The 144,179-nt window shown below is 42.1% G+C and overlaps 2 protein-coding genes and 1 pseudogene across 3 annotated transcripts; 2 read left to right on the top strand and 1 right to left on the bottom strand.

The window, feature by feature from the left end:
- Positions 1-4,639: 4,639 nt before the first annotated feature.
- NANOG (Nanog homeobox) lies at positions 4,640-9,866 on the top strand. The gene is made up of 4 exons (XM_036116599.2): positions 4,640-4,966; positions 7,094-7,359; positions 8,705-8,791; positions 8,929-9,866. The coding sequence occupies exons 1-4, from the start codon at positions 4,816-4,818 to the stop codon at positions 9,355-9,357; spliced, it is 933 nt and encodes a 310-aa protein (XP_035972492.2). The 5' UTR covers positions 4,640-4,815; the 3' UTR covers positions 9,358-9,866.
- Positions 9,867-38,982: 29,116 nt separating this feature from the next.
- Positions 38,983-40,322, top strand: LOC118550810 (large ribosomal subunit protein uL11 pseudogene; annotated as a pseudogene).
- Positions 40,323-41,015: 693 nt separating this feature from the next.
- On the bottom strand, positions 41,016-133,946 carry SLC2A3 (solute carrier family 2 member 3). Of its 2 annotated transcripts, XM_036116583.2 has the most exons (11): positions 133,811-133,946; positions 131,746-131,823; positions 53,065-53,157; positions 52,362-52,522; positions 50,090-50,330; positions 49,224-49,386; positions 48,719-48,906; positions 46,116-46,220; positions 45,642-45,743; positions 44,974-45,177; positions 41,016-43,502 (listed from the first exon to the last, which is right to left on the bottom strand). In XM_036116583.2, the coding sequence occupies exons 2-11, from the start codon at positions 131,764-131,766 to the stop codon at positions 43,287-43,289; spliced, it is 1,494 nt and encodes a 497-aa protein (XP_035972476.1). In that variant the 5' UTR covers positions 131,767-131,823; positions 133,811-133,946; the 3' UTR covers positions 41,016-43,286. The 2 variants fall into 2 exon arrangements, with proteins under 2 accessions (XP_035972476.1, XP_035972480.1); XM_036116587.2 differs by lacking the exons at positions 131,746-131,823; positions 133,811-133,946 and adding an exon at positions 54,750-54,965.
- Positions 133,947-144,179: the final 10,233 nt, after the last annotated feature.

Genomic DNA, 144,179 nt, shown 5'->3' with positions numbered 1-144,179 from the left:
AAAGCCCTGATTCAGGAGATTTTCTGGCTTGTTCCAGGATCAGCAAGGAGGCAGTTTCATGAGGGTGGAGGAGAACACAAGGTGACAGGATGGAAGTTAAGTACAAGGCCACAAAAGGGTTCAGGTAATCCAGCTTCGCCTTGTTAATCTAAATGTGAGAACACCGAAAGAGGATTTTGAGCAAAGGAATAGCTTGATAGGACTTGTCTTCACAAAATTCATTCTGGCCAGTACTTTGAGACTAGATTATAGGAAGGCTAGGGTGCAAACAGGGAGACCCGTTGGGAGGCTATTGGAATAATCCAAGGGATAGGTAGATGGTGATGTGGAAAGAGTGGTAATCTTGGAGATGTCAGAAAAGGTCAAATGCAGCCTGGGTTGGCACACTTGCCAGGGGTCACAGGTAATTTCAAGCCCCTAGCTCTCCTGTGACGCAGGCAATAATAAAATATATAAATGTTCTTTCAAAGAAATAACCATTTCTTGCTACTCTGCTGGTTCTCCAAGCCCTAGTTCATGTGATCAAAACTCACTCCAAGAATTGAAAAAAGAAACACTGGAGGACACAAACGATTAAAAGAAAGAAGCAACTGAATTCTAGACATTTTGAAGGCACAATCAACAAAGTTGGAATTAAGGTTTTGACCTGAGCAACTAAAAAGATGGAATTGTCATCCACTGAGATGGAGAACACTATAGGAAGCACCCATCTAATATTTCAATATTCATTTGAAATATTAATTTTGTGATGCCTTTTAGAAATCCAAATGGGGATGTTAGGTAGGCAGTTGAATATATGAGATTGAGTTTGGGGAATAGGTCTGGGGTAAAGACGTACATTTAAAGGTCAAAAGCATATAGTTGCGGGGCCGCCTGGGTGGCTCAGTTGGTTAAGCATCTGACTTATCTCAGGGTCCTGGGATCCGACCCCGCATCGGGGCTCCCTGCTCAGCGGGGAGTCTGCTTCTCCCTCTGCCCCTCCCTCCACTTGTGCGCACTCGCTCTCTCTCAAATAAATAAAATCTTTTAAAAAAGGAAGAAAGAGAGAGAGAGAAAGAAAAGAGGTTTGAGAACGAAGCTTTGGGACACTCTAACTTTTAGATGCCGGGCCGGGGGGGGGGGGGGGGCGGTTGAGAAGAACCATAAAGGAGACAGAGAGACAGATTAGCAGGTGGAACATCAATAGAGTATAAATTAAGGAAAGGAGATTTAATTCTAAATGTGCAGTTTCTTTTGTTTTTGTTTTTGTTATACTATTTGTGGTCACTTCATTACCTTTCAGGTCTCTCAACCCTATTTTCCAATGACCCATTATTTTCTCTAAGACACTGACAGCGCCTTTGACGAAAGTGTTCATTCGCTGGAATTCCCTTCCCTACGCTCTCAACATTTTGTCCATCTTGGCTCAGTCGAAAATCCTCCAAGAAGTCTTTTCTGATTCCCCTCCCTGGCCATACCTTCCCTTGTTTGTTCTCCCTTAGCATCTAGTACATACCTTGTTTTTTGTTTTTTTTTTGTGTTCGGTACTCATCACATGACACTGTAACTGTCTTTTTGCTTTATTTTGATCTACTTTACTAAACTGCTAGCTCCTCAAAAGTGGAGATGTTGTTTAATTAATTTCTTTTCTCTCCAGCACATGATAGGCACTCATGAACTATTAGTTGAATAAGCAATAAATAAATAAATAGTTCCTAGCCGATAAATGTTAAAAATCACTAAATATATCTATAAACACACACATGTTTGTACGCATAGGGACAAGAAACAGTGACTTAAAGATTGGGGTTATCAGGTAGAGTGAAACAATATAAAGAAGAGACAAGCAGGAGCAGAAACTTACCGGAGAATTAAGTGAAAACAGGTGAATGCCTCTCAGTTTGGATACACTCGAGTAAACGCAAATGGACAATGGGTGAAGGGTAAAAACAACGATAAATCAATAACCAATCTGATGATCCCACCAGTGATAAATTAATAATAAATTTGATAATTCCACATTTGATATGTACACTATGCCTGAAAATCGAGGGGCAGTGAAGTCTATATTAATATTCATGATGATTGTCGCTTCCTCCTTATCCTGACAGGTCAGCAAAATCTGATGCAAAGTTAGGACACCTGTGCTCTTAAAAGATGATGTTGCCTAATGTGCATTTCTTACCTTTAAGTGAGGAATAAATCTTTTCTGAAAAATATTTTTCATTTTTCATATTTAGCTCTTTTCTTCTTCTCCCTTCTGGCTGATGCTCCTAGGAAAACAAAATCTAAAATCACTTTTGCATTTGAGCCCTGGACTCTAAGCACCTTGTAACACACCCCTCCTCCACCCACACAGCCCACACCCCAACAAATCCAAGGTCTCCGACACCTTCCTAAGCATTCTCTCAACCTTATTCAAATTGCTTTCCAGGGCAAAGAATGTAGTAAGTTTGCCTTCTAGTTACCAGCCCCCTTCCCTTTGGTCTTTCACTCCAGAGGCTCTGACCCTAGATACAATGAGACACAGGTGGGGGGATGGGGGAGCATTTGGCCCAGGTTTTCGGGCAAAGACCCCCGTCAGCAAAGAACAAAGCTTCTGGTACCTGCGGTTTAGAGAGCTGCGGGCAAACTAAGGTGTTTGGTGGCCTTGACTGCACTCATTTACCAGCCGTGCTAATTGAAAGCCAGGAAGTCAAGTTTTCTGTTTTTTAATTTACTTTTCCCCCAGTTTTATGGAGAAGTAATTGACATATGGCATTGTATTAGTTTAAGGTGAGCCAACACAATGGACTGATAGACGTAGATGTTGCAAAAGGATTACCACAATAAGTTTAGTTCACTCCATCCATCACTCACGTTCCCCCTTTAAAGGAATCATACTCTGAAATGAGACAGACTGTCTGCCTGAGCGCAATGTATTTCCACCCACCTCTTCCTTGACACTCGTATTCCTACTCTTTTCCCTTCCAGAATGATGGTCTGAGAAGACAAAGAAAAGATTACAAAGAATTGATCTCTGTGCTTTGGTCCTGGCAATCCTCCTATGCTCACGAATTGGCATCCTTAAGAACGAAGATCTCTTTTCGTGGAAGCAAAGCAAGCAGTTCTAGGTGGAGACCCAAGGAGGAGAGTGCATGCGAGGATTAGTCAGGCTTGCATCTCCGGAAAATATACAATTGGAATTTGCTAAGGGTTTACTTGGAGGAGTGGGAGACTGGAAAAGAGGAAGAAATCTTAGGTTTCTCGGATATTGAATTTAAGAGTGGGGAGGAAAATTGAAAGCTGCAGACTGTTATCTTTGTCTATAAATATGTTCATGCTGAAACCCAACCATAAAAACTGGTTCTTTGGAAAACATACAGAAAAAACAAAAACAAAAAACAAAAAAACAAATTTGAGAGCAGAGATGGAGTGGGGTTGCAGGACAAGACAGAAATGCCAGGCCAGAGAAAGAAAAGTTGATTTAAAAAAGAGCGGGGGCGGGGGGGGGGGGGAGGGGGGCGGGGAGAAAGGCCAGAAGAAGAGGTTTGCTTAGGAAGAAGAGATAGGAGGGCCCAACACCGATTCTAAAAGGAACTTGTCACAAACGCTTTGGCAAGACCATTTACAGGAATATCATTTGCTTAGGGGATGTTCTTCTTGACCTCCCTCTTTTCAACTGGGTTGGTTTACAAGTCAAGAAATTTCATTATTTTACATCTAGGAATGTCCGAGATAAAATTAGAAGGGGGTGCTCTCAATCTATCATGTTGTTCACTGGATTAAAATAATAATCACAACGAAAGGCAATTTCAAACTTGGAGATCGTGAACGTAGGATAAAGATAGAATTTCTCTTAACAGCCCCCATTTGTAGATCACTGATGATGTCAACTATTATGAGGATTTAGCTCTTTATTTTCTTTACCTTTTACAGCCACACAGGAAGAGGTACAGACGAGGAAACTGAGCCAAGAGTCTATCCAGCAATGTGTATATAGAAACTACTTACAAATTTCCCATACTGATGGCAGAAGCATAGTTACCTGCAGGGCACAAAGTCAGCAGGTCAGCAGGCTGCCGCTCCTTTCCTCTGGCTTTTGTTAAAAAGGAGACAACAGTCCTGCGGGAAAGACTTGTCTGTCTCTCTGAAAGCTAAAAAACAGTAAGAGGGCCTTGAAAACAAGTACTAGTTTTAATATCAACTGACACCTTAGCGACATACAATATGTGTTTTATTGTGACCTTAGGGGGACTTGAAGAGGAAAACAGAGCTACCAGGTTGAAGTTTCTGCCAGCACCAGCTCGATTTTGAGACCCTAAGAGGTCTTAAATCAAGAAATTAATTGTTCTAAGTGGAAGGTTCAATCACCTGAGGTAGCCTCAGGTGCATCTTTGATTTGAAAAGATGGAAACACGGTGAACCCAGAAATATGGTAATTGTTGGGTTTACTTTTTCTTGAGGTTCTGTGGCCCCCGTTTTCCCATTCCCCACCCAGTCTGGACTACCCGGCAGCTACCTTTTACATTACAATGGCCTTGGTGAGACTGGCAGACAGGATTAACTGAGAATTCGCAAGGGTGTGTGTGGGCGTGGGGCTGCCAGGAGGGGCGGGTCTGAGGATGGTCGAGCCTTCCTTATAAATCTAGAGCCTCCAAAATTTTCACCTTCGGCTCCATTGGGCTGGTTGGCTCTTACTGTTGCAGTGGTGACGCACTTCATCCTGTCTTTCTCAGACTCTTAACATCTGGAGGTCTTTCTACTCTTCTCAGCTCTTCCACCTAGATCCATAAGCCTGGGCCTTTCTTACAATCTCGCTCTTTTTTTTTTTCCGTCTACCCTTAACTCACCAACATGAGTGCAGATCCAGCTCTGCCCCTATGCCCGCCTGGCCCCGAAGCACCCAGTTCTAGGGACTCTTCTCCAATGCCTGAGATTTACGGGCCTGAAGAAAATTATGCATCCCTGCAAATGTCATCTGCTGAGACGCCCCACGCGGAGACCGGTAAGGGGAAAATGAATCCTCGAAAAGCTGCTTTCCTTGAGGGAAAGTGAAAGGAGAAGGAGGGTCAGGGTCCTTTGTTTCCCTCGTGAACAATTATAGTCCATTAATACAAGCAGGTGTCCTCAATAAACCCTCTCAGCACCTGTCTCGGTTGTAACTTGGCGGGTGCCCGTTCACCTGTCCCAGGTGTCAGTCAAGAGACAAGGGCCCCAGGATGCAGGCATTTCGACTGTTCACTGGGTATTTGAGGGCTTATATGCACAGGCACTGTGGAAACACAAATGTGTTGTGATAAGTGAGCTGACGTCTAAATCTTCACGCAGTGCTGAGGACACAGTAGCGGTAACTGCTAAGCCAGAAGTCCTAGCATCACAACTGGGGAGGGGGGGATGCGGTGAGCATCCCCTTTTTGATTAGTCTTTTTTCACGGAGTGCCAGAAACGGCGCGGCTAATGATGAATCTCACCTTATTGAAACGTTTTGCTTTTGTACGACAGTAGTGACCGGCTCTTCTCCCACTCCTTGGCTCTGTGGGTGTTACTAACAGGGGCAGTTCTGAGTTTCTGGGAGCCTCCTATGCCCACGTCTCTCCTGGGGAAATGTTCGTCCCATTTTATGGTAGATAATTCTAGAAGGTTTAATCTGCTGACAGTCAAAGCGGCTAGAGCCCAAATTTGTGAAACCCGGTTTGGCTTCTAAATGGTAACCACAGGTGGGTGGGGGGTGGGGTGGGTGCTCAGGACACCGTAAAGGCAGTGCATTTTTGTAAGTCAGTCGGGCAGCAGTTAAAAATGAAAATGTAAACTTTTACCATTTCTTTTTTTTTTTTAACTTTTACCATTTCTTAAGATTTGTGGTAACTGTCATTTTTTTAAGATTTACGGTAAAGACTTAAAAATTGTTTACATGATGATTACCCCTAAAACTAAGCTGTGGGGAAGGAATAAGTAAGCAACTACTTTATTGGAATGTTAGATTTTTAATGTTACCCTGTTTTCCTAAACTTCATGTTGATGCCTTTTCTTAATTTCAAACGTTGAAAATACAGCGCTGGATCATGAGAAGTAGCTTGAGCATGAGCAAGTAGGCATAAGCAAGTGGGCACGCCCTCCTTAGCAAGCCAAGTGCAAGTTTCGTAGAGATCGTTTTTAGGAGATGCCCCACTGTAGTCCTTGGTCTAGCCCCATTTTCTTTCCTTCTAGGTCTACTCACAAGAAGCATTAGATTGTGAATTTTTGCCATGGAATAGAGACTAGGGGAGAACTGAGGTTGAGCACGGGAAATAAATACCTCAGTGCAATTAAGAGTTTAAGTGGCTACCAAATCTAGGCAATATACAGAAAATGATTTTTTTTTATTTTTTGTTTTTTATTTTTATTTTTTTGTAGGAAATTAATTTTTAGTTAGAAAGTCAATACATGCCAGGTCCTGTGCTAGACAACTTTCTCTGTCACTTTGCTTTAATCAGTGAAGGAACTCCCTCTGTGAGGGAGAGAAATACTTTTGGAAACGGGGTCCCAGAGCTCATAAAGGCAGTCTGAAACAAAAGCCTATCAGAATTCCCAGTTCGTGCTAGTCCTGGTATTTGGAACTGGGCAGTAGTAAGCTGTGGATTTTAAAGGGTCTCTAGAATCTGATGTAGGTGATGATTAATTTTACAAAAAGGAGTCCAGTGATCATTCCCACCTTTCTGAGCAGTCACAGTGTAGGCTCTTGAGCATCAATTTGCAGTAAAAATCTTTTGCCAAAGAGGTTCGAGGGGCACCTGGCTGGCTCAGTCGGTGGAGCATGTGACCCTTGATCTCGACAATGTAAATTAGAGCCCCATGTTGGGTGGAGAGATTACTTAAAAATAAAATCATTAAAAAAAAGAGGTTTGGGTCCCCTCTGCTTCCCAGCGGGTAAGCTGTTGGCCATGTCCATTGGATGTGAAATGGTGACAACTAGTTCACTTAGTGGGTTGGCATCACACGAAGATGAGCAAAGTGTTCAGGGTCACGTAAGAGTTTTTAACTACCTAATTCTGAGGTTGTGAGGACTTTAAAAATGCTATGAAAACAATAAATTTGCAAATATGATTTAGTATCTGCAAAGTTTTAGAGAAAAGTGTTGTTTTATTCCCCACAGTCTCTCCTCTTCCTTCGTCCATGGATCTGCTTGTTCAGGACAGCCCCGACTCCTCCACCAGTCCCAGGGTAAAACCACCACCCACTTCTGGAGAGGAGAGAACAGTGAGGAAGGAAGATACGGCCCAGGGCAAGAAACAGAAGATCAGGACCGTGTTCTCTCAGACCCAACTCTATGTCCTCAATGATCGATTTCAGAGACAGAAATATCTCAGTCTCCAGCAGATGCAAGAACTTTCCAACATTCTGAACCTTAGCTATAAGCAGGTAGGGTGTGTTTTGTACTCCTTGTAGTGACAAATAAAAAGGCTCCTTTGCAGATGAGCATTACTAATATCTGTGTGCTCTGTTTGTTTACCCCCTACAAATAATTTTAATATGAAAGTGGGTTCTTTGTAACATTTCATGACCATCTTTTTTTTTTTTTCCTAAGATTTTTATTTATTTGACAGGGCACAAGCAAGGGGGAGCGGCAGGCAGAGGGGGAGAGGATGAGGCAGGCTCCATCCAGGACCCCAGGATCATGACCTGAGCCCGAGGCAGACACTTAACGACTGAGCCACACAGGCGCCCCTCATGACCATCTTTAAATGTTCTCTTTAATTATGCCATAATTTATTTAACCACTTCTCCCTGTTGCATAAGCTAAAATGGTAAAAATGTTTCCGATTTCTCCTTGATCAGAGGAATTCTATATATTTCCACCTTCCAGGTTAGGAGAGTCCTTAACCAACACTGCTTCTCATTAAAATAAAAAGTGGAATCTTTTGTTTGTGTGCAGTTGATTACTAATGAGGTTAATCATTTTTCATATTCTTGCCTAATAGATATTTTATGGTTTTCTATCACTGGTACCATACTTAGAGAAAGACCTCCATTCCATAATTTTATAGTGTGTGGGTGTGTACACCTGTACGTACATACTTCTGGTCCTTCTAAATCTCATTTTTTAATTTACAGTTTATAAATCATCTGGAAATTGAAGTTTTGTGTGCTGTTATATAACTTGATAATTTCTAAATAGTTCTAGTGGTATATTTTATAATTCGTGGGTTAAAATTACCACCATTATCCTATTAAATATAGAAGTGTGCTATGGGGCGCCCGGGTGGCTCAGTTGGTTAAGCTTCTGCCTTCGGCTCAGGTCATGGTCCCAGGATCCTAGGATCGAGTCCCACATCGGGCTTCCTGCTCAGCGGGGAGTCTGCTTCTCCCTCTGACCCTACCCCCTCTTGTGCTCTCTCTCACTCAAATAAATAAAATTTTTTAAAAAAGGAGTGCGCTTATGGGGGGAGGTTTTTTTTTACTGCAAAGTACCTTTTAACTGTTCACTAGGGGGATGGGTAGACATCTAAATGTGAACTTTCTAGTGAGTAGATAAGTAGTGTATCTTCTCTAACTGGTTAGCTTTATTAAAGCAGCCAGCTGACTTGAGGGGTTTTGAGATTCATTCACAGAATGTTTCCAGATTGCAGAAAGGACTCTAGAAGTTTCCATCATGTTCCTGAGCTTTAGATACTGTCAGGGGAAAAAAATGTTAACAATATTCTTTGATCCCTGGTACATCCACACTACTGGTATTTCATGTTTTCCTGTCACTTTTTTTTTGTAGGTGAAGACCTGGTTCCAGAACCAGAGAATGAAATGTAAGAGGTGGCAGAAAAACCACTGGCCAAAGGAGAGCAAGAGTGTGAGTCAGGTGACAGGAAGCTTTTAACTTACTGCTTTCTTTTCAGTGACTTCTTAGTTTTGTTCATTGCTAAACCATATAACCCCAACTGCACACGATTCTGATTTTCCTCCGAGCTTTTCAGTTAATCTGCCATTCCCTTTCAGAACAGCACACCAACCGCAGAATACCCAGGCTTCTATTCCTACCACCAGGGATACCTGAGGAACACTTCCGGAAACCTTCCAATATGGAGCAACCAGACCTGGAATAACCCGAATTGGAGCAACCAGACCTGGAACAGCCAGTCTTGGAGCAACCACTCCTGGAATGGCCAGTCTTGGAGCAACCATTCCTGGGCCAGTCAGACCTGGTGCCCCCAAGCCTGGAACAATCAGCTCCAAAACTGTGGAGAGGAATCTCTGCAGCCCCAGATCCAGTTCCAGCAAAATTCCATCAGTGATTTGGAGTCCATCTTAGAAACTTCTGGGGAAAGCCATAGCGTAATACAACAATCTGCTAAGTATTTTAGTACCCAGCAAATAATGGATTTGTTCCCAAATTACTCTGTGAACATACAGCCTGAAGATGTGTGACGATGAGTATATTATTCGATCTCAGTTTGGGTGGTGGCTGTTATTCTCCTAGGCTTTGTCTTTTAGGTCCTATATATCTATGCCTTGATACTCTGTTTTCCATTATTCTTACTGTGTCCATTGAGGGGGTACGATTGGAGTCAAAGTGGTTTCAGTAGCATTGGCTCTATGGACAACATGATAAAAGGTGTTTCTCGCTATAGATAACTAGATACAATACTAATGTGGATATCTTTAGGCTCTAGAATCTAACCTCAAGAATGGGAAGTGAAGATACAAAGACGTGTGATGAAGGATAATTTGTATTTTCTGAGATTGTGAGGCTTTTCTTGTTAATAACCTCTAACGGTGAAGGGTTAAGCTATAATGTGCTTCATTGATTTCCTCTGTCCCTCGTGATGTTTTACTAGAACTGTTAATTTGTTCATTATTCTAGTATTTGTAGAAAGATGTTTTGTATTTTAATGTGTCATGATAATAGTACCAGTTTGGCTGATTGGTTTATAGGTTTAAGTACAAATAAATAAAATACACACTTTACCCTTTGTTGTCTCTACCCTGATTTCACCAGGAGTTCAGTGAGTAAAAACTGGATTAAACGTGGGTTATTTTGTTTTTAAAGATTTTATTTACTTGAAGAGACAGAGAGTACAAGCCAGAGAGAGGGTCAGGCAGAGGTAGAAGGAGAAACAGTTTCCCTGCTGAGCAAGGAGCCCTCAAGTCTACCCATATCAGGCAGTAACAGTAACAAGGCAGGGTCCCCTCTCCCTTGCCAGAGTGGTGTCAGAAAAAGGCAGCTAAAGGGCGCCTGGGTGGCTCAGTTGGTTGGGCGGCTACCTTCGGCTCAGGTCATGATCCTGGAGTCCCAGGGTCGAGTCCCGCATCGGGCTCCCTGCTCAGCGAGGAGTCTGCTTCTCCGAACTCTGACCCTCCTCCCTCTCGTGCTCTCTCTCTAATAAATAAATAAAATCTTAAAAGAAAAAGCCACCTAAAACAGGGCTTAAAGAAGATCTAGACTCTTAGCTATTACACAAAAATACCTAGGTTTCAATGGATAATCACCCATCATACTATGAATTACAAGTTCTCAAAATTTTTAAAAGAAAAATACATGCCAATATCAAGATAAAAGAAATGTTAAAATTATCTGACAGATTTTTTAAAAAAGTCTTTCAAAGATTTTATTTACTTGAGAGGGACAGAGCTAGTAAAAGTGCAGGAGCGGGGAGAGGGAGAAGCAGACTCCCTGCTGAGCAGGGAGCCCGAAGCGGGGCTCGATCCCAGGACCCTGGGATCATGAAGACGCTTAACTGACTGAGCCACCCAGGCACGCAACATGGGTCTTTATACCCTTTTAATGTGTGGGAGGGACAATTAACTGAAATTTCTCTAGCCGTTGGGGAGGCTGCTATCTTAGAAATGAGGAATGGAAAGGTAAGTAAGTATACTTAGTTGCTAGGTGACTGATCAACTAAATCTGAACTAATTTATTTCCCTTATGTGTGTAATAGTATTGAAACAACAAAATTTGTGGTTATTTGCAGTTAAAAGTTGGGGCAAGGAAGTGATAAACAAACCACTTAGGTTTGTAAGTCTTAAATGTAGGGCAGCCAGGGATGAGGCAAATAACGGAAGGTAGAGGGTGCTAAAGAAGGAGGGGGGGGAATAGGTCTGCTAATGTAACTCACAGGGAAGGTTATGTGTCCACCCATCCGTACAATTATACTCTGCCTGAAAGAACTGTTGAAATAAAATTATTTTAAGACATTTATTATTTTTAAAGACTATTTGACAGACAGCGAGAGGGAACACAAGCAGGGGGAGTGGGAGAGGGAGAAGCAGGCTTCCCGCTGAGCAGGGAGCCCGATGCGGGGCTCGATCCCAAGATCCTGGGATCATGACCTGAGCCGAAGGCAGATGCTTAACGACTGAGCCACCCAGGCACCCGACATTTTTTATTTAAGACCTTTAAGTTCTGACGCAAGTTTGAAATAGGCTTTTTTGTCCAGGTACGTTATGTTCTCACCTTAGAAGAAGCTGGCGGGGCAGGCATTTGTGAAAGATACGAATACTTTTTTTTTACTATCTTTCCATCCTGGCTCGCCCCCAAATTGATCTGGTTGAGCGCACTTTCAGTCACTCTGCCTTCCTGCTCCACAGGAACGTCCACTTTCCGAAGCAGCAGAGGGTAACCAACCAGGCAGTTTTTCTGGCCCTTTCCCTTATGGTTCCCCCAATTTTCCAATGTTGTGAAACCTCACCCAATCAAATTATCTAGACATTTGACAGAAGAAATTGGGGATAATTTCTGCCAAGACCTAAGGACAACACAAAATCCTTTTCAACTGTCAGGTATTTGAGTTTTGTGCCAAGCACTATATTATGAACAGATAGATAATAAAAACAGAAAGCATTGATCCAACAATTAAAATAGTACATGAAATCACTTCTAAATCCCCACATTTTAGTTTTATAATTCAACCAGATTTGAGTGTGACATTTTAAAAACGTAGCATCTCACTGTTCTGCCACCTGGCTTTTTCATTATGTTTTAAATGTATCGAGTGAAGGAAAAATTCCTTTAAGAGATTAGAGGGTTTTATTTATTTATTTATTTATTTATAAAGATTTTATTTATTTATTTGACAGAGAGACACAGCGGGAGAGGGAACACAAGCAGGGGCGAGTGGGAGAGGAAGAAGCAGGCTTCCTGCCAAGCAGGGAGCTTAATGCGGGGCTCGATCCCAGGACCCTGGGATCATGACCTGAGCCGAAGGCAGATGCTTAATGGCTGAGCCACCCAGGCACCCCTGCTTTGTTTTGTTTTTTTAATTGTATGTCACTGGGGCGCCTGGCTTAGCTCAGTCGGTGGAGCCCTGACCCTTGATCTCAAGAGTCATGAGTTAAGACCCCACATTGGGCATAATGCTTACTTTAAAAAAATTTAAAAAGAAAAAGTAATATGTCACATTTTTACAAAATTCTTTGCACATAATGAATCGCCAACACATCTGAGGAAATACTAAATGGTGACCCAGAGCCTAGAAATGGGGAAATAGCTATTATAAAGTGATAGTCTTAGGGAAACTTCAAAGTTAGCTCTCCAGCACTGAACCTTCCTGTGTAACGGATGTTTTTACACACTTGATTACTGCTTGTTTCTGCTTTGGATTAAGTTCAACTATAAGACGTTGGGAATAGGCAAGGAAATGGCTAAGAATTAAAGATTTAGAGTGGCAAAAAGAACATCTATTGTATTTTTTTTAAGAATTTATTTATTTGAGGGGCGCCTGGGTGGCCCAGATGATTAAGCATCTGCCTTCAGCTCAGGTCATGATCCCAGGGTCCTGGGATTGAGCCCTGCATCGGGCTCCTGGCTCAGCGGGGAGCCTGCTTCTCCCTCTCCCTCTGCCTCTCCCCCTCCTCATGCTCTCTCTCTCTCTCTCTGTGTCTCAAATGAATAAAAAAAAAAAAATCTTAAAAAAAAAGTATTTATTTGAGAGAGAGAGTGAGCGAGAGAGAGAGCGCACAAGCTGTGGGAGGGGTGGAGGTAGAGGGAGAAGCAGACTCCCCGTTCAGCAGGGAGCCCAAGATCATGACCTGAGCCAAAGGTAGATGCTTAACCAACTAAGCCACCCAGGCGCCCCAACACCTATTTAAAACATGCTCGATATTGGAAAGGAAAAGAAGGGAAAAATAAAGATTGAAAGGGAAGAAGAAAGATTTCTGGTGTTCCACCTTGTCTTTTGGAGATAAGCCATTCTGGAAATGCCATTCACCTACTCTTCTTCCCGACAGGTGAATGTTAGGGTAAAGACAAAACCCCAAAGGCAGAGGACAGTGAAACCCACAATCATCAGGGAACCAGAGAGAGTCTGGATTTATCTTTTCAAAAGATGGGACCTCTTGGGGTAACCGGGTGGCTCTGGGTTAAACGTCTGTCTTCCGCTCTGGTCATGATCTCAGGGTCCTGAAATCAAGCCCCCTATCAGGTTCCCTGCCCAGCGGAGAGCCTGCTTCTCTCTCGGCCAGCAGCTCCACAACCACCGTCCCTCCCCCGCTCCTGTGCGCACTCTCTCTCATAAATGAATAAAATATTAAAAATAAATAGATAGGGGCGCCTGGGTGGTTCACTTGGTTAAGCATCTGCCTTCGGGCTCAGGTCAGGATCTCAGGGTCCTGGGATTGAGCTCAGGGAGCCTGCTTCTCCCTCTCCCTTTGCCCCTCCCCTCCCCCTTACTTGTGCTGTCTCTCAAATAAATAAATAAAATCTTTATTTATTTTTTTTTAAAGATTTTATTTATTTATTTGACAGTGAGAGACAGCCAGAGAGAGAACACAAGCAGGGTAAATGGGAGAGAGAGAAGCAGGCTTCCCGCCGAGCAGGGAGCCCGATGCAGGCAGGACCCTGGGATCATGACCTGAGCCAAAGGCAGACGCCTAACAACTGAGCCACCCAGGCGCCCCTAAAATCTTTAAAAGATATAATAAATTAATACAAGGTTGGACCTCTATTCCCCGCCCCCCCCGTTAAAAAAGGTGTTTTTATGAAAGCACAGGGACAGAACCCACAGGCAGAAAGAAGATGCCTGGACTTTTTTTATTGCAAAATTAAAACTTGCTATTGAGAACAAATTTAAGCAATAGAGAAATGAATCATAAAGTGAATCTAGTAAGCACAGTTTAATTTCTACAGATATTTCAGTATATATAATATGGGTGGTTTTATGTGAATTTTTATACATCCTCTTCTAAAAGTTTGTGTATTTTTTCCACTTAGCATTATATCTTCAACCTCTTTGCAAGTCAGAATTTAGAGGTGTATATCTATTTGGAAGAATCTTAAAAATTGATAATTACTTTTTTTTGCTTGTTTATTTATTTATTTATTTAAGGAATCTCTGTACCCAACATGAAGCCAAAACTCACAACCCCGAGATCAAGAGTTACATGCTCTTCCGATGAAGCCAGGCAGGCACCCTGATAATTATGTTTTTAAAAAGGACTTCTTATTTTCCTAAATGTATCAGCCAAGGTTGAGATGGGTTTCTTTCTTGAATATTCTCTATCAAAACATTTCTTTTTTTTTTTTTTTTTTTAAAGATTTTATTTATTTATTTGACAGAGAGAGACACAGCGAGAGAGGGAACACAAGCAGGGGGAGTGGGAGAGGGAGAAGCAGGCTTCCCACAGAGCAGGGAGCCCGATGCGGGGCTCGATCCCAGGACTCTGGGATCATGACCTGAGCCGAAGGCAGACGCTTAACGACTGAGCCACCCAGGCGCCCCTCTATCAAAACATTTCTGATATGAAGAACATAAAGGTGAAGTTGAGATAGTTGAACTAAGGGAAAGATTAGGTCTTGGGACTCTTCCTAAGATCTCAGTGTGACTTTGTCATTCCCTTTAAAAAAAAAAGAAAACTACTTGTACAATATTAAAACAAGACTATTACATAAAGTTAACTTTTTTTCTTTAAAGATTTTATTTATTTAGTTATTTGAGAGAGAGAAAGACACAGAGATATCTAGAGAGAACACAAGTGGGGAGGAGAGGGAGAAGCAGGCTCCCTGCTGAGCAAGGGAGCCAACACGGAGCTCAGATCCCAGGATGACCTGAGCCAAAGGCAGATATTTAACCCACTGAGCCACCCAGGCGCCCCTAAAGTTAACTTTTTTAACATCACTGTTAACTTTGAAATTATGTTTCCAGACATTTCTATGTGTACACATGACACACAACAGAATTGTAACACATTTTTCCTATCCAAATATGGAATTTCATCATGCATTTTGTTCTGCAACCTGCTTTTTCTACTTAAGAATATATCAGAAAGAAACTATCTATATGTCATAGAGGGAGTGCCCAGCTGGCTCAGTCAGGAGAGCAAGTGACTCTTGATCTCCAGGGTTGTGAGTTCGAGCCCCACGTTGGGCAAAGAGCTTACTTAAAAATAAATAAATAAATGAGATCAAATGGATGGTGCACATGAACACAGAAACATGAGTGGGTTTTGTTTTTTGTTTTATGGGTTTTTTTTGTTGTTGTGTTGTTATTTTTAGTAATCTTTACACCCAACATGGGGCTCAAACCCACTGACCCGGAGATAAAGAATAGCACACTCTTCCAACTGAGCCAGCCAGGTGTTTTTTGTTTGTTTTTTGCTTTTAAAAAATATATCATAGGGCGCCTGGGTGGCTCAGATGGTTGAGCTTCTGCCTTCGGCTCGGGTCATGATCCCAGGGTCCTGGGATCGAGTCCCGCATCGGGCTCCCTGCTCAGTGGGGAGCCTGCTTCTCCCTCTGCCTCTCTCTCTATCTCTTATGGATAAATAAATAAAATCTTTAAAAAATATATATATATCATAGAGATCTTTCCACATGAGTAAATTAAGATCTGACTCAACTGTTATATAATATTACATATTACAGATGCACTACAACTTTTTTAAAATTGCTTCTGTTTTGGTTATTTGCCACTATAAATTATGTTGCTATTAACATACATACATACATATGTATATATATTTTATATATAACATATATATATATATTATATATATATATAACATATATATATTATATATATAACACATATATAAACATAATATATATAAACATTTATATATAACAATATATAACACACATTTAAATATATAAACAGAAATATATATGTAAAACATATATATGTATGTATATATAAATAAGTACCTAGGAAGGTATAAGATTGCTGTTTGAGAATAAAGTCAATAAAAGCAAAATTCGGGGCGCCTGGGTGGCTCAGATGGTTGAGCGTCTGCCTTCGGCTCGGGTAGTGATCTCGAGGTCCTGGGATCGAGCCCCATGTTGGGCTCCCTGCTCATCGGGAGGCCTGCTTCTTCTTCTCCCTCTACCGCTCCCCCTGCTTGCGCTCTTGCACTCTCTCGCTCTCTGTCAAATAAATAAATAAAATCTTAAAAAAAAAATAAAAGCAGGGCGCCTGGGTGGCTCAGTCATTAAGCGTCTGTCTTCAGCTCAGGTCATGATCCCAGGATCCTGGGATCGAGTCCCGCATCGGGCTCCCTACTCAGCGGGAAGCCTGCTTCTCCCTCTCCCACTCCCCCTGCTTGTGTTCCTGCTCTCGCTATCTCTCTCTCTGTCAAATAAATAAATAAAATCTTAAAATAAATAAATAAATAAATAAAAGCAAAATTCACTATCTTCATAAGTAAGCCACATAACATCTTGAAAAAGTTGCCAAGACGAATTAGGAGAGGTGCAAACTCAATTTAAAGCCGTTCACTTATCCTTTCGGTCACAGACTCACCAAGACGGTATCCTAGTAAAATAGAGATAAGGCAGAAAGGGAATTAATGATAAATTCACCTGCCAGCCAGCCCCTCCATCTTTTCACATCCCTTTCTTTTGAAAATCTTTCTCTGTTCATCTTCCAAAAGGAGGCGGTTGTTACTTCCGGTGTCCTATTTTAGTTAGTTTATCATGTTTTAGTTTTTAAAGCTCACGTTTTCTTCATGTTCGCCTTGCATTTCCCTCTCAGTTTGTACCTGAAAGGAAGAAGCACACTGGGTTGATTTGCCAAGCTCTTCTGAATTTCACAGTCTGGATTCAAAGCTCTAAAGTGGGAGGATTAGAAGCCTTGCTTACTGAATTTCAAGCACCCGGTTCTCAGGGTAAAGGACACGTTTCATTCGTTTCTGAATAATCCTACTATTCAGAAAAGCCGGTGTCTACAGGGAAAAAACAGGCCATGACTGCAAACCTAAAGGTAAAGGCAGACAACCGCCAGACGGGGGCAGGAAAGTGGGGGAGGAACTTTAGTAAATATTGCATGCCTCCTGGGGCCAAGTGAGCTTTGCCTCAAGCGGCAGATAAAGGGAATTTGTTAAATAAAGAAGCCAGTTGGGGCAGACAAAAGCTTAAGGCACAGGAAATTAGTTCGACTAAGGATGCTGAAAGGTAGGCATTTGAATAGGTTCCTCTGTGTGAGGTTGAAGTGAAACCCGATTGAAAAGAGGAAGCGGCTGGTGGCCAGTCTCTCCTTAAAAGATTCTTGGTTACTGGGTGGTTGATGGACAACTCTGTGGTCCTAGAAGAAAGTGTTCTTGAGGATCTTAGAAGGTTAAGCTGAGAAGTGACTTGAATGCACGGTAGTGCTACCTCCACGTACACTAGCAAGCAACCTATCAGAAAAGATCATGGATCAAATAGACACTAGACTCGTATGAAATCCATCTCACCAAACTCTCATGGCGCAAAGTATGGGGAATGAGATGGGCACGCTCTTGTACTTAGGACAGGGTGCAAGTGATGTTCCTATGATAGGTCTCTGGTGCGTGATGCGGGTGCAAGGACGGGGGACAAGAACTTGAGATTGAAGGGCGGGGGTTCTGCAGAAGGAAGGTACCTGGACACAATCCCACAGGCTTCTTCTTTCCCAGACACCGGGGCAAGTACTTCTGGCCGCAGAAGCAGCTCTCCTCGGCTTGATGAGCAGCTATGGAATTTCTTTTCTTAATTTTTAAAAAATATTTTATTTATTTATTTGACAGAGAGACACAGCGAGAGAGGGAACACAAGCAGGGGGAGTGGGAGAGGGAGAAGCAGGCTTCCCGTGGAGCAGGGAGCCCGATGCGGGGGTTCGATCCCAGGACCCTGGGATCATGACCTGAGCCGAGGGCAGATGTTTAACGACTGAGCCACTCAGGCGCCCCTGGAATTTATTTTCACTACCTGAGCAGAATACTTGTGGGGCTGGAATGGGTGTCAACGATGGGCGGCCGTGTTAAGTTCAGAGTTGACTGAGTGCCTCAGCTAAGTAAGGATATTTAGCGTTAGGCTAAAGAAGAGTATCTGGTGCCCCTTTCCACTCCTTTCTGCATGTGTACTCTATGTAAATCTAATATGTCTTACTGGTTACTAAATTATCTATAATTTTTTTAAAGATTTTTTTTAAGTCATCTTCACACCCAATGCAGGGATCACTCACAACCACGGGATCAAGAGTCACGTGCTTCACCGACTGAGCCAGGGAGGAGCCCCTGACTTACCTATAATTAATGTGCCTCCTGTGTTACATAAATTCCAATTGTTTTCCACAGTTGAAGTGAACATTCTCAGACAAAATAGTAAGTGCACATTAAACCGGATTAGCCACACAGTTCCTGTTCGTTTTGCAACCCTAGATCTTCCCTGATTCTCAGCCTCCCCTAGATGCCAGATCTCATTCCCTAAATCTCAAATTCTTCCTCAGCCACTTAATCCTACCATCATACTTAACATTCCCCGAACTGTGTAGGCTTTGCCTGCCCTTGGGTGCTGCCCGATGAACCGTTCAGCACAAATACGCTAATTTCCGCAGGTTCCCTGATTAATTCTTATTCATTAGGTCAAGAAAAAGGGTTCTTTTTATCTATTGAGACTCTGCACTCTGCAGTCTTCATCAGGATAAAAGAAATATGATTATTATTCTTTTTTTTTTTTTAAGATGTTATTTATTTATTTATTTGACAGAGAGATTGACAGCGAGAGAGGGAACAGAAGCAGGAGGAGTGGGAGAGGGAGAAGCAGGCTTCCTGCGGAGCACGGAGCCCGATGCAGGGCTCAATCCCAGGACCCTGGGATCATGACCTGAGTCGAAGGCAGATGCTTAATGACTGAGCCACCCAGGCGCCCCTGATTATTATTCTTAACTCCATCTATGGCTCTTTACTGTGTCTTTCCTTATGCCACTTGCATTTTCCAAAAGAATAGTGAAAAATAAGGCAGCTTGGGGGCACCTGGGTGGCTCAGTCAGTTAAGCATCTGCCTTCAGCTCAGGTCATGATCCCAGGGTCCTGGGATCCAGCCCAGGCATTGGGCTCCCTGCTCAGCGGGAAGCCTGCTTCTCCCCTTCCCTCTGCCATTCCTCCTGCTGTGCTCTCTCTCTAGCTGTCAAATAAATAAATAAAATCTTAGAAAAAGAAGCCAGTTTCAACTTGGAGGAAAAGAACTATGAGTACATTTATATAGCACTCCTTTTACATGGGAAAATATTTATAAATTTTATTTCACATGATCCTTAAGCTGCAGTCTGAGGTTAATTATCATTTATATGTAAAGAAACTAAAATTCTGGAAGTTTAAATTACCCATCCAAAGGTGTATTGCCTTCTCTTCACAGTTGGAGTTGATTATAACCCGTCTCCACTGAGAAACTGTTCCCCATCCCTCTTCAATCCACTGTAATTAGGGGCACCTGGGTGGCTCAGTCAGCTAAGCACCTGCCTTCAGCTCAGGTCATGATCCCGGGGTCCTGGGATCCAGTCCCTCTTTGGGCTCCCTGCTCGTTGGGGAGCCAGCTCTTCCCTCTTCCTCTACCCCTCCCCCAGCTTGTGCTGTCTCTTGCTCACTCTCTCAAATAAATAAATACATAAATAAAATCTTTAAAACAAAACAAAACTACCAATCCACTGTAATTAATTTTCTGTCCTTCATGAGCCATTGTAATAAATCAAGCTAAAATGTAAAAATCACCTCAAAATTCATTCTTCATTAGCTCATTCAAGGAATATTTGTGGGGTTTTGTGTGAGTGTGTGTTTTAAGATTTTATTTATTTGAGAGAGAGAGCACGGGGCGGGGGGTGGAGAGGGAGAAGCAGGCTCCCACTGAGCATGGAGCTTGACTCCATCCCAAGACTCTGGGATCAGGACCTGGGCCAAAGATAGACACTCAACCGACTGAGCCACCCAGGTGTCCCTCAAGGAATATTTGTTAATACTTCCTAGGTATCAGGTATGTGCAAGATGTTGGAGGTGAGCAAAAGAGACATGGTGCCTGTCTTCTTGGAAGTCACATAGATGGTTAAGTGCTTTGACCTTAAATATTACCTTACCTGACTCTTTCTAAACTAACGTTTACAGCAACTATGTGCCCAGTACTGTGATAAATGCTTTTATTTTGTGTGTGTGATAACTACTCTAAATGTATCTCTCATTTTCATAAACCAAGATGAGGCATTATTATCTTATTACAGATGATGAGGGTAATAACTTCCCAATGGACACACATGGAAGAAGAGCTGAGTCTAGAACCCATAACCTTAGCTATACTTCTACACACATTTATTTCCATTTCAGAATGCTGATATCTGGGAGCAAGAATTCTGTCCCCTTCAAGGGTCCTTCTAGCTGGACTAAGAATCAAATTGACATAAGACAGATTAACAGGAGAAAACCAAATTTAATAGCATTTGTATGGGGAATCCACCCCTCCATGGAAATTCCAAAGACAGTCAAGCAAAATGAGGTTTATATGCCAAAGTGAACTAAGGAGCTGGTGATAGGGGACTTTGAAAGGAAGGAATGCAATTCATAGGGCAATAAGAAGGACGGATGTTTGCTAATTAGATGTTTGCCCTGCCGTATAGATAGGGCAATAAAAATTAAATTTATCTCTGCTAATAACCCTTATTCTGGGAAAGACCCCCAATTTAGATTCCTCTATGTGGTTAAGGGATGGGCAAAATTTTCTCCTGAGCCCGTAGGGTCTCCACTGCCTTCTGCCTAGAATAATCTTCATGCCAAAATGACCATGTTGGGGCAGCCTGCCCTCAGCCCCTACATTGACAACACCTCCACTTTTAGTATAGATTTATTTCTAATGGCACTACACCTTTTTTTAAAAAACAATTCTCTATTCTTTAGGCATTTGAATGACTCTCCCACCCACCATTACCTTGCAGACTTTTTACGGGCTGATCCTCCTCTGCTAACTGAGGTACTGCACAGGATTCTGCCATCAGACCTGTTATACTATCAGTCTTCATGCTTTACCCCTTTTTTTTCCCTAGTACCTTTACACCTCTAGGCTAACTGTGCTCAAATCTGGACCTTTGGTTTAAGAGTCTGCAGCGTCCAGGTCTCAGACATATCTGCCTACTTGGTATCTCCATTTAGACTAACCTGATTCAGACACTCAGTTTCCTCCTCTGTAAAATAAATAAATTGAAGTCATCATTTTCTTACTTTGCGGTGAGGACTGGTGCTAATGTATGCAAAACCTCCCAGATAGGCACTCAGGAATCACACTTCTCAGGGAAATTCTACAAATTTAATATGTCCAAAATCAAACCCATTATCTTCTTCCCACATTCCTCTTTCAGGATTTTCTGTGCTGGTTCCCAGCAATATAATCCACCCTGTCAGAGCCAGAAGCCTGGCAGTTATCCTAGGATATTTACTTTCCTATAGCTACCATATCCAAATAGTTACTAGTCAAGTCTACCTTTGTAATATATTCCAAACCAACCAACAGGTTCCCATATTAGCTACTAGTATTGAGTACTAGTAGTACTAGTATTAGTACTACACACTTGTTAGTGTGTAATAAGCTTTTAAAATACCCTCTTGAATATTCATTTAAAGGAGATAATGTTATTATAACCATTTTATTTTATTTTAATAATAATTTTTAATTAATGATTTCTCAAAGGTTTTATTTTTAACTAATCTCTACACCCAACGTGGGGCTTGAACGCACACCCCTGAGATCAAAAGTTGCGTGCTCTACCGACTGAGCCAGCCAGGCACTCCATTACTATTTTTATATAAGGAAAAAGAAGTCACAGGCTTAATGTCAAGGGTGATACCGACTGTATGCAGAAAAATCTATATTCAACCCCTGAATTGCCTGACTCCAAAGCCCCAGATGTTCTGCTCTGCTCTTTTCCAGTGGATCCTAATCTAGGCCCATATTGGTAGATCTAATCATTAAAATCTATTTCTGGTCTTGCCCACTTCCAATTCTTTCCCCATAATACAGGGAGAATAATCTAAAATGTGAACCTGTTACTCCTCAAAACCTTTTAATGGCTCACATTTGCCTATTCTATTGTGTTTTGTTAGTATACCATCCTAATTGAAAGGATCTTTGGAGTTTTTTAAAAATGCAGATTCTGGGAAATCATCACAAATGTACAGAATCAGAATCTCTGGGTTCAGGACCCCAAAATACGCATTTTTATTTTTAAAAAAGATTTATTTATTTGTCGGACAGAAAGCGCACAAGCAGGGGGAACGGCAGGCTCCCTGCTGAGCAGGGAGCCCGATGAGGGACTGGATCCCAAGACCCTGGGATCATGACCCAAGTGGAAGGCAGACACTTAACCAACTGAGCCACGCAGTTGTCCCCCCCGTATAGTATTTTTTAAAAGACCATTTCTTTGGGGCACCTGGCTGGTTCAGTGGGTGGAGCATGCAAGGCTTGATCTTGGAGTTGGAGTTCAGGCTCCACATTGGGTGTTGAGATTACTTAAAAAATAAATAAAAGGCCATTTCTTCATCACTGCTATCCACCACCCCTCTCTAACCTTCAGCCACAAGTCACTTTAGAATTTATGTGTACTGTATTCACAGATCCCTCTTCACAAATACGTGTTTGTGTGTGTGTGTGTGTGCGCCCTCGCATGTTTATTAGTAATTCTGTCTCAATTGTTGAAGCTTTGATTATATTATTCAAATTATGAAACCATTTTGCAAAGAAAAAGAAAACTTGTAACGTCAGCTTTTATTGTACTATGTGAAAAAGTTTAACTTTATCAACTTGCATATCCTGGGTGAGCAAGCCTGATTCCCAAAGAGGGACAGAGCAACTTGCAGGGACAGCAAATATTTGATATCAAGACTCCTACAAGTCTTCACATTATATACTCCATATACTGCCTTTCTTTATCATAAACTGATTCCTTTGTAAATAATGCTGAGATTTTTGGAATTAGAGCACTCTAAACCCCTGATAAACTACATGTGAAACCAAAATAAATTTAAAATGTATTAATAGGGGCGCCTGGGTGGCTCAGTCGTTAAGCGTCTGCCTTTGGCTCAGGTCATGATCCCAGGGTCCTGGGATCAAGCCCCGCATTGGGCTCCCTGCTCAGCGGGAAGCCTGCTTCTCCCTCTCCCACTCCCCCTGCTTGTGTTCCCTCTCTGACAAATAAATAAATAAAATGTTTAAATAAATAAGTAAGTAAATAAATAAAATGCAAATAAAAATGCAAAATAAAAAATTAATCATTAAGAAACTAGAAGAATATAATGAACAATTAGTTCAAATTTGGATGTTCTGTGCAGCAAGGAAACCTGTAATACAGAAGGCACATATTCTGAGTCTCAAAATAATAGCATATGTGCTGCCGAAGCGAGCACCTCAGTCTCAAAATAATAGCGAAGATTGAAAACTGTTTAGTACTGGGGGTGCGTGGGTGGCTCTGTGGGTTGAGCACCGGATTCGGGATTCTGGTTCAGGTCATGATCTCTAGGACATGAGATCAAGTCCCATTTCAGGCTCCCTGCTCAGTTGGGAGTCCGCATGAAATTCTCTCCCTCTCCCTCTGCCCTTCCCCCTGTTCATGCGTGCATGTGTACGCAGCGTTCTCTTTCAAATAAATAAATAAATACATACATACATAAATCTTTTCAAAAAATTGATGTGATTAAAAAAAGAAGGGGGGCAGGACGCCTGGGTGGTTCAGTCGGTTAAGTGTCTGCCTTCAGCTCAGGTCATGATCCCAGGGTCCTGGGATCAAGTCCCGCATCGGGCTCCCTGCTCAGCAGGGGGGTCTGCTTCTCTCTCTGCCTGCCCCTCCCCCTGCTTGTGCTCTGTATCTCTTTCTCTCTCTCTCTCCGAGAAATAAATAAATAAGATCTTAAAAAAAAAAAAGACTGAAGGGAGAGTAATTTGGTATGGCCTTCTGAAATGCAGTCAGATGAAAGGGCCCAAACCAGGTTCTCTGAGTTAGAAAACACCCAAATTAAAATCCTAGCCCTACCATTTGTGACCTTGGACAAGTTACCTTGCAATCTTTTGGGTTTCAGTTTTCTTTTATGTAATATTTGAACCTATTTCAAAAGGTTCCTGTGAGGATTTAATGAGAATATCATCTAATGTGATTTTTTTTAGCTCATAAAATGTATGCAATAAATAATGTCAGTTATAGGCATGGAAATATAAAATATGAAAACCCTTTGATCCACTCCTAGGACTTTATGCTAAGTCATTATTCAGACAACCACACAAAGATACTCATTGCAGCACTCTTGAGAATAGCCAAAAAAAAAAAAGTCTAAATGTCCATCAGTAGGACTTTGCTTAAATATGCCCTGATACATCCATATGTTGGAGTATTTATGCAGCCATCAAAAGCAAAAAGGGGCACCTGGCTGGCTCAGTCGGAAGAGCATGCAACTCTTGATCTCAGGGTCTTGCCCCATGTTGGGTGTAGAGATTACTTAAATAAATAAAGCATTAAAAAAATTTTCTGATGTTGGTAAATTGTATTTTCCCCCTTTGTTTCTTAGTGTCCCTTTGTTATTGATTTATCAATTATATTAATCTTCAAAGAACTAAGTTTTGACTTTGTTAATTTCTTTCTCTAGCCTATCTGCTTTCTATTATATGGATTTCCACTGTTTTCATTATTATTTTCTTTCTTCTACTAACTTTGGGTTTAACATGCTTGTCTCTTTTTTAGCTTCATAAGGAGAAAATGATATTTTGATTTTATATATTTTTTAATATAACCATTTACAGCTGTAAATTTCCCTCAAAGCACGGATTTAGCTGCATCCCACAATTTTTTTTAAAATATTTTATTTATTGGGAGACCTGGGTGGCTCAGTCACTAAGCTTCTGCCTTCGGCTCTGGTTGTGGTCCCAGGGTTCTGGGATCAAGCCCAGCATGGGGCTCCCTGCTCAGCGGGAAGCCTGTTTCTCCCTCTCCCACTCCTCCTGTTTGTGTTCCTGCTCTGGCTATCTCTCTCTGTCAAACAAATAAATAAAATCTTTAAAAAAAAAGGGGATTTTTATTTATTTATTTATTTGAGAGACAGACTCTCAGAGAGAGGTAGAGAGAGCACAAGCAGGGCAGAGGGAGAGGGACAAGCAGACTCCCAGCTGAGCCAGGAGCCCGACACAGAACTCAATTCCAGGACCCTGGGATCATGACCTGAGCTGAAGGCAGACATTCAACACACTGAGCCACCCAGGCGCCCGAAGAGTAAGTTTTATGATCAGGATCCTTCCCATCCCCCTCTCAAACAAAAACTGGAAAGAAGAGACAAAAATATCTCCTAGGTAGAGACTTTTTTTTTTTAGATTTTATTTATTTATTTGAGAAAAAGCAAGAGAGAGCATAGAGGGAAAGGGAGAAGTAGACTCCCCACAGAGCAGGGAGCCCGATGCGGGGCTCGATCCCAGGACACAACTGAGCCACCAGGTGCCCTACTTCATATATTCTTAAATTTTTGATCCAAGTACATTTGGTCCAAGACTAAGGCATTAAGCCTTCCTAATATGTTGATTTATTTTGTTGTTTCTTAAAAATCACTTTTATCATCCTATTATTCATTTTCTTTTAAAGATTTTATTTGGGGTGTGTCTGCCTTTGGCTTGGGTCATGATCTCGGGGTCCTGGGATCGAGCCCCACGTTGGGCTCCCTGCTCAGTGGGGAGACTGCTTCTCCCTCTCCCTCTGCCTGCTGCTCTGCCTACTTGTGCTCTCTCTCTGTCAAATAAAATATATCTATATATATATTTTTAAAGATTTTATTTATTTATTTGAGAGAGAGAGAGAGAAGGAACAGTGGTGAGGGACAGAGGGAGAGAAAGAGAGAAGCAGACTCTCTGTTGAGCAGGAAGCCTGACACAGGGCTGGATGGCAAGACCCAGATATCATGACCTTAGCCAAAGGCAACCAGCCTCTCAACCGACTGAGACACCCAGGCGCCCTTCTATTATTCTCTTTTAATACTCTGTTTCCTTGAAGTATATTTCGTCTGAAATCCTCCCATTCTATTTTGAACACACGACAATCAAATTTTCAACACCATCACTCCACCAAAATTGTTCCTCTCAAGACACTAGTGATCTCCATATTGCTAAACACAATGTCAATTCTCAGCCCTTGTCTTACTAGACTATAAGGAGACAATCAGCCGTTCCATAATAAAAAAGAACTCTAAGTCACATACTAAGATAAGCATTCAGGGGCGCCTGGGTGGCTCAGTCTGTTAAGTGGCTGCCTTCGGCTCGGGTCGCGATCCCAGCATCCTGGGATCGAGTCCCGCATTGGGCTCCTTGCTCAGCAGGGAGCCTGCTTCTCCCCTGCCTGCTGTTCCCCCTGCTTGTGCTTGCTCTCTCTCTCTCTCTCTCTCACTCTCTGTCGAATAAATAAAATCTTAAAAAAAAAAGATAAGCATTCAATTAACAGAAAAGATGGTTAATGTTTAACTCCCTTGGACAAACATCATAGTACATTTATAGATATTAAATATTATACTCTTTTTGTTATTCTAAATAGTGTTTTCAAATATATGTGATCAGTACCTCTTTCACATGTATATTATCAGGAAACCTTTTCAGTAACCTTTTTGGAGATTGCTAATTCACGGTAAGGTCCACATTTTCCTTACCTACTAAGTATCAAAAGTCTAATCTTCCATACAGGTGTCATGAAGCCCTCCTTCTCTACTTACCCCCAGGCAAATCTTGAAGTGGGTCTTTGGTATATTAATATATATAAAGGAGACCCTATAATTCTAATTTTAAAGGCTGGGGTGCTGGTACCTTGGTCCTGTTTAATAAGTATTTTGCTTACTTTCTACACTATAATTCTCATAAATTACAATGTTTTATTTCTAATTTGTTTCTGTGGTCTTTTTCTACAGAAAACTGGCATATTACTGGAAGGATCTGGACTGTAAGACCAGTATATGAGACCACTATTGGTCCTTCAAAATTGAGGAGTCCTAAACAAACTTGCTTTATTTGTCTTAGTTTGGAGGAATTCAAGAAACTTGACCTCCAATTACCTGGGGTGATGTTCCTACAATCAATCAAAATAAGAAATGATGAGGGGGCCTAGGTTCTTTGGCATGACCCCAGTTGGGGACCAAAAGGCATATGCACATGAGTAGGTAAAATAGTCATTGAGTGGAGAAGTAACATTTCTAGGATCTTTGACATGGCAGCCCCATGCACTGTGGTTCTAAAATCTGCTGGTGAAGTCCTAATGGGGGCTACAGTTCGGTTGGGAGGATATAAGAATTCAAGGGATGAGATTAAGGTGAAAATTTGGAAAGAAATTGGTACGTTTGAAGAAGCTTTATGTGAAATGGTTGTGTCTCTTTTACCTGAATATATTTATAGGAATGGATATTGCATCTGACTGGGAAATGCTTCCCCTACTTAGCATTGTAAAACAGAAGGCATACAAATCCACCCTTCCATCCATATTGATTGGATACACGAGTGGACTAAAATAGTACTTTTTAGAGATTTTATTTTTTATTTATTTGACAGACAGAGGCACAGCAGAAGAGGGAACACAAGCAGGGGGTGTATGAGAGGGAGAAGCAGGCTTCCTGCCAAGCAGGGAGCTTGATGCGGGGCTCGATCCCAGGACACTGAGATCATGACCTGAGCCGAAGGCAGAAGCTTAATGACTGAGCCACCCAGGTGCCCCTAAAATAGTACTTTTTAAATAAAGATTGAATGATTGATTGATTTTTGAGAGAGAGATAGAGAGGAGCACGAGTGGAAGGGGCAGAGTAAGAGGGAAAGAAAATCTCAAGCAGACTCTGTGCTGAGCGTGGAGTCCATCTCAGGACTTGATCTCATGACCCCAATCTCAGGACCTGGGCGTAAAGCAAGATTCTGATGCTCAAGTTACTGTGCCACCCAGGCACTCCTAAAATAGTATTTAAGTTTGTTTTTTTTAAAGGTTTTTAATTTATTTTTTGAGAGAGAGAGAATGAGAACACAGAGGGAGAGGCAGAGGGAGCAGACTCCCCACTAAGCAGAGAGTCCAATGTGAGGCTCAATCCCAGGACCAAGGTCATGACCTGAGCTGAAGGCAGATGCTTAACCAGCTGAGCTACCCAGGCGCCCCTAAAATAGTATTTTATTTATTTATTTATTTTTATTTGTTAACATATAATGTACTATTTGTCTCAGGGGTACAGGTCTGTGATTCATCAGTCTTACACAATTCACAGCGTTCACCATAGCACATACCCTCCCCAATGTCCATCACCCAGCCGCCCCATCCCTCCCACCCTCCACCACTCCAGCAACCCTCAGTTTGTTTCCTGAGATGAAGAGTCTCTCATGGTTTGTCTCCCTCTCTGGTTTCGTCTTGTTTCATTTTTCCCTCCCTTCCCCTATGATCCTCTGTCTTGTTTCTCAAATTCGTCATATCAGTGAGATCATATGATAATTGTCTTTCTCTGATTGACTTATTTTGCCTAGCTAATAACCTCTAGTTCCATCCATGTCGTTGCAAATGGCAAGATTTCACTTTTTGATGGCTACATAATATTCCAGAGTGTGTGTGTGTGTGTGTGTGTGTGTGTGTGTGTGTGTGTGTATCACATCTTCTTTATCCATTCATCTGTTGATGGACATCTAGGCTCTTTCCATAGTTTGGCTATTGTAGACATTGCTGCTATAAACATTGGGGTGCAGGTGCTCCTTCAGATCACTACATTTGTATCTTTGGGGTAAATACCCAGTAGTGCAATTGCTGGGTCGTAGGGTAGCTTAAAATAGTATTTTATTTTATTTATTTTTAAAGATTTTATTTATTTATTTGACAGAGAGAGACACAGTGAGAGAGAGAACACAAGCAGGGGGAGTGGGAGAGGGAGAAGCAGGCTTCCCGTGGAGCAGGGAGCCCGATGCGGGGCTCGATCCCAGGACTCTGGGATCATGATCTGAGCTGAAGGCAGACACTTAATGACTGAGCCACCCAGGGGCCCCTAAAATAGTATTTTAAAGAGTTCCTTACATAAAACATTGCTGAGATACTCTTGCAGTGATGGAATTTATTCCAGTGTTTTAATTTCCAGGTTCTATTAAACCTATTTTTCAATACTAAAGATGCCATTTGCAATAAGCACCAATAAAAAATGATATGAAATATCTGCTAAGTATTTTATTTGAGAAGTTCTATGAATAAAACTATAAAACTCTTCTGAGGGGGCTGCCTGGGTGGCTCAGTTGGTTAAGCATCTGACTCGATTTAGGCTCAGGTCATCATCTCAGGGTCCTGGGATCAAGCCCCAGGTTGGGCTCCCTGCTCCTTGCTCCATGTAGAGTCTGCTTCAGATTCTTTCTCTCCCCCTCTGCCCCTCCCCTTGCTTGCACTCTCTTTCTCAAATAAATAAAATCTTAAAAAACAAAACAAAACCCAAAACTCTTCTGAGGAATATACAGGTAGGAAAACTTAATATTGTAAAAATGTTAGTGCCCCTCAAATGAATTTATAGTCAATGTTATCCCAATTAAAATACTAGAAGGATGGGTTTCTTTTTGGAAGTTGAAAAAATTAATCTGGAAAATTCCAAAAATGGAAAATGAGAAGGGAGTAGCCCAGCAGATAGTTTTGAAATATGTAAGCAATTTGGTGCTGCAGAAAAAATAGATCAATGGGACAAAGATGGCCCAAAATAGCCCCAAGTACATATGAAAATTTAATATACAGTAAATTTGGTATTTCAAATCAAAGAAGAAAAGGTGGGTTGTTGAATAAATGACATTGGCTAGGTATTGAGGAAAAAAACACAAAGATGAATCCTTATTTCACAGCATACCCACAAATAAATCCATAGAAATCAAAGATTTGAACATAAATGAAAGCTATAAAATTACTAGAAGAAACATTGATAAATATTTTTAATATTTAATACTTACAATACTGGGATGAAAAAGTCTTTTTTAAAGAAGGAATTAATACACAAAGTTTATAAAGGAAAAGATTGTTAAATTTGATTAATAATTTTTTAAAATATATATATTTAAAAATATATGACAAACAGGGGCGCCGGGGTGGCTCAGTCGGCTAGGTGTCTGCCTTCAGCTCAGGTCATGATCCCAGGTTCCTGGGATTGAGCCCAGCATCGGGCTCCCTGCTCGGTGGGAAGCCTGCTTCTCCCTCTCCCACTCCCCCTGCTTGTGTTCCCTCTCTCGCTCTGTCTCTCTTTGTCAGATAAATAAATAAAATCTTTAAAATATATATATATATATATATATGACAAACAAAATGTTAATTTCTTTCATATACAGAGAAGGAGAGTCCATGGTAAAGAATTTGAGTATGCAGGTTTTTTATCTGCTTAACCTATGGTTAATTGAAATTGACATGTTGATGGGTGCCTGGGTGGCTCAGTCGTTAAGCGTCTGCCTTCGGCTCAGGTCATGATCCCAGGGTCCTGGGATCGAGCCCCACGTCAGGCTCCTTGCTCAGCGGGAAGCCTGCTTCTCCCTCTCCCTCTCCCCCTGCTTGTGTTCCCTCTCTTGCTGTGTCTCTCTCTGTCAAATAAATAAAATCTTTAAAAAAAAAAAAAAGAAGTTCCAAAACCTTAAAAAAAAAAAAGAAATTGACATGTTGAATTCTCCAACTGTTACGGTTGATTTGCTAATTTTATCAGTTTTGCTTTATATATATATATATATTTTTTTTTTTAAAGAGTTTATTTATTTGTCAGAGAGAGAGAGAGTACAAGCAGGGGGAGCGGCAGGCAGATTGAGAGGCAGGCAGATTGAGAGGGAGAAGCAGGCTCCCTGCTGAGCAAGGAGCCTGATGTGGGGCTCAATCCCAGGACCCTGGGATTATGACCTGAGCCTCCTGAGCAGATGCTTAACTGAGTGAGCCACCCAGGTGTCCCTGCGTTATATATTTTGATATCATTTTATTTGGTTTATACATATTTAAAACTTATATGTTCATGTGAATTGGGTCTTTTGTCTTAATGAAGTGATCTTCCTCTAATCTTCATTATGATTTTGGTCTTAAGGTCTATTTTGATTATCAAGATAGGTTAAATAGCTCCCTCTTTTTTTTTTTTTTTTTAAGATTTTATTTTTAAGTATCTCTGTACCCAACGTGGGGCTTAAACTCACAACCCCAAGATCAAGGGTCCCATGCTCCACGGACTGAGCCAGCCTGGCGCCCCTAAATAACTCACTTTTAATTAAAGTTTGCCTGGCATATATTTTTTGATTCTTTTTCTTGTGGGTTTCCAGAGTTTAGACTTGAGGTACATCTCTCATTAAAGCCGCATAGCTGTTTGCACATTCTTCCAGCCCCACTGGTGCCAAGCCGTAGTCACCTCTTACCTGGATAACTGCAGCAGCTTCTAACTGTCCCTCTACATCTATCCTTGCCTAAATTTAGGGCAAAATTTCTTTTAGGTATATGACTAAGGATGGAATTATCGGGACATTAAGTAGTTGTATCTTACCAGTTACCTTTTGCTCATACAGCCCCCAACGTCAGTAGCTTAAAATAACAATTATTATTATTATTAAAGATTTTATTTATTTATTCGACAGAGAGAGACACAGCGAGAGAGGGAACATAAACAGGGGGAGTGGGAGAGGGAGAAGCAGGCTTCCCGAGGAGCGGGGAGCCTTATGAGGGGCTCGATCCCAGGATCCCAGGATCCTGGGATCATGACCCGAGCCAAAGGCAGACGCTTAACGACTGAGCCACCCAGGCGCCCCTAAAATAACAATTATTTATTATCACTCCTGTATCTGTGAATAGGCTAGGAGGGGTCAGCAGATCCAGGCTGGGTTTGGCTAAGCCTCAAGCTACAGATCGAGCTGAGTGAGGCTTCTCTCTGAGGTTTGGACTAAGATATCTCTGCCTGTTTATTTCGGAGGCCTGTCTAAGGTTGCAGCCATTACCCAGGGAAGTTCTTTCCTGGCTATGGCAGATATGCCAGAGGGCAAATGGTAATGGCATGATCTCTTAAGGCCTGGGCTCAGAACTGACACAGTACTTCTTCTGCCTTATTTTATTGACCAAGTCATATCATATGGCTGAATCTAAAGTTAAAGGGAAGCATAAAAAAATAAAAAATAAATAAATAGGGGCACCTGGGTGGCTCAGTCATTAAGCGTCTGCCTTCGGCTCAGGTCATGATCCCAGGGTCCTGGGATCGAGCCCCACGTCGGGCTCCCTGCTTGGCGGGAAGCCTGCTTCTCCCTCTCCCACTCCCCCTGCTTGTGTTCCCTCTCTCACTGTGCCTCTCTCTGTCAAATAAATAAATAAAAATCTTTTATAAAAGGAAGGAAGGAAGGAAAGAAAGAGAGAAAGAGAGAAAGAGAGAAAGAAAGAGAAAGGAAAGAAAGAAAGAAAGAAAGAAAGAAAGAAAGAAAGAAAGAAAGAAAGAAAGAAAGAAAGAAAGAAAGAAAGAAAAAGAAAAAATGGGTGCCTGGCTGGCTCAGTGGAAGTACCTGCAACTCTTGATCTCGAGCTCAGGCCCCAAGTTGGGTGTAGAGAATATAAACAAACAAACAAATAAATGGAAGCAGACCCCTCTCTTTTAGTAGAAGGAACTTATCTTAGTCTGTTTGGGTTGCTATAACAAAAATACCATACTAGGTGACTTATAAACAATAGGACTTTATTTCTCACCGGTCTGGAGGCTGGGAGGTCCAAGATCAAGCCAGCAGCAGTGTCCGTATCTGATGAGAACCAGCTTCCTGGTGCATGGACTGCCACCTTTTTGCTGTAATCTCACATAAGGGAAGGAGCAAGAAAGCTTTGGGGGTGAGGAGCCTCTGTAAGGGCACTAATCCCATTCAGGAGAGCTCCACCCTCATGACTGAATCATTTCCCAAAGGCCACAGCTCCTGATGCCATCACTGTGGGGGTTAGGAGTTCAACATATGAATTTGGGGTGGGGGGACACAAACATTCAGACCATAACAAAACTACAAAACCACTTGGCAGACAGCATGGAATTGGGGGCGGGGTGGGGTGGATGAAGAACTGGGGCTATGCACATTCAACTTTCCTAGAAAGCCACTGCTATCTAAAGTGGTGGTACAGTTTTATACTCTTCCTAGCAGTTAAGACAGTTCCCATTTTTGCATTCTCACCCACAGTTGGTGTTTACAGATATATAAAGTTTTGCCAGTCTAGTAGGCATGAACAACAAAAAATAGATGACTTAAACTGAGTCAAATTAAAACCATCTTAACTGCTATACTGTGAGTGTTTGTGTCCCCCTAAATTTACATGTTAAAATCCTAACACCGAATGTGACAGTATTAGTTGTCGGGTCTTTGGGAGATGATAAGGTCTTGAGGGCAGAGCCCTCATGAATGAGATTAATGCTCTTATAAAAGGAGTCCAGTGGGGTGCCTGGGTGGCTCAGTCATTAAGCATCTGCCTTCGGCTCAGGTCATGATCCCAGCGTCCTGGGATTGAGCCCTGCATCGGGCTCCCCACTCTGCGGGAAGCCTGCTTCTCCCTCTCCCACTCCCCCTGCTTGTGTTCCCTCTCTCACTGTGTCTCTCTCTGTCAAATAAATAAAATCTTAAAAAAAAAAGAAGTTACCATATGACCCAGCACGTCCTCTCCTAGATACATTACCCAAGAAAAATGAAAACATATGTTCACACAAAAACATTTGTTCACAAATGTTCACAAGCAGCATTATTCACAATAATCCCAAATTGGCAACAACCCATATAGCCATAGACAGCTGAACGGATAAACAAAATGTGGTATGTCCACACCAGGCAATATTTGGCCATAAAAAAGGAGTCGAGTACTAAATAAATGCTATAATATGGATGAACCTTGAAAACATTCTAATTTGTATGAAGCCAGTCTCAAAAGATCACATATTATATGATTCAATTTATATGAAATTTTAAATATAGGCAAATCTATAGAGAAGAAGAAAGTAGATAAGTGGTTGCCTAGAACTAAGAGGAGGAAAATCAAAGAGGGTGGGGACACGAATAGGGACTGACTTCTAAGGGGTACAAGTTTCTTTCTAAGGTGATTTCAGTAGTGGTTGAACAAATCTGTGAAAATCACTGAATTGTATCCTTTCTTTTTTTTTTTTTTTAAAGATTTTATTTATTTATTTGACAGAGAAAGAGACGGTGAGAGAAGGAACACAAGCAGGGGGAGTGGGAGAGGGAGAAGCAGGCCTCCCGCGGAGCAGGCCTCCCGCGGAGCAGGGAGCCTGATGCAGTGCTCCATCCCAGGACCCTGGGATCATGACCTGAGCCGAAGGCAGACGCTCAACGACTGAGCCACCCTGGCGCCCCGAATTGTACCTTTTCAATGGGTGAACTGTATAATATATAAATTATGTTTTAAGAAACTGGCTTAAAAAACTGTTTAATAAAAAGAAAATGAGGGGCACCTGGGTGGCTCAATCAGACTCTTGACTTTGGCTCAGTTCATGATCTCAGGGTCATGAGATCTAACCCCAGGTTGGGCTCTTCACTCAGTAGGGTGTCTGCTTTTCTCCCTCTCCCTCTCCCTCTGCCTCTCCCTACCCCACACCACCCTCAGAGGCACATTCTCTCTCTCTAAAATAAATAAATCTTTTTAAAAAGTTAAATAAATTTGAAACATCCTTAATGGATTATTAGGCAGATATCCAACATAATTCAATAGGTAGATATTTTATTTGTATTTCCCTAAGGATTAATGATGCTGAATTTCTTTTTATGTGCTTATTGGCCATTTGTATATCTTCTTTAGTGAAATGTTTATTGAAGTCTTTGCCTGTGTTTTAATTGGATCACTTGAGTTTTAATTTTTTATCACTTTTATTGCATTATAAGAGTTCTTTAAACAGTCCAGATAGGAATCTCTTACCAGATTTATGATTTGCAAATCCCATTCTGTAGGTTGTTTTTTCACTTTCTTGATAATGTGCTTTGAAGCACAAAAGTTTTTAATTTTGTTTGTGGGCTTGTAAAATAGTATAACCACTATGGAAAATAGTATGGAGGTGCCCCCAAAGTTTTAAAATACAACAGTGTATGATCCAGCAACCCCAGTTATGATATATATCCAAAAGAATTGAAAACAGGTTCTTGAAGAGATTTTTGCATACCCACGTTCATTAGCAGCACTATTCACAAAAGCCAATAAGTGGAAGTAACCCAAATATCCATCAATGGATCAATAGATAAACAGAATGTCCTATATATATCCGAGAGAATATTATTCAGCCTTAAAAAGGAAGGGAATCCTATCATATCCTACATCATGGATGAACTGTGAGGACATTATGCTAAGTGACATAAGCCAGGCACAAAAAGACAAATACTGTATGATTCTACTTGTATGAGGTATCTAAAGTACTAGAATACAGGGCACCTGGGCAGCTCAATGGGTTAAGCATCTGACTCTTTTCTTTCTTTTTTTTTTTTTTTTAAACTTTATTTATTTATTTGACAGAGAGAGACACAGCGAGAGAGGGAACACAAGCAGGGGGAGTGGGAGAGGGAGAAGCAGGCTTCCCGCAGAGCAGGGAGCCAGACCCGGCTCAATCCCAGGGCCCTGGGATCATGACCCAAGCTGAAGGCAGACCCTTAACAACTGAGCTATCCAGGCGCCACATATGGTAACTATTTTACTTATAAACTCTACTTTTATTTATTTTGTCTTGTTTCTTCATCAAAACATGTTCTTTTCAAAATAGTTTTCCTCTGATACATACAAACGGTTCACAGATAAGGAAATGCAAAGAGCTCCTAACATGCAAAAAAAATGCTCAATGTCATAATACAATGTAAACTTAGAAGTATAGGATCCCTTTCTCACTTCAGATTGATAAAGATTAAATACTTGTTGGGGTGCCTGAGTGGCTAAGTGAGTCAGGGGTCTGCCTTCAGCCCAGGTCATGATCTCAGGGTCCTGGGATGGAGCAGCCGTGGCCCCGCCGCCGCCCACCCCCCAGCAAGAGCCTGCTTCTCCCTCTACCTCTGCCCCTCTCCCCGCCCATGCTCTCTCTTCTCAAATAAATAAATAAAATCTTAAAAAAAAAAAATTAAACACCTTTGGGACATCTGGGTGGCTCAGTCGGTTAAGCGTCTGCCTTCAGCTCAGGTCATGATCCCCGGGTCCTGGGATTGAGCCCCACATCGGGCTCCCTGCTCGGTGGGAAGCCTGCTTCTCCTTCTGCCTGCCACTCCCCCTGTTTGTGCTTTCTCTCCCTCTCCTTAATAAATACATAAAATCTTTTTTTAAAAAAAGATTAAACACCTTTTAATAAAATATTTTGGTAAATACATGTAGAAACTGGCACCCTTATACCTTATTGGCTCCTTTATTCCAGTTCTTGAGTATAAAGAGACAGAGGTACCATGCCAGCTCCAGTTTTGCCAATTCATTCATTGGTCTCAATTTCCTCATTTAAAAAAAATGAGATTTGGATTTAATTTCTGAAATATATCTCATGTAACTCACATGATTCAGGTTTATCAATTAAGTCACTAAGCCGAGAGTAATCCAGGAAAGGTAGTTAAATTCACTTCATAGTAAGACAGGTGAGAAATACCAGCATTGGAAGGTTTGCTGGGTTATGACCTGGACTAGAACCAGGTTTACGGTTCTGGGTTATGACCTGGTTAGAACCAGAAATCATTTTGAGGATCTTGAACAAAACGCAATACAGATGACCGGTTTGCGGCCGTCCACGCCTGCGCAGTGAACGCGCGGCCGAAGCCCCGCCTCCCGCCGGGTCTGCGGTTTCCCCGACGCCAGGCGGGCCTCCAGCCGCGCCGCAGGGGAGGGCGGGGGGGAAGGGCGGAGGAAGTGGGCGGTGGCGTCCGTAGGGCCACGCCTGGGGCTGGAGAGGCTCAGGCCGGAAACTTGCGTGCTCGGTGCTCGCTGCGGGCAGCTGTCACGGAGGGAGCGGGGCGGCGACACGAAGGAGGAAGGTGGGCGCTTGGCGCGACCGTGGTCGCAGCTGTGCCGCCACAACCAGGGCCCGGATCCAGGACACAGATTTGATACGAGGTGATTCGTTGGGGTCACTCTGGTAGTTGACACTCAAGGAGTTCTCCATGGTGATAGGATGGCGTAGGGAAGCCCCGGAACGGAGAGCCAGAGCCGGAGGACTGGGGCTCACCTGCGGCCTGGTCCCCACCTGCGGCCTGGTCCTCAGCATCTCGCAGCGCCAGGCTCCAGGCCCGGGGGCACTCCTTCTACCTCTCCCCTCCTCCCTTTCCCAGCCCTGGGCGGCGGCCACTAGCCCAACTTAAGCTGCAGCCATCCAGTTGGAACCTTGGCCAAAGGTTCGGCAACAAACACTTTACGCTCAAAAAAAAAAAAGTGGTACGTTTCAACCTGAATTTTATCGAAAGCACAGGTAGGCTTTGGGAGGTGTGGAAAGAGTAAATTCTCCCAACCCGGGACCACTTCAGCCAGCCAGCCAGCCACCTAACATTTATTCTGCCAGTTACTGATTTTTTGCCTCTCGGCTCCAAATTCATCCTTCAGTACCTTTTGATAATGGATGGAATTCCTTTAAATCATTTCTTCTTCTTTTTTTTAAAGATTTTTTTTATTCATTTGCGACACAGAGAGAGAGAGCATGAGCAGAGGCAGAAGCAGGCTTCCCGCTGAGCCAGGAGCCCGATGTGGGGCTCGATCCCAGGACCCCAGGATCATGACCCGAGCTGAAGGCAGACGCCCAACCATCTGAGCCACCCAGGCGCCCCTAAATCATTTCTTCTTGAGAGTGTTAAGCACAGTGAAGTTTTCTCAGTAGATGGTGCTGTCAGGATACTGTAGGAAGAAGGGGGCGTGTCCTGCTGTTTCCAACGGCCACACCATAGATGACAAAGCATCTGGTGGCACCCTGCCCCAGTCATGCACCCAGAATGCATGCTCCATCAGTCACCTCACAGCCCCAGCCCATGTCTGGCAATCACCTCCCCCAAGGCCCCAAGTACTGCGCCCCTTTCCCCCCCATATTGGTGCCCCGACTGCCTCTGTACACTCACAGAGCTGGCCACCAGCTCGGGCTCACCTGCACTTGTCTCCTGCTCCTCAGGCCACACCAGCTCTGGCTTGTGCAATCCAGCGAATTTCTCTGCTATCCGGTAGACTGCAACTATGCCTTTTCCAATAAGATCTGAACCTCAGGGGCACCTGGGTGGCTCAGTCAGTAAAGCGTCTGCCTTCGGCTGGGGTCATGATCTTGGGGTCCTGGGATTAAGCCCTGCATTGGGCCCCCTGCTCAGGAGGAGCCTGCCTCTCCCTCTCCTTCTGCTGCTTGCGCTCTCTCACTATCTCTCCCTCTCAAATAAATAAAATCTTAAAAGAAAAGAAGAGAGAAGAAAAAGAACTGAGCCTTAGCTTTGGGGAGATGGCCTCTCTTCCAAGTGTGTCTCTCCTTGGATAATCTCCCTCAGCTCTAGGATACCATATTGAGTTCTCCTATCTATTATTTATTTTCCTTTTTTTTAAAATTAAACACAATTTTTTTAAAGTAGGCTCCATGCCCAATGTAGGGCTTGAAATCATAACCCCAAGATCAAGAATCGCTTGTTCCACTGACTGGGTCAGCCAGGTGCCCCTCCTATTATTTTTTACTTACTCTTATTATAGCTTGATCTTTTTTTTTTTTTTTTAAAGTAATCTCTACATCCAATGTGGGGCTCAAACTCACAACCCCAAGATCAAGAGTCACAAGCTCTTCTGACTGAGTCAGCCAGGCTCCCCAGCTTGACATTCTTTATGTTTCACTTTCTCTGTTTAAACCATTGTGTAGTTTCCGTCTTCTGATAGGAACCAGCCAGACTGATAACACTTAATCAATTGTATGTCCAGCAGTGTTCGAGGCAGGAGTGAGACAGACAAGGTACTTGCTTTTGAGCTTATATTCTACAGAGGTTGTTAACTAAGACCTAACTCACAAGATAGACTGAGCCATACAAAATTTTGAGGCAGAATATTCTAAACACAAGGGGACAAGTGCAAAGAACCTATTGATAATGAACTTGATATATTTGAGAAACAGAAGGCCCAGTGGGGCTAGACTTCTGTGAGCAAAGAGTAATGAAAGATGAAGTTGAAGAAGCAAACCTTTTAGGTAGAGTAACCAGAAGATATTTTTAGAGGGGTTTTGATAATGAATGAAAGCAGTGTACTCTAAGTTACACCAGGGTAATAGGAGTCAGCTGGGATGTATGGTCACCGAATTTACAGGCCACAGTAAAGGAATCTGGATGCTATTTTAAGTGTGACAAGATGTAATCGGAAGGCTTTAAGCAGGGGAGTGACATGATCTTTTTGACTACTCTGGTTATTGGAGAATGGATTAAAAGAAAGCAAAGATGGAAAAAGGGATCTAATATCCTCAGAATTGTGGAGAATATGGTGCAGTCACCAAGCTCTTTCAGGACGTTCAGGGTTTCATTGTCATTCCTAACATAAGAGTACCAGTGTGAAGATTGTTTGCCTGTAAGGAAGGCTTTATGGAGCTCATGCCTGGGCTAAATAGAAATAAAAAGTAGCCGCTTTTGGCTTTCAGCTCGGGGAGGAAAAGGTGCAACTTTCTTTGGTCATACCGAATCCGGGTTCATCTGACACCAGCCGCCTCTGCCACGCCGCCTAAGTTCGACCCCAACGAGATCAAAGTCGTGTACCTGAGGTGCACCGGTGGCGAAGTCGGTGCCACGTCTGCCCTGGCCCCGAAGATCGGCCCGCTGGGTCTGTCTCCAAAAGAGTTTGGTGATGACGTCGCCATGGCAACCGGTGATTGGAAAGGTCTAAGGATTACAGTGAAACTGACCATTCAGAACAGACAGGCCCAGATTGAAGTGGTACCTTCTGCCTCTGCCCTGATGATCAAAGCCCTCAAAGAACCACCAAGAGACAGAAAGAAGCAGAAAAACATTAAGCATAGTGGAAATATCACTTTTGATGAGATTGTCAATATTGCCCGACAGATGCGACACCGATCTTTAGCCACTCTCTGGAACCATTAAAGAAATCCTGGGGCCTGCCCAGTCTGTGGGCTGCAATGTTGATGGCCGCCACCCTCATGACGTCATAGATGACATCAGCAGTGGGGCGGTGGAATGCCCAGCTAGTTAACTACAAAGGAAAATGTTTCAATAAAGGATCATTTGACAACCAAAAAAAAAAAAATAATAAAAAAATAAAAAGTAGCCATTCAAATAGCTTTAGTAGGGATAGGGAAACGTAGGGGAGGGAATAAAAGAAGTCCATAAATTTAAAGTCCATAAATGAAGGCATGAAGTGGGTGTGGGTGTTTTCTTGTCTAAATGGGAGCTAAGAAATGATAAACTAAAAACATAACAGGGAACTTGTCCTGGGGTGGGGTGTTTGTGTGATCGGTAGGGGGCTTAAGTTTTATTTTCTGTAGTTGACTGGAAGCTACTGAAGGATCTTAAGTAGGATGGTGATATAAATGTATTATGGGGGCACCTGGCTGGCTCAGTTGGAGGGACGTGCAACTCGATCTTGGGGTTGTAGGTTCCAGCCCTACATTGGGTGTAGAGATTACTCAAAAATAAAATCTTAAATACATGTAATATGGATATCCTGACATCAGCATAGGATGAATTTCAGAGAGCAAAGACCAGAGGGGAAAGGAAGTAAGAGAGAATTCTCACTGGGGAAAGAAAGCAACACACTAAGGCTGTTCATCTCATCTGCATCATGAACAAGTACCACTATTTTCATATGCATTAGACTCTTAGGAAGCTTACTCCAGGTAACAGGTACTGAGTGGCCAAACCAGGATTTAAAAGCTGATTTTGTTGTTACAGGAAGGACAAAAAAAAAAAACAAAAACCCAAAGCAAACCAAAACAGCAAGCCCATGATGTCATATGTACATTCAGAATTTTTATTTCAAAACAAAGAACCACAGTAACATTAATAATAGAAAATCCATTTGGAAATATTCACAATCTGGTCACTGAGAAATGGGAAAACTTCCACACAGCATTACTGCCAACCCACTGGTTTTGAGGAGCCAGAAGTAGAGGTGCAGTTAAAGTCACCTGTTGAACCAAGCCCCATTTCATATAAGCTGTTTTTTTCCCCAAAACGCTCAATGACCAGGGGGAACAGTGAGAACTGGTGACTAAAATACTGTCATAGGCGAGGGTTTGGCTAAAGGGTCTGAAGTATGTAAGCACCAAGGAGAGAAAGGGTGATCAAGCAACATATGGAAGAAGGAAGACAGAGTAGGTGTCATGGGGCCCAATCTCCATTTATAAAAATACTGGGAAACTAGATGATTGTACAGGTGTCCAAGACCTGGGGCAAGTGTACATCCCTCCACCTCATCTGGCTCTCTAAAATGCTCCAGAATTAGAAGTCTTCAGTTTGTTTCTTACCCCTTAAAAGAAAGGCTCCTTCTCCCCTACGACTCCCCTCCAAGAGGCCACATGTTCTGATCTCACATTTTCCTTTCATACTGCCATTGTCTAGGTCTAGAGGGAGGCAGAGTCCTCCACCCTCAATCTCAAGATTTAAGGAGTTCTCCCCCCAACTGTCCAACAAGGAAAGATAGCCAGATGCGTCTGAACTCTGAAGTCTGGAATAAAACCGTAGATGCAAATTCCACCCAGCAGAGGCAGTGTTATTTATATACATAGAGATGAGTTTGAACGCGTTCTATTCAAAAAGGGGCTGTAGGTACATAAAGGACACAAGTTACCAGTCATCTACTTCCACCCAGAGCAAAGTGACAGTGCACATACATTCATACTCTCTCAAGTGTGGGCTACACTGCACATTTACTCATATTATCCCAAATGTATGGTCCCCTAAGGGCACTTGACGTCATACTATGCAAATATGGTAACAGAACAAGCATGCGATGACCCTTAGCAACAACATACTTCAACTAGATAATCGTTCAGGAAAAATCCTCTCCCAGAGCTGAGGTTACAAATTCCAAGTTAGTTTATGAACATTCTTCTCTGAATTCTTTTAAAGCTATGGCTTAAAACAAAATATCAACAACTACAATCTCCTGAAGAACAAACGGAGAAATACAGAACCTCTACCAAGAACCATTGTTTTGGGTTGCTCATTTGGAAGGTTCTCCCACCAGGCAGGTATTAGGAATACTTTAACCCCCACCCCTCACAATGAGTCCACCATAAGGGGAAGAAGTTGTTTTGTCCAGTGAGGGGAAAAAGAATATCTAGAAATAACCTTCCCTTCTCTGGACTCCAGCCAAAATTAGAACCCATCAACCACCATTAGCTATAATGCCCATCTTAATAACCCTAGATTTCAAGTAACACTACATATAATGTTAAACAAAGAAAAAAGTTCTAAAGGTAACCAGTAGCTTCTTAATACAGGCACATCACTTTTCTGAGAAATTAAACTTGAGAGTTTCCACCTGAAGGTTAAGAGGCAACGTGCAAACTTCACACACCCCATCACGTACCCTCTGAGAACACGTTCTACTTCTCCCTGAATCTTCCCCTTATTGCACCTCGACCTCTCCAGTATCCAATCTTCTACCCTAGAACCTCTCTTCAAGCGCCTCCCTCTATCCTCAATTTCCTTCTGTTTTCATTTGGTAAAATTATTTTACACTTAAAAAAATAAATATTTATGCAATAAAACCAGAAGATAAAATAAATAAAACTCAAGTTAATTTGCTCTGCAGAGCTGTATGGAAGCGAGGCAGGTGCTCTTATTTAATCCCTCTCTGCCCTCCACACTCATATAGATCTGCTTCCTGGGAAGTCTGGGGTCGGGGAAACTGCACCTCACCCTTACTCCCCTCCCCTATTGGCCCTGGTGAGGCCCTATTAGAACCCAAAGGAGGAAGAGACGACAATGCTGTCAGATGGCAAGTGGCCAATTCCTCCTGAAATGAAGGTAGGTTCGCTTGGTCTCTCCTAAACAGAAGAGAATGTCCAAGAAATGAAATGTTTCGAAAGCCATTGAAGATACAACTAACTCCTGCACTGGGTTCCTCTGAGTGCTCATGGAGTGTGTGGGAAGAGAAAGGAATCAAGTAGCAGCATTCAGAAACAGTCCTGGGTTATAAGCTGATGAGGTCTCTCCCTCATCTGGGGAGAGGTTGCTTTTCCATGTTGGGAGGGAGGCGGGAAGGAGGCATGGCTTAGACGGCGGCGGTTTCCTTCATGGGCTGGATGCTGTTCATCTCCACGACGGGGCCTTTCTCAGCTCTGTTACCCTCCCGAGCCTGCGCCTCGAAGGCTTGTGTGATTTCCTCAAAAGTCCTGCCACGAGTCTCAGGGACTTTGAAGAAGGTGAAGACCAAGAAGACAATGAGGAAGCCAGTGAAGATGATAAAAACATAGGCTCCTAAATAGAACTAGTGAAAAGATACAGAAAAAGGAGTGTCAGTGTAAATTCTCGTCATTGCCAAACCCCTTCCCTTCCCATCCATTTCTAGTAGGCTTCGGGACACAACCTTTCCACATTTAACAAGAACATGTAGTCTTCCTCGGTATTTTTTTAAAAAAGATTTTATTTATTTATTTGACAGAGACACAGTGAGAGAGGGAACACAAGCAGGGGGAGCGGGAGAGGGAGAAGTAGGCCTCCTGCGGAGCAGGGAGCCCGATGTGGGGCTTGATCCCAGGACTCTGGGATCATGACATGACCTGAGCCGAAGGCAGACACCTAACGACTGAGCCACCCAGGCGCCCCTTCCTCGGATGTTTATGATGCCATTGCTCACTTACTATATTTCCCTGCAATTCTGCGTCATTCCTTTCCTTACTCGTTAAAGATCCCTGCTTCCAAATACCTATTGAGTATTTTAGGACTTTTTTTTTTCCTTTATTTTATTTATTTGTCAGAGATAGAGCACAAGCAGGGGGAGAAGCAGGCTCCCGGCTGAACAAGGAGCCACACGTGGGGCTTGATCCCAGGACCCCGGGATCAAGACTTGAGCTGAAGGCAGACGCTTAACCGACTGAGCCACCCGGGCGCCCCTAGGACTTTTGAATATTATTTTTAAAATCCAGGTTTCTGAAAGACTCACAGAAATAGGAAATGCATTCTAGAAGTTCACTGCAAGTGCCTTTATTTAAGGAACCAGCTCCAGGTCATTTTATAATAGGACCTACACCTCACTCATTCATTAACATCCTATGATTATTCGTGAGCCTTTAAGGTCATGAAGTCACTAATTCAAATTGTGGATTTTAAGTGTTGGTCTGGAATCCTTTGGGATTCATCTCAATCATTGTATCTAGGCAGAACTATGCCTGTAATCACCTCAGACCAGTGGTCTTTTAAAAGTTCCCAGTTGCGGGGTACCCGGCTGCCTCAGTTAGTAGAACATCCGACTCCTGATCTCCTCCAGGTCTTGAGTTTGAGCCCCATGTTGGGGGTAGAGTTTACTTTAAAAAAATAAAAGTTGCCAGTTTTGCCCTCCTGCTTCAATCTTTTTTTTGCTACCATTCCTTCTTTTTCTATATGCCATTGAAAATGAGAAAAAAAATCTGGTTTAAAACACTTGATATCTGGGGCGCTTGAGTGGCTTAGTTGGTTGAGCGTCCAACTCTTGGTTTCGGCTCAGGAGACCAAGCCCTGGGTCAGGTTCCATGCTTAGCGCAGTGTCTGCTTGAGATCCCCTCTCTCCCTCTTCCTCTGCTCCTCCCCCTCCCACATTCAATCTCTCTAAAATAAGTAAAATCTTAAAAAAAAAAACCCACAAGAACAAACCCCACTTGATATCTAATCCTCTGTGGTGTCAGTTACCAAATTTTAAACCTGTCGGCTTAAGTGAGCTGGTTTCGAGATGGGCTCAGTGAGTTTTGTTTGAATTTACTTACTGCAGCTGAAGGGAAGAGGAGCCCAACCAGGAAGTTGGAGGTCCAGTTGGAACAACCAGCGACTGCCATCGCAGCTGGGCGGGGTCCTTGGCTGAAGAGCTCGGCCACGATAAACCAGGGAATGGGGCCTGGGCCAATTTCAAAGAAGGCCACAAAGACCAAGACAGCCCCGATACAAACAAAGCTCATCCACTTATAGTCATCCTAAATGAGGAAGGAACAAAGGAAAGTTAGTAGTCAAGACAGCTCGACCTGGATAGATCTAGCCTCCCAGCTATGAGGACTGACTGATAATGAAAAGCTCCCCCTGTCTGGGGTACAATGGAGTTCTTCGACTTAGAGTCAAAAACCCTGGGGTTTTGAATCCTAGCCTTGTGCTCACACATGTGTCATTTTGCACTAAGATCATTTCATCACCCGTAAAATGGGAATAATTACCTCAAGATTACTTGAAGAATTAAATTACATAAGGTATTTTACAAGCTGTATGTTATATAGATGTACGAATTATAGCAGTTTAATTACTTATCTCTGAGGATTCACTTTTCTTAAAACTCTGGGCATGTGACTTTATGGATCTCCACCTCACCTTTCCCACCCATGTCAGAGTCACCTGTAACCTCTTCTCTCTCCTTCCCCTCCCTTTCCTTCACTCAAAGAGCACTCACCTTTAGTAACAATGAGATGGTCATAAAGATGGAACAAACAGCCATCCCTCCAAGGCCAGTCATATGTAGAGTCCTCCTCCCTACCCTTTCCACCAGGAACAGCTAAAAGAAGAATAATATAACATAAAATTTCTGCTTTCCCTTTCATGAAAACACTGTATGAACTACCTGAATCTGCCTTACCAATAGCAGGATACTTGGTATAGTCACATGTCCCCTTTTAGTTGAGTTTCAAGCATCCTACAAATCTTTTATACCTCCCTCTTTCTCACCCACTTCGTATTTGCTTGGAGAGAGTGAAGACTACTTATACCCATCATTCAATAGCTCTTCTTCCCCAAAGAAGAATGAAACAACCACAAAGGTTTAAATGATGGTAGGGAGGGAGATGGAAGGACACAAAACCGATCTTTGAACATGTGTAGGAAGAATGCCCCTCCCCCTGCCCCCAAACTATCACACCATCCAACTTACAGAGACAACAGTGAAGATGGTATTAACCACACCCGCGCCGATGGTGGCATAGATTGGCTCCTGAACACCTGCATCTTTGAAGATTCCTGTTGAATAATAGAACACCTAATAGGAAACAAAAGATGTTGCAATTCTGAAACAGCAGCTGTGCACCGCAGTTAAAGAGAACCCTCAGAAAAATACACTCAAAGTCCCAGGAGGTTAAGGAGTCCTTTCGGGGTTTTTTGGTTCAGTCAGTGTCTTTTCTGCAAAGAAATCATCTTCTCTATCTTATCTCTTCTTAGTTCTCAATTCTAGCTACTTGTTTCCATTTCTCCTTCAATGTTTATTCCTCCTGTTCATTGAACGCTCCTCCTTACATTTATTCTATTAACTTAGATATAATGATTAAGCTTTTTTGGTTTGTTTTAAAGTTTGGTGGTGGTTTTTTTTTTTTTTTTTTAAGTAAGCTCTACACCCAACATGGGGCTGGAACTCAAGACCCCAAGATCAAGAGTCGCATGATCTTCCAACAAAGCCAGCCAGCAGCAAGTTCCTCAATTAAGCTTCTTCAATGGACAATTCCTCTAACCCTTAAAACAGTGATAGGCACACACTGATATCCTAAGTTGACAGTGAAGCCAACTGAGGAGTAACCTCAGCTTGCTCTTGTTATTAGAAACAGAACTTGAGCTGGAATCCCTAGCCCTCGGTCCTTTCCAAGTGTTTTAGGAAATGACACCGGCTATCATTTTAATTTAATATGTACTATTAAGTAAGCTACTGTTTATACTATTTTTTATTATTTGCTGGTCAGCATGCTGAAATGTAGGGTTGCTACAGCTACCACAGTTAAAGAGATGTCAAAATATTGAACTCAGACCTCAAGGTAACAAGAGAACAGGATCTAGATCATCATGACCCAACCTAGATCAGGTTTGGGTCAAGAGTTTATTATTTCATCCAGAGTGTTTGCCTCTAGAGTTGTATTCATCAGACTTTTTGATGAATATACGTGTCTACTCTGGGTTACGTTCTCAAGAAACAACTCTCCAAATACCTACAACCTCGGACAGAAACGATGTATATTTGTGTTTTCTAAAATAGGACTAATAAGGCTGTACTTTTTTTTTTAAAGATTATTTTTGGGGTGCCTGCGCTGCTCAGTTGGTTAAGCATCTGCCTTTGGCTCAGGTCATGATCCCGGGGTCCTGGGATAGAGCCCCACATTGGGCTCCCTGTTCAATGAGGAGTCTGCTTCTCCCTCTCCTTCTGCCCCCACCCCCGCTCGTGTTCTGTCTCAAATGAATAAATAAGATTTTTTATTTTTAAGTAATCCCTACACCCAATGTGGGGATTGAACTCACAATCTCAAGATCAAGAGTCGCATGCTCTATTGACTAAGCCAGCTAGGCACCCCACAGTGATTTTTAAAATGACAAAATTTGAAACTGGGATCCATCAAAATCATCTCAGAGGTTTTTTTAAAACTATTTTTCCTCCCAATTTCTGATATCACAGCCTCTAACCCTTTATGAAAAGCGCTGCTCTTTTCAAATACAAATAACCTTCTTGTGTGTTAGGGAGAAATGGCCAAGGACCAACTTACTATTTTGAGCATCAAGTAAGTGTGTTTGGCAAATGCTTTGCTACAGAATGATCTAATCATATTGATCAAGACTGAGGAGAAACCCTCTGGGCATGAATCGGAACAAGAGTGCTTCATATCCAAAAATTTTATCTGCAAATGGACAGAAGGTATAGGAATATCCTCTCTTACTACCACTAGGATCCAAAAGCTGGAAGGTAGTATCTGCCTTAGATAATAGAATTCAAGCTACCTGCCAAATGTCACCTTCCATTTTGCTCCCCACTTTCAACTATCAGAGTCACTATTCTGGTTGTAACTACACAGACAGAATAGTAAGGCCTGGTCTATCTGAAGTTCCCAGTGTATCCCCCAGACCTCTTGAATTCATTTCCTACTTATTCCCCAGGGCTTTACAATGATATTTTTTAGACTGTGAAGTCCTGGAAAAAAGCCATAGCATGTAAATTCTTGGATCTACTTTAGTTGTATGGCCTGCCTTATCACTGATGACATCAGATAACACTGATCAGATTTGTAAAAGACAACTGGAAATAAAAAATGAGTGGTCAGAAAGAGGATTAATGAAAAGTAGATAAATGTGTCATGTCCTACATACTGAAAAAAGTTTGAAAGAGGACAATGTTAACCGTAAGTTCCAAGACAAAAGGTGATGAAGTTTTCGTTTTATTATTTATTTTCTTATTTTCCCACATGGGAAACACGTACTGCAGATAGAATTTTAAAGAAATAAAAACAGGCGTACCCGCCTGGCTCAGTAGGAAGAGCATGCAACTTTTGATCTCGGGGTTGTGAGTCCGAGCCCCAGATTGCAGTGTAGAGATTATGTAAATAAACTTAAAATACAAAACCAAGTCAAAACCTGGATAATCAGTATTTCTGGAGTGGCTGCTGCGTGGGGAGCATCGTGGGGACTCTATAGGTTTAAGGAGGTGAGCAGGCGTCCTGACTCGGCCCCTCGGGGAGGTGCGTGAAGTGTGTGCGGGACCCCCTGGGACACAGAGTAGCTACTCACAGCATTGATTCCAGACAGCTGCTGGGACAGCTGGAGCATGATGGAAATCATAATGGGCTGCTGGTAGCTGCGTGATCTGAAGAGCTCCACCACCGTGGCTTGCTTCTCTTGTGCCATCCTCGTGCTCTCATCTTTCATCTCCTGGATGTCCTGAGTCACGTCCTGGGTGCCCCACAATCGCTGGAGGACTGGTCAAACAGACAGACAAACAAAGGATAAAGATAAGGAGCTGTCTCAACTTCATTTTCCCTATAACACAGCTGGGAAGAAGCCACACTTAGATGAGCCCTGGATATGGCTCATCAATTAGCATCTGTGCCTTAACCTGCTTCTTACTCCACTCTTTAGGGGTGGAAAGTTTCTGACTCCAGAGCAATCAGGAAAGTCTCCAGCTTGGGTCCAGAGGGGCCAGAAAAGGAGCGGACAAAACACAGATCCAAAGCCCTCATCCTGAAACAAACCACAACCCCAAAATTCCTACAGCGAAGGTGTGAAGGATACTCACTCTCCCTAGCACTTTCCTCCTCCTTTCTGTTGATGAGCAAAAATCTAGGACTCTCGGGGCAAAACGGAAGGGCTGCACTTTGCAGGACAGCTGGAATGATGGTGAAGCCCAAAAGCAGGGGCCAAAGCTCTTCAGTCCCCATGATGACTTTCAAACCAAAGATCTAGAAACCAGATAAAGATGATACTTTATAAAGCTCATACTTTATATAAGCCACAAGTCAGTTAAAAAAAAAAAATTCAGGGGGCGCCTGGGTGGCTCAGTCGTTAAGCATCTGCCTTTGGCTCAGGTCATGATCCCAGGGTCCTGGGATCGAGCCCCACATCGGGCTCCCTGCTCCGCGGGAAGCCTGCTTCTTCTCCCTCTCCCACTCCCCCTGCTTGTGTTCCCTCTCTCGCTGTGTATCTCTCTGTCAAATAAATAAATAAAATCCTAAAAAAAAAAAAAAAAAAATTCAGGGTGCCTAGGTGGCTCAGTCGGTTATGCATCTGCCGTTGGCTCAGGTCATGATCCCAGGGTCCTAGGATCCAGTCCACACTGGGCTCTCTGCTCAGCAGGGAGTCTGCTTCTCCCTCCGCCCCAGCCCTCCTCCCCTTATGTGCGCGCTCTCTCTCTTGCAAAAATAAATCAGAAAAAAATTTCAGAAAATCATCCATTCTTTTACCACAGGAAAAGATAAATTCTGTTTCTTCTCCTTTCTCTACCCTGCCTGCTTCTTTAGCCACCTGTGCGCTATAGTAACAATAATACCTGAAACTTACATATAGTTGAACATAGGTCAGATATTCCTGAGAGCTTTATCTATGTTGTTAACTTATTTAATGAGCCAAGAAACTAACACGCGTTAAGTATGAGTTCTAGAGTACCTGAGCCACCAGGATCCCGATGACGATGCCCAGCTGGTTGAGAGTGCCAAAGGCCCCCCGTAGGGCAGTGGGAGAGACCTCTCCAATGTACATGGGCACAAAACCTGTGCAGAGGCCGCAAAAGAGGCCAATAACCAACCGGCCCAGGATCAGCATTTCAACCGACTCGGCTATTTTGCAGAACCCCATAAGGCAGCCACCAGCGACAGCCAAGAGGTTGACAATGAGCATTGAATTGCGCCTGAAAAGGTTAAAAGACAAGAGAAGTTAGCAAAATAGGCCAGGCCGGAACTTCTCTCTTTCCTTATCTCTCTACCCTTCTCCAGGCTCATATTATCTACTCTTCCGGTTTTAAGTTTTCCTCTTTCTGTTATCAGAACATTTCTAGTTGGGATAAGATCAATGGTTCTTACACCTCTGTAGGCATAAAACTCACCTAGAGAACTTGTTTAAGATTCTTTTAATTCCCAGCGGTAGCCAGGATTGTAGCAAGCACAAAGGCCAGTAGTTCTCAAAGTTGTCCACAAACTAACAGCATCAGCTAGAAATCGGCAAGAAATTAAAATTGTCCCACCCCACCCCAATTTACTAAATCATTAGGTTTGACTCTGGGACGGAGCCCAGCAATCTGTTCCCAAAAGCCGTCCGGGTGACCTGATTCTAGCTAAGGTCCGAGAACCACCGCCCTGGGCAATTCTCATACAGCTGGTCCACGAACACACTCAAAGAGAAATTTCTGGACCCGTGCTGAAATTTTTATGCTTCTTACTGCATTTTGTTGTAATATAGTTGCTTAGATGGCACCAACATACTAATGAGAACAGATTTCAGACAAAAGTTTTCTATGCCCAAAAAGGTAGACAGCTTCAGCTCTCCGGCTCTCGGCTAGCCTGTGATGAAGGTCATTTACAGTAAGTATTGATAGCCAGTATAAAATAATAAATTACTGCATCTACGTGTTAAACGTGGGAGGCAAAGCCACGGAAACAACTAGAGGAAGACGGAAGTAAGAGATTAACAGTGAAAAATTACTGCAGATGTTTGGAAGATACTTCTGGGACTCTGCCCTTGGGTGGCCTGCTGGAATTACCCGGGGAGTTCTGAAACGCTGGTACTTTTTTTTTTTTTTAATTATGTTATGTTAATCACCGTACATTATATCATTAGTTTTTGATGTGGTGTTCCATGATTCATTATTTGCATATAACACCCAGTGCTCCATGCAGAACGTGCCCTCTTTAATACCCATCACCAGGCTAACCCATCCTCCCACCCCTCTCCCCTCTAGAACACTCAGTTTGTTTCTCAGAGTCCATCGTCTCTCATGGTTCATCTCCCCCTCCTATTTCCCCCCCTTTATTCTTCCCCTCCTTTTATCCTCTTCTTCTTTTTTAACATATAATGTATTATTTGTGAAACGCTGGTACTTTTAAAAGCTCCCTGGGAGATCCTAAATGTGCAGCCAAAGGAGAGAACCTGCTGTTAAGAGAAAAATTTCATCCTTCATTCTCACTTTTACCTTTCTCTGCATTCCTTTCCTGGTTTCCCTACTTCCTCTATCAGGTTCTTTTGCTAATAAAATAAAGATAGGAAGAAAGTCATTGAATTATGGGAGGGCCACATTAAAATTTCAATGACTTTAGTAGACACAAGGTGGCCTCAAAAATGCAAACACAACAAACACCAAACATTATCAGATAAAATGGGTTGCTTTTAAATTTTTTTAGAAGTTGAATTTCATTTGTGTTTCCAGAACGTCTAAATTAGCAAATGAAATGGTTTCTTCACCAGTCATTACTGAAAGTATTCTGCTAAGACATTTTATTAAGTCAGCAAGAATAAGAAGATTCAATTTTCTTTTGGGGGACAAAAATGTCAGTTATTTGGCCATTATCCACATTTGCCACAGGCCAAGGATTATAAAATGTTTCCTCCCAATCCTGCTTTGTAAACACAAGCATGAAATCCCAAATTTTTCAAGAAAAGCAAACAACTTCTGACCTTGTAAATCAAGTAGGTTTCTGGGAAATTCCATAGTGCACTTTATTACAGAGAGTACTGAATTAGCTTCAGCTGGACTCAAAGGCTAATCTCTTGATGGGCAGCGGAGCTCCAAGCAGCCCTATTCAGTACCAGTTGGCCTAAATTTGCCTCCGTAGGAATTTGGGATGCTCTCATTCAAATGCATCATCACCTCCCCATCCTAATTCTCAATACCTGTTCTCAATGCAACCAGTATAGCCCCCCTCCTTGCCCAGTTTCTGGTCAATACCTGCCAAAGCGGTTGACAAAGAGTCCAACGGAGAAGGAGCCAATCATACCACCAACGGAGAAGATAGCCACAGACAAGGACCAGAGCGAAGTGAGTAACACCTCACTGGGAGGGTCTTCCAACCTCTCCTCCAGGGTGTAATTGAGAAAGTCCTTTATGATCTGCCAATTAAAATGATTGGTGGGCAGACAGATTATTACAGCTGAATGAGAAGGGGCAAATATCGGGGATCTTCCCCTCCCTAAGAAAATAGCATTACAATTACTGGTAGAGAATCAAGTAAATGAATGGGTGGGGATAGAAGAGATAGAGAACCTATTGGAGGTTCATGGTAGCTCTGAAAAGAACAATTTTGATTTGTCCTGAAAATCCCAGTAGGTAGTTAGCACTGATGTTCAGTGACTACCCCAGTCCTCCCCTAAGACCCTCCCACCCTCCTTGTAACTAACCCCTGAGGGATAATAAAGGAAGTGTATCACAATAGCGTGAGGGGAAGAATGGATACAGTCCAGTCAAGGGTATGGGGAGCAACTGAGCTTGTTGCTTTTATGATTCAGTTAGACTTACCCACCAATGTTATTCTGCCTCTTCAGCCTTCACCAAGCTAGATACCAAGTTTGTCTGAAATTCTTCGTTCTTGAAACCCTACTTAAAGGAATAATTTCCCTATTCCAAATTCTAACTCTGATCACCTGGCACTCACCATCTCAGGAGCATTGATGACTCCGGTGTTGTAGCCAAACTGGAAAGAGCCTATTGTAGCAATGGAGATGGCAAAGATCAGAGGCGTTGTGACCTGGGGTTGAGGGGGGAGAAGGGAAGAAACAGTCCTTAAAGCTCTCGACTGATGATTGTCTCTTATTAACGAAGGAGAGATATTAGGAGCACTCAGCCTATGAGTGGTATGAAAAGAACAAAAACTTAACGAAATTTAGGTAACGAATGGGGGAACACAAAAGAACAGGTTATACTGAAGAACTTCTCCGGAGATACACAGACAACCACGTAAACTTGGGAAAAGTGGCAAGAAAATTTGGGAAGAAAGTTAACAGGAACTGGGTTAACTGGCTTCAAACTATTAAAAAAAGCAAGCATAGAACTGCAGGGAAAGAAAGCCTTGGGATTCCTAAAAATGGATTCTTTTGGAAACAGCTAGATCCAGTGCTGTCTCCTCCCGTACCCCAGATCCCACTGAAGCCCAGAGTGGTGGTGGTGGTATCTTCACCACTGGGCTGTTCCTAGCGCTCTGGATAATGTAAACTACAAAATCTACCCAGGGTATCCTGGTCCCATTTGAAATTCTTCCTGTTTACTTCGTTTTGTACCACTACCCCCACCCAGCAGGGGGAGAGCACAAGCTCACTCCCAACCTAACAGACCAGAGATGTGGTTGGGGAGGAGGGAGTCATCTCTCACCTTGCTGAGAGTAATTCAAGCGTGTGTTTATCTTAGATTTCCAGCTCAAGGTAAGCTCAATTTTTATGGCTGAGGACATCCTTCCTTACCTTAAACTCCGTCCCCCTTTTAGGTTAGACGGACTGGCCAGCCAGAAGTTTCAGTTCTCCAGGTTGACCTCCCACCCCAGACAACCTGGCGTTAAGTACCCGAGTGGCCCCCGTCTGCACACAGCTCTTTCTGTTTAATCCATTTCTCATCAGTAATGACCTCTTCCTTTCTGCCTCGCCTCATCATTTACTATTCTTGAGGGCCTTTTTCTCCTCCCTGTTTTTTCATCCCTTCTCTTACCTTCCTTCATTTTCAAGTAAGTTTACCTTGGTGACAATGATTTTCTCCCAGCAAATATACTGCATACATAACATACAGTAACACATTAATGTATCGTGCACTCACAATCACAACCACAATTGGTACAACTGGGATTCTCTCTTAGTATCCACAGACTTGTATACGTTATAGAATAGATGGCTGGACATTGGCCCATTCCCTCAAACAAATCCCAGGTCCTTTCAAGGTTTAATGCTTCCAGAGGAATCTTCCTGCTGGCTCATGAGACCCACATTTGTAATCAACACAGCCAAGCAGCCTGGAACACTCAACCATCTCACCCCCAGATCCTCCGCAGCATGTGATTATGTTAAAAAACAAAACAAAACAAAACCACCAACAACCCTGAGAAACATACAAAACTTCTCCAGGTGACTCTCCCTGTGACAGGAAGGTGAGTGGGACTAGGATAAGTCCTTTACAGGCTGTGACATCCAAAGAAAACTGGAGGAACCATGGCATCACAGGCTGGGGAAGAAACGAAAAGGCCTGAAGGTGGCTAGATGACTTAGAATAAAACAGAGCGCAGCAATCTCCATTAAGGTCGGCCTTTCTGAGTGTACCCCAAACAAGCAAAAATAACTGTAATTGTATTAGTCTTACCTTCTGTGTCCCCATGGCCCTAATTCAATTCTTTTCCAATCTTCAGCAAAGATCTAGGAGTGGGAATCCCAGAGACACCTCTTCCAGTCAACAAAGTCTCCAAAATGTCCTTCTCGGCAACAAGTTTTATTCCCGGTGCCCAGCACCGATGCACATCTCACCCTCACTCACCGTTAGTGCGCTCCAGCCACGCATTTATAATCTCTGCAAAGGGTGGAGCCTGCAAGGGAGACTAGCCACCCACCCCCCCAGCCCCACCCCACACCAGCTCGAAGGATCCCGTGACCTCTCGGAATTTTGTGACCTCAAACTCTGTCCCCGCCCTAGGCAACAACTCCCTCCCCCTTCCCCCCTCCCCCCTTTTAAAACCACATCCTATACCCTGCCCACTGTTTTTTTTTTTTTTTTTTTTAAAGCTCCTTCTCCTTCCCTCTTGTAATAGCTGCAATAGCCTCTTAGTTTCACAGACAAAATGCTACCAGAAAAGCCTGGAGGGAGGGCAAATTCACTTCAGTTTTTGCTCTCACATCTGCTGGGAATTAAGCCAATCTATAAAGAGATGAGACTAAATGCTATTTATATAAGATAAAATCGACTGGGTGCTACTCTCTGAGAGTTAAGGTTGTTTGAAGGAGTGTAAGCAGAAAGATTCACAATGCTATGAATTTATCAGCTGCTTTTTGATTATAGGCTGGGTCTACAATCTTGAAGGGAAAGGAAGGGCAGTCTGGAGAAGAAAAGCTAGCAAGGGAAGAATTGGGCCAGTTTTTGGCTCTCCTTGTCCTCTGATTAGCACAATCTCTCCTGGGAGGAAGAAAACCTCAGTATCTGGGAGCCAGACCAACTCTCCTGGGTTGCAGGAAGGAGAGAATCAACTGCTTATGGGATACAATTCAAACTCCTTAATATGGCATTCACCGTACCACCTATTCTGAATCCTACCCATTCTGCAATGGTTTGCCTCTAGTCTCAGGTTTATAGCATCTAGAGATGGAACCATGACCAAATTCAGTTAAATAGGTGTTTGCTGCATGCACACTACATGTCAGTTACTCTCCAAGAAGTTGGGGATTCATCAGTATGTAGGACAAAAAATGTCCTGGCTTTTAAGGAATTTATAGCATTTCCCTTCTTATTCTGTTAGGAGTTAGTTGGACAGTTAGGTGGTCAGGGTCCCCAACAAGAAAATATGGAGTCAGGGCAGCTAAAATAAAATTGCACTGACATCCTGTTCTGCAGCTTAGACAGGACTACACTATTTTGCTTTGCAGCCTTTGCAGAAATGACTTCTGCAAAACGTCCTAAAATAAGACAATTAACCACAAAGCACTTGTCCCTATCACGGGCAAGGGACAGTTAAGACATAAGCCCCCAGACATCAAAAAAGACTATCAGCATAGAGACATTAACCTAATAGACAGATTTCCTGACCATAGCCCTAATTGGCACAACTCAGCACACCCTGATTGCTTAAGATAATTCCTCAAAAGAGCTCACAAAAACCCCTAAACTTAGAAACTCTGGGGGCAACCCATTCAGGGCCCATCCCCCTCCCACTCCAGGAGGTTTCTCTTACTCAATAAACTTTTCTTTGCTGCCCACCAGTCTTCGTCTTCAAAGCTGCATGACCAAGGACCTCAGGCACTAAGGGGACAAAAATCCTGTAACACTTCTACTACTTACAAAATAAAAAACGGACAAGCCCAACTGATTCTTACACAACTGGAGAGAATGATCAATAGCCTATTAATTACGGACTGTGAATTTCTTGAAAGAAGTGTGAGATAAGTATTTGATTACTCAGCCATACAGGAAGATTGAGCAAGATGAGTAGGAAAAACAGGTAAGAAAAATGTGAACTGAGGAAGATGAAGGATAATGAAAGGAGAGAGAGGGAGAAGGCCCCAGGGTGAGAGTAAATGAAGAAAACAATTTAGTTCAGATTAAAGATTTGGAAGTGAGAGATAGTATCAAGGCTTTGCTGGCGGGGGGGGGGGGGGGGGGGCGGGGGGGAGGGTTGGGGGAGTGGAGGCAGGGCGGGAATATCAATGGTCAATTTCCTAACACCGTTAATTTGTAGCCTAGCAACAACTTCACTATGCGGGAAGAGGATGAGCAGCGACCGAGCACAGTAATGGGACCTAATTTTCCTAGTTGGTAAACTGGTGGAAGTGCATCTTTCTTTTGGGTTTTGGTTGCGCGCCTAGAATTCAAACTGATGCTCCTGTACCTGAAACAAACCAGATTATGTTGTCTCTCTCTCTTTTTTTAAAAAATGAGGATATTTTCTAAATCTGTTAGCTGAGAGAACCAAGTATGAGTGAAACGTGACATCCAAGAAAACCTTCCCTGAGGTCACACCTCCCCTCCCCCACCTCATTCCTGTCCTTCCAGGAAACACTGAGCCTAGAGGCCCCTTAGTTACCACAGCAACTGAATTTAGCTGCCAAAGGACAAAGAATATCCTGTATGGCTGTGAAGTCCAATAGAAATATAATCCAAGCTATTTATGTAATATAAAATTTGCTAGTAGCCACATTAAAAATTTTAAAAGAAACAACAGAGGTTAATTTAAATAATTATTTTATTTGACCCACTATAGCCCAAATAATATCATTTCAGTATGACATCAATATAACAACTATTACTAAGGTAGTTTATTCCCCGCCCCACTAAGTCTTTGAAATTCAGTGTATCTTTCACATTTATTAACACATCTCCATTTTTAGACTCTAAGTTTTCTACAGTTAAATATGGCATCTATCAAAACAACAAAGTTGTGTTTGATGGGAAAATATTTTAAATTGCTCTGATTTTAAATTAATAAAAACCAACAATTCAGTTTCTCAGTTGCACTAGCCACATGTAGGTACTCAGCAGCCACATGAGGCTTGTGGCTGGACCTTGCTTAGAGTAAGACGACCATGATGCTCTGTTTGCCTCCGGTCTTTTCTAGGTCCTTTCTTATCTTTGCTTTTCTTTATTACTTGTCTCACAGTGTCACTCTTGGCTCTAAATCACTTTATCTTTTCTTCCTTCCTCTTCCTAGGTTTAGTATAATTAGTCTTTATGTTTTGCAAGAGCAAATTAAACGAGTAAAAGGACAAAGTTGGTCCGTAGTGCCCCCTTCATTTACCCAGAGCGGGCTCCAGTATAATTTCAGAACACAGTATCTGCCCCGGTAATTATTTGCCCAATGGTTAATGAAAGAATAAATGTAATTGTGAAGGCGCAGAATTTATGTGTCCCAAATTAATTTGTGTAAAACAGCTATGGAGAAAGACAACACTGAAGGTTAAGTTTTAGATGTGTGAATTCTGTAGAATATTTTCTTCTTGGTGAAAAAGGAGGGAGGGTGAAAGGGAGACAGATCTGAAATATATTTTGTCTGGCCAACTCAGCCTGAGAAAATTACCTTTCAAAAAGTTAAGCAAGTTAGGGGCGCCTGGGTGGCTCAGTTGGTTAAGCGACTGCCTTCGGCTCAGGTCATGATCCTGGAGTCCCGGGATCGAGTCCCACATCGGGCTCCCTGCTCAGCGGGGAGTCTGCTTCTCCCTCTGACCCTCCTCCCTCTCGTGCTCTCTGTCTCTCATTCTCTCTCTTGCAAATAAAATCTTAAAAAAAAAAAAAAAAAATTAAAAAAAAAAAAGTTAAGCAAGTTAATAGGGACAGCATTCTACTTCTAGCAATATATGTACTTTTAAAGGTTACAACTGGAATTCAACTGAATCTCAAGCATCTAAAAGCGTGCTGAATGTGTTGCGGTAAATGCTTCTTGAGTAAGAGGGATCTGATAAAGTGCTGACCAGAAACCAGTCAGGGCTGGGCTTATTCCCAGAGTAAGAGACGCCCAAGTTAAGCAATCCTCACCCTGGGCAATAGATAACAGTTGTGCAATACAACTGATGTTTTAGGGAGATCAGTTGGTTGATTGGGGTCTTCGATGCACTTTGAGAGCAGGTCTCACTAGAATCCCAGCTCCAGTCAGCCCGGAGTTACAACTCTGGTGATTAATCTGGTGATTATGCTAAGGGAAGGCCAGCAAGGTAAAGGTCCTACAACATGGGGGTCCTGTATCATTTGAGTCCTGTGAGGTGTTCTTCCATCTTTACTGAAAACAAAAGAAGAAATGTGGTGGATACATTTAAAAATGGAATAGATTGGGAAGAAATGTTATGAAATTCCCACCTAATAGTTTAATGTAGGTCTGCTAAGAAGAAAAGTAATGAATGAATAATGGTCTGAAATCTCTTAGGTCCAAACACAGATATCTGCAGACCATACATCTCAATCCTAGCTTCTTGCTGCTCTGTGGGAGGATGTTTGCTACTGTGATAACTGAGTAGGAAAACAAACAAACCAAAAAATCCCAAAATCAAGGAATACAGGACTTTAAACACGGAGAGTTAAAGACAGAGAAAACTGCCTCTTTCATAGAACATTGTAATGGCATTTCAAGGCACACACAAAAAAGCTCATGCCTACTTTAAAGATTGCCAGAGTTAATTCTACTCTTTGCTTGCATTTGTAATTTTTCTCATAAAGAACAACTTTTGTTGCATGTTATTTACTAATCTTCCTCTACTGGGTTAGGTGTAGTCAAAATTCATCTTGAATGTGAAAACACCAGGGTAAAGAAAGAAAAAATTTGAGAAATGTTGATTTTCCTGTCTAAACTGGGTTTCAACCATTCATCACTCCAGTTGATCCTGAAGCACCTAATCCGAGCTCTCAGACCCGTATCACTTTCTAAGGGGCTCTCCCCTCCTCCAATTTCCTTCAAAAATCAATCTATCACGTACCAGTGCTAGATGAATTACACTACATCAAAATCACTATCATATCATTCTCCTACTCATGTATCTTCAATGGTTATTGAATAAAGTCTAGATCAGTGCTGTCCAACAGAAACATAATGTGAGCCACATAAGAAATTTAAAATTTTCCAGTAGTCACATTTAAAAAGAGTGAAAAGAAATGAGTTCATTTCAATATTATATTTTATTTAAACTAATATATACCAAATATTGTCCTTTCAACCTGTACATAATATAAAAGTTATTAATCAGAGATTTCTCTCTCTCTCTCTTTTTTTTTTTTGGTACTAGACCTTAAAAATCCAATCTGTATTTTATACTTACAGCACAGCATTTAAGGTGAAATGTAGTCTGATTAAAACAATGAAGTTGTGTTTAACAAAAACACTTTATAGTACTTCTAATTTTTTTACACTGTTTCAATTTTTTTAATCACTTCTGTCATTTTCTCTTTCCTCCTTCCTTCCTTTTTCTTTCTTTCCTTCCTTCCTCCTTTCCTTCCTTTTCTTTCTTTCCTTTCCTCCTTCCCCCACTTCCTCCCTCCCTTCCTCTTTCCCTTCCTTCCTCTCTCTCTCTCCCTCTTTCTTCCTTCCTTCCTTTCTTCTTTTTTATGTAATCTCTATGCCCAACATGGGACTCAAATTTAACACCCCAAGATCAAGAGTCGCGTGCTCTACGGACGGAGCCAGCCAGGTGCCCCAACACTGCTTCAATTTTTAAAGTGAATGAATTAAAACAAACTAAATGAATTAAAATGGGATGCAATTAATAATTAAACTCCTCAGTCACACTAGTCACATTTTAGGTATATCTCTCTCCTTTGCCCAAGCCAAACTAAACCAATTGTCAGTGTTCAAACACTGCGCTCAAACAGCCCTATGGACCTCTACATCTGTATCCTTTATTATATCCTTTATAATAAACTCATAAATGTGAGTAGTGTTTCTTTGAGTTCTGTCAGCTGCTCTAGCAGATTAACCAAACCCCAGGAGGGGGTTGTTGGAACCTCTAATCTCCAGCAGTTGATAACCTGGGCTTGCCACTGGCCTCTGAAGTGGAGGGAGAGGGAGGCAGTCTTGTGGGGCTGGGCCCTTAACCTGAGACACCTGACGCTATCTCAGGGTAGATAGAATTGAGTTGAATTGGGAGGGTATTCTGTTATCATCAGCTGAGAATTGAGGAATTGCTTGGTGGTGTGAAAAAACACACACTGAAGGCTGCCATTAACAATACACCACAGACTGGATGGCTTAAACAACAGAAATTTATTTTCTTAACAATGCTGGAGTCTGGGCGTCAAAGATCAAGGTGTTGTCAGGCTTGGTTTCTCCTAAGGATTTTCTCCTTGACTTGTAGATGGTCTTTTTCTCTGTGTGCATGCGTCCCTGTGTCTCTTGAATAAGGACGTCAGTAGGATTGGATTAGGGCCCACCTAAAGGCCTCATTTTAACTTAATCACTTCTTTAAAGGCCCTGTCTCCTAATACAATCACATTTTGAGGAACTGGGGATTAAGCCTCCCATATGAATTTTGGGGGAACACAATTCAGCCCATAATACCATGTTATTAAAGACTCACTCTTTTGTACTCTTTCATCTTGAATATCCTTCCCAACTGACTAACTCCTAGTCATACATACAATAACCAGTATCTCTTCCCCTTTGTGAAACATTCCCAGATAAACCTAAGAAGATACGGTTTCCTTTGGGCCACAATCTATCTCAAACATACCTATATTATAGGTACTTACTAAATCCCATAGCAATTATTTGTTTTGTTTTTAAGATTATTTATTTATTTATTTGACAAAGAGAGAGAGCGGACAAGTGGGCAGAGCAGTGGGCAGAGGGAGAGGGAGAAGCAGGCTTCCCACTGAGCAGGGAGCCCAATGCGGGGCTCGATTCCAGGACCCTGGGATCATGACCTGAGCCGAAGGCAGACGCTTAACAGACTGAGTCACCCAGGCGCCCCAATAGCAATTATTTGTTAACATATTTGCCTACCTTTCTAAATTCTGAGTACTCCGAGGGCAGAGATTTTATCATATCCACAGTGCCCAACAAATAGGTGAACAAAAAATGTTGGTTAAATTAGCTGAATAAGGCGCCTGGGTGGCTCAGATGGTTAAGGGACTGCCTTCAGCTCAGGCCATGATCCCAGGGTCCTGGGATCGAGCCCCGCATCGGGGTCCCTGCTCAATGGGGAGTCTGCTTCTCCCTCTCCCACTACCCCTGCTTGTGTTCCCTCTCACGCTGTCAATTAAATAAATAAATAAAATCTTAAAAAAAAAATTAGCAGAATAAAACATGTCCAAAGCATATCCTTGGGGCTGTTGAATATCTAAACAATCTATAACCTAATTAGTAATTTGTGTAAGTTTTTTTTTTTTTTTTTAAATAATCTCTACACCCAACATGGGGCTCAAACTGACAACCCTGAGATCAAGAATCGAATTTTCCACTGACTGAGTCAGCCAGGCACCTTCCTAATTAGTAAATTGTACAACATGATTATAGAAATGATTTGTTAATAAAGGTAGTGATTTGTAGATGTCTGAAAAAAGGTTCCTTAGAAAATGAACTTCTTTTAGGGATATACATGGATGTGGCTTGATAACTTGATGAAGGTGATACAGTTTCTTTTATTTCCCAATAATCATTCTTTAATGTATTCAAAGATTATAAGTATACTAGCATTCCTGAGGCTTTATTTTTCATTGGTAAAACATAAAGCCAATTTAAAGAAATGTACAATCAGTCTTATGTCTGTTTCATTGGCACCAGCCATCTCTGAAGCTCTGTCTAATCGGTCAGCTAAGCCCTCTGTTTGACATTAAAACAAAACAAAACAAAAAAACCTCTAGTAGGGGCGCCTCGGTGGCTCAGTCGTTGGGCGTCTGCCTTCGGCTCAGGTCATGATCCCAGGGTCCTGGGATCGAGCCCCACATCGGGCTCCCTGCTTGGCAGGAAGCCTGCTTCTCCCTCTCCCACTCCCCCGCTTGTGTTCCTGCTCTTGCTAACTCTCTCTGTCAAATAAATAAATAAAATCTTAAAAAAAAACCCCAAAACCTCTAGTAATAGTCTAGACTATTACCAGTTCATTTGTAAGCACATACTGTTGAGGACTTGTTATCCTTACTCTTTAATGCTACAGGCGATACTCCTAATCTAAATAGGTATCTTGAAATGGTCAATATCTTATCTGTTAGAACATCTAATTTTATGTTTAGGTCTGTTGCCAGTTTCAAAGTGGATACTTTCTAAATGTACTTAGCATAGACAAATCTATTACCGTGCAATATTATTGTGTATATATATTACTTAAAAAATGCTGTGCTATTACTAGTTTACAAATTTAGTCCCCCAAATACACTGTGAGCTTCCTGAAAACAATGCCTATACCTTATTTGCCTCAATATTCTGAATATTTGATGCACTGTAAGTTATAAATAAATGTTTTTGAGAGAACTGAAGAAATGAATGGTGATCAGAGAGTAATTTCTCAGGATTCAAATAGAACTGAACATAGTCTTTTTTTTTTTAAAGATTTTATTTTTAAGTAATCTCTACATCCAATGTGAGACTCAAACTCACAACCTCGAGATCAAGAGTCACATGCTCTACTGACTGAACCAGCCAGGCACACCGAACGTAGTCTTAATTGTATTTATATCCTGGCCGTCTCTAAAAAGATTTTTTTTTTATGGGGTGGTACAGTGGGAGAGGGAGAGAGAGAGAATCTTAAGAAGGCTCTCTGCCCAGCATGTAGCCCAATGCAGGGGTAGACCTCAGAATCCTGAGATCATGACCTGAGCCGAAATCAAGAGTCTGAACCTTAACCTACTGAGCCACCCAGGCATCACTCTAAAAAGAATGTGTTAACAAACAAAAGAATAGTGGCCTGTATTCCTTTTCTTTTCATTTTTTAAGTAGATTCCATGCTTGGCAATGTGGGGCCTGAACTCACAAACCTGAGGTCAAGACCTGAGCTGATATCGAGTCAGACGCTTAAGTGACTGAGCCACCCAGGCACCCCACTGGTCTGTATTTGTTTTTTTATCCCCCTTCTTTTAAAAAAAAATTTATTTATTGGGATGCCTGGGTGGCTCAGTCAGTTAAGCATCTGCCTTTGACTCAGGTCATGATCCCAGAGTCCTGGGATCGAGTTCTGTGTCGGGCTCCTTGCTCAGCAGAGAGTCTGCTTCTCCCTCTCTGTGCCGTTCCCCCCTGCTTGTACATGCTCTCTCTCTCTCTGGCAAATAAATAAATAAAATATTTAAAAACATTTATTTACTAATCCATCCTAGAGGGAGAGAAAGAGTGTGTGCACAAGCAGGGGAGGGGCAGAAGGGGAAGGGGAGGGACGAGCAGACTCTATGATGAGCAAAGAACCCAGTGGGGGGCTCAACCTCATGACCCTGAGATCACTACCCAAGCGGAAACCAAGAGTCAGATGCTCAACTGACCAAGCCATGCAGGCGCCCCAGTGGTCTGTATTTCTTAAACAAAAATACTCATTTGATGGTTAATATTTTATATTACCCACCATTAGGATGACTAACTAATTCCCTCTTAACTCACTCTGTAAGTACAACATTACCCTAATACCAAAACCAGACCAAAGACATTACAAGACAACTATAGACCAATATCTCTCATGAACATGGATACAAAAGTCCTTAAGAACATATTAGCAAATATAATACAATATAAATAAAAAGAATTATTATACATCATCACCAATTGGGATTTATTACAGGTATGCAAGGCCTGTTCAATATTTGAAAATCAATTAATGTAATCCATCATATCAGCAAGTTAAAAAGAAAAGTCACATGGTTGTGTCAATAAATGCAGAAAAATTTGACAAAATCCAACACTTTTTCATGATTAAAAACTCTCAGTAAACTAGGAATATAGAGGAACTTCCTTGATAAAGAAAAAACCTACAACTAACAACATACTGAAATGGTGAAAAATCCAAAGCTTTCCCACTAAGATCAGGAACAAGGTAGAAATGTTCTCTCTCACTACTTCTTTTCAACATTAGCTGGAAGTACTAGCTAATGTAATAAGACAGGGAAAGGAAATAAAAGGCATACAGAGGGGTGCCTGGGTGGCTCAGCCGTTAAGCGTCTGCCTTCGGCCCAGGTCATGATCCCAGGGTCCTGGGATTGAGCCCCGCATTGGGCTCCCTGCTCCGCGGGAAGCCTGCTTCTCCCTCTCCCACTCCCCTTGCTTGTGTTCCCTCTCTCGCTGTGTCTCTCTGTCAAATAAATAAAATCTTTAAAAAAATAAAATAAAATAAAATAAAAGGCATACAGATTAGGAAGAAATAAAACAGTTTGAACATGACAGGATTGTCTATAAGAACAAAATCCAAAGGAATTGACAAAAAATTCCTACAACTAATAAGTTATTATAGTAGCAAGGTTGCAAGATACAAGGTTAATATATAAAAGTCAATCACAGTTCTATATACCAGCAAAAAAGGTAGAACTTGACATTAAAAACACAATACCATTTATATTAACATCCCAAAAGGGAAATGTTTAGATATAAATCTAACAAGGGCACCTGGGTGGCTCAGTTGGTTAAGCGACTGCCTTCGGCTCAGGTCATGATCCCGGAGTCCCGGGATCGAGTCCCGCATCGGGCTCCCTGCTCGGCGAGGAGCCTGCTTCTCCCTCTGACCCTCCCCCCTCTCATGTACTCTCTCTCATTCTCGCTCTCTCAAATGAATGAATAAATCTTTAAAAAAAAAATAAAAAAATAAAAAGATATAAATCTAACAAAATATGTACAAGAGCTACATGAGGAAAATTACAAAATTCTTTTTTTTTTTTTTTTAAAGATTTTAGTTATTTATTTGCTAGAGAGAGAGAGCATGGGCGAGAGAGAGTGAGCGAGAGTATAAGCAGGGGGAGCTGCAGGCAGAGGGAGAAGCAGGCTCCCTGCTGAGCAGGGAGCCCGATGCGGGACTCGATCCCAGGACCCTGGGATCATGACCTGAGCTGAAGACAGCCATTTAACCGACTGAGCCACCCAGGCGTCATAGAAAATTACAAAATTCTGATGAATAAAATCAGTAGAACTAAATAAATGGAGAGGTAGTCTATGCTTATGGATAGAAAGACTCAATATTGTTAAGATGTTAGTCTTTCCAACTTGAAATATAGATTCAATGCAATCTCAATCAATGTCCCAGTAAGTTACTTTGTGGATATCAAAAAACTGATTCTCGGGGCGCCTGGGTGGCTCAGTTGGTTAAGCGTCTGCCTTCAGCTCAGGTCATGATCCCAGGGTCCTGGGATCGAGCCCTGTGTCGGGCTCCCTGCTCAGAGGGGAGCCTGTTTCTCCCTTTCCCGCTCCCCCTGCTTGTGCTCTCTCTATCAAATAAATAAATAAAATCTTTAAAAAAACCCCAAAACTGATTCTAAAGTTTATATGAAGTGGCATAAGACCCAGAATAGCCAACACAATACTGAAGGAGAAGAACAAAGTTGTAGAACTGGTATTACCTACCTGACTTTGAGACTTACTATAAAGTCTCAGTAATCAAGACGTGGTATTGATGAAAACAACAGACAAATAGATCAATGGGACAGAATCGAGAGCCCAGAAAGACCCACATGAATGCAGCTGACTGCGTTTTTACAAAGAAACAAAGGCAACACAGTGGAGTAGAGATAGTCCCCTTCTCGACAAATGGTGCGGAACAACAGGATGTCTGCATGCAGAAAAAAAAAAGAATGAACGAATGAACAAATGAAAGAAAGAAAGAAGGAAGGAAAAAGAATCCAGTAACAGATCTTATATCTTTCATAAAAATTAACTCAAAATGGATCATAGATCTAAATGTGAAACACAAAGATAATAAACTCCTAGAAGAAAAACTAGACTACCTTGGGTATGGCAATGACTTTTTTAGATGGAACACCAAAGGCACCACCCATGAAAACAGTATTTGGTAAGCTGAACTTTATTAAAACTTCTGGAGTGCCTGGGTGGCTCAGTCGGTTAAGCGTCTGCCTTCAGCTCAGGTCATGATTTCAGGGTCCTGGGATCGAGCCCCGCATTGGGCTCCCTGCTCAGTGGGGAGCCTGCTTCTCCCTCTGCCCCTCCCCCTGCTTGTACTCTCTCTCTGTCAAATAAATAAAATCTTCTAAAAAAATAAAATTAAATTAAAATTTCTGCTCTGCAAAAGACACTTTCAAGAGAATAAGATGACAAACCACAGACTGGAAGAAAATATCTGATAAAGGACCATTATCCAAAATATACAAAGAGCTGGTAAAATTGCACAATAAAAAAAAAACGAACCTGATTAAAAAATAGGCCAAGGACCTCAGCAGAAACACTGCCCCAAATAAGATATACAGATGACAAATAAGCCTATGAAAAGGTGCTCCACATCAAATGTCATAAGAGAAACGCAAATTAAAACAACAACAAGGGGCACCTGGGTGGCTCAGTTGGTTGAGGATCTATCTTTGGCTCAGGTGATGATCTTGGGGTCCTGATATTGAGCCCCGCATCCGACTCCCTGCTCAGCAAGGAGTCTGCTTCTCCTCTCTCTGCCCCTCCCCCGCCTTGTGCACTCACTCTCGCTCTCTCTCAAAATCTTTAAAAAACAAAAAACAATGAGATACCAGTTCACACCTATTAGAATGGCCAAAATCTGGAACACTGACAATACCAAATGCTGATGAGGATGTGGTGCAACAAGAAATCTCATACGTTGCTAGTGGGATTGCAAAAATGGTACAGCCACTTTGGAAGACAGTTTGGTGGTTTCTTACGAAACTAAACATACACCTACCATACAATCCAGCAATCCCGCTCCTTGGTATTTACTCAAAGGAGTTGAAAATTTATGTCCACACAAAAACTTGCGTACAGATATTTATAAGTTTATTCATAATTGCCAAAACTTGGAAGTAGCCAAGATATCTTTGAATAAGGGAATGTATAAACAAACTGTGGTACAATCAAACAATGGAATAGTATTCAGTGCTAAAAAGAAATGAGCTATTGAGCTATGAAAAGACATGGAGGACCCTTAAATGCATATTACTAAGTGACAGAAACCAATCTGAAAAGACTACATCCTGTATGGTTCCAACTATTTCACATTCTGCAAAAGGCAAAACTATGCAGATAGTACAAAGATCACCGGTTGCCAGGGACTTGGGGTGGGGGAGGGAGGAGAGATAAATAGGTAGAAAACACAGGATTATTAGGGCAATGAAACTATTCCATATGATGCTGAAATGATGGATACATGTCCTTATACATGTGTCCAAATTCATAAAATGTACAAAGCCAAGAGTGAATCCTACTGTAAAAGTACGGACTTTGGGTGATGATGATGTGTCAACGTATCTTCATCAATTGTAACAAGTGTGCCACTCTGGTGGGAGATGTTTATCATGGGGAATGCTATGCATGTGTGGGGGTAACAGGTGTATGGGAAATCTCTCTACCTTCCTATTAATTTTGCTGTGAACCAAAACTGTTCTAAAAAAAAAATGTAAAAAAAGAAAAAAGAAAAGATGAACAATTTCCTACACAATCTTATCCAATCTTTTTACTTAAAGTCTTTGTTTTATTTATTTATTTATTTATTTATTTATTTATTTAAAAAAGATTTTTATTTATTTATTTGACAGAGAGAGACACAGTGAGAGAGGGAACACAAGCAGGGGAGTGGGAGAGGGAGAAGCAGGCTTCCCGCGGAGCAGGGAGCCCGATGCGGGGCTCGATCCCAGGACCCTGGGATCATGACCCAAGGCAAAGGCAGATGCCTAACGACTGAGCCACCCAGGCGCCCCCAATCTTATCCAATCTTAAAAGCAGAGGCTGTACTCATTTCATTTCTGTGTCTCTTCCTCCAACATCTTTTCCATCATCCTCTCAATACTTGGTACAGTAGACATTTGATAAATATTGGGGGGGAATTAAATAGTTTCATTTTGGAGGCGGACAGTTCTCTATGGGAGAGAATATATTGACTGAACATAAACTCTTCACTCTTATTGGTAAACCAGAATGCCAATTAAAATTTTATAATCTATCTCTTTTCAGTTTCACTAGCACAACTTGCCTTTAAGCCCTGCCTAATCAGTCAACTAGGCTTGTTCCTTGTTACCCCTTTAATGAAATTAAGTGATTAATTTTTTTTTCAAGATTTAAAAAAAAAATTTATTTATTTATTTTAGAGAGATCGCGGTAGGGCGGTGGGGGTGGGGGGGAAGGGAGAAAGAGTCTTAAGCAGGCTGCGTGCTGAGTATGGAGGCTGACTCCGGGCTCCATCTCACCACCCTGAGATCACGACCTGAACTGAAACCAAGAGGCAGAGGCTCAACTGACCGGCTACCCAGGCGCCCCTCAAATGATTAATTTCTATTGAACAATTAATCAGTTGATAAGAATGTCCCATGAAAAACCAGTGAACACCAATACTCTAAACTTCTTCGAATGTAAACTTTTATTTGGTACTCATTTCCTTAAAAACTTCACTTCATGCTTTTAAGTCTGCTTGCCAATACCAATTATTATTATTATTAGTAGTAGTAGTAGTTTTTAGGATTTTACTTATTTGACAGAGAGAGATAGCGAGAGAGGGAACACAAGCAGGGGAAGCGGGAGAGGGAGAAGCAGGCCTCCCGCTGAGCAGGTAGCCCAATGCAGGGCTCGATCCCAGGACCCCAGGATCATGACCTGAGCCGAAGGCAGATGCTTAACGACTGAGCCACCCAGGCGCCCCGTTTTTTTGTTTTTTTAAAGTTTTATTTATTTATTTGACAGAGAGAGACAATGACAGAGGGAACACAAGCAGGGGGAGCGGGAGAGGGAGAAGAAGGCCTCCCGCTGAGCAGGAAGCCCAATGCGGGGCTCGATCCCAGAACCCCGGGATCATGACCTGAGCCGAAGGCAGACGCCCAACGACTGAGCCACCCAGGTGCCCCTAATTATTATTTTTTTGAATCAAGTATTTTTTAATACTTGGCAGAGATTAAATTGATTTTACCATGCCAAAAGATCATGTATATTATGCTTATTGTTAGTAATCAATAATAATACTGATAGAATATGCTCAAAACAATATCTAGATAGATAAGTGGTCCCTATAGTTGACAAAGGAAGATCTGAAGAAAAAGGAAGAACCAGGTTCCTAAGAGAAGGAAGTGAGTATCTATGTCACAATTCAAACTAAAAAATACCACTACCTTATACAATAGCTGCCCGCAAGTAGCCCCATACTCTGCCCTCCCCCATATGCCAACCTAATTCTGAAAGATAAGCAACACAGAAAAAAAATATCTGGGTTTATATTTACAGACACTCTCTAGTGTTTTCTTAACTGGTCTTTCAGGATTAGAGAAGCACTCTTTCCTTGCAGAGCATCTTAGTGCTTCCCTGAAATGATCTTTTTTTTTTTTTTAAAGATTTTATTTATTTGACAGAGAGAGACAAAGCGAGAGAGGGATCACAAGAAGGGGGAGTGGGAGAGGGAGAAGCAGGTTCCCCGCTGAGCAGGGAGCCCGATGTGGGACTCGATCCCAGGACCCTGGGATCATGACCTGAGCCGAAGACAGCCGCTTAACGACTGAGTCCCCCAGGCGCCCCCCTGAAATGATCATTTACCACTAAAGCTGAAGCTCCTTCTCTGACACCTCCCCTTACTGATTACAGCTGCCTTGGGTGGGGCATAAATATTCTCCTCACTCATTATACACCTTTCTCAACACCCAGCAGAGACTTGGCGGTTATTACATTATCTACTTCCTCTTATTATCAACACTAGGAAGAATAGGTAGGAGAGAGAGAATAATTACAGTTTAGTGTAATTGACTAAGCAGAGGATTGGAAGTCAAAAGAACAGAATCTGAGTTCCAGCTCTGGAACATGAACTAGAATTTAGACATTTGAACAGGTCACTTAACTTTTCTATGTCTCAACTTCAGTATTTTAGTTGGAGGCTATAATACTCAGTTCATGGAATTATTGGGAGAAATGAGATAATGTAAAAAAAAGAAAGAAAGAAAAGGAAAAAAAGAAAAAAACTGTTAAACTCTAAAGCCCTGGCAAATACATACATTTGTTCATTTAGTCAGTCAATTTGTTACCCATTATATGCTAGGTACAGCTCTAGGTGCAGGTAATACAAATGTCACTAAAAACAAGTGATGCTCATAGTCCATACCCTAACCTTAAATTTTATTTTATTTTATTTTATTTTATTTTATTTTATTTATTTATTTATTTTTTAAGATTTTATTTATTTATTTGAGAGAGAGAGAATGAGAGAGCACATGAGAGGGGGGAGGGTCAGAGGGAGAAGCAGACTCCCCGCCGAGCAGGGAGCCTGATGTGGGACTCGATCCCGGGACTCCAGGATCATGACCTGAGCCGAAGGCAGTCGCTTAACCAACTGAGCCACCCAGGCGCCCTAACCTTAAATTTTAATATGGAAAGCATATGTGATGTTTTTTCGTTTTTTTTTTTTTAAGATTTTATTTTCAAGTAATCTCTACACCCAACATGGGGCTCAAACTCACAACCCTGAGATCAAGAATTTTATGCTCTACCAACTGAGCCAGCCAGGTGCCCTGTGATGGTTAATTTTATATGTCAACTTGGCTGGGCCACAGTGCCTAGATAGTTGGTCAAATATTATTCTAGATGTTTCTGTGGGGGTGTTTTCAAGTGAAATTTACATTTAAATTGAGGGAATTTGAATAAAGCAGATTGCCCTCCATAATGTTGGTGGACCTCATTCAATCTGTTGAAGGCCTGAATAAAACAAAAAACGAACCTCCACTGCCCCACCTTCAAGCAAGCAAGAATTCTGCAGGAGATGGCCTTTAGAGAGTTTCTAGCCTGCTGGCCCACCCTGCATGGACTTGCCAGCCTCAATAATTATGTAAGCAAATTCCTTAAAACAAAAATCTTTCTCCATATACACACATCCTATTCGTTCTGTTTCTCTGGAGAACCCTGGCAAATTTTGGTACCAAGAAATCAGGTGCTGCTATAACAGATACCTAAAAATGTGGAAGTGCCTTTGGAACTGAGTAATGGGTAGAGGCTGGGAGAATTTTGAGGTACATGCTAGAAAAAGCCTAGATTGCCTTGAAGAAATTGTTGTTGGGAATATGAATATGGAAAGTGATTCTGGGGGCACCTGGGTGGCTCAGTTGGTTAAGCGTCTGCCTTCGGCTCAGGTCATGATCCTGGACTCCTGGAATCGAGCCCCACATTGGGCTCTTTGCTCGACAGGGGGTCTGCTTCTCCCTCTCCCTTTACCCCTCCCCCTGCTTGTGCTCTCTCTCTCTCTCTCAAATAAATAAATAAAAATCTTAAAAAAAAAAAAAAAGGTGATTCTGGTGAGGTCTCAATTGGAAACTGGAGGAAAGCTGATCTTATAAAGTGATAAAGAACTTGGTGGAATTGTGTTCCAGTGCTCTGTGGAAATTAGAACTTGTTTGCTGTGAAATAGGCTATTTAGCTGAGATTTCAAAGCACAGTGTTAAAGGTATGACTTGGTTTCTCCTTGCTGCTTATAGTAATACATGAGAGGAGTGAGATAAATTGAAAGAGGAATTGTCAAGCAAAAAGGAACCAGAAGCTGAAGATTTGGAAAATTCTTAGCCTATCTATATTACAAAAACAAGAATGCTTTCTCTGGAGAAGACACCAAGTGTGTGATTGTTAAATCATTTGATAAAGAGATCATGAACACAACTCATGGCTTTCATCAGACGTCCTAGCAGAATCTGGGGATGGAGATGGCGTTATGCCAGCAGACACACGGCCAGCTTGGACTAAGGGCACAGAGAGAAGACAAAATGAAGGAAGGCTAAGTCTGCTAGGATTCTACAGGATGGGACAATAGAGCTATCAACATTTCCTATCTTTCAATAAGAGGTAAGAATGTCACTGAAGCTGATTCAGAGATCAGCAGAGTTGCTACTCCCACCACAGGCCCAGAGCACAAGGGCCCTCAAGGAGGCCATCTCCTCCTCCATTTCAGTGGGCCAGGCTGGCCTCCACAACTGAAGGGACAACCCTGTCACCTCAGTGGGGCTCAAGGGCAGAGCAGTGAGCCACTGAGGGTTATCTTGAGACTTCAATCTAATGAAACATGGATTTTTTGGATTTGACACCAAAAGCACAGGCAATAAAAGCAAAAATAGACAAATGAGACTACATTAACCTTACAAACTTTTGTTCTTCAAAGGATACAATCAACAAGGTGAAAAGGCTACCTATGAAATGGAAGAAAATTTTGCAAATCATATATCTGATGAGGGGTTAATATCCGGAATATATAAAGAGCTCAACAACAGAATAACTCAAATAACCTGATTAAAAATGGGCAAAGGATTTGAACAGACATTTCTCCAAATATGATACACAAATGGCCAACAGCATATGAGTATATGAAAAGACGCTCAACATCATTGATCATTAAGAAATTCAAATCAAAACTACAATGAGAAATCTCTTCACACCCATGATAATGGCCACTATCAAAAACAACAACAGAAAATAACAAGTGTTGGTGAGGATGTGGAGAAATTAATACTCTTGTATACTGTTGGTGGGATTGTAAAGTAGTGCAATTGTCATGGAGAACAGTATGGTAGTTCCTCAAAAAATTAAAAATAGAACTACCCTATGATCCAGCAATCTCCCTTCTAGGTATATATCCAAAAGAACTGAAAGCAAGGTCTTTTTTTTTTTATTAAGGATTTTATTTATTCATTAGAGAGAGAGGGAGGGAGAAACCACATGGGGGGAGGGGCAGACGGAGAAGCAGACTCCCCGAGGAGCAGGGAGCCCGATGCGGGACTCGATCCAGGACTCCAGGATCATGACCTGAGCTAAAGGCAGACACTTAATGACTAAGCCACTCAGGTACCCTGAAAGCAAGGTCTTTTTTTTTTTTTTTTTTTTTAAAGATTTTATTTATTTATTCATGAGAAACAGAGAGAGAGAGAGGCAGAGGGAGAAGCAGGCTCCCAAGGAGCAGGGAGCCCGATGTGGGACTCGATCCCAGGACCCTGGGATCATGACCTGAGCCGAAGGCAGATGCTCAACCATCTGAGCCACTCAGGCACCCCCTGAAAGCAAGGTCTTAAACAGAAATATATGCACACTCGTGTAGCACACCTAGTACTCTTCACAATAGCCAAAGGTGGATGCAATCCAGGTGGCCATAAAGAGATGAATAGATAAATATCCACGGGAATATTATTCAGCCTTAAAAAAGGAAGGAAATCCTGTCACATCTTACAACATGGATTGACCTTGAAGCCATTATGCTAAGTGAAATAAGCCCATCATAAAGAGATAAATACTATATGATTCTGCTTACAGAAGGTATCTAAAGTAGCCTCATTCATAGAAATAGACACTAGATTAGTAATCTGGAGCTGGAGGGAAGGAGAAAAGGGGAGTAGCTCTTTAATGGGTATAAAGTTTCAGTTTTGCAAGATGAAAAAATTCTGGATATTTGTTTCATAACAATATGAATATACCTAACACTACTGAACTATACACTTAAAAGTAGTTAAGATGGGGCACCTGGGTGGCTCAGTCGGTTAAGCAACTGCCTTCAGCTCAGGTCATGATCCCAGAGTTCCAGCATCGAGTCCCGCACTGAGCTCCTTGCTCAGCAGGGAGTCTGCTTCTCCCTCTATCCTCCCCACCTCTCGTGCTCTCTCTCAAATAAACAAATAAAATATTTTTAAAAATGGTTAAGATGGTAAATTTTATATTATGTGCTTTAAACCACAATAAGAAAGAATGAAAAAAATTAATGGGATTTACCTTGCTATGTTTTAGACTTGTTTGGTACTCGTCATCCCTTTCTTCTTTCCAATTTCTCCCTTGGAAAGAGAATGTCTGTCTTACACCTGTCCCACTATTGTATTTTGGAAGCACATAACTTGTTTGGTTTCACAGGTTCATATCTGGAGAGAAATTCTGCCTTAGGATGAATGTATTTCTGTTTTCAAAAAAGTGTTTGCTGTTGAATAGAGGAGATGCCAGCGGAGAGCAAGAGGGGAAACCCATTAGGAAGCTACTGGGCCAGGTGAGAAATGATGAGGACTTGAAGTTGGTAGGACTTGAAAGAGGGTAGTAGTAGTAGTAGTGGAAGCAGTAAGTTGTTGGATTTGAAAGGTATTTTCAAGATAGGGCCAACAAGGGGGCGCCTGGGTGGTTCAGTTGGTTAAGCATATGACGTCGGCTCAGGTCATGATCTCAGGGTCCTGGAATCGAGCCTCGTATCAGCTCTGTGCTCAGCGGGGAGTCTGCTTGCCTTTCTGCCCCCACCCCACTCATGCTCTCTCTCTTTCTCTCTCTCTCCCTCACTCAAATAAATAAATAAAAATCTTAAAAAAAAAAAATCGAGGGGCGCCTGGGTGGTTCAGTCGTTAAGTGTCTGCCTCAGCTCAGGTCGTGATTCCAGGGTCCTGGGATCAAGCCCCGCATCGGGCTCCCTGCTCAGCCGGAAGCCTGCTTCTCCCTCTCCCACTCCCCCTGCTTGTGTTCCCTCTCTCGCTGTGTCTCTCTCTGTCAAATAAATAAATAAAATCTTTAAAAAAAAAAAAATCTAGAACCAACAGGGTTAACTGACAGTCTACATGTTGGGTATGAGAGAGAAAAAAAAGGAGTAAAAAATGATCTTCAGGGTTTTGGCCTGATCAACTGGGGAACTGGGGTTGCCATTTACTCAATTAAGAAGGCACAGAGAGGAGCAGGTTTGAGGAGTCAAATCAAGACTTTGTTTTAGACATGTGAAGTCTGAGATATATATGTATATTTTTAAAGATTTTATTTATTTGTCAGAGAGAGAGAGCACACATGCAGGGGGAGCGGCAGGCAGAGGGAGAAGCAGGCTCCCCGCTGAGCAAGGAGCCCAACGTGGGGCTCGATCCCAGAACCCCCGGATCACGACCCGAGCCGAAGGTAGACACCTAATCTACTGAGCCACCCAGGCATCCCTGAAGTCTGAGATATTATTAAAAATATCTAACAATAGGGCACTCTCCTCTCATCCTAAGATGCTGGGATTATGAGGACACAAAAGATATGGTTTCTGTCTTTAAGGTCCCATGGAAGGGGATGGAGAGGAACATATAAACCAGTGTTTTGGGTTTTTATTATTAATGTTATTATTTATAGACTTTATTATAGGGAGAGCAATTTTAAATTTACAGATAAACAGAGAAGAAAGTACATACAGGGGCACCTGGTGGCTCAGCCAGTTAAGCGTCTGCCTTCACCTCAGGTCATGATCCCAGGGTCCTGGGATGGAGCACTGCATTGGGCTCCCTGCTCAGTGGGAAGCCTGATTCTCCCTCTCCCTCTGCCCCTCCCCCCACCCATGCTCTCTGTCTCTGTCTCTCAAATAAATAAATAAATAAATAAAATCTTTGGGGGGGAAAAAAGTACATAGAGTTCCCATATACCATAGCAGCTTTACTATTATTAACATTTTGCATGAGTGTAGTACATTTGTACGACTGATAAACCTACACTGACACCTCAGAGTTACCCCAAGTCCATACTTTACATGAAGGTTCACTCGTGGTATTGTAAATTTTATGGGTTTGGACAAAGGTATAATGACATGTGTCCATCATTGCAGTAGCATAATGAATAATTTCACTGTCCTAAAAAACCTCTGTGCTCTGCCTATTCATCCATCCTCCCTGCAACACCCCAACCCCTGGCAACCAGTGTTTTTACTGTTTCCATAGTTTTGCCTTTTGCAGAATGCCATATATAGGCATATCTCAGTGATACTGCAGGTTTGGTTCCAGACAACTGCAATAAAGCAATTATCATAAATCAACTCAAATGAATTTTTTTTGGTTTCCTGGTACACATAAAGTTATGTGTACACTATACTGTAATCTATTAAATGTTCAATAGGGGTGCCTTGGGTGGCTCAGTCCGTGAAGCATTGGACTCTTGATTTTGGCTTAGGTCATGATTTCAGGGTCCTGGGATCAAGTCCCCTGTCCAGTTCCACACTCAGCATGGTGTCTGTCTACTTGAGATTCTCTCCCTCTCCTTTCTCCCTCACTGCCCCTCCTCCCGCTCACATACTCTCTCTAAAATAAATAAATAAATCTTTAAATGTGCAATAACACTATGCCTAAAAAATAATGTACATCCTTTAATTAAAAAAATATTGCTTAAAAATGCTAACCATTATCTGAGCTTTCAGTGAGTGGTACTCTTTTTGCTGGTGGAGGGTCTTGCCTTGATGTTGATGGCTGATGACTGATTAGGGTGGTGGTTGCTAAAGATTGGGGTGGTTGTGGCAACTTTCTTTCTTTCTTTCTTTCTTTCTTTCTTTCTTTCTTTCTTTCTTTCTTTCTTTCTTTCTTTCTTTTCTTTCTTTCTTTCTTTCTTTCTTTCTCTCTCTCTCCCTTTCTTTCTTCCTTTCTTTCTTCCTTTCCTCTCTCTCTCTCTCTCTCTTTCTTCAGTAAGCTCCAGGCCCAACATGGGGGCTTGAACCCAAGACCCCAGATCAAGAGTCCCATTCTCTACCAACTGTGCCAGCCAGGCACCCCAGGACAATTTCTTAAAATAAGAAAACAGTGAAGTCTGCCCCCCATTGATTGACTCTTCCTTTCACAAATGATTTCTCTGTAGTGTGCGATGCTGTTCGATAGCATTTCACTCACAGTAGAACTTCTTTCAAAATTGGAGTCAATCGGGGCGCCTGGGTGGCTCAGTTGGTTAAGCAGCTGCCTTCGGCTCAGGTCATGATCCCAGGGTCCCCGGGATCAAGCCCCACATTGGGCTCCCTGCTCGGCGGGGAGCCTGCTTCTCCCTCTCCCTCTGCCTGCCTCTCTGCCTACTTGTTCTCTCTCTCTATCTCTCTGTCAAATAAATAAATAAAATCTTTTTTTTTAAGATTTTATTTATTTATTTGACTGACAGATACACAGCGAGGGAGGGAACACAAACAGGGGGAGTGCGAGAGGGAGAAGCAGGCCTCCCGCAGAGCAGGGAGCCCGATGCGGGGCTTGATCCCAGGACCCTGGGATCACAACCTGAGCCGAAGGCAGACGCTTAATGACTGAGCCACCCAGGTGCCCCAATAAATAAAATCTTTAAAAAAAAAAAAATTGGAGTCAATCCTCTCTAACCCTACTGCTGTCTTATCAGCTAAGATTATGTGATATTCTAAATCCTTTGTTGTCATTTCTACAGTCTTCACAGCATCTTCAACAGGAGTAGATTCCATCTCAAGAAACCACTTTCTTTGCTCCTCCATAAGAAGCAAGTCCTCATCTGTTCAAGTTTGATCATGTGATTGGAGCAATTCAGTCACATCTTCAGGCTCCACTTCCGACTGCAGTTCTCTTGCTGTTTCCATCCCATCTGCAGTTCCTTCTCCACGGAGATCGTGAACTTCTCAAAGTCATCAGTGAGAGCTGAAATCACCTTCTTCCAAACTCCTGGTCATGTTGATACTGTGACCTCTTCCCATGAATCATGAATGTTCTTAATGGCGTCTAAAATGGTGAATCCCGGGGCGCCTGGGTGGCTCAGTCGTTAAGCATCTGCCTTCGGCTCGGGTCGTGGTCCCAGGGTCCTGGGATCAAGCCCCACATCGGGCTCTCTGCTCAGTGGGAAGCCTGCTTCTCCCTCCCCCACTACCCCTGCTCGTGTTCGCTCTCTCGTTGTGTCTCTGTCAAATAAATAAATAAATAAATAAATAAAATGGTGAATCCCTTCCAGAAGGTTTTCAATTTACTTTGCCCAGATGCATCAGAGAAATCACTATCTATGTTAGCTACAGACTCACAAAATATATTTTTTAAATAATAAAACTTGAAGTAGACTTATTCTTTGATCCACAGGCTACAGAATGGATGTTGTATTAGCAGTAATGAAAACAGTGTGAATCTCATTGGACATCTCCATCAGAGCTCTTGGGTGATCAGATGCATTCTCAATGAGCAGTCATATTTGAAAGGAATATTTTCTTCTGGGCAATAGGTCTCAACAGTGGGCTTAAAATACTCAGTAAACCATGTTGTAAACAGATGTGCTGTCATCCAGGCTTTGCTGTTCCATTTAGAGAGCACAGGCAGAGTAGACTTAGCCAAAATTCTTGAGCATAGTTCGTTCAGATAATGAATGAGCATTGGCTTCAGCTTACTCAGCAGCTGCATTAGCCCTTACAAGAGAGTCAGCCTGTCCTCTGAAACTTTGAAGCCAGGCACTGACTTCTCCTTTCTAGCTATGAAAGTCCTAGATGACACCTTCTTTCAACAGAAAGCTGTCTGTCTACATTGAACATCTGTTGTTTAGTGTGGCCACCTTCATTAATGATCTGAGCTCGATCTGGAGAACTTGCTGCAGCTTTTTTTTTTTTTTTTTTGACCTTCATGTCTTGCTGCAGCTTCTACATCAGCACTTGCTCTTCACCTTGCACTTGTATGTTATGGAGACAGTTTCTTTGCTTGAACCCCATGAACCAACATCCATTTAGCTTCAAACTTTTCTTCTGCAGCTTTCTCGCCTCTCAGCCTCCATAGAATTAAGGAGAGTTGTGGTCTCGTTCTGGATTAGGCTTTGGCGCAAGGGAATGTTGTAGCTGGTTTGATCTTCTATCCAGATCACTGAAACTTTTTTATATCAGTAATAAGGCTGTTTCACTTCCTTTCTTTCTTCTTTTCTTTTTTTTTTTTTTAAGATTTTATTCATTTGGGAGAGAGAGAGAGCACGCGCACAAGCTGGGGTAGTGGCAGAGGGAGAGGGAGAACCAGGCTCCCTGCTGTGGGACTCAATCCCAGGACCCTGGGATCATGACCTGAGCCGAAGGCAGACGCTTAACCAACTGAGCCACCCAGGCGCCCCCTATTTCACTTTCTTATCATTTCCGTGTTCACTGGAATAATACTTGTATTTCCGTCAAGAACTTTTCCTTTGTACTCATAGTTTGGGTAACTGGTGCAAGAGACCTGGCTTTCAGACCAGTTTGGTTTTCAACATGCCTTCCTCACTAAACTATTCATTTCTAGCTTTCAATCTGAAGTGAGGGACATATGAGTCTTCCTTTCACTTGAACACTTAAAGATCACTGCAAGGTTATTAAGTGGCCTAATTTCAATATTGTTGGTCGCCTGGAAAAGGGAGGTCTGCGGAGAGGGCAAGCAGAATGAATGGCCGGCTGGTAGAGCAATCAGAACACACACATTTATCAAGTTTGCCATCTGGTATAGGTGTGGTTTGTGGCACCTGAAAACAATTACGGTAGTAATATCAGGAGCGGGCGGTTGGGTGCCTCAGTTGGTTAAACGTCCAACTCTTCATTTCGGCTCAGGTCATGATCTCAGGGTCATGAGATCAAGCCCCCTGTCGGGCTCTGTGCTGGGCATGGAGGTGTGGAGCCTGCTTAAGATTCTCTCTCCCTCTCACTCTGCCCCTCCCCACTCCCACTTGTGCTCTCTGACTCACTCTAATATAATAATGATAATAAGAAAAAGAAAAAGAAAAAAAAATAGTAACAGCAGAGATCACTGATCACAGATCACCATAACAAATGTACCATCAATGAATAAGTTTGAAGTACTGTGAGAATTACCGAAATGTGACATAGAGACACCAAATGAGCAAATGGCTGCCAATAGACTTGACTGACCCAGGATTGCTACAATTTGTAAAAAAAAAAAAAAAAAAGCAGTATTTGTGAAGAGCAATGAAGGGAAGATCAAGAAAATAAAGTATGCCTGCTGTTGGGAGTCATAGAGTATGCAGCCTTTTCAGATTGGCTACTTTTACTTAGTAATATGCATTTAAAGTTCCTCCATGTCTTTTCATGGCTTGATACATCATTTCTTTTTTTTTCTTTTCTTTTCTTTCCTTTTCTTTTTAATAGCTCATTTCTTTCTTTCTTTTTTTTTTAAGATTCTATTTATTTATTTGACAGAGAGAGAGAGAGACACAGCAAGAGAGGGAACACAAGCAGGGGGAGTAGAAAAGGGAGAAGCAGGCTCCCCGCTGAGCAGGGAGCCTGATGCAGGACTCAATCCCAGGACCCTGGGATCATGACCCGAGCCGAAGGCAGACGCTTAACGACTGAGCCACCCAGGCGCCCCAATAGCTCATTTCTTTTTAGCACTGTATAATACTCCATTGGACGTACCACATCTTGTTATCTATTTACCTACTGAAGGACATCTTGGTTGCTTCCAAGTTTGGGCAATTGTGAATAAAGCCGCTATAAACATTCATGCACAGGTGTGTCTGTGGATGTCAACTTTCAATTCATTTGGGTAAATAACAAGGAGTGTGACTGCTGGATCATAAACAAGTATTTTTAAATGCCAACTTCTAATCAATTGTTGATAGAGAACACAGACTTTTGTTTGCAAGAAGCACAGAGCTTTCTTTGAGTTCCTTAAGTTTACTCTGGCAGTGCTCTAAGACCATAAATGTCCTTCGTTCTGTTTTTGTGGCTATTAGTCTGACACTATCACCAGGATACCCCTGACTGGCTCATTTACAGGAAGACAGCTACAGAATACTGATAACTGAACTGACTCATATCCACCCTTTAAAAAAACCATAAGCAAGTGCCAATCTCTGGATGACATAATGGGCAATGCCACTACCATTCAATACAATGTTTCATATTTAGAGGTTTGCGTTCTTTTAGTAGGGCACTTCCCCAACTTTGGCGACCCTCCCGCCCAGAACAAGCCACATCCTCAGAAAAAAAACCCCATCAAATTCTCTAGGAAAAGGCTATTGAAGCTCTAGGGTGGTGTTTATTAACATGGGGTTCTAAGATGGACTAGACAGGACGCAGATGCCCTGAAAGTGAATGCAAATGTTGTCTTTCAGTGTGCTATTCTGCGGGGGCAGGGGGACCACAAGCTCTTACCACAGTCTCAGAAAGGAGCACAGGACCCAGAAAACAGCCAAAGGGGCTGCCAAAGCTTGGGTGTGGTAGGAAGGGGGAGGAAAAAGAATCTGACCTCTCCCGGGTCATCAGTGGAATTATAGTATGGAAACTGCAGGAATGGTCTGCTTTCAAGTTAGTTCTCCACCCACTCTTAGCGAGGGTCTGAGCTCCAGGTGGCATCACAAAGAACTAGCCCTTTTCAAGCCAGAGGCTCTAATTCCCTCCCAGCAGGGGGGAGGTTAAGAGGCAGCATTCAGAGAGCCATTTATTAGTAGGGGACTTTAGTGAGAAGTACAGCCAACCCTCATCACAGGACACAGTTGGAGGAGACTAAAATTCTTCACCCTAACTCATCCAAATGGCCACTGTGATATTTTAGCTTTTTGCCTTTAGCAACTCGAAAGGGAAGAGATGTGAAGCAGCGCAGGTAAAACTCTCTGGAGCTAAACAGAACCGTGTAATTCTCCTTATTAAAACTGTCCATGTACTATGCGCACTCAACAAATTTTATCCCGTGTCTATTATGTGCTATACAGTCTTCTAGCCACTGTACTTAATAATCATTTTATGTCTCCTATACATGCTTCATTTACAAGTGCATTGTAATCTTTCTGTGTAGTGAAAAATCAGCTTCTCTAACTTACGTATTTTTTTTTTTTTTTTACAATAGTCGAGGCCATTGCCTTCTTGTTTTCAGCCTCAAATTGAATCAGGAAGTCACTGGAATATTTGGATGAGGCGGGCCCAGAAACCCAAGAATCTCCTGTCTTCTGTGCTACCCTGTAGGTTAAGCCCCGCCTGCCTGCGTTTTTAGGAGGCTACGTCAGCGAGTGAGGACGTGCTTTGTAGACCGTCTGCCAAATCTCCTAAGTGACTAGTTCCATCACTCAGGGCTGACCAAAGGTTCCTCTTTTGTACTCTTCTGCTTCTCCCCTCCTCCCGCGTAATTTATTTTCATGCTGATGGTCCCCAGGGATGCAGGCAATGTCTGCATCTCCCTTACTGTCCTGTCTTTTCCTCCTTTTTGGTTCTCCTCTATTTGACGTGAATCTGTACAATCTCATGCGTGTGTAAGACCCCGAGTTCTTCTTGAATGGCTGGATGCAGATTTACTGAACGAATTTGTACCTATTTTAAAAAATGTGTGGAAGGAATGTTGACTTTGATAGTCTGTCCCTATAATCCTGTAACTGTTCATGTTCAAATGTGGGAGAAGTACTCTGATTAAAATCACAATCTAAAGTTTTTAAATATTAGGTTCCAGGGGGACTTTTTAACCCAATTTAATTCCAATTACATGTAGATGGCTATTTTAAGATAATTGGAAATAAACAACTTTACACACATTTTTTACAAAATTAAAGGAAAAGAGGTAGTCCATTAAATCTCATCCTCTTGACTTGTGGCCCTTTAAGGGCTTTGGGCCTTAACTTGATATTCTCTGGCTTTCTCCCCCCTAATACTATTAATAAGCAACAACAGATAAACACACTGACAGCAAGAGTGAAGAAGAAAGACAAATGCCTGGAAAATCTACAATGGGATATGGATCTGGATTAATTCATTTATGCATTCATACAGATCTACTATGTTGCCAGGCCTAGTTTTGGGGATACTGTGGTGAAGGTGGTAGGAGAACTCCATTTTCTGCTTGCAAGGAGCTTAAATTCAAGTGTATTGGGGTTATGCACATATTTTTTACTTTTTATGTCTATGCTTTAAAATATTATTTTCTTTCTTTCCTTTTTTAATACTTTATTCTTAAGTAATCTCTACACCCAACATGGGGCTCCAACCCATAACCCCAAGATCAAGAGTCACATGCTCCACAGACTGAGTCAGCCAGGCGTCCCTAAAAAATTATTTTAAAGCAAGCATAGCTAAGACCACAGATTCTGGACCCAGACATCCTGGGTTTGAATCCTCGCTCTGCTTGCTACTTACACTGTGTGATCTTGGGAAAGTCATTTAGTGTCACTGTGCTTCTATTTCCTTATACATAAAATGAAGGTAATAATAGAGTCTACCTCATAAGATTTGTTATGAGGATTAAATTAAATCAGTTAATATGTGTAAAGCACTTGGAACAGTTCCCAGTATTGTCATATGTCTGTCTAAAAAGAAAAAAGAAACAGACATATCTACCTAATTTCACAGTTGAATATATATGCTCAGAGATAAATTACTGTAGGTCTTGGGTTAAAGTCTAGATCCCTGGGGTGCCTGGGTGGCTGAGTGGGTTAAATGTCTGACTTCAGCTAGGGTTATGATCTCAGGGTCCTGGGATTGAGTCTCCACACTGAGCCCCAGCTCCCCACTCAGCAGGGAGTCTGCTTTTCCCCCTGCGCTTCTAGCCAGCTGTGTTTGCACACACTCTTTCTCACATAAACAAATAAAATCTTTTTTTAAAAAAAAGTCTAGATTCGGGGCGCCTGGGTGGCTCAGTCGTTAAGCGTCCGCCTTCGGCTCAGGTCATGGTCCCAGGGTCCTGGGATGGAGCCCCGCATCCGGCTCCCTGCTCAGCGGGAAGCCTGCTTCTCCCTCTCCCACTCTCCCTGCTTGTGTTCCCTCTCTCTCTGCATCTCTCTGTCAAATAAATAAATAAAATCTAAAAAAAAAAGAAAGAGTTGGATGCTTAACCAACTGCGCCACTGAGGTGCCCTGTCATCACTTAAAAAAAAAAAAAAGTTTAGATTCTCATTCTTTATAAGAACCTAAAGACCGTCCAAAGATTCTCCTGTTGCATGTGAGAAACTCAAATAAATATTCTCTGTAGTAACTGAAGCTGTATTTATTAAGTGCCAGGTTCTTATCATGTTACCTCATTTACAATTCACAACAGTACTTTAAATTTAGTATTACCATTCTGATTTCCCAAGAGAAATCTGTAAGTAATTTGCTTACAGACCACAGTTTGGGGCAGAACTAGTTGTCCGAATGTACTTTTACACTATGTTGCTGTATATTCCGAGAAAGATACAGTCAATGTCGGTTTAGAAAGAAGTATCTGGGATAGCCAGTGTTTCCCCATCCCAACCCCCCACCTCTTTCCTCCTAGAAATGGAGCCTGTTTTTGCTCCCTTTTGAAGCCACTGGTCATAAACAGAAAGCATGGCTGGGGTGCAATAAATCTGCAGGCTGATGATAGGTGGCTGTTCAAGAGTTGTGGGAAAGGAAGCCAACCTCCCCTACTGCTGCAGTAAAGATCCTTATTTTCAGGCTTTGGCGAGAAGATCCTCATAGGTGGAGGGGAGATGAGGAGAGCAGGGAGGGAGGCTCTGTGAGGGAAAGAAAGCTCTTGCTTCTTCTCAGTGCTGTCTCTGCCTACAAATATACCAAAGGGGAAAAAGGTCGCACTTACTTAGGAATAATGGATTTGGAGAGACTGTTTTTGTACCACCCGTAAAGTAAGAATAGTTTTTACATTTTTAAGTGGTTGCAAACAAATGTAAAAGAATAGTATTTTGTGACTTGTAAAAATTATATTAAATTCTGGGGCGCCTGGCTGGCTCAGTCAGTGGAGCATGTGACTCCTGATCTCGGGGTCATGAGTTCGAGCCCCGTGTTGGGCACAGAGATTACTTCAAAAAAATTATATGAAATTCAAATCTCAGTGTTCATAAGTAAAATTTTGCTGGTACACAGCCACACTCATTCATTTACATATTGTCAATGGCTGCTTTTGCACTATAATGTCAGAGGTGAATAGTTATGTCAAGAGACTATAGGGCCCTACCAAGACTAAAATATTTAGTATCTGACCTTTTGTTTTGTTTTAAAGATTTTATTTATTTACAGAGAGAGAGCGAGCGTGCACAAGTAGGGGAGCGGCAGGCAGAGGGAGAAGCAGGCTCCTTGCTGAGCAAGGAGCCCAATGCAGGACTCGATTCCAGGACCCTGGGATCATGACCTGAGCTGAAGGCAGATGCTTAACTGACTGAGCCACCCAGGCACTCATAGCATCTCACCTTTTTTTAAAGCCTTTTTATTTATTTTTATTTATTTAATTAATTTATTTGACAGAGAGAGACACGGTGAGAGAGGGAACACAAGCAGGGGGAGTGGGAGAGGGAGAAGCAGGCTTCCCGCACAGCAGGGAGCTTGATGTGGGGCTCTATCTCAGGACCCTGGGATCATGACCTGAGCCGAAGGCAAACGCTTAATGACTGAGCCACCCAGGTGCCCTTTATTTTTATTTTTATTTTTTAAAGATTTTATTTATTTATTTGGGAGAGTGAGCAAGAGAGGGCACAAGCAGGGCGGGGGTGGGTGGGGGGGACAGAAGGAGAAGCAGACTCCCTGCAGAGCAGGGAGCCTGATGCAAGACTCAATCCTGGGACCCCAGGATCATGACCTGAGCTGAAGGCAAATGCCTGACCAACTGAACCACCCAAGTGCCCCACTGAGTCATATTTTTAAATATACTATGGAACCTGTTATAAAAAAAAAAAGGTAAAACTAATAATTTTTGAAGCCCTGCATAATTCTGTAATATAAATGACTCTTCTAATTTCTCTGCAAATTCAGATTTTAATGTGGCACAGTTGGTGTGTTTAAAGTAGAACATAACTGAATTTTCTAATGATTGACTTTCTGCAATATGACAGATACTGCTTTGAAGACACATATATGCTGAATATGTCTACCCAAAGTCGTAAAAATTTACATTAACTGGCACGAAGGGATACTACCAAGTGCATAACTAAAATATAATATACAAATAGAATGTCATGATACATAAGTCACCTTGTTTAAACATGGTGCTTGTTTTTCTCCATAGCACAAGAAGGGAAAGAAAGATAAACACCAACAGAGGAATTTACACCTCAACAGTAAGGGAACTGAGGCAGGAAAAGGGGAGTTCTTGATTTAGACTTTTCCCCCTTTCCTGGTTTCTACTAGTTCTCCTCTCAGGCACTCTCTTCAGCCATGGCAAGCAGTGTGCAAACCCATTTGCCTGTGAATGGTAGGAAAGATTCTTCTTGTATCCTTCAGGGTCTTCCAGCTGGACTAAGAATTAAATTTACATGAGACAGGGACACCTGGGGGCTCAGTCCGTTAAGTGTCTACCTTTGGCTCAGGTTATGATCCCCGGATCTTGGGATCCAGTCCCGCACTGGCGGGCTCCTTGCTCAGCGGGGAGCCTTTTTCTCCCTCTGTCTGCTGCTCCCCCTGCTTGTGTGCCCTCTCTCTCTTTGACAAATAAATAGATAAAATCTTTTTTTTTTTTTAAGATTTTATTTATTTGACAGACACAGCGAGAGAGGAAACACAAGCAGGGCGAGTGAGAGAGGGAGAAGCAGGCTTCCTGCGGAGCAGGGAGCCCGATGCGGGGCTCGATCCCAGGACCCTGGGATCATGACCTGAGCGGAAGGCAGACGATTAACGACTGAGCCACCCAGGCGCCCCAATAGATAAAATCTTAAAAACAAATTTACATGAGACAGATTAACAGGAGAACACAAACCCCAAAGTTTTATTTTTATTTTTTTAAGATTTATTTATTTGAGAGAGAGAGAGATCATGAGCAGGGGGAAGGGTAGAGGGAGAAGCAGACTCCCAGCTGAGCAGAGAGCCCGATGCAGGGCTCGAGCCCAGGACCCCGGACCCCAGGATCATGACCCGAGCTGAAGGCAGCCACCTAACTGACTGAGCCACCCAGGTGTCCACAAACCCCAATGTTTTATTATGTGCACAGAGAGGCCCAATAATGAAATTGAGAATTAAAGAAATAACCAAGGTAGGTAGTTTTTATACTGTTTAGACAGAGACAATAAATCTGAGGAATTGACAATACAAAGAAAACTTAACTTTGGGAGCTTCAATCAGTAAGAAATTCTAAACAGAATTTGGGCTGGGGTGGTAAATTAGTACAAAGTAACAAAGGTTGTTTCTACCTTTGTTACTTCTACCGCCTTCTGGGCTTTACATTTCCAATCTCTGGTGATAAGGATGTCTCCTCACCTCCTGGTACAGGGAGGCTACCTTTCACATGGGAGATTTATTTTCTGCTTGCAGGGGGACAGAGGAATGCCTGAGTGTCCTTTTTGCATAGGCTGTCTCTTAAGTAAATATTTTTTTAAAAGATTTTATTTATTTATTTGACAGAAAGAGACACAGCGAGAGAGGGAACACAAGTGAGGGAGAGGGAGAAGCAGGCTTTCCGCCAAGCAAGGAGCCCGATGTGGGGCTCGATCCCAGGACCCTGGGATCATGACCTGAGCCGAAAGCAGACGCTTAATGACTGAGCCACCCAGGCTCCCCTAAATAAATGTTTTTAAAAAGATTTATTTATTTATTTGAGAGAGAGAGAGCCCACATGCACACACAAGCAGGGGAAGGGCAGAGGGAGAGGGTGAGAGGCAGAAAAGCAGACTCCCTGCTGAGCAGAGCTCAATGCTGGGGGCGGAGGGGAGGCTACATCCTAGGATCCTGAGATCAGGACCTGAACCCAAACCCAGTCGTAGAGGCTTAACCGACTGCCCCTCTTAAGTAACTTTTATTTGGGGGCGCCTGGTAGCTCAATGGTTAAGCGACTGCCTTCTGCTCAGGTCATGATCCTGGGGTCCTAAGGTCCAGCCCCACATAGGGCTCCCGGCTCAGTGGGGAGTCTGCTTCTCCCTCTGCCTCTCCCCCTGCTCATGCTCTCTTTCAGTCTCAAATGAATAAATAAAATCTTTAAAAAAAAAATCTTTTATTTAAATTAATCAATATCCCAAAGTGGCACATTTGGGGGCAGTCTGCCCTTGGCCCCTACACCTGCAACCTGCTTTTTCTCCATTTCCCTACACAAGTTTATTCTCTTCTTTGATGCCTCCATCCTTACTACTCTTCCACTCCCAACCTTGCCACACGTTTCTCAGCATCTTGATTAATTCAAAATCATTGCTTTTCTGTCTCTTCCCCTAATTCTCCTTCGTTTTCACACACATTCTGCTACCCAGCTTCCATGTCCCCTCTTTCCCCAGCCTTGCACTCTGCTCAGTTTTTTTCTCCTAAGGTCTCCATGCCCCTTTCCGCGTTCATTCTTTTCACTGCATACCCTCCTTGGCCAAAACTGGCCCAAGAGCAGGCACGGAGGAAAAGACTGCGTGCAGGTGACTCTGTGGGACCCAGCCCCTCCGCCCGGATTCCCGACACGGGGGCCGGGGCGGGGGGGGGCGGGGCAGGATGCCTGCGCGCCGCGGGCGCCATGCCACCCCGCACGTCCCGGACAGTGACGGGAAGGTGACACTGAGCTCTGAGCCGGCCACCCGGCCACCCTCCCACCCGCCGCGCCCGCCCTTCCGCTCCGCGGCCGAGGGCTTGCAGGTACCCCCACCTCATTGGCCAGAGAAAGACACAATTTCCAGGAATCGGAGGCATCTCTAGAGAGATGCAAAAGGTTATACAAAGATTTTGCCTCAAGGGCAGACGTTCTTGTTCTGCACAACTAATCCCCAAACATCCCTTTTAGCATCACTCATTGGTGTCAGTCGCAAGCCCCTACTCCTCCATTTTGCCCCGACAATCATGCCTGTTTACCCTCGTGTCCCATCTGGTCTTTTCTTTCTTTGTCTCTTATTTTCTCACCTCTTATCCCCCCTCTTCTCTTTTCTATGTACAGTCCACATTTCACATGTCACCTGGCCTCGGATCTTTACAAAATCTTCTTCATGCCCCTGCAGCACCTTGATTCTGTTTTTTATTAAAGTCAATTTCATGTATAAAATAGATACCATTAATACATTTTAGGTGCAGGAATCATGACTTCTGACAGATATGCACTCCCAGGCAAACACTGTAGCCCGGTAGATTTGCATCTCAGAAAGTTCCCTTAACACCCTGATCCTTGCTGCAGCTACTCTTTCTTCAGTTGCACCTTGTATTTATTCCCAAGCATTATATATATTTTTTAAGTACCTTCTATGAAACAAACACTGATGTTACAGAAATAAATAAGAAACTGGAGCAGCACCGTTTAAAAGGGGAAGCACATACAATGTGATTCATGCTTTCTGCTCTCCCTCCACTTAGTATATATTTCTAATAATCCCTCCTTTTTAGACCCCCTGACAACTTGGTCACCTGACTAAACCTTCCTGAGAAATAAATGATTTTTTTCCCTCAGTTTTCTTTTTTACCTAAGGAAGGCCGAGGGTGAATGCAACACACCGGACACAGAATCGCTGCTGAGTAGAAAGCAAGGTGAGAAGGATACCACATTAGGGAGAATTCCCTAGGGGGCTAGGAGGGGTCTTGCCCTAGCCTTGTGGGAATATCCCAGGCACTGTTTCAAAAACAAGTCAAGTCTGGAAATACAGCAGTAAAGGCTACTGGAAGGCTCCTTGGCAGGGGGGCGGGAAGTGAATCTCTGGAATGGACTCATGAAAGAAGAGTCAGCAGGGACAACTGAGTTTAATGAGTCATATTAGAAAAGATGGGAAAGTAGGCAACTGACAAGACATAAAGAAAATGTGAAGGCCACCCCCCAAAAAAGTATGATGTATGGGGGAGGGTGAAAAATCAATCTAAGAAAAGCACGCTTAGGGGCACCAAGATAAAAAATAAGAAAAGGAACAATAAAAGCAAAGACTTGTTGCAATGTTGATGTAAACCTGGCCCTCTTCCTCACCAGTGACACAGGGTTTCCACTTCCCTTTATAGGCACATATTACTCAAGTCTAGAAACCAAGAGAGCCGAATGAGGGGATGACTTCTGGATCCACATATGAGATATTCAAGTCACAAAACCAAGCCTATTTGATAGGCTGTTAGAAACATTTCAGCAAAAAGAATGTGTTTTCTAGTGGGCTCAGAATTGAGGGTGAGTTCTTTCTTTATGCCTTCTTTTCCTTTTTTTATATATAATAAAGCAGGTAAAAATGCACAAAGGTTAAGATCTACATTTGTATGCACCTATATAACCACTACCCAGATCAAGATCTAGATTCTAGACCACTTGTTGCTCCCCAGGTTTCCTCGTGTCTATTCCAGTATATAGCCTCCCTTCCCAGAGGTAACCACTATACTTATGTCATCATCGATTAATTTTGTATGTATAAATGGAGTCATATCATATAGTATGTACTCTTTTGTGCTAGGAGTTTTTTTTCACTCAACATAGTGTCTGTATTATATAGTGTGTATTAGTAGCTCATTCCTTGCTATTGCTGAGTAGTATTACATTTGTGGATATGCCAAAATTTATTTATCCATTCTCCTTTTTTTTTTTTAAAGATAATTATTTATTTATTTGACAGAGAGAGACACAGCGAGAGAGGGAACACAAGCAGGGGGAGTGGGAGAGGGAGAAGCAGGCTTCCCGCTGAGCAGAGAGCCTGATGTGGGGCTCGATCCCAGGACCCTGGGATCATGACCTGAGCCAAAGGCAGAAGCTTAATGACTGAGCCACCCAGGCACCCCTATCCATTTGCCTTTTGATGAACACATTACTGTTTCTAGTTTTGAGCTATCACAAACATTCTTGACATTTGCCATACGTATGAATTCTTTTCTCTTGGTTATATACTTAGGAACAGGATTGCTGGGTTGCTATTTTTGGTCAATAAGTAATCAATTCTAAATAAAAACAAGTGAGCTACATCTGTGTCTTAATATGTGTACGGTATTTTAATAAACAATTTTTATACACATTGTTTCAATTGATCTTCAAAACATTTTTGTGAAGTAAGTGGAATAGGTAATATTATCTCCATTTTACAGGTGTAGAAACTGAAACAAGGACAATTTAAATGTCCCATTTAAAGTCATAAAATTAACACATTCTGAATTAGGACAAGAAACAACATTTTCTGATTCCTAGTCGAATTCATTTTTCTTTTTATATTCCTCTTACTTCACTGGCCTCATGTGAATGGAGAGGTCACCCAAATGCCCACTCTACCCTGGACTGTCCCAATTTTAGCTCCAAAAGGGCCTGGGCAAATGGGGGATGGTTGGTCACTCTACAGAACAAAGAAAGTTGTCAAACGGATATCACACACAGCTTGCAAAGGAAAAAACAAAACCTGTCTGAGTCAGCTCATTTGTCCTCTTCCAGTCCCAAAGAAAATATATTTTTAATCCAAGAGTAATGCAATTTCCACACATTTATGTCCTACGTATGTCAACTGTATTCCTTGACTTTGGAAATCATCTAGACTAGTGCTACTCAAATGTGGTCCATGGATCAGCAGCAGCATCTCCAGGGAGCCTGTTAGAAATACAGATTCATACACCTTCCCCAGCCCTCCCCGCAACCCCAGGACTATCCCAGTCTCTATGGGTAGGGCTCAGGAATTTGTGTTTAACAAGCTCTCCAGGTTAGGGTCAAGGGAAGCTGTAGGAAAAGGGAGCTTAAAAGTTTGAGAAGTGCTGATCTAGCCAATTTCCTTTAAAGGTATACGGATACCTATTTGGTTTTAAAGATCTCTGGGCAGAATGATTCTACTACCTCACATTCCTTAGTAAAACAAATTCCATTGTTTGTAAATCCTTCTTTCTTTAAAGTTTTTTTTTTTTTTTTTTTTAAGATCCATTTATCCACTTGAGAGAGAGAGAGTGGGGAGGGGCAGAGGGAGATGGGAGAGAGAAAGAATCTCAAGAAGACTCCCCACTGAGTGTGGAGCTGGACATGGGGCTCAATCCCAGGACCCCAAGACCAAGAGACCAAGACCTGAGCCGAAATCAAGAGTAGGATGCTTAACAGACTGAGCCACACAGGCGCCTCTGTAAAACTTTCTTGCTTGCTTATTAAATCTCATATCTAACATTCTGGTCCTACATGAGAGGGCGCAATATCATTAAAATTTTTTTTGTGCTTTTTTTTTTTAAAGATTTTATTTATTTGACACAGAGAGAGAGAGAGAGGGAGAGTGCAAGCACAAGCAGGGGGAGGGGCAGGCAGAGGGAGAAGGAGGCTCTCCACTGAGCAAGGAACCCAATGCGGGACTCGATCCCAGGACCCTGGGATCATGACCTGATCTGAAGCCACACACTTAACCAACGGAGCCATCCAGGCACCCCTTTTTTGTCCTTTTTAAAAAAAGATTTTATTTATTTATTTGAGAGAGAGAGCGCGTGCGTGTGCTCGGGAACAGGGGGGAGGGAGAGAAGGGGGGAGAGGGAGAGAGAGAGACAGAGAAACAGACTTCCCGCTGAGCTGGGAGCCTGATGCCAGACTCAATCCCAGGATCTTGGGATCATGACCTGAGTCGAGGGCAGGGTATCGACTTAACTACTTTTTTTGTCCTTTTCTAAAAAGGCCATTTCAAGTGTTCTTCATTATCACTTAATGACCACTTAATGTCCAGAATGAATCCTAGGGAAAAACTATAGTACATCTAAAGAAAGACCTTGTGGGCACCTGGGTGGCTCAGTTGGTTAAGCATCTGCCTTCAGCTCAGGTCATGATCCCAAGATCCTGGGATCGAGTATGGCATCGGGCTCCCTGCTCAGCAGGAAGTCTGCTTCTCTCTCTACCCGTCCCCCCTGCTCCTGCTCTCTCTCTCAGATAAATAAATAAAATCTTGATTTTATTTATTTATTTGACAGAGAGAGAAAGAGCACAAGCAGGGGGAATGGCAGAGGGAGAGGGAGAAGCAGGCTCCCCGCTGAGCAGGAACCTGATGCGGGGTTTGATCATGATCTGAGCTGAAAGCAGACGCTTAACTGACTGAACCACACAGGTGCTCCTAAATAAAATCTTTAAAAAATAAAAATAAAATAAGAAATAAATAAAGACTTTGTGGTTCCAATTTGAATATTCATGAATCTTTAAGAAAATCACTTTTCAAGTTTAACATTATCAGAAACTATACATGTGTAAGAATTATGAAGCCTAGAGGGGCACCTGGGTGGCTCAGTCATTAAGCGTCTGCCTTCGGCTCAGGTCATGATCCCAGGGTCCTGGGATCGAGTCCCACATCGGGCTCCTTGCTCAGTGGGGAGCCTGCTTCTCCCTCTGCTGCTCCCTGCCACTCTGCCTACTTGTGATTGCTCTCTCTCTCTGTGTCAAATAAATAAATAAAATCTTAAAAAAAAAAAGAATTATGAAGCCTAGAAACAGAGAAAGAAAGACTAGTTAATTTGAATCACTGGGGAGGGATGAACAGATGACAGGTTAGCATAAATAGAAGGAATCTGCTGAATGAGTATGCTAGCAAGGGCTGGGTTTGGCCCCTCAATTTGTGTTCCCTTAGGTTTTTGTGTGACTTCGCTGGAATCCACCCACATAGTTTGTTTCTACTCTGTTCCAGGACAGTTGTCCTCAACTCCAATCCAGTTTCTCATTGTCCATCTATTCTAGGCTCTCTCTTCCTTCCCTTTTCCTTCACTCTTCCCCAGGGAGGGGTTGCTATGGAGATGAAATCATAGTAAGCCAGCTGGTAAGAAAAACTGTGACAGAAGCAGAATGGGAGAGAGGGCAGAGAGAAAAATACAAGATTAAGACAAAAGAAAAAGACACAGACACAGATGAGACTTGAGGCATAGGTAATAAGATGCCATCAACCACTTACTTACAGAGATGGATGGGGACATACTGCCCACAGTTAGAGGTGCACAGCCATAAGCAAAGCCAGGGACCTGAAATACATGTGGAGACGCAGGAGGGGACACACAGAGTCAGGGGCTGAACCAGATCACACCGGATCCTGGTGAAAACAGCCTCACACAGAACCTCACTGAGAAGAGCGGCAGTTCTAAGGAAGTGTTTGTTTATCCTCATATGCCTTTCTGAGTCATTTTTATTTCCAAGGAAGGGTCCAGTGGGAAGTTATACAGAGGGTACCTTACTTCTGTATTGTTTTCACTTCCTTTTCTTGCTTGTGGTCTTCTGAGAGGCACCTCCCAAAGACAACAAAGGCTAAGTCAGATCTTTCCCTTAGACATAACCCTTTTGGTCTTTCGACTATTCCGCCTTCCCTCTTTTCAATATTTGTATCTCAAAATTTCTACAGTTCTTTGTCTTTCTTGCTCTTTCTTCTTTTCTTTCCATTTCTCCCAGGTTACAAGCCACCATCTTAATGCTCCTTTTGTCTATCCCATTCTCTTTTCCAATATCTCCCTTTTCCTAAAGTCAGGGGCTCGATTCCAGGACCCTGGGATCATGACCTGAGCCGACGGTAGATGCTTAACGACTGAGCCACCCAGGTGCCCCTGAATACAGAAAAATTTTAATGAGTTTTTAAAAAGGTAATGTTGAGAAAAATGAAGATATATACATAAATATGTATTCAGAAAGCCTACAAAATGCACAGCATTCTACTAAATAATGCAAAAGACCCAAAGTCCCTCCCCTCAAGTTGGTTACAATCTGGCCATTGAGGGGACAAGATAAAAAAGTTCTGAAGGAAGCCAAAGTGTTAAGAGATTCTGTTCATGTGGGAAGAATCCAGAGAGCCTTCATGAAGTTAGAATTTGGAATAGGTCTTGACAGATGACTGAAAGAAGACAGAAGAGAGGCAGAGATTACAGATGGGAATTTCAGGAAAATGGAATGGCCCTGGCAAAGGTATGGTGGTAGGAAGTTTGGGCAGAAGGTCGGGAAATAGGGCTTTGCCCAATGTAGCTGAAGAGCAGGGTGCCTATAGGAGTCTAGTGAGAGACAATGCTGGGAAAGCAAGTTCAGGCGAGGCTGCTGCAGTCTTTAAATACCAGACGTGCTACTTTGACTCTGCCCTTAGCTGGGTAATGAAGTAAAATCTTAATGCATTTTTTCCCTTTTTTACAGGACTATTTATCCTCCAGAGGTACCAGACATGTCACTTTTATCTTATACACTTTGTCCCAACTAAAATATGTTCTCTTCGTTCCGAGCTTTTTCTAATCTCCTCCTTCCATTGCTTCTCTCAACCCTACCCCTGAACTCCAAACTCTGTTGTTTCATTTCACTATCCTGTCCACTGTTTCAGTCAGAAAGCTTTCTGGATAGAAACCAACCTGGTGCGGTGGTGGTGGAAAGCACTTTCTGCAATCCATCTTCTCTCACTTCTATTTTTAGAACAAAGACAAGGTTGAAAATTAGAAAACCCAGGTAACCGAAGCTCAGACTATGGTCCCGACCTGCTCTGCTACAAACTAGCTAGTGATTAGTTAAGTCATTCAACCTGTGTCTCAGTCTGCTCATTCTAAAAGGTGGTCTTTTTAAATTTATTTTTAAAGATTTTATTTATTTACTTGTCAGAGAGAGAGAGAGAGAGAGAGAGAGCACGAGTGGGGAGATGGACACAGGGAGAGGGAGAAGCAGACTCCATGCTGAGCAGGGAGCCCGATGTGGGGCTTGATCCCAGGACCCTGCGATTAGGACCTGAGCTCAAGGCAGACACTTAACTGACTGAGCCACCCAAGCATCCCTAAAAGGTGGTCTTAAGGCTGAAGGAGAAGGACCTAGCTGTTTTATTCTCTGCAATCTCAAGAGTTCCACAAATATACCGCCTATAGAAATACTTAGTGATTTGTTACCCCAAGGAAGAAAGGTGATAAATTATAGAAATATTTTGACTATTAATTAGGTATTCACTTATCATTCCTCTTTCAAAAATACACTTGAAATTTCCAGGTTTTTAGAAGCTTCCCTGGTTCATTTATGTGCCTGGTATATATAGATACATTCAATGAATATCTGAATGAAAGAATGAATGAATGAATTTCCAGCTCTAAACATAAAGGTATAAGGGGAAGGATTATTTTTACCACCAGATTCTGAGTGGTAACATAGTTGTAATTTGAAAAATTAGAAGCATCTGAAGAGAGCTACCTGGTTGTTCTTTTTGGGCATGGCTGAGGAAAGAATTTATTTCTTCCCTTTTACTTTTTAGTTTCCATTAGCCCTCACTCCTTTCAGGTACTCAGAGAATGAAGCTCTTTACTCCGGTCTCATTATTTCCTCTTTGATCTTGACACCTGCAGTCCATACCAAGAAATGAAACATTCCCAGGAAAAGACTGGCACGTTCCCACCGTAGAGGACGTGCAGTGAAGAGCATTCTTTTGTGTCCCACACCTCTACCTCGAAGTACAAACAGTGACAGGACAGTGACTTCTGCCCCGCCTGTTTCACCAGTAACACACTAGTGAGCTTTATGAGCAGAGCCACATCCCAAAATAGCTGCATGCCTCACTGGAGCACCTGAAAGATAAGGAGAACAAAGCTTCCAGTTTAAGTTGTATTGTATTTATCTAATATTGAGAGGTGACAGAAGAAAAGCAGGATTATCCTCTTCTCAAGAAACATGACCTTTCTACTGGAAAAAATGAATGAAATATGGGGAAGAGAAACTAAAGGCCAGGAAGGGCAATGAGAAAAGTGAGAGTATAATTTTCCTTTAAATAAAAAGCATAAAAAATGCCCAAATTTGATCACTGAACACTACTTAATATTCTTTTTTTTTTACATTTGTTAATATTCTAAAAATTATGGAGACTGGGAGACAAAAGATTATAGGAGCACCTGGCTAGCTCACTTGGAAGAGCATGTGACTCTTGGTCTTGGGGTCATGAGTTTGAGCTCCATGTTGGCTGTAGAGATTACTAAAAAGGCAAATAAATAAACTTAAAAAGCAAAACAAACAAACAAAAAAACTGGGAGCTATGAAAATTTTTCAAAGTGAGAAAAAGTAGTGCTTCATTATTTTCCCATTGAATTCTAGAAAGATTACTAACAGATGGTTGGCATGCAATAAAAGGAAAGAGGAGTGATTAACTGGATGCAGAATTAACTCATTAAGTTTACATCGTGTCAATTTTTCACCTAAGTTTTTACTAACCTTTTTTCCAATAAGGTTAGCCAAAAAAAAAAAAAAAAAAAAAAAAAAAAAAAAATCAGAGAAATACCACAGACCAAGGTTTTAAAATCTAGGGTGTTATACGCAAATAATGAGTCATGGAACACTACATCAAAAACTAATGATGTAACGTATGGTGACTAACATAACATAATAATAAAAAAAAATAGGAAAAAAAAATCTAGGTACTATTCTGGGCCAGATAATTCTCTGTTATTGGGGTTAGTCCTGTGCCTTGTGAGATGTTTAGCAGCATTCCTGGTCTCTACCCACTAGATGCCAGTAGCATTTTCTTTGCCACAGTCACAGCAACCAAATATGTCTGTAGAAAAATACCAAGTGTCCCTGGGGAGCAAAATCACTGCTGAGAGGACCATTCCCTTAGGAAATCTCTAATGAGATCCTTGTGTAAAAGACTGCAATACCTCACCCATTTGGAACTCAACTATTCAGAAAACCAACTTATTTTGTTTTTGTTTTTAAAGGTTTGATTGATTGATTTATCAGAGAGAGAAAGAGAGAGAGAGAGAGAGAGAGCGTGCACGTGCACGTGCAGGAGTGCACGCACAGGGGGAGGAGCAGGCAGAGGGAGAAGCCTCAACAGGACTCCATCCCAGGACCCTGGGATCATGACCTGAGCCAAAGGCCGATACTTAACCATCTGAGTCGCCCAGGCGTCCCAAACTAACCTATTTTGAATGTAAGTTATGAAAAACAAAGGAAAAAAGATTTTTTTCACTAGAGTGCAAAGCCTTCTTCATAGGAGGGCTCTGTTGGCCCCTCTAAGAAACCATACTCTTCTCTCTTTCTAAATTACTATAAAATATTCACAACATACAATACAAAATGTTAATAACTGATACAGAGCATAAGTTCGTTATCTGATTTCCAAATCAGCAACACTATATTAATAGAAAATTAGAAGAGATGTCTTATGCCACATGCAGGGGCCCTAACACACTAATGACAGCAAGAAAGGAAACTGACAAATTATAAAAAGTGAACAAACATAGGGGCGCCTGGGTGGCTCAGTTGGTTAAGTGTCTGCCTTTGGCTCAGGTCATGATCTCAGGGTCCTGGGATTGAGCCCCGCATTGGGCTCCCTGCTCAGCGGGGAGTCTGCTTCACCCTCTCCCTCTGCGCCTCCCCCTTACTCTTGCTTTCTATCTCTCTCTCAAATTAATAAATAGCATCTTTTTAAAAAAAGTGAACAAACATGTTTTTGAAAGAGTAACAAATCAGAGGAATATTAGTCCTATGTTCGGGATATGTTATCCAGATCATTTTAGTCCTTGGCATCCTACTTTACAAAAGACATGACTAGGATGATGAAGTAGCTTGAAACAAGGTAATGAAGAGCAGCTGAGGGAACTAGTGTTATTTAGCTTAGAGAATCAGATTATAGCGGATGACATGGTAACTTTCTTCAAATATTTGTTGTGCTTCCCAAAATACGCATTTTTTAGTCATCCCAAATGGAAGTAGGTATCATATTTATATTACATTTTTTTAAAGATTGTATTTATTTATTTGAGAGAGAGAGAGAGAATGAGAGAGAGAGCATGAGGGTGGGAGGGTCAGAGGGAGAAGCAGACTCCCCACCGAGCAGGGAGCCTGATGTGGGACTCGATCCTGGGACTCCAGGATCATGACCTGAGCGGAAGTCAGTCGCTTAACCAACTGAGCCACCCAGGCGCCCTATATCATATTTTTAATAATCTCAATGTCACAGAAAGAAGTTCCTAGTAATTAAAGCTATCCAAAAACGGGCTGCCTTGTAAGGTAATGAGTTTCTCACTGCTGATCGGATTTCCAGAGTCATCCATCTATTGCCTGTCTGCTCGCTCTACTTCAGTGGCTAAAAGGCATCTCAAACTAAGTGTAGCCAAAAGAGAAGCACTGATTCCTCTTCCAAATCGTCAGATCGATTCCTTCCTTCCTTAGTCTTCTCCATCTTTGTAAACATTATCACCATTCACCCTTTTGCAAAAGCCAAAATGCTAGGAGCTCTTCAGGATTTCTCTTTCTCCTATCTTCCACATTTAACACAGCAGAAGTATTGTCAGGTTTACCTCCAAAATATACCCAGATTTCTTCTGCTCTCTACGGCCTCACCCTTGTCAAAACCATCATAATTTGTCACTTCATCTATTGCAATATGTCTCTCTTTTTTTTTAAATTATTTACTTGGGCGCCTGGGTGGCTCAGTCGGTTAAGCGACTGCCTTTGGCTCAGGTCATGATCCTGGAGTCCCGGGATAGAGTCCCGGGATCGAGTCCCATGTCCGGCTCCCTGCTCAGGGGGAAGTCTGCCTCTTCCTCTGACCTTCCCCCCTTCTCATGCTCTCTCTCTCTCTCTCTCAAATAAATAAATAAATAAATAAAATCTTTTTAAAAAAAATACCTTAGGGGCACCTGGGTGGCTCAGTCGTTAAGCGTCTGCCTTCGGCTCAGGTCATGATCCCAGGGTCCTGGGATCGAGCCCCGAATCGGGCTCCCTGCTCAGCCGGAAGCCTGCTTCCCCTGCTTGTGTTCCTTCTGGAGTGGGGAGCCCGCTTCTCCCTCTCCCACTCCCCCTGCTTGTGTTCCTTCTCTCGCTGTGTCTTTCTCTGTCAATGATAAATAAAATCTTAAAAAATAATAATAATAATAAAAAAAGATTTTATTTACTTTTTTAAAGTGATCTCTCCACCCAACATGGGGCTCGAACTCACAACCCCAAGATCAAGGGTCACATGCTTTACTGACTGAGTCAGCCTGGTAACCCCAGCTTATTGTCTTTTAATCGGTCTTACTGATTCATTCTTATTCTACAATTCATTCTTCACAGAGGTATCAAAACTCTATCTGGCGCCTATCTCTTTCTCTTTCCTGCCTTCTTTCTACCACTATCCCCCTGGTTCACTAAGCGCCAGCCATATTAGGTCATTTTTCTGTCCCTCTATTATATTAGTTTTATTTCTGTTGCAGGGCCTGCCTGGAGAGGTCTTCAAATGCCAGATTCCTTCTTGTCATTCAGGTCTGAGCTCAAAGCCTGTTCTTCAGAAAGGCTTCCTTCGAGCAGGCTGTCTATGTTGCCCTTCTCCCCACCCATCATTTATCATACCTCCCTGTTTTAATTTCTCTCATAGCTCTTATCATTATCTGAAATTATTTCTTTGGTTATTGTCTGTCCCCATTTCAACAGGGACCTTGTCTATCAACATTATTTGACCCATACGTTTAATGTCTAGAAGGAACTTGATACATACTCGATGCTCAATTAATATTTGTTGAATAAATGGATAATCAAATAATAATATAGATGAACTGAATTAATTTCTTACATTTGGTAGAAAATTGCATTGGATAATTACAGATTGCTGAGCATTATTAATAACTCAGTGAGACTGATGACTGTGAATTTATTTATTATTTTTAAATTTTTTTTAAAAAAGATTTTATTTATTTGAGTGAGACAGCGAGAGAGAGAGTGAGAGAGAGAGAGAGCATGAGGGGGGTGAGGGGCAGGGGGAGGAGCAGGATCTCCGCTGAACAGGGAGCCCGATGCAGGGCTCAATCCCAGGACTCCGGGACCGTGACTTGAGCCGAAGGCAGACGCCCAACTGACTGAGCCACCCAGGCGCCCCTTTAAAAAATTTTTTTTAAAGATTTTATTTATTTATTTATTTGAGAGAGAGAGAACACGAGTGATGGGGGAGTGAGAGGGAGCGAGAGAACTCAAGCAGACTCTGCACGGAGCGCAGAGCCTGACATGGGGCTCAATCCCACGACCCCATTACAACCTGAGCAGAAATCAGGAGTCAGACGCGTAACCAACTGAGCCACCCAGGTGCCCCAATGACTGTGCATTTATAACAGTATCAATCCTCTTTCTAGTTTGTTCACTTTTTTCCGCATGCAGGGTGTAGTAGCAAAGAAGCCTAAACCAATCCTGGGAGTTTTTCATCAGGTGGGTGAAACAGTCCTACTGGACAAGAGGCTCAGGAATCTGGCATTTGAAGGCATCTCCAGGCTGGCCCTGCGGCAGAAATGAAATTTATATAATAGAGGGACAGAAAAAAGATTCAGACAACCAACCAGTTATTTTCAGAGGGTTAACGTATAGGAAATGACATCTCTCTACAGGAGTATTGCTCAAGATTCTAAGGTATGGAGAAAATACTTCATCAGAGAAACAAACCTTTGCCAGCCTTTTCAAACTCCAATCTCATCCCTGTTTTCCCCATTTACCCAGATGACCAGACCTCATGCTGTTTTAGAAAATGGATTTTGTTAATTTTCTTTTTTTTTTAAAGATATTTTTTTTAATTTATCTATTTGACAGGGTGCCTGGGTGGCTCAGTTGGTTAAGTGACTGCCTTCGGCTCAGGTCATGATCCTGGAGTCCCGGGATCGAGTCCCGCATCGGGCTCCCTGCTTGGCAGGGAGTCTGCTTCTCCCTCTGACCCTCCTCCCTCTCATGCTCTCTGTCTCTCATTCTCTCTCTCTCAAATAAATAAATAAAATCTTAAAAAAAAAAAAATTTATCTATTTGACAGAGAGATAGCACAAGTAGGCAGAGTGGCAGGGAGAGGGAGAGGGAGAAGCAGGCTCTCCGCTGAGCAGGGAGCCCGATGCAGGGCTTGATCCCAGGACCCTGGGATCATGACCTGAGCTGAAGGCAGCTGCTTAACCAACTGAGCCACCCAGGTGCCCCTGGATTTTGTTAATTTTCATTCCTTACCCTCACCTCACCCTTAATCCATTCATTCTAAAATCCTGCTTATTTTAGAAATTTTTATCTTCCATATCTTATCCTATCTATGGTCCAGGACACTGTTCCATCTATTATTCCCAGTTCTGCCTTAAATTTCTCACTTTCTGCTTGTCTTTCCCTGCTGCCAATGAAATTCTAAAGTACCTCCATCCTGAAATACTTTCATTCTGCCTATACCTCAGCTTCTCTAAAGTACTCTGTCAAGGTACTCCTCTCTGTTGACTTCCTCCAAAGAGTGATTTATACTCCCTGTTTCTATTTCTTTCCCTCCTATTCAGCACCAACATATTTCAGAATAGCTAGTGGTCTGCATAGAAGTTCAGACCTCTATATGAAATTACATACCTGTCACCAGCACCACCTTTGGTATGACTGAGTTTTATTTATCTTATGAACTAAGGCTACCACTTATACCTATGGCTACATGCTTGTGAGAAGGTTTGGTTTCCCTCAAAAAAAGCAGACTTCCTTTCATCTGGAGAAAAGAGGTAGGTCCATAAAAAGGAAACCAGAACTCTTACACATATGTATAAGGAAACTGGACCTTGTTCCCTTAGACTTTGATGTGTTGAGGACCCTCCCAAGAGGTACAAGGTTGGCCTCTGATAAATGGAACTAGGCCAAGAGCTTCTCAGCAAGATAGGGCTTCCATGAACCAGTTCACTGAAAGAGAAGTATCAAGTATCTATTAATCATAAGTTTTGTAATGTTCTTTTTTCTTCTTTTATCTCGTTGTCTTTGGAAAGTCTTGCTATAACATTCCAGGCTTATCTCAGTTGTATTAAGTATTGGAGGGTAGAGACAGAACTAGAGGAAAAGAAAAGTACTCTGCCCTCCTTGTGCTCCTTCCTTGAGGTTACCAAGATGGTAGGTACAGTCTTTAGCAATAATTTCCGAAGAAAAAATGTTTTTGCTTGAAGGTGCAAGCATTCTTCCCCACATTCCATTGCAACCTCTCTGCTGAAGCTTCAGGTTCAATAAAGACATGAATAACCTAACTGTAAAACCAGTGACCTTCTTAGCTATTGTCCAATGGAAACTTTTTTCATATTTAAACTGTTATGAGCCCCCCAATCTCTCTCAGTTCCCACACCATTTTCTAGGTAGTCTTCAGCTCTTCTAATTCTTAGTTCTACTTTTTTTTCCCTTGGTTCTTCTTCCTCAATGACTCTTAAACACCAGGTTCATCTTTGAACAGGTTCTCGTGTTCTCAACCTCTCTCACAGAAGAAGGGACTTCTAAATTTGGTTTTCACTCCAAACATTCTTTTTTTTTTTTTTTTTAAGATTTTATTTATTTATTTATTTGAGAGAGAGAGAAAGACAGCACAAGACGGGGGAGGGTCAGAGAGAGAAGCAGACTCCCCACTGTCCCACTGTGCAGGGAGCCTGACACAGGGCTCGATCCTGGGACTCTGGGATCATGACCTGAGCCAAAGGCAGATGTTTAACGGACTGAGCCACTCAGGCACCCCAAACAAACTTTTGAATTCCAGACCAAATTTATAATTGCCTGCTATGAATCTCTATCTGGATATCCTATAAGTACCTCAAGCCCAACATGCTCAAAACTGATCTTCCAAATCTGCTTGTGCTTTATCTCCCCTAATTGATTTCTCCACTTGGGTTAATCGCATTACTAATTATCTAGTTCCTAAACTAAAATTTCTGATACTTCTATCTCCCTCACTTTCAAGCCATCAAGTACTTTCAAATCTGCTTTCAGAAAATGTCCCTTAATACTGGACTAGTTAGGGGCGCCTGGGTGGCTCAGTCGTTAAGCGTCTGCCTTCGGCTCAGGTCATGGTCCCGGGGTCCTGGGATCAAGCCCCGCGTCAGGTTCCCCGCTCACCGAGGAGCCTGCTTCTCCCTCTCCCTCTGCCTGCCTCTCTGCCTATTTGTGCTCTCTATCTCTCTGTCAAATAAATAAATAAAATCTTTAAGAAAAAAATACTAGACTAGTTATTGACAAGATCAAATTTTATTTTTTAATTTTTTAAAAAGATTTTGTTCATTTATTTGGCAGAGAGAGGGAGAGAGCACAAGCAGGGGGAGTGGCAGGCAGAGGGAGAGGGAGAAGGAGAAGCAGGCTCCCCGCTGAGCAGGGAGCCTGATGCGGGGCTCGATCCCAGGACCCCGGGATCATGACCTGAGCCGAAGGCAGATGCATAACCAACTGAGCCACCCAAGTGCCCAATATCAAATTTTATTTTGAAAATGGTGCTGTTTTGGGCACCTGGATGGCTCAGTTCATTAAGCGTCTGCCTTTGGTTAAGGTCATGATCCCGGGGTCCTGGGATCGAGTCCCGTGTTGGGCTCCCTGCTCAGCGGGGAGCCTGCTTCTCCCTCTCCATCTGCCCCTCCCCCTGCTTGTGTTCCCTCTCTCGCTGTCTGTCAAATAAATAAATAAAATCCTAAAAAAAAAAGAAAGAAAGAAAGAAAGAAAACGGTGCTGTTTACAACTGGATATCCATGAACATAAGAATGAAGTTGGGGGCGCCTGGGTGGCTCAGTCGGTTAAGCAACTGCCTTCGGCTCAGGTCATGATCCCAGGGTCCTGGGATCGAGTCCCGCATCGGGCTCCCTGCTCTGCGGGGAGCCTGCTTCTCCCTCTCCCACTCCCCCTGCTTGTGTTCCCTCTCTCGCTGTGTCTCTCTCTGTCAAATAAATAAATAAGATCTTAAAAAAAAAAAAGAATGAAGTTGGACCCCTTCCTCACACTATACATAAAAGTTAACTCAAAATGGTTCACAGATCTAAATGTAAACCTTTTTGACCTGGGTCAGATGAAGCTTTTTGTGATATAATATTAAAAGTACAAGTAAGGAAAGAAAAATGAGATAAATTGGACTTCATCAACATAAAACTTTTATGTTTGAAAGGATACCATCAAGAAAGTAAAAGAACAACCTATATAGTGTGAGAAAATATAATTCATATATCTGATAAAGAATATATCCAGAATATATAAGAATTTACAACTTGGGGGGCACCTGGGTGGCTTAGTTGGTTGAGCGTCTGACTATTGACCTCAGCTCATTCAGGTCTTGACTCAGGGTTGTGAGGTCAAGCCCCAATGTTACTCCATGCCCAGCATGGAGCCTACTTGAAAAAAAAAACCCAAAACCCCCAAAAAACAGAATTTACAACTTGGGGCACCTGGCTGGCTCAGTCAGTAGAGCATGTGACTCGTGATCTTGGCGTTGTGAGTTTGAGCACATTGGGCATACAGCTCACCAAAAAAAAAAAAAAATTTACAACTTAACAAAAAGATAATCCAATTTAAAAATGAGCAAATGACTTGAATAGACATGTCTCCGAAGAAGATACACAAATGGCCAATAAGCAAAAAACATCTTTAGTGTTTGAGGAAATGCAAATTGAACTCATATTGAGATACTGAGATGCCAATTTACATGTACCAGAATAGCTATAATAAAAAAGACAAAATAACAATTGTTGTTCCAAGGATATGGAGAAATGAGAACCTTCACAATTACTGGTGGGTATGTAGAATGGTGTGGTGCTTTGGAAAATAGTTAAATACAGAATTACTATATGACCTAGCAATTTCACTCCAATGTATATTCCCAAGGGAATTGGAAACCTATGTCCACATAAAAACATGCACAAGAATGTTCATAACAGCATTATTCATTATAGTCAAAAATGGAAGAAACCTTGGGCGCCTGGGTGGCTCAATCGTTAAGCATCTGCCTTCGGCTCAGGTCATGATCCCAGGGTCCTGGGATCAAGCCCCACATTAGGCTCCCTGCTCGGCCAAGAGCCTGCTTCTCCCTCTCCCCCTCCCCCTGCTTGTGTTCCCTCTCTTGCTGTCTCTCTCCCTGTGTCAAATAAATAAATAAAGTCTTTAAAAAAAAAAAAAGGAAGAAACCCAAATGTTCATTAAGTGATCAATGGATAAATAAATGCAGTATAATCATCACATAATTAAATATTACTCATAGAAAGGGATGAAGTACATGCTACAACATGGATGAACCTTCAAACATCATGCTAAGTAAAAGAGGCCAGTCACAAAAGGCCATGTATTTTATGATTCCCTTCATGAAATGTCCAGAATAGGCAAATCCACAGGGACAGAAAGTAGTTTAGCAGTTGCCAAGGGCTGGGAGAGGTTAAGGAGGAATGCAGAAAGACTGCTAATGATTATGGGGCTTCTTCTGGGGTGATAAAATGTTCTAAAATTGATTAATGGTTGCAAATCTCTGTGAGTATATTAAAAACCCTTGAATTGTAACACTTTAGGTGAATTCTATGCCCCATGCTCATAGTCACTGCCTTAATTTGCAGTGAATACTAACTAGTCTCATTTTCTTCAATTTCCCCAGGTATAATCGTAAACTTCACAACACTATAGTTGTCTTTTTAAAAAGATTTTATTTATGTATTTATTTATTTGAGAGAGAGAGCTTTGCGGGACGGGGGGGTGGCGAGGAGCAGAGGGAGAGGGACAAGCAGACTGAGCTGAGTGCAGAGCCTGACTCAGGGCTTGATCCCATGATCCCGATATCATGACCTGAGCCAAAATCAAGAGTCAGACACTTAACCCATTGAGCCACCCAGGCGCCCCTACAGCTGCTTTTTAAAATACAAATCTGTTGGGGCACCTGGGTGGCTCAGTTGTTAAGCATCTGCCTTCAGCTCAGGTCATGATCCCAGGGTCCTGGGATCAAGCCCCACATCGGGCTCTCTGCTCCGCGGGAAGCCTGCTTCTCTCTCTCCCACTCCCCCTGCTTGTGTTCCCTCTCTCACTGTCTCTCTCTCTGTCAAATAAATAAAATCTTTTTTTTTTTTTTAAAGATTTCATTTATTTATTTGACAGAGAGAGCGAGAGAGCACAAGCAGGGAGAACAGTAGAGGGAGAGGGAGAAGCAGGCTCCCCACCAAGCAGGGAGCCCGATGCGGGGCTCGATCCCAGGACCCTGAGATCATGACCTGAGCCGAAGGCAGATGCCCAACCATCTGAGCCACCCAGGCGCCCTCAAATAAATAAAATCTTTAAAAAAATAAAAATAAAATACAAATCTGTTCTAAGCAAAACATGTAACATGCAAATTATAAAGGATAAACCTTATAAATATGACCACATAAAGTTAAAACTTTCTATTGTAATAAAACACCATCAAATTAAAAAAAATTGGCAAAGAAGCGTGCAACTCATAGGACAAAGGCTTAATTTTCATAATATACAAAGAAATCTTTCAGAGCAATAAAAAAAAGCAAACAATAAAAGACAATAATAGGCCAAGCACAGGAACAAGCATTCGTACGGGAAGAATCAGTAATGGCCAAAACAAAAAGACATCCAAATTTAGTAACAAAACAAACGAAAATAAAGAGGGTTTTTGTTTTGTTTCGTTTTGTTTCTCCTATAGGGATTGGTAAAAATTATTTTAATTTTTTTTTTTTTTTTTTTTTTTAAGATTTTATTTATTTATTTGAGAGAGAGAATGAGAGACAGAGAGCACGAGAGGGACGAGGGTCAGAGGGAGAAGCAGACCCCCCGCTGAGCAGGGAGCCCGATGCGGGACTCGATCCCGGGACTCCAGGATCATGACCTGAGCCGAAGGCAGTCGCTTAACCAACTGAGCCACCCAGGCGCCCGGGATTGGTAAAAATTATGACAACCTGACGACCGACAATACCAAGGCCTGGCTCAAGTTTTAGAAAATAGACACTTGGAGTAAATGTAAAATTTGTAAACCTTTTTAGATAGCAGCTTGACAATATCTACTAAAATTTGAATATTTATACTTTTTGACCCATGATTTCTACCGTGCAGGGATCCTACAAGATACTGCCACAGTATATGCAGATTAAAGTATAAAGATGATCACTGTAGCATGGAGTTGGAGGAAAAGTCTGGAAACAAGACAAATGTCTAAGGAAATTTATTTTTATTTATTTATTTTTTAAGATTTTATTTTATTTATTTGACAGAGAGAGAGACAGCGAGAGAGGGAACACAAGCAGGGGGAGTGGGAGAGGGAGAAGCAGGCTTCCCGCAGAGCAGGGAGCCCGACACGGGGCTTGATCCCAGGACCCTGGGATCATGACCTGAGCCGAGAGCAGATGTTTAACGACTGAGCCACTCAAGCGCACGTAGGAAATTTATTTTTTTTAAAATGTTGCCTAGCATGCCTGGGTGGCTCAGTAGGTTAAGCGTCTGCCTTCTGCTCAGGTCATGGTCCCAGAGGCCTGGGATCATGGGGCTCCCTGTTCAGCGGGGAGCCTGCTTCTCCCTCTGCCTCTGCCCCTCCCCCTGCTTGTGCTCTCTCCCTTTCTGCCAAATAAATAAATAAAAATCTTTAAAAAAAAAAATTAAAAATGTTGCCTCTAATCTCACCTTGCACTATTACTCCCCCTTACTTACCAGTTACAACATTGATATTTTTTTCAGTTTCCCAGGAAATACTCTGTTGCTTAGGGCCCTCTAAATATGTTCCCTCTGCCAAGAATGCTCTTTTCTTCCACAGCTAGCATATTCTTTTAGGTCCCAGCTTCAATGTCACTACTAAGAAAGGCCTTCCCTGCTCACTCTTCCTTAAAGAAGATCCTTCTCCATTAATTTCTGTTTTAAGTGCTTGTTGCTTCCTTCAGTGCCCCGCTTGGTATCTCCTGTGGAGTGGGCTTTCCATAACTATAGAATGAATAAATGGTACAGCTATCAATAAAATACTATGTCATTATTAAAAAGAATAAAATGTAAACCATATATATTGACTTGAAAACATGTCTAGGTATATGTTTCTTCACTGTCTATTTCACTCCTTTTTTTCAAGTAAGTGCTATACCCAACGTGGGGCTCAAACTTAAGACCCTGCGTGCGATCAAGAGCCTCGTGCTACACTGGCTGAGCCAGCCAGGCGCCCCTCTTCACTGTATAGAATATATGTTCATTGTAAAAAATATATATATGTTAAAATATATATATATTTATTTATTTTTAAGATTTTATTTATTTATTTGACAGAGAGAGACACAGTGAGAGAGGGAACACAAGCAGGGGCAGAGGGAGAGGGAGAAGCAGGCTCCCCGCTGAGCAGGGAGCCCGATGTGGGGCTCGATCCCAGGACCCCGGAATCATGACCTGAGCCAAAGGCAGATGCTTAACGACTGAGCCACCCAGGTGCCCCTAAAATATATATTTAAAATAATATATGTTCATTGTAAAAAAAAAAAGTAAAAAGCACACAAATATAAAAAGTAAAAAGTTAAAGACATCCACTGCATTCCTATTCAATTTCAAGATTAACTGGTTAAACTCTGGGGGTGTGTATACACAATACATGACACACATATATGTACACACATTATAGATGAATACATACACATGCTCTCTGTATATATGTATAATTTAAAAAATGGTGTTATATAAATACATATATCATTTTACCATTCTGATATTTTTTCACTCAACAATGTATCATGAACATTCTTTTGTATCAGTACATTTCCATATGCTACACAGTGGCCCATAATATGGTAGTGGACACCGTAATTTATTATCCATTTAGGATGCATTGCTATTGCAAATAATGCTGCAATAAACATCTTTGTGCATTTATCCTTGTGAACTTCTGAGAGAATTTTGTAGGAAAAATTTATAGATAGGAAATTGCTACTTCAAAGGTAGTTATATTTTAAATTTTGAAAAGAATTGGTAGATTTCCCTTTCCTAAAGTACTAATTTTTATTCTCACCAAGTGTGTAGAGTATCTTATTATATTTCCACCCAAACTAAATATTGATCATTCTTCACACACACACCCCCCGCCCCCCCCGCCCCCGAGAGACAGCCAGCACACATACAAAGGCAGGAGGAGCAGAGGGAGAGAGAGAATCTTACACAGGCTCCCCACAGAACCCGATGCAACATGAGGCTCAATCTCATGACCCTGAGATCATGACCTGAGCCAAAATCAAGAGTTGGACACTTAACTGACTGAGCTACCCAGATATGCCCCTTGATCATTCTTTTAAACTTGTCCAGTCTCATAGGCAAAAATAGGATATCATTTCTATAGTGATTATTATTAATGAAGTAGACTATATTTAATATGCTCATGTTTTTGTTGTAGTTGATTATGTTTATGTGATCTGCCTCCTCACAGGAGATACTCACTATGGGGCGCCTGGGTGGCTCAGTCGGTTAAGCGTCTACCTTCGGCTCAGGTAATGATCTCAGGGTCCTCAGATTGAACCCCATGTTGAGCCCCACGTCCAGCCCTACGTCTGGCTCCCTGCTTAGCAGGAGTCTGCTTTTCCCTCTCCCTCTGCTCCTTCTCCCCTCTCCACCACCCCCACCCCGTGTGCATGCATGCGCTCTCTCTCAAATAAATAAATTAAGATCTTAAAAAAAAGAAGATACTATTACTTCAAAAAGGGCAAAGTATGGTTAGAATGATCTCATTCTTATAAATGAATGAGTTATATATAAACACATTACACACATGTACATGTGCACAGGAAAAAATATGGAGCATTATACCAAATGGTTAACTCTAACGAGTGGGATTATAAAAACCTTTCAGCACTTTATCTGAGATATATTTTTCTGGAATAAATGAAGAAGAAAAAAAAAAGAATTAAGCATGCTCTGTTTAGTAGTAACAAATAATAGTGAAAAACATTTTTTTTTTTTTTTTTAAAGATTTTATTTATTTGACACAGAGAGAGAGAGCGCGAGAGCAGGAACACAAGCAGGGGGAGTGGGAGAGGGAGAAGCAGGCTTCCTGCCGAGCGGGGAGCCCGATGTGGGACTCGATCCCAGGACCGTGGGATCATGACCTGAGCCGAAGGCAGACGCTTAACGACTGAGCCACCCAGGCGCCCGTGAAAAACATTTTTAAATACTGATCTAATTATATCACTGTTGTGTTCAAAATTCTTCAATGATTGCTTTCTGCAGTATAAAATTCATATTGATTAATGGAGCACTCCAAACCTTACACAACTGATCTTTCCATCCTCCTCATTCACTCCTACTTAATCTGATCACACAGACTACCTCTGTACTCTTTTTTTAAAAAAATATTTATTTATTTGAGAGAGAGAAAGAGAGGGTGCAGGGGGAGGGGCAGAGGGAGAGGGAGACAAGCAGACTCCCTGTCGAGTGAGGAGCCTCATGCAGGGCTCAATCCCAGGAACCCAAGATCATGACCTGAGCCAAAATTAAGAGTCGGACGCTTAACTGACTGAGCCACCCAGGCGTCCCACCTCTGTACTCTTTGTGTCATATTTTCTCTCTCTGTAATATAGTTATTTACTGTTTCTGCCAGTTGCCATACCTTTAAAGCCCAGCTCAAATGTCCCTCCGCTTGTGCTCTTTTCAATGCTCAGAAACAATTAATTATGCTCTCCTGAGGACTTACACAGTACTTTTTTTTTTTTTTTACAGTTCTATTATAGGCCTAGCCATAATATGTATGAACTTGAATGCACACAGTAATTTCTTTAGTTTCCCTTCATTTTCTCCCAGCACTGAGTAAAGGGCCTAGTATTATAAAGGAGCAGTTATGTGGGACAGAATGGCAATAGCCCAAGTCACTACAGAATTATCAGTCTTAAGAGAGATAGAAGCATAAGAGACCTATGAGACTCATAAATCCCATGGTGACCCCACAGAAGACTGTGCATATTGTGTCTGCACCCCCCAGATTACCATGTGCATGGGAGTTTATGTGAATGCTTCCCCCCCACCCCAGCTGGGCATGACTTCCCGTCTCGCATAGGGACTTGGGGGAGAGATACAAAATTCAGGCAGAAGGAAGGGTGTGGCAGTGTCCGGGAAGGCTTCCTCTTTGAGAAGGTAAGTTGAGAAAGACCTGAAGGCTTGCTGCTAGTTGCCCGGACAATATAGGAGGGAGGGAGATAGGAGAAAATAGTGTTCTGGGTTGAGGGTACAGTGTAAGAAGGAGCTTGAAGGATAGAGTATGGTATGTTTGTGATCCTGCAGAAATTTCTGCATAGAAGTATAGAGGGCCAAGGGATGAGAAGACGCTGGGAAGCAAGAAGGGTTCATAACACAAAAAGCCTAATATGCTAGGTTAAGGAGTTTGGACTTTATTCTGAGTACCACAGAGAGCCAGCAGGTTTAGCACACTAATAACATGAGCATGAATTTTAGAAAGATTACTGACTAAGATTACTAAAACTCTTTAGGGGCTTTCATACAAAAGATGACAATGACTTGAACTGAGGTCCTGGCAGGTGGGCTCAGAATACCACGTATCGCAAAGACTCAAAATATAAACCTCATGCAAACCTCTGTTTTCAAGTAAATTTCCTTGAGAGGCAGATCTTATGATTTCTTGTTTGATTTGGTTTTTCTTAAACTTCAGATGGCAAAAATAAGATATAGAAATAGTTGTGACAAAGCAGGAAAAATAATACAGAAACTGACCTGGGGGTATTCAGTCAATAAACATTTACTGATCAACTATTTTATATTGAGTCTTTGGCACAATTCTCTGTATACCCATAGACAGATATTCTTATGACTTGAAGCCACTGGTAAGCTTCTAGATATGTGCTAGCTGATCATGGAGAAGAGCCTTTCTGAGAGCTGGTGGCCCTCCTTGCAGAAGAAAGTCTTTTAGAAAATATTTCAGCTAATCTCAGTTTGTTTCTCCAGAACAGAGACAAGGTTACATATTCATTAGAAGATCAGGTGCTGACTAACTTGGCATTTACTCCCCTTTAGCATTCATGACCTTGAGTTCTATTGGTTTGGGAAGAATAACCTCTCATTTATCCACTACAAAGAGCCTGTGCTGATTGACCTCTCCCTCTCTCTCTCATGTTGGAAAGAGCTATTCTCCCTCAGGCGCACCACACTTTCACCACGGGGATTTCCCCACGTCTGGGGCATGTTTATTTTCATCTCTAATTGTTCCATATCACTTTCTTTCTCCTGCTTGGCTTTTATCATTGCCACTTTGGAGCCATAGATAACACTTTATAACCTCAGAACAAAAACTATTTGGAATGTTGGGTACTCAGGGAGAGGTGTGTGGGAGGGAGCCTAGGCAAGAGAAGGGGAAAGGAGAGGCATGCTGACACCCCCTGGCAGTAGGTAGGGGAATCTCCACCTGCAAAGGCCTGGAGACAATGGTTCTTGCTTATAGGTCAGAGTCAGGTTCTGAAAACTCAAAAAATTAGACAATCTCTAAGGTCTCTTCCCATTTAAAAATTTTACAATTCTCAATGTGAGATTTCACCAACATATCTATTCATAAGGCTGATAGGTAAAGAGAAATAAATCATTCTTCACTGAAATTAGGATTGAGGACTTGAGACTCTGAAAAATCTGGGAATAATAGAAGTTAAATTTCTGGGATTTCCTACAGTTCCTTCAGTAGATTCCTGTAAAAGTTATCCAAAACATTTAACAACCTTTTGCCTCTAACTTTCAGCTCCTCTTAGAATCCAATCACCAGTGAGACAAAATTACAGGCATACCTTGTTTTATTGCACTTTGCTTTGCTTGCTTTACAGATATCGCATTTTTTAGAAATTTAAGGTTTGTGGCAACCCTGTGTTGAGCAAGTCTATCAGCAACATTTTTCCAACAGCATTTGCTCACTTGGTATCCCTGTCACATTTGGTAATTCTCACAATATTTCATTTTCATTATTATTATATTTGTTATGGCAATCTATGATCAGTGGTCTTTGATGTTACTACTGTAACTGTTTTGGGGTACCCCCGAATGTGCCCATATAAGATGATGAACTTAATGGATAAATGTTAGTGTGTCCTGAGTGCCCCACTAACTGGCCATTCCCCTGACTCTCTCCCTCCCCTCAGGCCTCCCTATTCCCTGAGACACAACAATATTGAAATTAGATCACTTAATAACCCTATGATAGTCTCTAAGTGTTCAAGTGAAAGGAAGAGTTGTAAATCTCTCACTTTAAATCAAAGCTAGAAATGATTAGGCTTAGTGAGAAAGGCACGTTGAAAGCTGAGACAGGCCTCTTGCACCAAACAGTTAGCCAAGTTGTAAATACAAAGGAAAAGTTCTTGAAGGAAGTGAAAAGTGTTATTCCAGTGAACACGGAAAGATAAGGAAATGCAACAGCCTCATTGCTGATACGGAAAAAGTTTCAGTGGTCTGGATAGAAGATCAAACCAGCCACAACAGTCCCTTGAGCCAAAGCCTAATCCAGAGCAACGCCCTAAGTCTCTTCAATTCTAGGAAGACTGAGAGAGATGAGGAAGCTGCAGGAGAAGAGTTTGAAGCTAGCAGAGGTTGGTTCATGGGGTTCAAGGAAAGAAGCCGTCTCTGTAACATACAAGTGAAGGTGAAGCAGCAAGTGCTGATGTAGAAGCTACAGCAAGTTCTCCAGAAGATCTAGCTCAGATCATTAACGAAGGTGGCTACACTAAATAACAGATGTTAAATGTAGACAGACTGCCTTTTATTGAAAGAAGGTATGGGGACGCCTGGGTGGCTCAGTTGGCTAAGCGTCTGCCAAGCGTCTGCCTTTGGCTCAGGTCATGATCCTGGGGTCCTGGGATCGAGTCCCACATCAGGCTCCCTGCTCAGCAGGGACCCTGCTTCTCCCTCTGCCTGCCGCTCCCCCTGCTTGTGCTCTCTCTCTGTCAAATTAAAAAAAAAATAAATTAAAAAAAAAATAAATAAATACAAACAAGCTTAGAAAGAAAGAAGGAAGGAGAGAAACAAAGAAAGAAAGAGAAAGAAAGAAGATGTCATCTAAGACTTTCATAGCTAGAAAGAAGTCAGTGCCTGGCTTCAAAGTTTCAGAGGACAGGCTGACTCTCTTATAAGGGCTAATGCAGCTGCTGAGTAAGCTGAAGCCAATGCTCATTCACCATCTGAACAAACTATGCTCAAGAATTTTGCTAAGTCTACTCTGCCTGTGCTCTCTAAATGGAACAGCAAAGCCTGGATGACAGCACATCTGTTTACAACATGGTTTACTGAGTATTTTAAGCCCACTGTTGAGACCTACTGCTCAGAAGAAAAGATTCCTTTCCAAATATGACTGCTCATTGACAATGCACAAGAGCTCTGATGGACATGTCCAATGAGATTCACACTGTTTTCATTACTGCTAATACACCATCCATTCTGTAGCCTGTGGATCAAAGAATAAGTCTACTTCAAGTCTTATTATTATTATTATTTAATATTTATTTATTTATTTGAGAAAGAGAGTGCGTGCACATACAGGGGGAGGGGCAGAGGGAGAGCAAAAGAGAGAATCTCAAGCAGACTCCCTGCTGAGCACAGAGCCTAATGTGGGGCTTAATTCCAGGACCCTGAGATCATGACCTAAGCCAAAATCAAGAGTTGGACGCTTAGCCAACTGAGCCACCCATGCACCCCTCAAGTCTTATTATTTAAGAAGTACATTTTGTGAGGCTAACATAGCTATAGCTAACACAGGTAGTGATTCCTCTGATGGATCTGGGCAAAGCAAATAAAAAATTTTGTGGAAGGGATTTACCATTTTACGATTTATTTATTTATTTTGGTGGGGGAGAAAGAGAGAGACCATGAGCGTGTGTGTGAGCAGGGGGAAGGGCAGAGGGAGAGGGAGAGAATCCTTAAGCAGACTCCCTGCTGAGCACAGAGCCTGATGCAGGGCTTGATCCCACGACCCTGAGATCATGGCTTGAGCCGAAATCAAGAGTTGGACGCTTAACCAACTGAGCCACGCAGGTGTCCCAGGGATTCACCATTTCAGATGCCATTAAGAACATTCATGATTCAGGGTGCCTGGGCGGCTCAGTCGGTTAAGCGTCTGCCCTCTCCCTCTGCCTGCCACCTCGCCTGCTTGTGCTTTCTCTCTGTCAAATAAATAACATCTTAAAAAAAAAAAAGAACATTTGTGATTCATGGGAAGAGGTCACAGTATCAACATGAACAGGAGTTTGGAAGAAGGTGATTTCAGCTCTCACTGATGACTTTGAGAAGTTCACGATCTCCGTGGAGAAGGAACTGCAGATGGGATGGAAACAGCAAGAGAACTGCAGTCGGAAGTGGAGCCTGAAGATGTGACTGAATTGCTCTAATCACATGATCAAACTTGAACAGATGAGGACTTGCTTCTTATGGAGGAGCAAAGAAAGTGGTTTCTTGAGATGGAATCTACTCCTGTTGAAGATGCTGTGAAGATTGTAGAAATGACAACAAAGGATTTAGAATATCACATAATCTTAGCTGATAAGACAGCAGCAGGGTTTGAGAGGATTGACTCCAATTTTGAAAGAAGTTCTACTGTGAGTGAAATGCTATCAAACAGCATCGTGCACTACAGAGAAATCATTTGTGAAAGGAAGAATCAATCAATGGGGGGCAGACTTCACTGTTTTCTTATTTTAAGAAATTGTCCTGGGGTGCCTGGCTGGCACAGTTGGTAGAGCATGGGACTCTTGATCTGGGGTCTTGGATTCAAGCCCCATGTTGGGCCTAGAGCTTACTTAAAAAAAAAAGAAAGAAAGAAACTGTCACAACCACCCCAGTCTTTAGCAACCACCACCCTGATCAGTCATCAGTCATTAATCTCAAGGCAAGACCCTCCACTAGCAAAAAGATTACCACTGGTTGAAAGCTCAGATGATGGTTAGCATTTGTAAGCAATAAAGTATTTTTAAATTAAGATATGTACATTGTGGACACCTGGGTGGCTCAGTCGGTTAAGCACCTGCCTTTGGCTCAGGTCATGATCTCGGGGTCCTGGGATCAAGTTCCGCATTGGGCTCCTTGCTCAGCAGGGAGTCTGCTTCTCCCTCTGCCTCTGCCTGTTGCTCCCCCTGTTTGTGCGCTCTCTCTGACAAATAAATAAAATCTTATATAAAAAAAAGATATGTACATTGTTCTTAAATTTAGCGTGATGCCAGTGCATACTTAATAGACTATGGTATAGTATACACATAACTTTTGTATGCACTGGGAAGCCATAAAATTCATTTGACTTGCTTTATTGTGATATGTTTTATTGTGCTTGTCTGGAACTGAACCTGCACTATCTCTGAGATATGTCTGTATTAGCTAGGCAATTTGTTTAAGAAGTGAAATGGGTTTTGAAGAGAATTCATTCTTAACTTGAGGGATGAAAAAGAAATAGGTGAGTTGCCAGATTTAGCAAAAACCAAACAGAACGCCATTAAAATTGAATTTCAAATGAATGATGAATACTTTTTATACTATTAATACGTCCATGCAATGTTTGAGACATACTGATACCAAAAAACTATTTTATCTAGCAACCCAAACCAGGTAGCTAAAGTTCCATCTCATAGGTTGTCAGGAGGATTAAATCAGATAAAGTGGCAAAGTACCTAATATAATGTCAATAAATAAAAGTTCTTCTTGCCTCTCCTTATGCTGAGGAATATGATACTAATAATTTTCAATTATTCATGTGTAGATTGTCCAGTCACCCAGCATACTTCTGGTTCATTTCTGCCCCCCCCATCCATTTATCTCAGCTACAGAAATGAAACATATGAAAAAATACTTAATATTGAGTGAAACACAATTATAAAAGGAAATCTGAGGGGCGCCTGGGTGGCTCAGTTAAGCGTCCGCTTTAGGCTCAGGTCCTGGGATCAGGCCCTGCATTGGGCTCCCTGCTGGGAGTCTGCTTCTCCCTGTCCCCCTGCCCCTCCCCCCTTCCTGTGCTTCCCCCCCCCAAATAAATAAATAAAATCTTTAAAAATAAATAAATAAAAGGAAATCTGCTACTGGATAGTGGTCATAAATACTGTGGTTTAAGCATACAATAGCTTCCAATAGCACAAACGATCAGCTTTATACTACGCAGCTTCAGGTGTTAGAAAGAATATATGGTATAAGTGCAAAAGCCTATTACAAACAGTATACCTTGGCTAAGTTCTGCTTTGAGGTTTAGATCCATAACATCAGTGCTAGGCACTGAATTATGGGAGGACTGAGTATGTTAAAGTCCTTTGGAAATTGTAAAGCTCTGAGCTGTGGGCGCTGAGTCCCATAAAACACTGAAAGTGAGGATTCCTTGAACCAGAGGTCAGGAAAATAGACACCCCACAGGCAGTCATTCCTCAGAGGCATTTCTTTTCATATGTAGCTTCGGAAATCAGAGTGTCATTTGCACAGCAAAATGACTTCTTCGCTTCCTGGGGTATCTCCTTAACTCCCACTCTGGACATTAGGCAACCCATCTTTATCTCCTCTTAAGATAGTATGTCAACTGCAGTTTCATGCCAATTGCAGTTCCTATTTTCTGATGACAGGGCTTTGGGGTTTTGTTTGTTTATTTGAAGATCCATTGTCAACATCCCTCACCAGAATGTTACATTTGTTACAGTTGATGAACCTACACTGGCACATCATTATCACTCAACATCCATAGTTTATGTTAGGGTTTACTCTTGGTGTTGTACATTCTACGTGTCTGGACAAACCTATAATGACTTGTATGGCCCATTACAGTATCATGCAGTGTAGTTTCAGTGCCTTAAAAATCGTCTATGTTCCACCTACTCATCCCTTCCTTCCCCTCCAACCCACTTTTAATGAAATAATTTTCCAGATCTTCAACTTTCATGTGTTTCCTTTCATGAAACGGCTTTTCTTCAGAATGTGCTGGGTTTGGGCGCCTGGGTGGCTCAGTCGGTTAAGTGTCTGCCTTCAGCTCGCGTCGCGATCTCAGGGTCCTGGGATCAAGTCAAGTCCCGCATCTCTCTGGCTCCTTGCTCGGTGGGGAGTCTGCTTCTCCCTCTCACTCTCCCTTTGTCCTCTCTCTCTCAAATAAATAAATAAAAACTTAAAAAAAAAAAGAATGTGCCGGGTATGCTCTTTTTTCTTTCCCACTTTTCACTGCTTTCTCCTCATTTGCAAAAGAAAAACATATCTCTAACCCATCTTAAATTGTTACTGTGGTGCAATAGGCAAAATCTGAGAGTGCATAGCTCCTGAGGGACAGAGCTGTGGCAGTCATTATGGCATTGATGGGAAATATTAAAGCAGGCAATGCCTTATTTCATCCAGTGTTACTCAGAGTGTGATCATCCATGGATGGACAAGATCAGCATCTCCTGAGAGCTCGGAAGACAAGCAAATTTTCAGCTCCACCCTAGACCTGCAGAGTCAGAACACCTGCAGGGTGGGACCAAGAAATCTGTATTAACAAGCCTTCCAAGTGACTCTTACATGTGCTAAAGTTTTATTTATTTATTTATTTATAAATACAATTTAGTTATTTTTTTAAAGATTTTATTTATTTATTTGAGAGAGAGAGTGTGTGAGCAGGGTGGAGAAGTAGAGGGAGAGGGAGAAGCAGACTCTTCACTGAGCAGGGAGCTCCATCCCAGGACCCTGGGATCATGACCCAAGCCAAAGGCAGACACTTAACTTGACTGAGCCACCCAGGCACCCCAGTGTGCTAAAGTTTCAGGAGCATCAACTAGTAAAGAAACCCTATGCAAAGTTCCATAGCTCTTGTCTGTCTTAGAATTAAGAAGGAAGATGGTTGACACAGGGATATAAATTAACATTTTTACTTGAAATAAAAAAACCTCAGACTTTTTTTTACAGAAAGTGTGAATGAGCTTACTGGTTTGCCATTTGGTTTGTATTTCTACAAACTCGTGAGCTATGTCTCTATCTAAAGGCTTCCAGACACAAAAATTTACAAAGCCTATGTGTATGGCTGTGCTGTTGAGGGGGGAAGTGGAGGCCGAAACCCGACTGTGCAGCGCCCTAGGGTGAGTAAAGGCTGAACTATAGTCTGCAGTCCACTGGCCAGGCCCTGCTCTTCTGCCAAAAGGAGGGGCATCTTTTTCTTTGCACAAGGGCACCATACCTAGAAAACCTGTTCTTTCTGCTTTTTTCCCAGAGGGACATCTTTTCCAAATTTGCACAAAGGCACTGGAAAGTCTAGCAAAGGCCCTCAAAGCACATACTTAACATATTAGACTGCAGAAAATTAATCCCTGGAAGCTATTTAAACATTAAACATTTTTATTTTAGATGTTAACTCAAAAATGCGTGAGGTACGGTATATAGTTTTTCAAAATTATTCAAAATTGTGAGTAAATAAGTAAAAAAACAAAAAAAAAAAGAAAGAAGGTAAAGAAGAAGAAGGAGAAGATCACTGCTTCTGTCTTTCTTTCAGTATTGCTCTGGTGCCCACTTCCCACTGTAATACCGCAGGTCTGCAAGGCTCTTCCTTTCTCTGCGGTTCCTTCTTTTGGCCTTTACTTCTTCTTCTTATGTATACTTGACACACAATGTGACATTAGCTTCAGGGTGTACAACACAGTGATTCCACAAGTCTGGATGGCATGCTACACTCACAGTAAGTGTAGTTACCATCTGTCACCATACAACACGATTATAATACCATCAACTATATTCCCTCTGCTGTGCCTTTCATCCCCATGACTTATTCATTCCAGGCCGGGAAGCCTGTATCTCCCACTCTCCTTCACCCATTTTGCCCATTCTCATACTCTCCTCCCTTCTGACAACCAAAAGTGTGTTCTGTATATTTATAGGTCCGTTTCTGCTTTTTTTTGGCTCATGTGTTTGTTCATTTGTATGTTAGATTCCATATATAAGTGAAATCATATGGTATTTGTCCTGACTTATTTCACTTAGTATAATACCCTCTAGTTCCCTCCATGTTGTCACAAATGGCAAGATTTTATTCTTTTTTATGGCTAACATTTCATTATATATACACACACCACATCTTCATTTGCAAATATCTTTTCCCATTCAGTAGGTCGCCTTCTTGTTTTGTTGATGATTTTCTTCTCTGTGTGAATCTTGTTATTTTGGTGTAGTCCCAATAGTTTATTTTTGTTTTTGTTTCCCTGGCCTAGGAAAATGTGGCTAAAAGATCATTGCCTATGTCGTCCTCCAGGAGTTTTATGGCTTCAAGTCTCACATTTAGGGCTTTAATCCATTGAGTTTATTTTTGTGTGAGATATAAGAAAGCGTGGCCTTTACTTTTTACACATCATACCCTTATGTTGAGACAGCTTCCTTTCATCTTCTTCCTGATCTGTTGCCTAAATGTTCTCAGGTTTATTCTCTTCTCTCGAGGGCTTTGCCACTTCATTGCTAGGACCATGACAACATTTTGAGCCTTACTAAATACACCAATCCACACCTCACTTGCCTCACCTCAGCTATGGGAGGGTGCTCAAGGATATACACTGCCACCTGGTGGCCTACTATGAAAGAGATCTGGCGACGCCAGGGCGCCGTTAACAACCTAGCAACGGGCCTGAAGGCGGATGAGCAGAAGCACCAGTCGTGGGCCGAATAGACAGCAGAATAGACAGCGAAAACTCCCTCTTCTTTCGTAATAACATTTTCTCTGCCTGGAAAGATCTTTCCAAAAATTTCTCTCAAAATTCTCTCACCTTTCAAAGTCCAGCGTAAATGCCACTTTTTCCATGATCCCCCTTCTGAACTTCAAGTTAGAGTATCTCACTGCTGTTGAAGTACTACCGACTGATTCGGCATCTCATTTGTAATTCTTACCGAGCTCCACATTGCCTATTCCAAACGATTTCTCAAAAACTCAGATCCTTTGAGGTACATGCCATCAGGATACTGTAATCATCTGCTGATATCCTGGGTTACTTCCCCTCTTTCCTTGGAAATTTTAGGACCTGATTCATTCTCTTGGTTACGCCACTCCTATCATCATCATTCCTAGTGACTTTGTCATCCATGGAAACAGTGTGCTGGCCTCTCAACTCCCCTTGTCCACTCATTTCCAGTCATCTTGTTTTCAGCCCACCTCAGTCACTTACTCCCATGGGGACCCCCCCAGTCTGGGTCATTAATAATAAATGCATTCCTTCTAAAACCTCTGTTTCTTGCATCTCACGCTGCCCACCACCTCCTCTGCAACAATTTCTTAATAGATGTTGGATCTCTAAGCCATCAACCCTATCAAGTTTTCACTGCTGATCACTCTTCTTCTATTTTTACTTCCCACATCACCCAACTTAAATTATTTCACTCATCACTCTACACACTCCTCTGCACAAATTTGCAATTCCCTGGCACTTCCTCCCCTCCTCTTGTATTCCTTGGTGCAATCCCAACCCTTGGTTAATTCCAACTCTACTTACTCTGCTTGCTTGCACTCAATAACTAAGCAAACATAGGTGGGGAAAAATCCACTACCGTGTTAACTGGTCTCACATTAAATTTAGATGATAATCTCAAGTGGGCTCTCAGCACTGCTCTGCAAAGCTTTATTTTCCAAAATCAATTAACTCTCTATTCTCCAAGAAAACAATTTCACACCTTTTCCTCACTCTTGAAATTTCTAAGATCTCTTCTTCCTTTTTCAATCTCAATTGATAATCTCATTTATAACTTTATTGGAAACCTAGAGAAGACAAATTCCTCATTTTCTTCACTACGAAATCTACTAGTTTGACTATTGTCAGTATCCACACACTCAGCTTCCCTCCTGTTAAAATGGATGATGTGCCTCTTGTTCCCATCTGTTAAAGCCAGCCCCTCCACTAGAAAACTGGATTCCTTTCCTTCTTGTCTTACTCAAGAATTTTTTTTTTTAAAGATTTTTTATTTACTCATTTGAGAGAGAGAGAGCATACAAGGGAGGCACAAACGGGGGCGGGTAAGGGTCAGAGGGAGAGGGAGAAGCAGACTCCCCACTAAACAGGGAGCCTGATGATGCAGGGCTTGATTCCAGGATTCCAGGAATTATGACCTGAGCCAAAGACAGATGCTTAACTGACTGAGCCACCCAGGCGCCCCCATACCAAGACTTTCCTTAGATAAAGACAAATTTCAAAAAAGTGGAGACTTAAGACATGGTGAGAAGCTAGAGGAGAATCTTATACTACCTATAAGACTCTATTTCTTAAGCAGGGAGATGGGGGTTAGATGTTCATTTAAAAAATTCTTGCTTTTTTGGGGCTCCTGGGTGGCTCAGTCATTAAGTGTCTGCCTTCGGCTCAGGTCATGATCCCAGGGTCCTGGGATCGAGCCCCGCATCGGGCTCCCTGCTCCGTGGGAAGCCTGCTTCTCCCTCTCCTACTCCCCCTGCTAGTGTTCCCTCTCTTGCTGTCTCTCTCTGTCAAATTAAAAAAAAAAAAAAATTCTTGCCTTTTTTACAAAGATGATGCTGAAAGTGAAGAAGGAAGCCCCTGACCCTCCCAAAGCTGAAGCCAAAAGCAAATATTTTAAAGGCCAAAAAAGCAGTGCTAAAAGGTGCCACACACCATGGCTCCAAAGGCAGCCCAAACATCCTCAGAAGAGCATCCCCAGGAGAAACAAGCTTGACCACTATGCCATCATCAATTCTCCCCGACCACTGACTCAGCCATGAAGAAGACCACAGTGTTCTTGCATTCACTGTGTATGTCAGAGCCACCAAGCGCCAGACCAAATGGGCTGTGAGGAAGCTCTGTGACACTGACACAGCCAAAGCCAATGCCTTCATCAGGCCTGATGGACAGAAGGTACATGTTCACCTGCCTCTTGACTGTGATGCTTTGGATGTTGCCAAAGAAAATGGGATCATCTAAACTGAGTCCAGCTGGCTAATTCTAAATATATTTTTTTAACCATAAAAAAAATTTTTTTTTTTTTTAAGATTTTCATTTATTTATTTGACAGAGAGAGACAAAGTGAGAGAGGGAACACAAGCAGGGGGAGTGGGAGAGGGAGAAGAAGGCCTCCCACGGAGCAGGGAGCCTGATGTGGGGCTCGATCCTACGAGCCTGAGATCATGACCGGAGCCGAAAGCAGACGCCCAACGACTGAGCCATCCAGGCGCCCCTACCATAAAAAATTCTTAAAACACATATATTCCTTTATAGAAAGGAAATAATTCTTCTGTCTCTATAGGAAGGAAGGAAGTCCCTCTCAAGATGAGCGCCCCATATCTGGGCTCCCTTTAAAGTAAAATTCCTCCCATTCCTTAAGTCATCTCTATTAAACCTACTCCAGTAGGCTTTTGTCCCTCCTGCTCTATCTGAACAACTTCTGTCAAGGTCATCAACAAACTCAATCTTATCAAATCCAATGGCCAATTCTCTCTTTCCTACCCAACCACTCAAAAACCTCTGACAAAACCCTAATCACTCAAATAAGTTTCTTCCCTTGACTTTTGATACATCAGTCTGTCCTGGTTTCTAGTTCCTGCCTTTTCTCACCATTTCTAAATGCTGGACTGTCCCCAGTGTCTAATCCTTAAAACTCTTTTCTACATACACTCATGCCCTGGCTTGTCACCTCCAGACCCATGGCTTTAAATACCATTTATATCAAATCTCAATCTCCAGTTTGGACCCGGTCTCTAAGCTACAGAATTGGATGTCTCCACAAGGAAGGCTAATGGGAATCTCAAACCCAGAAGTGCTCCAGGCTCCTGCTCACTCCTCCACTAACTTGTGCTTCCTCCAGTTTTCCTACCTCAATCGCTTAAGTTAAAAAACAAAGGAACTAGTATTGAGTTCTGTATTACATTCTCACCCTCTACCCAATTCATCAGCAAGTCCTGCCTGCTGAACTGACTGCTTTTACTACCCGTTACTACCACCTTTACTCAAGCCAACATGATCTCTACCAATATGTCAATAACAGATCTGTCTGCTTCTATACAGTTTATTCTCCAACCAACAGGTTTTAGTGACCTCTTAAAAACATAAATCTGCTCTTATTTCTCCCCTGGTCAAAACCATTCCAGTGGCCTTTTATCATATTAAAAAAAAAAAAATCAAACATCTTACCATGGTCTGCTAGGCCCTAGGTGATCCGGCCCTGGGCTGCCTCCCCCCAATCTTATTTCCTACTCTTCTCCTTGAGGCACTACCCTCCTTCCTTGCTGTTCTTATAATGGTCTTTGGGCCAAATGCAGCCTACCACCTGTTTTTTGTGTTTTGTTTTTGTAGTTTGTTTTCTTAACTTTTTGAGGTAATTATAGATTCATATCTAGTTGTAAGAAATAATACACAGATCCCGTATATTCTTTACCCAGTTTCCCCTAATGGCAACATCTTGCATAACATAGTGCAGTATCACGACCAGGGAATTGATATTGATAAATCTACTCACCCTATGGCCAGTTATCACTCTCCCGATCCCAACCAGTAGCAACCATTAGTCTGTCCTCCACCTCTATATTTTTATCATTTATTTTTTTTGAAGATTTTATTTATTTATTCATGAGAGACAGAGAGAGACAGAGAGAGAGAGAGAGAGGCAGAGGGAGAAGCAGGCTCCCCAAGGAGCAGGGAGCCTGATGCGGGACTTGATCCCAGGACCCTGGGATCATGACCTGAGCCAAAGGCAGACGCTTAACCATCTGAGCCACCCAGGCGCCCTATATTTTTACTATTCAAAAAAATGTTATATAAATGGGATCTATTTTAGTTTGGGCTGCTATAACAAGAGTACCATAGACCGGGTGCCTTAAACAACAATTTATTTCTCAGTTCTGAATGCTGGAAGTCTAAGATTAGGGTGCTAGCATGGTTGGGTTCTGGTGAAGGTCTTCTTCCTCGTTTACAGATAGTCGCCTTCTCGTTGTATCCTCACATGGCAGAGAGAAAGCACACAAAGTAGCTCTCTGGCCTCTTCTTACAAAGGCACAAATCCCATTCATGAGGGATATAGCCTCTCATAGGCCCCACCTCCAAGTACCATCACACTGGGGATTAGATTTCCACATAATGAATTTGGGATGGGGAGGAATACAAATATTCAGTCCACAACAAGATCATATCATATATAACCTTTTAAAATTGCCTCTTTTCACTCAGTATAATTCCCTTGAGATCCATCCAAGTTGTTGTATGTAGCAATAGTTTATTCCTTTTTTTTTTTTTTTAAAGTAATCTCTATGCGCCCAACATGGGGCTCAAACTCACAATCCCGAGATCAAGAGTTTCATGCTCTATCAACCGAGCCAGCCAGGTACCCCTTTTGCTCATTCTTTAAAAAACTGTTGAGGTTTTTAAAATAACAGTTTTATTGACATAAAACTCACATACTATACAATTCACCATCAAAGTGTACAATTCAGTGGTTTCTAGTATATTCACAGAGTTGTTTTTGCCTTCATAGATTTGTGTATTCTAGACATTTCATATAAATGGAATTATATAATATGTGGACTTTTGTCACTGGCTTCATAAACTCAGTACAATGTTTTCAAGTTTTATCCATATTGTAGCATGTATCAGCACTGTTTCCTTTTATTATTAAATAATATTCCATTGTATGGATATACCACATTTTATTTATCCAATCATCAGTTGATGGACATTTCCACTATCATGAATAATGCTACTATGAACACTCAAGTTTAAGTTTTTGTGTAAACATACATTTTCATTTCTCTTGGGTATATATCTAGGAGCGGCATTGCTGGGTCATATGGTGATTCTATGTTTAATGTTTTGAGGAACTGCTAGCCTATTTTCCAAAGCAGCTATACCATTTTATATTCCTACCAGCAATGTAAAAAGGGTTTCAATTTCTTCATATCCTTGCCAACACTTTTCAGTGTCTGTATTTTCTTTTCTTTTCTTTTTTTTATTTTAAAGATTTTTATTTATTTGACAGAGAGAGACACAGCGAGAGAGAGAACACAGGCAGGGAAAGTGGGAGCGGGAGAAGCAGGCTTCCCGCGGAGCAGGGAGCCCGATGCGGGGCTCGATCCCAGGACCCTGGGATCATGACCTGAGCCGAAGGCAGACGCTTAACAACTGAGCCACCCAGGCGCCCCTCAGTGTCTGTATTTTCAATTATAGACAAGTGGTGAGCGTGAAAAAATATCTCACTGTGGATGTGATTTGCATTTCCCTAAGGGCTAGTGATATTGAGCATCTTTTCATGTGCTTATTAGTCATTTATCTTCTGAGAAATGTCCATACAGATCATTGACCATTTTTTAATTGCATTATTTGTCTTTTTATTATTGAATTGTAATTAATTTTTGTATATTCTAGATACAAGTCCCTTTACCATACACATGATTTGCAAATATTATCTCCCATTCTGTGGGTTGTCTTTTCACTTTCTTGATGGTGTCCTTTGAAGCACAGGTGTTTAACCTTGATTATATCCAATATATCTATTTTTTCATTTGTTATTCATGATTTTGGTATCTTATCTAAGAAACCATAGCCTAATGCAAGATCACAAAAGTTTACATATATGTTTTCTTCTAAAAATTTTATGGTTTTAGGGGTGCCTGGGTGGCTCAGTCCATTGAGCGGCCAACTCTTGATTTCGGCTCAGGTCCAGGTGTCACTCTTGATCTCAGGGTCCGGGGATCTGTGCTCAGCGGGGTATCTGCTTAAGGATTTCCCCCTCCCTCTCCCTCTGCTCCTTGCTCACCTCTCTCTCTCTCAAATAAATATATAAATCTTAAAAAAAAGTTTTATGGTTTCAGGTCTGACATTTAGGTGTGTGAGCCATTTTGAGTTAATTTTTGTAAATGGTGTGAGGTAAGGGTCTAACTTCACTCTTTTGCATGTGCCTATCCAGTTGTCCCTGCACCATTTGTTGAAAAGGCTATTCTTTCCTCACTGAATGGTCCTGGCATCCTTGTTGAAAGTTGGACATAGGCATATGGGAGTTTGTTTCAGGACTCTCAATTCTATTTTATTGATCTATGTCTAATGTTATGCTAATACCACACTGTTTTGACTATAGTTACTGTTGAGTTTTGAGAGGGCTTTTTGTCAGTATGTGGTTTGCAAATATTTTCTCTGTAGCCTGTCTCTTTACCATCTTCACTGGGTGTTTTGTAGAACAAAAGCTTTTAATTTTGGTGAGGCCGAAATTATCTTTTTTTTTTTTTTTTATGGTTTATGCTCTTGATGTCAGGCCTCTTCCTGTGTTTATAAATAAAGTTTCATTACAACACACCCATGCTCATTTGTTTACATAATGTCTGTGGCTGCTTTAACATATGACAGCAGAGTTGAATAGTTGTTAACAGAGCATTTGTTTACATAATGTCTGTGGCTGCTTTAACATATGACAGCAGAGTTGAACAGTTGTTAACAGAGACATAGGGCCTACAAAGCCTAAAATACTACCTGGCTCTTCACAGAAAACTTTGTGGACTCCTTGCTCTAATCTGCTGAGACTTTCTACCCTAGCACCTTTACATCTACTCTTCCCTCTATCTGAAACACTTCCTTCAGATCTTCTCATGGCTGGCTCTTTATTGTCACTCAGGTTCCTGCTCAAATTCATGTTGGACAGGCCTTCTCTGACCACATTATTTATGCAATCCTACCTTCCCATCCCAACATCTATGCCTTTACCTTGCTTTATTTTTCTTAATAGAATGTATCACTTCCTTTGCCAGAATATAAGCTACTTGAGGTTAGTCCTTGGCACCAACAGTACTACCATAGGTACTATTTGAAATATTTGAATGAATAACCGAATCACAGAGAACTACCCATTTTTGAGAAAAACAATCCTGTTACTCCATAAATTATTTTATTAGGGGAGCAATACTTGAATAAAAGAACTATATATCTGATTCCCATCATAATTTGTATAAGTGATGTTTATGTGTCATTTTACCTCTGTGGTATTCCCTAACATAGCAAGCTAAGGAGTTACAGAGGGCTAGAGGGCAAGGATGTTTGGATGTCTTTAGATTTAGTTTTCTTTTTCTTTTTTTTTTTTTAAGATTTTATTTATTTATTTGTCAGAGAGAGAAAGAGAGCACGAGCAGGGGGAGCGGCAGACAGAGGTAGAAGCAGGCTCCCCGCTGAGCAGAGAGCCTGATGCTGGGCTCAATCTCAAGACCCTGGGATCATGACCTGAGCCTAAGGTCATGATCCCACTGAGCCACCCAGGTGCCCCTAGATTTAGTTTTCTAACTCTATATTCCTTCCTGATCTCCTCTTGAACCTAAACTAAAATCTAACAGGTGAATACTAATGTAGGTTACATTTTTCACACTGTGATTGCTTTCTCCCAATTGTTTTTGAATTCTGAACCTCTTGATCTGTCTACTAGAAGAAAAATGAAAAACAAAAGAAAAGAAAGAGGGCTTTGGTATAAAGACATTGATCACAGGCCAGCTCTAGCATGCTCTAGCTGTGTGACCTTGAAAATTTATCTCAAGATCTTAAACCTTGAATTCAGATAATAACATCTGCCTCACAAATCAATGTATGTAAATAATTGGAAGTTCCCAATTATTTAATATTTTCTATATGCCTAGCTTCTGGCACAAAGCTCCTAAAACCCTTGTGATTTTCTAAGTGATAAGAATACTAGGAGCATCTCTTGTTCTATTATTTGTCTTTGACCCCATCCCTGACACAGAGATCCTAAGACCCTTATAAATTCCTAAGTGATGAGAGCACTAGGAGCATCTTTTGTTCTAATGAGGTGACTCATTACATTAATGAGAGGACTCCTGGATGGGGGCTAGTCACCAGAAAGACCAAGCCATGGTTAGAAGCTTGAAGTTTCAGCCCTACCTCCTCATCCTCCAGAGCAGGGAGAGGGGCTAGAAATTGATCATACCTACATGAGGAAGCTCCATAAAATCCCAATAGTAGGGGTTTCAGAGAGCTTTCAGGCTGGTGAACACATGCATACTGGGAGGGTGACTCACCCCAAGTCCAGGAGGATAGAAGCTCCTGCACTTGGGAACCCCCTAGACTTGCCCTATGTAGCTCTTCATCTGACTGTTCATCTGTACTCTTTATCATAGTCTTTAATAAACTGGTAAATATAAGTAAGTGTTCCTGAGTTCTGTGAGCCGCTCCAGCAAATTAGTCAAACCCAAAGGAGGGGTTGTTGGAACCCCCGATCTAGGGCCAGTTGGTCAGAAGTATGGGTATAACCAGGGCTTGCAACTGGTATCTGAAGTGTGTGAGTGTGTTGGGGGGAGGGTCAGTCTAGTAGGACTGGGCCCCTAACCTGTGGAATCTGGTACTATCTCCAGGTAGATAGTGTCCTAATTGAACAAAATTGTAGGACAACTAAGTGGTGTTACAGAAAATTGCTCGGTGTGAGGAAAAACCTCCACACATTTGGTGACTAGAACTGAAGTGTTTTGTGTGAGTAGTAAACAAGACCCAAAGGAAAGAATCACAGTAGGGAAGAACTGGATTTTTCCCTACATAGCCAAATACTCTGCCAAGTGCTTAGAATATATGATCTAATTTAATTGTTACAATAATAGGCAAAGAGAGATGTCATGCAAAAAGCTAATTATAGTGTGGCTAATAGATATGAAATAGGACAAACTTTCATAGCCATTTGTATCTGGCTATGTCAAAATGACCTTGTCCAAAGTAACAACAGCAACAACCATCTTAAACCTTTATTTATCCTTAATTACTACCAAGATTCAGGAGACTCTGTCCTGTAATTTCTGTATTATTGGGATGTTTCATAGATACAGACTTCTTTTAAAATAAAAACAACAATGATATATGATATCTTAATAACGATAAGATTGGCATAATTAGAAGCTCACAAACAACAGAGATAGACAATTCTGTGATTTTTGAAATGGAAAACAAAGTAAAGGGTTTAATCTAATTATTAAATAAGTATACAGCAGGGGGGACTAGATAGGGGTCTGGGATGGCAGGGGCACGGTGGCTTTGCGTTTCATATCGTGCTCTTATAGTGCTTCCTCTAACATCTTTCCAAAATAGTCTTAACAACTGTCATGTAAATGTATCATCTTTTAAAATGTGTTGACTTTTAAATTTTTCCAAAATGTACATCTTTTGGAAAATATGTTAAGGAAGAGCAATTGCTCCCCCAGCTTTTCTTCCCTCAGTATGACTATTAAAAAGTTCAGGAAAAAAATCAGGCAGTTCCAGTTTAATACATAGACTAAATTTAGAATTTCCATTTGTTTTCAAGAAGAACTTATCTGAATCAATTTCATAAATAACCAAGTAGCATCTCCCTTTTAACAAAAGTATATTTACTCGAGTTTAAAGAGTTATGGGCTGTTTTTGTTTGTTTCTGGATTTGTCCCCTCCCCCCACCCCCCTAAATGAGGATGACCTAGAAGACAAGAAGTAGCAGACAGGAAAGGATGGCAGCCATGCAAGATACCAATGATTTCCCAGAAACAACCTTATTTAAAGTCTTTCTAGATGAGATCACATGTGGTAAACCACTGACTTGATGCAATATGTGATTTTAGCCACCCAATGATGTCTACCCTACCCCATCTCATTCCAAAGTGTTAATGCCTTTTTGGAGATTCTTATCACAATGCTTCGAAGGTAATAGGGACTCAGTTACACTCTAGAGTCTGCTCTATAAGAAGAGTTCTATCGTGCATTCATATATTACTCTGTATTATTCTTCACACCTACATAGCCATGCGTCTTTTTGAGGATGTTCCCCCAAGACCAGTTATGTATAATTTTACCAAGACCTGTTTGCAATTGCAATGCTGAACATGGATATTTTATCATTCTTATTACTCTTGATAATATGAAAGCACAAAACACCACAAGGGGCAAATACTAGTTAATTGTGAAAAGAGAATGTGAGAATGTACCAAGTCCATTGGCTGCAACAGTCTGTCCCACCACCACTTATGTATGTCATACATGATCAAGACAACAAAAGTTTAGGTATTATGATTATTAACACAACCATGACAAAACAGTTTGATAGCAATCTGACATAAATTCTTAATACTCACATCCTGTTTGTTGCGCTCCATCTCTCTGCTATACTAAGAATTGATTCTCCCTCCAACTCCTCTTCAAGGTACTGCTTCCTGTAAATTGTAATTGGCTAGTTATTTATTCGCTCTATCTACTTAAACTCCTTGAGAGCTTAAGTATGACTTAGCCCACCAGTGGGCACACCAATAAATACTTGTGGAAGAACGTGAAACCTTCACAGAATTCTAATGATGTCTTAGATTAACTCAATTCTGGGGTCTTCAACAAAGCTCTTTCCACTTGTTCAGTGGCCAGCAGGAAGAATTTTATCAAGTTAAGGGTTCTGGGGAGAGAAAAGGGACAGAGCTGGATATGGTGAAAATGGAACCCTTATATTTTGAGTCATTGGTCTGTCATCAACTAGTGGTTTCCCCATTAGCAAAATAAGCAGGGGTTAGGTAATCTTGCTGTTACAAAATTCTGGGACTTAATGTGGCTTATTTTGCCATATAAAATTTAAAATATTGGAAATAAGCCACCTTTGGCCTAAAGTGCTTCAGCGAGCTGTAGTGAAGTCAGAAATCATGGTTCTGCTTAACCAGTTATCAAGTCTTGAATCTGTTCCCTCCTCTCCTGAAGTGGATGCACAGTTGTGGGGATCAGTTGAGATGTTGTATGTTGAAGCACCAGTATTATTTCCTGAGTTTATCAGGAGCAATTAGAGAATTAGGACAGACCATTCCTCTGACTATCCCACAGCCTCCTTGTGACTTCTCCTTTCCATTTCTCTCTTCAAACTTCTCACCCCAGTCTCATCTCTCTCCTTTCCTGTCTGCTACTTCTTGTCTTCTAGGTCATCCTCATTTAGGGGGGTGGGGGGAGGGGACAAATCCAGAAACAAACAAAAACAGCCCATAACTCTTTAAACTCGAGTAAATATACTTTTGTTAAAAGGGAGATGCTACTTGGTTATTTATGAAATTGATTCAGATAAGTTCTTCTTGAAAACAAATGGAAATTCTAAATTTAGTCTATGTATTAAACTGGGACAAAATTAATAACAGTATTTTGCCAAGGACACATGGCCTTACTCCCCTTCTATTACACTTCAGGAATATAGCATTAAATGAATGGATGATCCATAATTTTCTAAGAAAATTCCAGTTTTCATCTTGCAAAAACCTACAAAACTAATCTCATCTGCTTAACGGTTAAACCCCTGGTAGACATCTTTCAAGTTCCCTCTGCCTGGACCATTCTTCATGGCTTCCTCACTTCCTTCAGGTCTCTTGTCAAAAGACACTTCCTGGGAAAGGACTTCTCAGACCCACCCCATCCCCCCCCTCCTCCCCCGATTTAATATACCATCCCTTCTCCCTCGCCCAGGTTAATACACCAGTCCCCTCCCCATCTTATTGTGTATTTTCTTCATAAGATTTATCACCGTCTGGCATTTTATTATATATCTGTGTGTTTTTCTTGTCTGTCTCTTCGCTAGAATATAAGCTCCGGGAGGGCAGGGCCATTGTCTGGTACACAGTGGGATCCCCAGCATTTAGAGCAGGGACTGAGACACAATAGGTGCTCGGGAAATAACCAATATTCTCTCCAATACTCAGAGGCGACGTGCTGGTTTCTCCAGAGCCGCAGGACCCGCTCTCCCTCCGCCCAGCCCAACTCTGGGTCTCCACCCACCTTGACCCGATCCCAGCTCGCGGGCTGGTCCTCCCACCTGCCGGCCACTGGACAGCGCAGCGCGCCCACCACCCGGACCCCGCAACTGCAGTTGGGCCCTGCGGCTCCGCTCAACAGCCCATCTCCGGGGCCCCGCAGGCTTCTCCGCTGTCCCAGGCCGCTGCGTCCGGGAGTGGCAGTGACGGCGCCGCTGCGCTTACGCGGGGCTCGCTGAGCAGCCGTTAGGACCCCCGCGCTGCTGCCAAATGCCAAGGATTCTTTTGGGACGGATCCGTTGATGTGGTAGTAAACCGTGACTCGTTTATCAGGCTCCCTCCGGAAGGAAGACGCGCGCTCCCACCCGCGGGCTGCGCGGGGGTCCGGCTCGCGAGTCCCGACCACGGCGGCCCCAGCCCCACTTCTCACCTTTGCATCAAACTGACCGGCGCGGGCGGCCGCTGCACGACCCCTCCGGCGTCTTCGGACCCAGGGGGCTGGGAACCCTTTACGGGGAAACAGTGCTGGGCCCCACCATCCTCAAAGTCGCCGTTAGGAGGGTGTTAACATTTCTGCTTTAAGAGATACCCGTCCCCCTCACCGCCCCCTCGCCCCCGAGATGGTGCCCCCAGATAGCCCCGCGGGGCGGGCCAGAGTGGGTGCCGAGAAGGCGGACGGGGGTGCGGGGGCGGGGGCAATTCCTGGTAGTTCTTTTGGCCCCTGTGGCTGTTTTCTGATGAAAAACGCAACTGTCTTTCTTTCCACCTCCCAGGAAGGACTCTTTCGAGTTTCTAATAAAAGTCGTCCCCTGCTGCCCTGTTGGTGCTCTCCAGGGGAGGGGAGGGCCCAAGAGAACACAGAAGTGTTTTGGAGAGATTGCTCTTCTCCGAACCTAACTTGGAATTATTTGGAGCCTCACCATGATGGCTTGGCCTTTAGTAAAGAGGCGAGGCAATAGTGACAGTTTTTTTTTGTTGTTGTTGTTGTTGTTTGTTTTTTTTTTTAAAGATCTACACTGAACTTCTCAAAAGAGATCGTCCCAGTGAACTATAAACACATGAAAAGGTATGCAATTGAATTGGTCATCAGGGAACTCCAAATTAAAACCACATGAGATTCCACAGCAGGCCCACCAGAATGGTTAAAATGGAGGAGGAAAAGGAAAGAAAGAAGGAATGCCAAACGTGGGAGGGGATATGAGGCATCCAGAACTCTCATACACTGTTAATTGGGGGTATACATTGATAAATTGGTGCAATCACTTGGGAAAACTAGCAATATTTATTAAAACAGAACATAGGCCTACTCTGTGACCCAACAATTTTATTCCAAGGTATTTTAACAGAAATGCATATACATGTTCGCCAAAACATAGGTACTAGAATGTTCATCTCAGCAGTAGTCATAATAGCTCCCAAACTGGAAATAATCCAATGTTCATTGAAAGAAGAATGGATGAATACATGGTGGTATATTCACTCAACGAAATAGGATACAGCAATGAGAGCAGATGTATTAAGGTGATATGCAACGATATGGATGAATCTCGCAAAGTTTAGTGAAAGAAACCAGGGTGCAAAAGAGAATGTATTGAAAGATTCTATTTATGTAAAGGTCAAAAACAGCAAAACTAATCCATGGTGTCATAAATCCAGATTGTGGTTACCCGTTGGGGGATTGTGACTGGAAGGGACAGCAGGGCTTCTGGGGTCTGTTCTGTCACTTGGTCTGGGTGCTGTTAACTTTATAAAAACAACCACCCAATAAAACATTTTTCCTGATGCGTTTTACCTTAAAAAGTTTTCAATTAAGAACAAAAAAGCCTGACATATTAATTTGTCCAACTTCTCTGCTCAATTCAACCTGCATCCCTTTTACTATCATTATAAGGCTCTAGTAGGCACTGTGAAGTCCTGAAAAGATGTATCTGCCTTCCAGGATTTTATAATCTAGGCAGTGGTACAAACATAAAAGTCATTGCTGGGGAATAGTCTTTGATACTATGCTAATTGTTAGGGAAATCCAAAATAATTACTCTGGAAGAAAGTTGGGGAAAAGAATATGCATCTAGGCAGAGTTTCTGAGTTAGAAGGGATCTTAAGATCCTTATAATTTCTTGTCAACAGGTGCCAGGGTGATCAACTATCTCAGTTATCCCAGGACTAAGGGGTTTCCCTGGGATAGTGCTGGGCAACCTGGGATGGGTAGTCACTCTAACAGGGGCTGAGCCTGATTCATCTTTGTTTTTTTGTTTTATTTTGTTTCTTCTTCTTCTTCTTTTTTTTTTTTTTAAGATTTTATCCATTTATTAGAGAGAGAGCACAAGCAGGGTAAGTGGCAGGCAGAGGGAGAGGAAGAAGCAGACTCCCTGATGAGCAGGGAGCCCGACGTAGGGCTCCATCTCAGGATCCCGGGATCATGACCTGAGCTGAAGGCAGACACTCAACCGACTGAGCCACCCAGATGCCCCTATTTTGTTTTGTTTCTTGAGAAGGGAGGAGGAGCAGAAGGAGAGGGAGAGAGAGAATCTTCAAGAAAACTCCCCACTGAGCTTGGAGCCCCACCAGGGCTTGATTTCACGACCCTGAGATCATGACCTGATCCAAAGTCAAGAGTTGAATGTTTAACTGACTGAACCACCCAGGAGCCCCCTGATTCATCTTTGAACCTGAAGTTTCTAACACAGAGTCTGGCACATAGAAGATGCTCAATAAACTCAATGAATATTTGTTGAAATAAAATGGGGGGAAAATGGTAACAAATAAAACCTGATAGGTCAGGTGATACCAGTTGTTTTTTGAATGGCAGGAAATTGCAGGTCAGGTAGGGATTAGGACTGAGGAGGACCTTGAATGCCACGCTGAATAGTTTGGATTATATTTTATTGACAATTGGTAGCCATGGAATGCTTTTGAACAAAAAGAGTGACATGAAAAAAAAAACCTGTGCTTTATTAAATCTGGGCCACTGAAGGGGATGAGTTGACATAAGTAGACTCTACAAGCCAAAGTCCAGGTCGAGGGTTATTAGGAGTCCAGAAAAAAAGTTGAATAATAGACTTTTAGAACTGTAAGAGAACTAAGAGTTCCATTAGTCTAATGCCTTTTTAAATAAGTTTTTTTTTCTAGTCTGTGTTCCTTTTAGAAACTGTTTCTTCCACACCTTCTCTTCTCCTTTCTTAAATGTTAATATTTGTTTGTAATATTAATTTTAGTTAGCAGTAGATGAAGGCCCAGTGGTAAAGTGACCTGTTCAAGGCTATTTGGCAAGTCTGAAACAGACTAGACAAGAAGCTGAGTTTCTTTCCTGCTACGGCTGTGACCTCATACTACTTCTGTGGTTTCATAGCGATGCCACACTGGAACAGTGTTTCCTCAGGAAAGGAAAGAACAAGGTAGTATTTTTTTTTTTTTTGAGGTGAAATGTATCCAGTTCTTAAATTCTGAGAGTATAACCTTCCCATCGTTTTGGTATTAAAAATATTAATTCTTGGGGCGCTTGGGCGGCTCAGCCAGTTAAGCGTCTGCTTTCGGCTTAGGTCATGATCCCAGGGTCCTGGGATCAAGTCCTACGTAGGCTCTCCGCTCAGCTGGGAGCCTGCTTCTCTCTACCTGCCGCTCCCCCTGCTCATGCTCTCTCTCTCTGTCAAATAAATAAGTAAAATCTTTAAAAAAAATTCCTTTAAAAAATGTTAATTCTCCAATGAAATGATGGTTATGGTAGATGGTAGTTGGTAATGTCTTTATGTGACTATATAAAAATTCTCTGCTCCCCATTATATCTCTATTGGTTTATAAAATTAAAAAGTGTGAAACAGACTTTGCTTCATTCTTGTGCTGCTTCTGGCTCAGAATCCTTTCATTCTACTTATCCAAGGACATTTTATTTTATTTTTATTATTTTTTAAAAAGATTTATTTATTTATTTGACAAAGAGAGACAGCGAGAGAGGGAACATAGAAGGGGGAGTGGGAGAGGGAGAAGCAGGCTTCCTGCTGAGCGGGGAGCCGGATGCGGGGCTCAATCCCAGGACCCCAGGATCGTGACCTGAGCCAAAGCAGATGCTTAACGACTGAGCCATCCAAGCGCCCCTATTTTTTATTTTTTTAAAAGATTTTTATTTATTTGACAGAGAGAGACACAGCGAGAGAGGGAACACAAGCAGGGGGGAGTGGGAGAGGGAGAAGCAGGCTTCCCGAGGAGCAGGGAGCCCGATGCGGGCCTCCATCCCAGGACCCTGGGATCATGACCTGAGCCAAAGGCAGACGCTTAATGACTGAGCCACCCAGGCGCCCCTATTTTTTTTTTTTTTAAGATTTTCAATTTATTTGAGACAGAGAGAGTGCACACACATGAGCAGGGAGAAGGGCAGAGAGACAAGCAGACTCCTTGATGAGTGTGTAGCCCGATGCAGGACTTGATCCCAGGACCCCAAGATCATGCTCTGAGCTGAAGACAGATGCTTAACCAACTGAGCCACCCAGGTGCCCCTTTTTATTATTACTTTTAAAGATTTTATTTTTGGAGCTCCTGGGTGGCTCAGCTGGTTAAGCGTCTGCCTTCCACTCAGGTTGTGATCCTAGGGTCCTGGGATGGAGCCCCCAGCCAGGCTCCCTGCCCAGCGGGGGTCTGCTTCTCCCCCTCCCTCTGCTGTTCCCGCCACTCATGCTCTCTCTCTCTCAAATAAATAAAATCTTAAAAAAAATAAAAATGAAGATTTTATTTTTAAGTAATCTCTATAGCCAATGTGGGGCTTGAACTCACAACTCTGTGATCCAGAGTCACTGCTCCACTGACTGATCCCTGCGGGGGTGGGGAGTGGGCAGAGCATGAAGCAGGGGAAGGGCAGAGGGAGAGGGAGAAGCAGGCTCCCCTCTGAGCAGGGAGCCTGACACAGGGCTCCATCCCAGGACCCCAGGGTCATGCCCTGAGCCAAAGGCAGCCACTTAACCCACTGAGCCACCCAGGTACCCCTCCCTCCTTTTTATATACTTTCCTCTCCTTAGAGAGGCTGGAAAACCAAAACCTCAATTTCCTAGATTTTCTTGTAGCTAGGATTCTAGTTGTGAGTTCCGATTTATCAATAATTTGCACATCCAAGAGACCTGAGAAGTGGAAGTGAGGCAGGAGCCCTCTCCTGGCTGCTTTGGTAGCTGCTGCTGGCCGGCATGGTCATGGGATGTCGGGGTTTTCAGCAGCCTTGTCCCAGCAACCATTTACAAGCTTCATGGCCACTGAAGGTTGCTGAGGCAGTGTTAGCAACAGTAGCTTCCTGATACCCGGATCTTAAGGAAGGCACTATGTTCGTGAACTCAACAGTTTCAGCAACAGTCTTGATTCCTCCCCTTTCTGCAGCTTCCCCTGGTGGGTGAGTTTTTAAGATTTTTAAAATTTATTTGACAGAGAGAGACACAGCGAGAGAGGGAACACAGTAGGGGGAGTGGGAGAGGGAGAAATAGGCTTCCCGCCAAGCAGGGAGCCCGATGTAGGGCTCCATCCCAGGACCTTGGGATCATGACCTGAGCCGAAGGCAGACGCTTGCGACTGAGCCACCCAGGCGCCCAACAATGTATACCTTATTATGCTAGAATTATTTGTAGCTTAGAAATAACTTTCCTATGGTACTTTTATTATTGCATATATAGCTGCCCCCTGCTCCTCCCCTTATTTCAAACTATTGTCATAATTATACTGAAGAGCCAGTATGATATACTCTCTCATAAACTATCTGGCTAGAAGATTCTAGAAAATTATAAAGGGGGCATCATTCTGGATAAATAAAAGGTACTTGAATCTTGACCAACAGCCCGTGCAGTGTCCTGCAGTGGGAATAGTTACAACACTTTTGGGAAGTTTTTGCACTGTTTCCTCAATTTCAGAGCAGTTTTTAGACCATGTTAAAGCATTGGTGAAATCTTGCTGGGAAGCAAGTGATTCCGTAATTTCTGGTAAAGCTGATTATCTCTCAATACTCTCAAATAGTTAAGTTCTTCCTACCCTTGACTCTCAGATTGTAGGTTAAACAACTTATTTTCCATTCATTGGATGTAGAGGCCATCTTTTTTACTAATTCCATCTAACTTTTCAATTTTTTCTAGGAATGTAGGTTAAGGGGAAATCTGTTTGCAAATTTTAAAGGCCTCAGGGTGTTAAGGGGAAAATGGTAGGTTTGGGAAGAAGATCTACCTCTCATTTTATGGCTGGATTAACCCAGGTGGTAAGTAAGTGTGAAACATTTTCCAGGATTATGAAATTGACATAGATACTTTATTTTTAAAATATTTATTTATAGATACTTTATTTTTTAAAAAAGATTTTATTTATTTATTTGCGAGAGAGCACAAGGGGGGTAGGGGTGGGGCAGAGGGAGAGGGAGAGGGAGAAGCAGGCTCCCCCTGAGCAGGGAGCACCCCACAGGGCTCCATCCCAGGACTGCGGATCATGACCTGAGCCAAACGCAGGCTCAAGGAGCCAAATGCAGACTCAACGGACTGAGCCACTATTTTGATATAGATACTTTAAAAAACATATTCTAAAGGTCTGGCATCTTTAGAATTTGTCCTTTATACTATAAAAAAGTCTTCTATTCTTGTTTGGTTCAGATCTCAGACCATGTATCTGACACTACCAGGCATCAGAGGTACAACAATGAACAAAATATATTCCCTACCTAAGGTTTCTGTATGATTAATGCTCTTACTTCAGACAAATCGTTTCAGGTCTCTACACCTCCGCCCACTCTCTTCAATTATTTTATGAATGATTTCTTTAGGAACCCACCTGCTTGGATACTGTGGTCCAGGGTCCATCCTTAGCTTTCTCTATTAGAGCCTCAGTTTCCCTATCCTTCCCTAGGGCGCGTTAAACCCCATGTTTTTCCTTTCCTCTGTCTCATTCTTTTAGGTAATGTAAGTAAATGGGAAGCCTGGGACCAAAGGCTCACAAGAATTTAATTACCATGTGTATTCCAGAAAGCCAGGGTACGCTCTGACTTCGTTGAGTAAACAGGAAATTATCGATCCTATGCAGGAAATGACCTTGTTTGAGGGCAACGAAGGTGCCGCGGATTTCCCTCTTTCCTTCAGTTCCCTTCTAAATTCATTTCCGGCTTTTAATCAATTTGGTCCTTCAGTACAATAACAGAGTCCAGCTGGCTCTTCCCAGTCCCACCCTAGACATCGTCCCTGAGAGCATGGCCAATAGGCCCTTCCCTTTAGTGGACATTTTTATGCCTTGTTTTACCTCACTGCAAACCTCAACCAATCAGTAGTTGCGGTAGGAGGTACCAAAATAATCTTCACTTCCTCCCCAAATAGCCACCCCCTCGCTTGCGTCATCCTGATGGATTACTGATGTAGCCAATCAACAAGCAACCTTGGGCCCAGCCTACCTTAAACCCAATCAATTAAAACGAAGACGGGGAATTGGGGCGGAGAATGGAAAACTTGCCCCCTCTTTTGGAAATGGTTTGAAGAGGCGCGTCCAGATTTCGTTAACTTACAGTTTTCGACCGACAATCACTGCATACTGTGTATCTGAAATGCCCCAGTTCTGTTCTCTTCGACCCCACCCCAAGATGAGCCCCACCCCTCACATATATCCCCCCCCCCGCCCTCCAATTTCAGACGGGCACGCCCCCATCCTGAATCCTCCGGAAAAGAACCAAACCCAATAGCCGGTGCTTTACACGTTCTTCTCGTGCGGGTAGAATAGGGGAAGGACTGACCCTGCGGCCTCGGGCGCCAATCTTTCCATTCAGTGCGTCTCTCCTCCCTTCCCCACGTTCCCGGGTCGGAGCTGACACGGGAGTGGGAGGAGCTGAGTACCCGGCTGGGGGAGAGGCTAAAGCTTCTTAAGGTGGAACCGAGCTGTTGGGAGGCTGGGCCTCAAAACAACTCCCGCTTTCCAACCTCGTTGATCAGTTTTTCATCTCTAGTCCCCTAACTTTAGCTCTAGACTTAGTTTTAGGGAGAACAAACAGGTTAGGTAGAGGATATAAAGTTAAAGTAGAAACAAAATAATAAAGTCATGGAGAGGAAAAACTTACCATGGAATTTTTCTTTTATGATTTAATCTCTGCTGTGTTCTATTCCGTTATTCCTAGATACCCTTTAAAGTAGCAGCTAGAATTTCTTCTGATGTGCAAACGTGAGCTCAAATTTTGTCTAATAAATATTTCCAAATGAATCATTAGTATGTTCATTTATTCCCTACCCACTAGATCTGACTGCAGCCACGAAGGGAAGCAAAAATCCTGTGCCTAATGGCTGTGGGTTACTTCCTACACCTTTTACCAGCAGGTCCCCTGGAAGACTGGAAGAGTGGAGGTGGTATGTTGCACAGCCTTGCAGTCTTGGCTCTAGTTAAATCTTCTCATTTGTAAAATGGGGATAATGATACCTACTTCCGAGGTTTAGTGTCAGTACTAAGACATAGCCGTAATGAAAACATTGTAATCTGAAAAGTGTAAGCAAACATAGATAATACAGTATTGTAAATACAAAGTATGTAATAATAAATAGTAAACACATAATCCTTACTATCTTCTAGCAATTTTTAATTTTAATTTTTTAAAAAAGATTTTATTTATTTTGACAGAGAGAGAGAGACAGCGAGAGAGGGAACACAAGCAGGGAGAGTGGGAGAGGGAGAAGCAGGCTTCCCGCAGAGCAGGGAGCCCGATGATGTGGGGCTGTTTCCCAGGACCCTGGGATCATGACCTGAGCCGAAGGCAGACGCTTAACGACTGAGCCACCCAGGCGCCCCTTCTAGCTTTTTTTTTAAACACTATTTTTTAAGTAAACTCTACCCCTAACGTGGGGCTTTAACTCAGGACCCCAAGATCAAGGGTCCCATGCTCTACTGACTGAGCCAGGCAGGCGCCCCTTAAAAAACTATTTTGTAGTTTCAAACACATACAAATGTAGAGAGAATAGCATTTTATTTATTTATTTTTAAAAGATTTTATTTTTAAGCACCTCTACATCCAAGGTGGGGCTCGAACTCACCACCCCCAGATCAAGAGTCATATGCTCCACTGACTCAGCCTGGAGCCCTGAGAATAGTATTAAAAAAAACAAAACATGTTATAATAAACAACACTTGGTCGATCTTTTATCATCTATACCTCTTTCCCCTGTCACTTGATTATTTTGAAGGGGATTTCAGGCATTTCAGGATTAAATACTGCAGTATGCATTTTTAAAAGATAAAGATCCTTAAATAGTAACACAGTACCATTAACACATCTAATATAACAATAATTCTTTGATATCACCAGAGTCAAGATTGAAATTTTACTGATTGCTTTGTAGTATCTTTTCCAGTTGCTTTGTTCAAATCGGGATTCCCCCCCCCCCCCCCCCCCCCCCCGGCCAAATGTCCACATATTATATTTGATGGATATGTCTCTTGGTCCATATACATTGCATTTGCTTGGGATGATTCTTAAGCCTCTTTCAAGCTTCAGGCTCTTTTTCTCTGTGCACTTATCTAAATGCATTACATGCATGAAGTCACATAATTTTTCCACAATACTGTGAAGTAGGTACTATTAATATCCCCATTTTACTACTGATGAGGAAACAGAACAGTTAAGTGATTTAAGTTCTCACAGTATTAAGCACCAAAGCTGGGATTTGGATACACAAATCATATTCACTGTGTTTTATATAATACGTAAGTCTTTAATAAATGCTTCCAAAATTGTATTGTGACATATTAGTCACCAATAGTAGGAAGAAGTGTTTTGCTCAAGGTAGACTAACACTTGTGAATTATGTAATATGTTCTATTTTAGAAAAGGGTGAATCCTTACATTTTGGTTTCTTGCATGTTTCAGTGACTCCCTCTCTCTCTTTCTCTCGATCTATATGTTTGTGAGCTCTACACCCAACATGGGGCTCAAACTCACGACCTCAAGATCAAAAGTGGCATGCTCTACTGACTGAGCCAGTCAGGTGCCCCTCAGTGACTATATTTTTATGCTGCTCCATATCTCCCTTCTTAATGCAAAGTATTCAGAGAATGAATGCAAGTGCTTCCCCGTCTTAGGGCAAAAACAAAACAAACGCAGGCTTATTTATCAGTTTTTTCTTTTAATTTAAAAATTACATAAGCAAAACCCATATGAACACTAATTATAGATATAGTAGAAAATGAGGTAAATTATCTTCAAGCTCACATCTTTGGTGTATATCCACTTGTGTGTGTGTGTGTATACTCAAATATATACATACACATAAGTATACATTTTAAAAAGCAATTACATGATTATGTTATACAAACTGTTCTGTTTTTTTTTAAGATTTTATTTATTTGACAAAGAGAGATACAGCGAGAGAAGGAACAAAAGCAGGGACAGAGGGAGAGGCAGCCTTCCCGCTGAGCAGGGAGCCCCACGCGGGGCTCGATCCCAGGACCCTAGGATCATGACCTGAGCCGAAGGCAGATGCTTAATCACTGAGCCACCCAGGTGCCCCTATATTATACAAACTTTTTAAACAGGATTTTCTCACTGGAATATATTCAGATATATGAAAAAAATTGGTTCTTTTAAAACAATGCACACCTATTGCAAAATATCTAAATGGTAAAGAAGATATAAAAAGAAAATCAACTCTCCATTATATAGACATACCATTACTTATTTAACTGTTACCCTGTTATGGTTATTTAAGCAAATTTTCTCATTTTCTACAGTTATAAATAATGCAGCAAATATCTTGCATATATCAAATAATTTCTTGAGCATTTATTTTTTCTAAATTTCCAGGAAAAGAGGGTCTAATCCTTCCCTA

Source organism: Halichoerus grypus, chromosome 6 (genome assembly GCF_964656455.1).
Source record: "Halichoerus grypus chromosome 6, mHalGry1.hap1.1, whole genome shotgun sequence".
Classification (NCBI taxonomy): Eukaryota; Metazoa; Chordata; class Mammalia; order Carnivora; family Phocidae; genus Halichoerus; species Halichoerus grypus.
This window is presented reverse-complemented; position numbering and strand designations above follow the sequence as displayed.

What these genes read in the sequence shown, in the direction of transcription:
- NANOG (XM_036116599.2), top strand. Translation starts at nt 4,816, where the DNA reads ATGAGTGCAGATCCAGCTCTGCCCCTATGCCCGCCTGGCCCCGAAGCA. An exon ending in GACGCCCCACGCGGAGACCG is followed by an intron (nt 4,967 to 7,093) that starts GTAAGGGGAAAA and finishes TATTCCCCACAG; the next exon opens with TCTCTCCTCTTCCTTCGTCC. An exon ending in AGAGCAAGAGTGTGAGTCAG is followed by an intron (nt 8,792 to 8,928) that starts GTGACAGGAAGC and finishes ATTCCCTTTCAG; the next exon opens with AACAGCACACCAACCGCAGA.
- SLC2A3 (XM_036116583.2), bottom strand. Translation starts at nt 131,766, where the DNA reads ATGGAGCGCAACAAACAGGAT. An exon ending in GGAGGAAAGTGCTAGGGAGA is followed by an intron (nt 48,907 to 49,223) that starts GTGAGTATCCTT and finishes CTGTTTGACCAG; the next exon opens with TCCTCCAGCGATTGTGGGGC. An exon ending in CCATCTTCACTGTTGTCTCT is followed by an intron (nt 45,744 to 46,115) that starts GTAAGTTGGATG and finishes TTCTTCTTTTAG; the next exon opens with CTGTTCCTGGTGGAAAGGGT.